Raw genomic sequence first — 139,956 nt, 5'->3', positions numbered from 1 at the left:
GTTAATCAGACACCACCACCCCAGGAACTTCTCCCCAATACAAATCCTAGATTTGGAATGTCTCGAAGATATGTAGCAGGAGCATATCAGACCTCAGGCATGACCTTTAATCGAACCAGACTGTCATCTCCTCCTCCCACCCGAAGGGTTGATGTGTTAAGAAATATAAAAAACATCTTCAGAAACTCCAGATCTAACAGGAAATAATGTTGAGGTAGCAACTTTTTAGAAAAGCAGGTAACAGGTGGTTTGGTATTATGCTAGCTTTATGCAGGAACCGCAATGAACTTTGAATGACAGCAAACTGCTTGATCGCAATCTAAGAAATAGAACTTTTTAAATCTTAGTGGTTTGATGGCTTATTAGGTAAAGAAACCAATGTCTTATTAACCACTTTTTATAGGAATATTATTAGCACTATGTAGTAACAAGTTATTATGTTGAGGTGATTTTTAGACAGGTATATAAGGAGCTTTTTAGATTGTAAGGGTGCTCGCTCTCTAACTTGGCTGTGAGATCGAGACCCAGGCTTGGTAAAGAAAACTTTTATATTGTCAGCCTGATCAATACTCTTTTAATCATTCTTAGGGAAAGTATTTTCTGTATTAGGGATAGATAAATAAAACAGAGTTGTATTATTCATGGTTGTTCTTGCTGGCTCTTCTTCAAAATGAGTTGTTTCTCCTATAATACTAAGAAAGGTATTGGAGGCTCTTTTATAAGGCCTTGCTTACTCACAAAGGGAACCATTGTTCTTAGGAACAGTAACGCAATTTGGGGTACAAGTGCCTGAAGAAGAGGTTACCATGACAAGAGCACTAATTTTAGACCTGGCCACCACTGCCATCCTCAGCATGCCCAGGATCCCAGTGGTGGCATCAGCTTAAAGCTGTTTCTGATACCTGCTGAACGCACACAGGATGTCTGCCAGAAATGCCACAACTTTCTGATTTTCATCTGTGACAAGTAAAGAATCCCTTGCTGCCATCCTCTTTTGATTGTTCAAAGTGCAAAACAAGTGCATGCCAGGAGTGAAGAACTGCATTCACAAGGCAGAAGGAGTATTCTGTCCATTGTACCTCAAAGATGGTTGGGAGTGAGAGCAAGCAAAGTTCGTTTACTTCAGCCAACTCCTTAAGTTCTTGTGCGTGCACACCCGATACATGGAAGAAGGTGCAGATTGAACTCAACGTTGGAGAAACACGGCTCACTTCAGTGACAGTGTTGCACACCTTTTTCCATGCCAAGTTGGACTTGTGGGCAGAGTGCCGGAACATTTTTGCCGGCATCTTGCATAGACTCCTCAAACAGGTGCCATAGTCCTGTTGTCTCCTCAGTGTTAACTGATGCTCCAATAGTCACAACGGATGAGGCATTTTTGAAAATGTTCTGGGTGGCAGTGTCTCCAATCATACCCTTGCAACCCTTTTCAGCTGCAGACATGAGGCCATATTGCTCTTCTCCAGATTTGGAAACCATTTTGGCCAATGTAGCTGGGAGCTTGGATTTGATCTATCTGGGCTCCTCTTTCTTACATTCTTAAAAAACCAAAAATATTTTTTTCCATCTCTTATTTCGTGCATAGGAAACAAAATAATTTCCCCTGCTTACTTCTACAAAATGAACAATGAACAGAAAAACCTGTCTCCAATGGGAAAGGCTGAACAGGAAAATAAGTAATTGAGAAAGCAAAGCAAAAAAGAAAAAAAGGATCTCTTAAAGACAATTGTGATTCATTTAATCACAATAACAGCCTCGTCTTGATGCACAGCCTTAATTGTTGGTCATTTTCGCTGTATCCAATTACCTGGATATTCCCTGTGTGTGGGCTTTTTGAAAAAGAAACAAAAACAGCAACAAAAAATCAGAAAATAATCCCACAACCAATTCACTAAATGCAATTATTTCCTCATCACAATTCTTCCATTGTACAACAGGGGCATCTAGCATATTAACAGAATGATGTTTTCGCTGCTGGTTCTGAGGAGGGCGGGAGTCTCCGGGATAGAATGTAGAGAGAGATGAGCCCTATTCAGATCTTCTGTATGCATATAATAAATTTGTGGAGAAGAAAGAAATGGGGTCATGCCTCTTGCCCTCTCTTCAGCATTGTTCGTGCCACAGCTACACCTCCTCAACATACGTATGTTCAGCACAATGTCTGCAAAGGGATGCCTACTCAGATACAAATGCATGCCCATCAGTGCTCCATGCAATCAGGGTTCCCAGTCATGTGGAGTGCTGATGCACAAACAGCTGTAGGAAAGCCAAAGCCCCTTTGACAGTGTCACATTTAGAAAACACATGGAGAATATCTGAACAGAGCTGGGGTGAAATCAGAATGTGACACAAGATTGCTACTCACCCCAATCCAAGTCTTTGCCACTTAAGTCTACTTCAAGTATTGTTTTTAGTCAGCACTGAGCTTTAGGGCTGACCTGACACACTTAGCATTTTTTTGGTGAATGTTTTCAGCAACGTAAAAATGCCTGCTTTTTCTAACAGTGTTTGTCACTCCCTACAAAAAGGTCTCCTCTTGCCCTCTCTTGGCTTCATTTGTCTTCAGTGATGTCATCATGTGGCTAAATTTGGGCTGTGATACATTATGATATCCTTCTGTCCACTGTGTGAACCCCAGTTGGTTGGGATTCCTCATCTGACTAATCCAGGAATGAGAAAGAAACAATACCCACCAGGGGTTAAAATAGTGCTAAAGCCACATGATCAGCTTGCAGAGCAATGGCAAGCAGTGGCAGTAGGTGACTCCATGTCAGTGGGGCAGCAGAATCCGCTCTGGATTTTACTCTGAACTTTCAAGGAGCTGAAAGCACCTTGTTGGACAGCTCCTTGAAAGTTCAGACTAAAAGCCGGAGCGGATTCTACTGCCCCACTGCAATGGAACCATCAGCTGTCACCGATGACACCAAAAAGGATTGAGAAAGGATAAATATTTATACAGAGAAATGTGCAAAAAATATTTCTACCCTACAAAAATCACTATTTTTTATTTCCCCCCCCCCAAAAAAAATGGAATGTGGAAAATATTCCTCACAGTGCTGCTGAGTATTTTGTGACTAAGAATCTAAGAATCCCTTTAAATTTTTTAATTTGTTTTTTATTTTTAATTATTTATTTATTTTGCAGCTGAACATTCTTTTTGTACAACGTACAAGCACAATCAGTCATACAATAAAGCAAAGAAGAAAACAAAACTGCAACAGCAAAAAAAAAACCCCAACAAATCCTTCCCTTTAAATTGGTTTCATGATTTATAATTGTGTTTTACGTGATTTTGTGTATTTGGTATTTTGTATCCCAGGATCCACTGAGATGAGGGGTGACTGGTAAATGTTCTAATTTAAAAAAATAAAAAGAAGCTGGCTACCCACGCCACAGCTCCACACCATCATGACACTCATGTGGCTCAGCCTGAAATAGGTGACCTTTGCTGTCATTGCAAGCCCGCAAGCCCACATGGAAATGAAAAGTTAGGCTGTTAAGAAGCAGAGAATGGGAAGAGCAACGGTTGTTGTTTAGTGGAGGCCATATCAGCTTCAAAAGGGAGTGCTGTTTATTATTATTATTTGTTACATTTATACTCCGCCTTTCTTTCACCACGGAACCCAAGGCGGCATACATGTGGTTCCCAGGCGGTCTCCCATCCTGGCACTGACCAGACCCAGACCTGCTTAGCTTCAGCAAGGTGGTGGCCTCATGTGCCTTCAGACCATAGCCTGCTACCACTTCAAGGGTAAGGCAGAAGATAGGGCTGCAGCTGAGTGGCTCTGCACTCCTTCTCCCAAATGGGAAAACAATGTCTTCAGTGAGAGGCAACCACCAACAGCTATCGCCCAGCAAAGTAACCTGAAACTATCACAGGCAACGTCCAATCCAGGATTTGTGTTGAGAGGCTGGAAGAGCGTTGTGGTGGTTTGTGGAAAAGACAGATACATTCACCTTGGTGTCCTGATAAGGAAGGTTGTTTACTGCACAGATTCTCTTCCTTCTGGGAGAGCTTTTTCCATTGCTGAATGACGGACTCTGTGCAGACAATATGATCCCCTTGAGATGTTGCTGGCATCATCTCCCATCAACCCCAGCCATCATGGACCAATGATGAGAGGAGCTGTTATCCAACAACATCTGGAGGGCGCCATGTTGTCTGCTCTGCCATAGACCTCTATCAAAGGATCTGTGCCAGTGCCATTTGGGAATAGGTGAAGGCAGGTCTGATTCCCTCTGGACAAAAAGGGGCTTACAGCTGCTTCTGAAGAACACTTGGTGGGAGTGAATCGGACATACAGTGGACACACCCAGCCCTGTACCTCTTCCCCTACAACTACACATAAGGAAGGAGCTGTTGCTCAGTTGTAGAGGGCCTGCTGTGGGTCAGTCCCCAGCATCTCCTGTTAAAAGGATTCCAAATAGGAGGCAATGGGATAGATCTCTGCCAAAAACCCTGGAGCACCACAGCCAAGACCGTAAAAAGTTGCTTTGTACTGAGTCAGCCCATCTAACTCAATATTGTCTGAGTGGCAGTGGCTCGGCAGGATGTCAGATGGGGGACATTCTCTGCCCTACTTGGAGCTGTAGGGGTTGAACCTGGGACCTTCTGTGTGCAAAGGTGAGCTGCGGCCCTTCCTCGAAGAAAAAATGGGCTAGATAGACAAACAGCCTTACATGAGAGAAGGCAGCTCCTGCTGAGGGCCCACCAGCAATGAGGCTGGCCAGTTAGCCTGCTTTACAGAGGAGAATCCTCTAGTCTAGTTTAAAGACACAGAGCCCAGTTATGTTCTATTTCAAGCGGACCCATGAAAAGGAATGAACAGAAGTTAGTCATGTCCATTAACGCCTGTGGGTCTACTCTGATTAGGACTAACATTGGCTGTAGCCCTAAGGACAAAAAGCTAGGTCCTTGACTTTGCCCATCAACAGTTAGCGGCACCTGCAGAGGTACTGCACACAGGTCTTCTGCTCACAGCCTTCCCCGCTATGGTCAGATTGATTGCATTTTTATTTAAATTATAGTAATTAGTTCTAAACTTGCACCTGGACATATCAGTTAGCATATGCAGATCAATGTCTTCTTTTCTCCTCTCTTTTGGCAATGCCTAAGTAGCCTTCCTGCCAAGGACTCAATCAATCTCCTTTCCAGGGACTGCTGAAGCAGGTGGAACTCAGAGCCCTCACTGAGAGCAGGCTGCGTGGGCTGCCTCAGTTTCGGCTCAGTGGGTCAGCAACCCTGCAAGCCTGCCTTATTCTGAGAGCAGGTAAAAGCCATTTTTTAAAACTGCCAGTGTAAACCACGATCCCAAATAAAACGTCGTCACTGGGACACTGGATGGTGTGCTCCTGCACTCTCAGCTCCCAAAGAGTTTGCCTGTATTCATTTATTGATGAGATTCCAGATGGCAAGTGAGATAACAGGAGAGTGGGGGGATTGCTGAGAAATTGTTTTGAAAGGCAAAGGAAGTATGGTAAGTTCAGTGTGAACTCTGATCAACTGAGTAACAGGAGACTTAAACATTGAATAAGAAAGATGCTTAAGTGTGCATTGACCAAGGCAGGGATAATTCCCACACTGCTTCTGTGTTCTGGCCCGGATGCAGTCACCTCATCTCTCCAAACTGAACTTCTGATGCAGCAGAGAACTTAGCTATTATCTGAAGACGTCTCGAGTCCTCAATGGATATTGATAGATGAAAGAAACTTGCTTAAATTAGTATCAGTGGCTTTTGATGGCTAGTGGCTATTAGCTACTGTGCGCATCCTATCTGCATGGTTGGGACCATGTTTGAATGTTCCCTCATGAAATAAGTCTCTGCACAAAGGAAAAACAGTATTGTCAGGGAGAAGGCAAGAAAGTTCCTTGTATTAGAACAAAGGCCAGATTTTTTAAATATATATATATATTTAAAAATTATGTTCCGTTTTTCACCATCTCAGCCTCAAGTCATACAACAATCAAAATATACACTATACAAAATTCAGACATCAGAGAAACATTCATGATGCAAAGGCCTTCTAAAATAAAACAGTTTTTACCAAGCTGCGGAAACTCAACAGGGACAGCGCCTGCCTGATTTCTAATAGGAGGGAGTTCCATAGAGTTGGGCCCATTACACTGAAAGCATGACTCCTCGTTGACATGAGTTGTGCTTCTGGCTTGCGGGAGATCACTCATAGTGCTTCCCCAGACAGTGTCAGCCATCAACTTGGGACGTACCTGGTAAAGTATCCTGGGCCTAGGTTGTTCAGGGAGTTCTACAAGAACTTTAAATCTGGCCCAGCAGCAGACAGAAACCCTTTATTTCTTTATTATAGTCTTTATTTCTGTTTTTTTTTCTCACTGTCCTAAATTCCTACCTAGGACCCCCAGTTTGTAGGCCTGAGAAACTGCAAATTGAAACCCATTCAGCTAGCCAAAATATGGCTGCAGCAGGAGTCTTGATCTGGACCAGATACTGTGTGGGAAACGCATCACGTTTTTGTTCTTAAAAACCTTTGCTGGTTGCCAGGGCATCCCCACCTTCGTTCAAAGTGTTGGCGCTTATCTTTAAAGCACAGCTTGGGTCCAGGGTGCTTGAAGGAAGAGTTACCTCCACACCAGTCTGCCTGTTATCAGGCACTGGGACTCAAACCAAGGGCTGAGGAGTCGTCCTTGAACCAGGGGTAGCAGATTGCAGGCTGAAAAAGATGCTGGCCTGTTCTCTCTTATGCTTACAGGTAGCCGAGGACATTTTGCCACCTGGAGTAAAGGACAGGATCATGCCCCTCCCCTTCCACATGCAGAAACCAACTGGACTGGTCGTTGATGCATACTTCAACAATGGCAAAAGGGCAGTCTCTGCACCCCACTGACTGGGGCTGATGGGAATTGTAGTTCAAAATATCCTGAAGACCACTGATCCAGAGAGCTACTGTTTAGGGGCTTACACTTTCTTGAAGGTTTATACTAGGCTGAACCCTTCACCATCTTTCTTTCAAAGAGGGAGATCCCTTAATGGGAGGGCACTGAAGCAATCTATGGCATGGTCTAAGAAAATATTTAGCCGTTGATGCTGCTGATTGTACAAACCAACCTGAAAAGAATAACAATTAAATATATTTGGGTGCCCCCAAAGCAAACTCAGTCTAGGGTGTTAAAAGATAAAGCGCATAATTTAAGAAGACAGACATTTCCTCTAGAATTTGGTCTATCACACCCAGGCTTGTTAAGACAAATTGCATTTCATTTTAATTGTATTGCAATGAGCAGGTCACATCTCTGTGTTTACCCCAATTGCAATGAGCCTTAAAAGTTAATTGAGTTTTCATCACCCTCCTTCCCTGGATCAATATTGGTGTCCCGGTTGGCTGCCATCTCCGACAGGAGGGAGAATATTAACCTCCCTAGTAACCAATGTGATTGGCAGGTGGAAAAAGGAGTCCTGTCACCTTTCAGCCCCCTCATCATTCCCAGATACATTGCCAGGAGGTTCACGTCTCCTGTGGGGCAGGACCCAGCAGCCTCCATAAAACTGCACTTGAATAACTCCCTAGCGCTCTTCTCCAGAACGGCCTTAGTCTGTGGGAGATCAAGAATTATGTATCAAGCTGCACAAAGTGAATGTTGAGAGCTGAACCAAGGTTAGGAACAAGAGCCATCTGTCAGCCCCGCTTACGTTTGCCATGGCCTGACCAGATGACAAACAGCAGCTGTTTCTTGAAGAGCTCCAAGACAAGAAAATTGCCTTTTTGTATTTTATATTTTATCTTATTTTATTGTACTCTTGTTTTGATCACTTCTTGTTGTGAAGTGGTTTATAAAATCTGCAAATAAATAAAACAAAGCAAATAAATCATCTGGAAGGAGCACTTTTTCCCTGCTCTGGTCTTGCAGATGGGCTCCCCTTCCCTCTCTTGCATCTAAGGCCATTCTGGATAACAAAACACTGTGTACGCACTGCACATCGGTGTCTGCATTAACTCTTAGCACATTTGAGGGTTTCAGGGCTGGGCTTCAGGCAGCTGGAGAGTGAGAAGCCAAGAGGAACTTGGTGCACTGCCCAGGCCAAGTTGTAATGCCCAAGGGCAAGGTTCTTTGTGGATTTGGATACAATAACGACACAGCTGGGTAAAAAGTCACAGGTTTATTAACTACTAAGCAACATATAGAGATACAGAAAGCAAAGCAGTCACTCTTATGTCCCTTCTGCTGTTGGGGAGTCCTTCAGAACAACAACGAAAGGACCCTTGTAGGAGCTTTGGTGTGCAGTACACTGCCCTAGGATCTTGGGTCTACACTGAGTTCCACTATGGGACAGTTATGCAGGGCTTTTTATATTATTAGATGCTAAAAAGCCATACCTGCTGTCTGGATTATTGTGACCATGTTTATGTTAACCCATGGAAAGTAGTGAAGATCTGTAGCTGACTAGTGATTCTCTCTGATTCTAAACAGCAGGTGCAGAGGATGAGATAATGAGTTTATATCTGAAAGAGCCAAGTGGTCTTTATCAAAGGGAGACAGCAAAGGGAGATACTCCCTAGTTGTTTACTTTATTCTCCCAGCTCTCACACTGCTGTACACCTAACATACTGATGAGACACCTGCTACCCAGCACACTCTCTCATGCTGAGTGCTGACCAGTGCAGTGAAAACTGCTGCTACTACTGGTTGCCGTGGTGGATGGAGCCACCTTGGAGCGTAAAGATGTATCACAGACCAGGGAATATGCTGCTCTGCAGACCCAAAGCTGCACAGTGTCACAATCTGAGGGTTCCTGGAGCTAGCCCCTGTGGGTCCTCCTCATAAAGTGACATATTAGCCCCTAGACATATTCTGCTCCATGCTGGAGTGCACAGGTGCCATGAAAAAAGAGACACATAGAACCACTGGGCATCATGGGAATTGCCCATGTTCTTTTTCAGTCCAAGGGCTGCTATCCTTCATGGGAAACATACTGGGGGCCAAAGGGAAAAGTAGGTGAGGCAAAGGATACTATGTTTGCCGTTCTTCGGCAGGCTATGTTTTAGCCGCACAAAAGACTAGAGATTCCTACACTAACATGCACCTCTCCATCCTCCATCCAGGCAAACAATAGCTCAAGGACACATCCCAGCCAAGGAAAAGGTCTTGAGGAGGATGTGGAGCAGTCTGGGAAGGAGAGTGGCTTAAAAGGGGACGTGGCTGGAAAAGGTTCCTCACTCCACTGTTAGAATGGAAAATTTTGAATTGATTTGTTCCATGTGAAATAGATCTTTAGTAAAAGCCAATGTTAAGTTGTCTGACATGCAAGGGTTAAGGGATGAAGGCCGACACTGGAACAACAAGCAAGACTCGCATATTTTGTATCATCTTGTGGTGCTGTGCATAACTATACCAGGCCAAGACAAGACTCCCAAGACTCCCACCTGTGTGCTTTGTGCAATCTGCCTAGTGATAGAAGAATATATCTATGCTTGTGAGAACTGTAACTTCAGACCTCACTGGACTGGCAAGAGCTGTCTGTGAGTCTCCGTTTGCAAATGTAATAAAGCTTTGGTTTGAAACCTTGAGTCTCACGTTGTTTGAGTATTGGGATCTCATCCAGCGGTACGAACCTCGGAATTGCGTGTAACACCACCATAGGGCAAACCTATAGGAACTTGCTGTCTTTTTTTTTTTGCTATGCTGACCAGTTGTGAGAATGATGCAATACATCTCTGATCTATGCCCATTGCAGCTTATCTTCTGCTGCTTAAAACAAACAAACATGAATATGGGTTAAGCCAAGAGTTAGCCACAAGTCAGAGCATCCAGAAAGCAAGTCCAGGAGAGGAGGAGATTTTCACTGTATCACAACTTTGTCAAAATGTTCATGTGAAGTTTTAGCAAGGCCTATAGAGCACAAAGCTAGGGAAGGCTTACCTTGAGCAGATGTCACCCAGCAGCAATAGGTAGGTGGCAGACATTTTTCAGCACCCGGAGAGCTCCAGGGGAAAGCAGATGTTGATCCATCAAAGTCCAATACTCCCCTTGCAGGAAGTTTTAAGGGGAAGCACTCCGGTATGGAGCCGCACACTGCGGTGCTATTGAATGGCTTCAGGTTGTGCCCTCTACCTGCTGGAATATGGACCTCTAGAAGAGTGAACAGCCTTGGGTGGTGAGTGGAACAATTCAGGTCTGAACAGCTGCTTGCAGTTTTGGAATCTAGTATCTTGTAGTCCTCCTTAGAAAGGCCATTGAGCAATTCCTTCTTGGACTCTATGTTTGGCCACTTTATTTAATTATTATATTTCTATACCGCCCCATAGCCGAAGCTCTCTGGGCGATTCACAACATATAACATCCAATATACAATTTAAAAACATATATTAAACTAAAAATTATACCAAAAATACCTAAACATAATTAAACATATAAACAACTACAAAACTCAGTACTAAAATATTAAATGTAAAACGCATTAAATCGATTGAATATTAAGATGTTAAGATGTAGGCATCTGGGTCACAACGCTCAAAGGCAGGGCACTTTTTAAATTGAGCTCCAATGTCCTTTGGAAGCCCCCTCACCATCTTTGTTATCTTTTCGGTGCCTACTGAAGACCTTCCTCTTTCAATAAACCTTTTAAGTAGAGACCTTGATCCCAGCCTGCATCTGTATTAGAATTGTTTTTAAATATGTTTTTAAGATGTTTTGTTTGTAAAACTATTTAAAGATGTTTTTTAAACATTTTATCATTTGTCTGTCACCCTCGGATCCCTGTGGGAGGAAGGGTGGAATATACATTTAATTAATAAATGGAAAATCCTCCCATCAAAGATGTTTCTTCCTAGTTACCACCCTTCCACAACTTGCTCATGTCCAAAAAGAATTATAAGTCTTATGAGCTTGTTTTGTTTTGTTTCTGTTTTGCTTTTCCTCCCATCGAATGTCCTGCATGCTGGGACTTGCTTAATAGAGAGAAATCTATGAGCAGGATGCCACCCTGAGGTCCTCAGGACTAAGACAAGAGGACCATAAGAAACAAATAATTCAATTTCCAGACAGTAGCAGAGAGCAAGGGAGGGAGGCAGGGAGAGCAGCACTGCCTGAGGGGAAAAACCTTGGGAAATTACCTCCTGAGATAATGATATTTTGTTTTCTCCAGACATCAATGACATTACTCCAGTTAGACCCCAGGAGCTATTACTGTACTGGCTAATCAGAGCCTGCAGGAAAAGAGACCTCATAGGGGAGGGGGGCTTTAAAAACTTGCCCAGGTGGAAGACTCCGGGATGCAGAGGAATAAATGTGGAGATGCTCTGGCTCAGCCTGGGACAACTCAGTTGCTGGGTCCCAGTTCTGACCAGCCGAGTGAGTCCCTGAACTGTTGGCCTAGACCTTTTGCACTCCTTTTTCCGATGCAGATGGAGTTACAGCACCGCTCAAAGGTGCAGCTGCTGGTTTCCTTGTGCCTGATGCTCTTAATGAATAGTGATTGTGGTTAAAGAGGAGGCAAAGGCGGAAAGAGCCACGTGTGCCTCCCTGTTGCCGCTGGAAAGTTCAGAGCTGTCTCATCTTTGTACTTTGAACTCTTATTAGCTTTTCCTCGTCTCCAGGCAACTCAGCCCGGGGGCTGGCTTTCTGAAGAACAGCGTGAAGACGGGCCTGGCGGCTGGATCTGGTCAAAGGGGACCCTTTTAGTGCAGCATCCTGCTCTCCCAGGGGCCAACCAGATGCCTCTTTTGGGAATCCTGCAGGCAGAGCCTAAGGGGAACAGCAGCACTCTATTATTTATTATTATTTATTTATTACATGTATACCCCGCCTTTCTTTTCATGATTGAAACCCAAGGTGGCTTACATATGGTTCCCAGGCGGTCTCCCATCCAGGCACTGACCAGACCTGACCCTGCTTAGCTTCAGCAGGGCGCTGGCCTCGTGTGCCTTCGGACCACAGCCTGGGACTAACTCTGCCTACTTGTGATTCCCAGCAACTGGTATTCCGGGGCATGCTGCTTCCAACAGTAGAGGTGGTACATAACCTTTATGATCAGTAGCTATTGATGGCCTTATCCTCCATGAATTCCCCCGCAACCCTCTTTTAAAGCCTTTGGAGCTGATGGCCATCACTACTTATGGGAGAGAATTCTAAAGTGAACTATTTCAAAAGTGCCCTTAGTGGGTTTGCTGCCACAGGCTCCTTTGAAGACAAGAAGGTGCTTCTGGAGTCTCCCAGGGGAGCCAAGAACAGGAGGCAGGTATATCATGTTGAATCACTAAGGCACCCTTTGCCAACCTGGTGTACTCCAGATATTTTGGATTATACCTCCCATCAGCTCCAGCCAGCAGAGTCGCAGCAGAGTTGCTCCCATCAGACACAGCATCCTACAGCCATGCCGGCCAGGGTTGGTGGGAGTCCAAAACATCTGGAGGGCACCAGGTTGGGGAAGTCTGGGCTAAGGTCTGCTGCTAAATCATAGGGGCATATGTTGGTTCATCTAGCTCAGTATTGTCTACACTGACTGGCAGTGGCTCTCCAGGGTTTCAGACAAAGGACATTTCCAGCCCTACCTGGTGATGCCAGGAATTGAAACTAGGAACTTCTGCATGCAAAGAAGATGCTCTACCACTGAGCTAGAGTCTTTCCCTGTAAGACTGCAGCCTGTCTTTGGGACTGCACCCGATAATTTTTGAGGATGTCACCTCACAACATGGTACCCTTGCTCTCTGTTAATCCTCTGTTTAGGGATGCTTGAGGAATTGAATGGACCTGAGCTATGCACATAATTTCACTCTTCTCTCAGTGCTGTGATGCAGTTCATGGCAGTTTAAACATATCCAAAAGCATATTTAAGTACACATTTTAAGGAGAAAATACACATAGAAATCCATTCTTAAATATGTACGTTGAGAGATATTGATTATTTTTGAAATTGCAAATTAATTTGGAAACAGAACGGAAGAGAATTAAGGGTAAAAACATGGGAAAGGGACACAGAGTGGAAAAGCACTCATCCCAGCTCTCATTCACATTAAATCCTGGATGGAGTCACTCGTTTCTTCTCCTCTTTTTGAGTCTGGCTCAGGGAAAGTGAGTTCTTGATGACTGAGGGATTTCCTGCATTGTTGCTCTAGATCAGGTGTGGGCAGGAAGCAGCCTGGTAAGTTGCTGGGAGGTTTTTAGTAAGCCCCTGTTTGCTCTCCAGCACCACTTTTTTACATCTGGCTCCAGTCAGTGGACTTCAAAACAAAGAAGACCCTGCAAATCTGCGGAGTTTTCCCTGGCCTGTGCTAGATACCCAGAGAGACATCTCAAAAACCATTGTCCCTCCTCCCCTCCAATTTCTCTTTTGCTTTGGAGGGCAGGGCTACATGGGAAGGCAGCCCACCACCCTTTCTCAGCACCCCACTGAGGGCAGCAGGGGTGGGAGGGAGAGAAGTAGCCTCTCTGTCTTAATTCTCTTTTGCAAAGTGACATCATAACTCAAATGGGGATGAAAGCTCTCTGGGATTTATTGGAGGTGTTTTGCCTTGGCAACAAATCAATCTTTGTGCAGAAGCAGCTCTAGGGAACAAGGGGTTGTATCCAATGACAGCCCTACTCAGAGTAATCCTACTGAAAATAATGGGCATGATGAGTGACTCGGGGTCCATGAATTTCAATGGGTTGTATCCAACATGCTAGTTAAAGTAGACCATTGAAGTTAATAGACTTCAGTTAGTCCATTGAATTCATCCCCTTGTTTCCTGGAGTTGGACAAAGGGTCAAAGAGACTGGACCGTTGATTTGAAGCTTCGACAACATTAATGTATAGCTCACGCGTGTGAAGGTGGGTGCCCCCTGCAACCAGGCCACACCACACAGCAGAAAAATCGAGAAAGAGGCAAAGCCCATCAGTGCAAGAAAACAATTTATTGGTTTTTAAACTCCCCCCCCCGCCCAGTTCCCAGCGCATTTCAAACATCTGTGTTCTTCCTCCGGGAAAATAGTACAGCAGTTACACAATATGTAGTCATGGAAAAAAGACGCTTTCTTTGTGTTTGGCTGGCGTTCAAAAGGCAACACACCTCCTCCTTAGCTCTACCCTCCTCTGGGTGGAGATGGGCCTTGGACATGAAAACTATGCCTCAGAAGCCCCTTTATTCCCAAAGACATGTGATGTCAGCAACAAAGAGTTTTTGCCAAATAATATTTTAAAATTTAGCCCTTGTTATAGGAGAGAGAGAAGTAAACTCTCCTGCTTAGACTAATAAACAAAAAACATATGAAAATAGGTCAGTTGAAAATGCACAACTTGGAAAATAAGGCATCCTTTTGGGGACCGACACAACAACTTCCTGGCTTCCTTGTCTGCATGTGTCTCTTTCAAATGCTCTGTGACTTGGGAAAGTTCTCTTGAGGTGCACTCAAGACATGAGCAGAATGGGGGCCAAACTAGCTAGGGGTGGCCATGTTTGCTTATTGACAGGTCAGCCTCTTTCATATAGAAAGTGTCTGGGTGCATCACCAATATTCATCCTCCCTTAGTGATCATCACTCTCTCCCCCCCTGTGCAGTTTGTTACCTCAGCCTCTCTGTTCTAGCCAACCATTTCTTGCCAGCAGTCCCCACCCAGCCACCCTGTCTGCGCTTGAAAACTCCTTGAGGATGGGGACTCAAGTCTTGCTTGTGTTCTGCTGGCCTCTAGATCAGAGGGTGGGGAAACATTTTCAGTCTGAGGGCCGCATTCCCTTCTGGGTAACTTTCAGAGGGGGCACCACACACCAGTGGTGGGCAGGGCCAGAGGCAAAAGTGGGCAGAGGAATGAATATGTTATCTTCCCGCAGTAGGCTAGTTCCTACTCACATTCACGCAGCCCTCTCTGTCCCCCAGCCAGCCGTTGGCCATGGGAGCTGAGTCCAACAGCATTTGGAGGGCCACATCTATGCGGCGCAGTCATTCGTGGGTTTGATTGGGGAGCAGTCTGGGCAAGTGGTATCCTCAGACAGATGAGAGGGCCCAACGAAACCTGACCGCGAACTAGGTGGTGTGGACTCTTAGCATTCCTTTCCTTGCCACCTGGCAGCGAGGAAGAGGAAGAGGAGTGTACAAAGTGGGAGCCGCCATTTTAATGCCTCCTCAACACTCCTGACAGAGCATCATTCCGGAGCAGGCATCAGGGAGGCGTTAAAGTGCAGCTCAACATGCCTTGGGTAGCGAGAGAAAACCGTTCTTAATCCTGCTTGCATGCTTCCCAGCCCAGTTTTGACCTATGAAGCTCTTTATGGCTCAGGACCCCAATATCTGACAGAGTACCTCTCCCAAAGGGAAGATTTGAACTATTCAGGCTGACTTGAAAAGGGGGCGTTCAGTGTTCACAACAATTTTCAGCACTACTGAAGCTCTTGTGGTGGTGGTGGGTTTTGGGGGGGTTACAGTAAAATGGGGAGGAGGTGTTTGCCCATTGAGAGTGAGGGCAATGACTCCTAAAGGCTACTTCATTTGCATAGTCAAATCTGCCTGGCTACATACCATCATAAGCTCAGTATTCAGTTTCATTATTTCCTTGTGATCATTGGTAATTGCAAACCTGGGGCACACATTGTAGATCTGCAATGCCACAAACAATACATAATATACAGATTAAACATAAAACCACTTATAAAATTTACAATGCAAAATGAACAATTGAATAATAAAAACAGCAAATGGCAGACTGGCCGATATAAACCATTAAGTCAGATGGCTCCTTTAAGCCATATAATCACATTTTGTGGAGCAAATTTATTTCTAACCTTTTGCACTGCCAAATGCAAAGATTAGATACTATATGAGTCATATATTTGTTCGTATCAGGAAGATGATAAACATTTTCTCAACCTCTCCTATTTCAGGCATTCCATCTCGAAAATCTGCCCAAATCTTTGTTAAAGGGAGGTGCATAACAGATAATCGAGAAGTTCCTATATCTTCTGAAGGCCACAATTGCAGATTTATTTATTTAATTTCACAACATTTATATACTCCTTGATTACAGGGGTCTTCGTATACCCTCCTTCCAAATAAGCATATCGGGGTGCTTCCAGTCAACCTGTTTATTGAACATTCATCCTGAATTGGTTGCAGAGATGTTAGATGATGTTGCTTCAAAGCAAGTGTTATCCCACACTTTCCAGATATTGGCTATTTAGTCAGCATTCATCCTGATTTGTTTGTGGGGAGGATATACAACTTTGTATGGTGCAAATGTTATCCCACGCTTTCAAGGACATTTCCTCATCACTTTCCTTATGGCAAGAAGACTGATCTTTTCTGCTGTGGGTGCTTTAAAAAATGGTAATTTTCTTTGTGAGATTCACCTCAAAAGCAGTATATAGTTAAATACTTCAAAAAAATTTGCTGCTGTTGACATTTGCCAGTCCCCATATGTTTGCACCATAAATCATTTGTGCAAGTAGTTTGGCTTCACAAAAACTTTACAGCTGAAAGCACTAGCATAATTACCTCTGTTAGATATTGCAAAGTTCTTAATAACATTCAGGGCTTTGAGAGCCTGAAGCTTTCTTGGCTCACAATGGCCTTCCCAAGAATATTTCTTATGAAACAGGACACCAAGATATTTAAACAGCCAGACCTGTTCTGTATCAACCATACCAATTTACCTTTGGGGTTGGTTTGTTGCAAATACAATAATTTTGATTTTAGGATAATTTAACAATAACTGTTTTTTCCAACAAAAAATCTCCCACAGCCTTGAACAGTCAATGCATTCCCATCAACGATGTGGTAACCAGGCCCTTGATGTCTGCTTTTAAGGGAACAGTTTGTAAGAGGTAATAGATGGAGGGCATTACTGCAAGCGTAAGATTTTTTTTCACTGGAAAATTGTAGTCTACTTAATTTGAAGAGTGTTATTTCCCCTCCCCCCCCAGTCATAAGAACATAAGAAGAGCCTGCTGGATCAGGCCAGTGGCCCATCTAGTCCAGCATCCTGTTCTCACAGTGGCCAACCAGGTGCCTGGGGGAAGTCTTCTCTTCTCAAGGCTAAACATGCCCAGTTCTTTCAGACTCTTCTCGCAAATTTGAAGTACTTCAAAAGATTTTTTCATTGGAAAATTGTAGCCTACTAAATTTGAAGCCCCAGAATGGATTTCTTCTGGTGACCTGATCTTCTTAGCTTGTATATTGTGAAAAATGAGGGAAGCTGCTAATGTTCAGTAGTAGTCTGTTCCTTCCATGGGTAGTGTCTTCTTGTAATTCTGCTTACCCAAGAGTATCTTGCTGCTAAACATTCTGGAACTGGGGTTGTCTTCATGACATTATTATCCATTCAGTCTGGTGCTGCCAACTGGTTGAGACTGACCCTATTATTTTACCCAGGAGGAGAACCACCTAGTAGGCATAGAGGGAAATGACACTGAGGCAGCAGCAAACTGAGGAAACTTGTAGCAAAGAGTAAGTAGATAAGGTTTGATGGGGAAAATAGAAGTGAGCAAATATTTAGCACAGTCCTATTCAATGGGGGACGAAAGCCCTGTGAGGAGAGACTGAAAGAACAGGGCATGTTTAGCCTTGAGAAAAGAAGACTGAGGGGAGATATCATAGCTCTCTTCAAGTACTTGAAAGGTTGCCACACAGAAGAGAGCCAGGATCTCTTCTTGATCATCTCAGAGTGCAGAACACTCTGGGCTCAAGTTACCAGAAGCCAGATTTCGACTGTATACCAGGAAAAAGTTCCTAACTGTTCCAGAAGTATGACAATGGAACCAATGACCTAGGGAGGTGGTGGGCCCTACAACCCTGAGGCATTCAAGAGGCAGTTGGACAGCCAGCTGTTGGGTATGCTTTTAGAAGAATTCCTGCATTGAGCAGGGGGTTGGACTTGACGGCCTTATAGGCCTCTTCCAACTCTACTATTCTATGATTCTATGCTTTGCAAACTTTTAGTACATAACTTTTTCCTCACCCTGCATGGCTTCCTTTCCTGCCCCTTGTGATATTCTCTTCCTTTCCGAGTTCACTGAGCACCTGAACTTTGGAGTAAAAGTAAATTATTGACAGTGTTTCACTTCTACTAGTAAAATATATGGGGGTTTCTTATCAGAGAAATTGGACTGGATGTGGTGCAAAGTTGAATGCAGCACAGTCCTACTCAGAGTATACCCATAGAAATTAATGACCCTAAGTTAGTTATGTCTTTTAACTTCAATGGGTCTACCCTGAGAAAGGTTAGCATTGAATACCACCCACAGACAGCCCTTTATTGCCTAATCCAGAATAGGATATTGTCTGGTTTCTCAGCTGTGCCCAATGCATTGGCAAGAACAAACATTGTCCTTTGATCCGTTCCACAAATTAGATTTTGCTTTTTAAAGTCTGACATGAAAATTCAGTATTCCAATTTTGTAACTGAAATTTAACATCACCGTTCAAAATACAACAACTTCAGGTTTATCACATTTTGAAGGGCATTATTTCCTATTTGGTTAAAATCCAGCCATTCAATGAATGAAGGATGCTGGTACAAACATGTTTTAGCAAGCTGTCAGAAATTGTCCTCTACCCACCACTGCTGCATGACGACTGTTAAACACTGATTGCTACTGCATGTCACCTGCTAGATATTGTCAAATGTAGATACTGCTAATAAGAAATGATGTAACATCTACTGATGCTGAATGTCAAATGCTCACTATTTGCAGAAAATATTTGTTCTCAAAATTTGACAAAAGAGAATTGGGTTGGGGGAGGGGGAGGAGACATTCATTTCAAGTTCCAGTTCAACTATGCCTGACTACATTCACTATGTGCCTGGCAGTTCTCACACTGACTCTGCAACCTCTGTCCATCACTTTTTTTGCAGCTGAGTGTCCACAGATGCTGTAATTGACGTGTCCCTTAATATGGACCTGAGCCTGATTTTGGACTCATGCCACAACTTCCTCTGTGCTCCAGCTGATCTCAAGGGATGCTCAGTGATCGGAAACTATTCCAACAAGCATTGCCTTGCCTTGAAAAAAGAAGTCGTCACCATTTCCACACCCCAAGATGATACTTTCCTTGTAAGACACATGTCTGTGTAATTAGATCTGTTGCATCTCCGTCTATCTTTCTTACTGCAAGGCAGCGAGAAATCACCAAGACATCATCAGAAATATAAGATGAATAGCACAGCTTTCAATTCCACCTCCTTTACTCAGCCTTTGTGACATCCACATCCATAGAGACAGTGTTTTAAAGCTTTAAAAAAATGTTTTTAAAGATGTTTTGCTTTAATATATTTTAAAGTCTATTTTTATTATGTTTTAGAGTGTTTTTAGTGCTTTTGTTTGCCACCCAGGTCTCCTATTGGGAGGAAGGGCGGAATATATAATAATAATAATAAAAAAATAAACTATCAGGCAGGCAGTAAAAATGTCCTTAACATCACAGAATGGCTGGTATCAGCCAGATGAAGCTATGCTAAATAAAAAAATCTTTCAGCACGAGCTGGAATTGCATCACTGTTGGTGCCTGCCTTATTTCTAAGGGGAGACCATTCCAGAGAGTGGGTGCTACCACAAAAAAGACTGTCTTTCCGGTTGATGTTGGAGGGATGTCTGCAGGCTGTGGTACATCCAGAAGAGCTGAGCGTTTTTGAACATAAGAGCCTGCTGAATCAGGCCAGTGGCCCATCTAGTCCAGCCTCCTGTTCTCAGTGTTGCCAACCAGATGCCTACGGGAAGCTGAGTGCAAGAGCACTCTCCCCTCCTGCAGTTTCCACAACAACAACAATAATAAATCTTGGCCATGGATGATGATGATGATGATTACTATTTACTATCTGAGAATAAAAGGCCAACTCTGCTGAGCTGGTTTTCCCATACCTGCTTGTCTAATGTAGTCAATGTTTCTGTAAACAGATTATTCTGAACTGATTTCCCTGTGTGCCTGAGCCAGGCAGCCCCCGTCAGGCAACTCACTTGTGGTGTCATGAAAGGGCAACAGAAAAGTGTTGGTAATTTAATGTATTATAATATTTTTGCATCCAGGAAGCGGGAGAAGTGCTTGTGGGATTTTCTGCCTCAGGAGCCAAAATACCATGGCCAGCCGCGGGTACTTTAGTTTGTCGGGGTGTGGGAGCGCCACTTGCAGCATTGCTTCAGGTAGCAAAATGTCTTAGTTTGGTCCTGCCCTGAGCAGAGGGAAATGTCAGGGGCAATATTTTTAAATTCTATTGTGGGAAGAGAGCACTCCAGTCATCCTTTTCATTTAACATGCATCATGATTAGTGCTCCTGATGTTATCAGGGTGGCTATACGCAATCACAGTTTCAGTAGCAATTGTGCCTGCAAAGGTTCAGGGGCAGTCATGCTGCTTTCATTTGCAATAGGTGCATGTCCTGTAGTTTCCTACTAAAATCCTGTAACTTACCACAAATGTTCTGGGGTGGTGGTGTTCTGCTCTTGTTGCACTATAGCGCATGAGTGCCCCTCCAGATGGCAATAATGTGGTAACATTGGGGAAGCATTACAGAACAACTAATAAAGTGGAGTGATGTGTAGATGGTCTGTTATAAATTCATCACTAATGCACTATTTATTGTGTCAATGACGTTGCAGAATACACACACACACACACACACACACACCTGTCTGGAGGGTCCCCTAGACATTGTTAGTGTATTTATTTATTTACAATGACGCAAGCTGAGCTGCAGGGAGAAGGCAGGTAGACATCTGCACAGTCTTTGAAGCAGCATCGAGTTCCCCTAAAGCAAACAGCATGCTCTTAGGTACCGTCCACCCTCACCCCCAAGGCTCCTGCAAGCTGTCCCATTTGCCAGCTAAGCTTCACCTCCTGCACTATGTCTCACTAGCCTCCACCAAAGCAGTATGGTACTTCTAAATACTCACCAGCCATCACTATTCATTGAAGCAAGCATCTTCAAGGCATTAGTGACCCAATGAGGCAGCATCTTTGGCTCATAACTATTCAAAAGCAAAGAGGAAAAGTCAGTTCCTCATTTTAGATTAATATTGCAGGACTAATAACAGTTGCTGTTGCGTGAACACACTGAAAACTTAGGGGGTCTGAGCAAAATGAAACTGCAGATTTGACAAAAGCACCACAGATTTTTCATAACGTTGCCAGAATTTTCAGGACAATGTCAAGATTTTAATAGAACAATAATATTTTACCCGAGTCTTGCTAGTGTTGAACTTTAATAGCAATGCCAATTTTGTCTCCCTCAGTATGCATGTTCAGCCTCTCCCTTTCCCAATCCCAGGGCTGGGGAGATCTATTATCATTAATCCATCCCGTAACTCCATCAATTACTCCTTTCTCCCACAGTTGCAAACAACATCACCTGCTCTGTTCTTTTGGGAATATACAAATAATTTTCCTCTCTCACATTGTCAGTCCTTTCTCTTCCAGTAAAAATTAAACTGATTATAGCTACAGCACAGACAACACAGAAAGGAACCAGGGCTCTACAAATGAAACCAATATATTTATTGGCTGGCTGGGACAGAGTTTAATATCCGTGCGTGTGTTTACACTCGACAGTGGGCATGGGAAGCAGGTAACTGATGTCTATCTTCCTCGACGCCAGCTGGCTTTGCCAAAACCACATGCACAATATATTAATTGTAGGATAAATCCCCCATAGAGATCAGGAGACGCATATAAGTCTGGCGTGACTCTGATGATTCTGAGAGGGGGTGGATGGGAAGCACTCCAAATTCTGTTAAGAACCTAGCTAAAGGTCTTGCTCAGCCTGTGTGGGTAGGCTATGTCCCCCACAGGTGGTCTACAAATAATTACATAAATAAATATATGAATAAGTGTGATGGAGTGGCCAGAGGGCTCATCTACACGGTGGTTTACTGTGCATTTGGTGCTACTCACATCTCTTTTAAATTTGCATGGTTCACATGACATCACCAGCAAACAGAAGCTATCACAGTTTCCCCCCTGTTAATCCATACTAACCCAATCTGCTAATAATATGAAAACTGGAGGAAAAACCATATCCACTGCACTGCGCTCCTCCTTGAAGATACTTTGCTCTGATGCTTTTAGGTGGGTGTGTCATTCATTTCCCTCTCCACGGTCACTGTCTCCTCCTCCCTTCTTTCATTTCATTTCCTGTGGGCTGACAAGCAACTTCTGGCTGCTCTCCTCCGTTCTGCTGGCCTTTTTTATGTTGCTGAAAATGGTGCTGTTATTTTTCTTTCCCCCCTAACTTGTGCACAAAAGCATAACACTGCTCAAAGATGAATTTGTATTTCAGCTATATCCTACCAGTGAAAATACAAATAATCACACTTCTGGGTTTGTTTGTTTTTAAATGGAACCTACTGCAGCTGGTAGAACAAACTGAGCATGCTCGGTTGCCAAGCAACCAGAAGGAGTGGAAATGTTAAATTAGAGGACATGGTCATTAGGAAACTGCATGATTGATCCTTCACCTCAGTGTAAATAGAAAACACCATGTTTGCAGCTGGCACTGAACATTTACTGTGGATGGTGCAAATAGAAAATGGAGGTAAAAACAGCATCTTTAATACAAAGTAATGCCCCCGTGTGAATAAGCTCAGAGTGTTCTAGGACTGGAGATACATAGGTTCAAATCCTCACTCAGCCATGAAGCTCGCTGGATAACCTTGGACCAGTCACTGTCTCTCAACCTAATCTTCCTCACAGGGTTGTTGTAAGGATAAAATGAGGTGGGGAAGGAAACCCCTCTTGAGCTCCTTGGAGGAAAGGCAGGATATAAATTTAATAACAAATAAAAGAAACATTTTTTTAAAAAAATAAGCACTTCCTCTGCACTGCAGCATCCACCCACTCCATATATGTCAAGTTGCTTTTCCGAGGGCAGAATTAGACATAAGTTTCCCACCCGCCCGCCAATGACTATGTCAATTTACCCCATATTCTGACCTCACAACATTCTGCAGTTCCCTGGCAGGTAATGATGCAGAGTGCAGAACATCAGGTCAGTTAATGGCAGAGGGAGGAACAGCTCAACAACGGTCCCTGCTATCTTTGTAATGTCTTGTTCCACCCTGACATGACATCCCTCTCCCCTCAATTTTATAGATTCTGGGCATCTGGCATGTCAGAGAGAGGGAATAATGTAGTGGCTAACACCATAAATTGGGAAGTCCCCCCCCCGTTCTCTTTGGCTTTCACTAGGGGACTATAGCTGCTGTAGCTGAGCCTCTGTGGCTCAGCCTCTCATCCGCAACAATAGGAATCTGCCTACCTTGCAGGGCTGCTGTAAGAGTTTTTAAAAGTCGTCCATTCCTCTGAAATCTCTACTATGTACATGAAGAACTTCACACACTCTGAAGAACTCTATAAATGCTAAATATCATTATTAAACAGAAGAAAAGTGTCAGAATAAAAAAAGCTTGAGTTCTGGTTTAATTCTGTTCTGTGTAAAAGTTAATGGTTTCCTGACTTTCCATCTGCGACTCTTTCTTAAAACTTTTCCTTTAAGTGGAATTGGGGGAAGGGGCATTGAAAGTATGCAATTAGCACTTTTATGAAAGAATTTCAACAGAGACGGATGGTAGCACATTCAAACCATGACCCTAATCAGATCTCTCTCAGATATCCACACTCAAGACATTTCAAATTTGCAATTGCGACCCTATGTCGTTACTTGCAATTATAACCATTCAGTGGAGAGAATCTACCAACGTTTTATAAAGGAATGAGGTAATTGTCTGTGACATTTCACATGTAGAATAGAGGGTGTGCTTTTTCTGAGTGGGAGGGTCAATTTGTGTTGCTCCTAACCTAGCGTTCTCTCTCATCTTCCTGGCTCTTGGTCAGGCCCCTTGCTTAACGCCTCCTCCTCTCCCCACATGGCTTCGCTTCTTCATAGCTCTCCTTCAATACTCCCAAGATTGAGTTGCGCACAACTCAGCTGTGGTGGGCGCTGCTGGGGATGGTTTACATAAGAAGGTGCTTCATACCAAGTCAGAACCTTCGTCCATCTAGGTCAGTACTGTTGACCCTGCCTGGCTGTCTCTCCCAGCCCTATGTGGAGATGCTGGGGATTGAGCCTCAGAATTTCTGAAGGCAAAGTACAGTAGGGCCCCTCTCATACGGTAGGTTCTGTTCCGGACTGCCCTGTAAAGCGAAATCTGCCGTAAAGCAGAACGCATTGACTAACATTGTCTAAAATGGTGCCCGACGCCCGAAAAATGCCGTAATAGTGGAACAAGCGCTGTAGGAGTGGGGCCTTTCTGCAATTGACAACCGCTGTATCGGTGGAACGCTGCAAAGCGGAGCACTGCAAAGCAGGGCCATACTGGAGATGCTCCACTGCTGTCCCAAACCCATGTCTTGAGTTTGGGGCCAGGGGTCACCCCAACCCAAGGGCTGGCATTGAAGCAGGGAACGGAGAGAAGTATTGCACCCAAACACCCAGGCCTCAACTTCTCTTAATTTACTCTTTATTTTATTTATTACATTTCTACCCCGCCTTTCTTTTCATGAAACCCAAGGTGACTTACAAATGGTTCCCAGGCGGTCTCCCATCCAGGCACTGACCAGACCTGACCCTGCTTAGCTTCAGCAGGGAGCTGGCCCTAATCTACTATGGTTTAGAACAGGGATGAGGAACCTATGGCCCTCTACATGTTGCTGGACCCCGGCTCCAATCAGCCTTAACAACCTGACCATCATGGCTAATGGTCAGAGACAATGGGAGTTGTTCAACAACACCTGGGGGGGGCAGAGGTTCCCCATCTCTGGTTTAGAATGATATTGCTAAAGTTTTATAAAGAAACAGAATGTCTGGTACTGGATAGTATATAGGCTGTGACAAATTTTTAAAACACTGAGGGTATTCTATTGTATGGAGACAGATACCAAGGGAATGAAATTCTTTCTGTGGGTGGGGGAGTTCAATGTATGAAAACATTGCTTTCCCTCTGCTGCTTCTCCACCCAGCTTCCTCTGTCAGTGGCCTCGCTACAGATCGACCCTGAAATTAAACAGGACTCTTGGGGATATTTATATCTTCCCAGGCACTTCGGTAGCATGCTTGGAGATAACCATATTACCTCCAAGGGCCTCAGGCAATTCAAAGCAGTGAGAAAGCTTCATACTCATTTTCATCTGTTTCAAACCCAGAGCAACCTCAGTGCAGCACAACATAGAGGATAAAGAAAGAGAACCCTGTATAAATGGTACGCATACACCCACACCCACACCCATGCATGGGTCGCCCCATCATAGTTGGCCAGGTTGTGAGTTGCATGGACAGCTTGAGTCCAACATAACTAAGAGGTCGGCTTGTGGAAGGTTATGGAATAAGGCGTCTCCTAACAACCATCAGTGCCCTTAACAGACTACAGTTCCCAGGATGTTTTGGGGGAAGCCATGATAATTTAAGTGGTATAATACTGCTTTAAATGTATAGTGCAGATAGGGTCTTAGACAAGGTGGGCATTGTTTTGATTTTCTCCCTAGTTCTCAGGCGCCAAAGTATCTTGGAGTTGCCGCAGCAAGGAAAGGTAGAGGAGGATTGTTGGTTTTTACTTAAGTCTTACCTCCCAACTTCAAAAGAGGGCTCTTCATTCTCCTCAGCTACATTGTGCTCTGATGAAAATCATAAATATTCTGGTTTGGATCCAGACTTAGCCACATTTAGAGTAGGTCTACTTTAAGCATGACTAAGTCTGGATCCAACCCACCATTTTATCATTTTACCAATATCTTCAACCCCCTTTTTATCCTGCAATGACAGCTGTGGCCTAAGCAGGTGACAAATCTCTCCACAGCAGCTGAGCAAAGAGGGGCCTCAATGGTCAGCAACAACACATACTCATGCGGCTGCATTCTCAGATATGGACAGGGTGGAAAGCAGAGCTTGAAAAAGTTACTTTTTTGAACTACAATTCCCATCAGCCCAATCCAGTGGCCATGCTGGCTGGGGCTGATGGGAGTTGTAGTTCAAAAAAGTAACTTTTCCAAGCTCTGGCGGAAAGCCACATAATGTGGGCTGCGGCCCGCAACAAACCACAGGGGTTAAAGTAGCACATCCTCTAGAGAAGGCTTTCAACCTTCAGATAATTTCCCCTCATTATGTCTAACATTTCCTATCCCTTCTTGAGTGCTGTGGTTGGTGATCAAGTATGTACAACCCGCAGCAGGCTCTCATTCCTCCTCATGTGACTTCTACACTGGTTTTTATTTCAGTCGTTTCCCTATTGATTATGCCTGAGCCCTGCACCTCCAAATTGGTGGGTGAATGAGAGAGCTTTGGAATTACTGGCTGCAATAATGAGGGGGTACTCTATCATAGACAGGCCCCAAATTCAGCAATAGACATACACAATGAGGAGCTGAACATGGAACAGTACATGAGACATTCATATACTACTGCAGGAGTAGCCAATGTGATACTGTTTAGATGTTGTTGGACCAAATTCCCATCAGCCAAAACTAGCATGACTCCCCCAAGGGATGACAGGAGTTGTAGTCCAATGACCGGGGGGAAGGGGCACCACGTTAACCGTTCCTACATTACCACATGCATCACAAGGTAGATGTTTCCCACAAGATGCAGTAATGGCCACCAGCTTGGATGGCTTTAAAAGAAGATTAGACAAATTCATGGAGGACAGGGCTATCAATGGCTACTAGCCATGATGGCTGTGCTCTGCCACCCTAGTCAGAGGCAGCATGCTTCTGAAAACCAGTTGCCGGAAGCCTCAGGAGGGGAGAGTGTTCTTGCACTCGGGTCCTGCTTGCGGGCTTCCCCCAGGCACCTGGTAGGCCACTGTGAGAACAGGATGCTGGACTAGATGGGCCACTGGCCTGATCCAGCAGGCTCTTCTTATGTTCTTAGATCCCTATAAGGAGACCCCAGTTTTGACCTTGCGATCTGCTGCAAAATGAAGCACTGAGCAAAAGACAGCATACAGCATGACAACCTTTGTGTCAGTTTTATACTGGTTTAACTGCCACAGCCTCTCCCAAAGAATCCTGGGAATGGTAATTTGCAGAGAATTCCGCATTAGAGATCCTGAGCTTCTGTCCTCACAGAATTATAGTTTAAGAATGATTGGTGGTTAATTATATTATCATTACTACGTGAACATGGGAATTTCAGATCACATTCTTGCTTCCTTGCCCAAGCTCACTGATTAAATCGTTTGTTTCATTTTCCTGAAAGTTTTTTTTTAAAGAAAATGCCTACACTTGCATGTCTTTTGCCTCTCCTTAAACAGAGGAGAATGTTATTAACACACCCTGTGACTGAAATCGCTAGTGCGTGAGAGGCATGAAAAACTGGGAAGGAAGGGATATATTACAGCTGTGGTTTTGTTTCCAAAGAAAATCTAAACAATTCATCTCCCACCAAGATTTGTTAATGCTGACCACAATCTGCTGGGAAGTTCTCCTATGCACACTTGCCTGAAATGAACAGCCATGCTCTTGCACAGTCTTTCCTCCTTTCGGTAGAGCTTGCACAAGAGAATGTCCTGATTGATGGTGCCCCAGGGTCATATATGCTGGGCTCACTGTCAGGTACTTTAAATGGCACTTATAACCCATGACTTGAGCTGGCTGTCTCACCTTTACCCAACGATAGGGTGGCTTCTGTTTCTTGCAATGGGAGTGGGCGCATGGCTCAGTGAGAAAACCTGTGGTACACTGATGCGAATACATTAGTGAGGGAAATATAGACAGATGGACAGACAGACAGACAAGCAAACAGAAGAAGGAAATGGGCTTCTAGTTCCAGAAGTTTTACAATGGTTTGTTAATATGTTGTCATGACAACAGATGTACCATTTAGAGTAATTATTGGTGAATAACAAAACAACTGTGAGAGATGAGAGATAAAAGGCCAGGGAGACATTTGTGATCCACAGCTATAGCACTTTCTGAATTAAACATGTTGGTTTCAGTCAGCATTACTAAGATGGGGCAATGAACTAAAAACAATCAAGGGCAACATGAGCAAAGTGCCACCTACTCTTGAGCTGGGGTGGTGAACAAATGGCTTTATTCCACTCATAACTCACATAGAAGGATCCGCCCCAGTGTCAGGCTCAAAGTTGTGGCGTTACTCTTTTACCTCCTACAGAGCGAGGACTTCATCTGTGCCAGGCCTCATCAGGGCTCAGCCTCAGAACTGGTTTTAGAGATCAGAAGTAAACCCTGGAAGACATTATGTTCCCGTGCTAGGACACTGACCCAGGGCTCCTCCAGACTGGTGAGTATATTTTCAGGTCTCTTCTGCAACATGTCATTGATGCGGTAATAGTGCATTAGTGGTGGACTTATCCTGGAACAATACAGGAGCAGACAGGACTGAAAGCAGGTTCACATATAACATGGGTCGTCAACATTTTTGGACCTGGGGACAAGATTTTGAATTCTGAGAAAGTGCTGAGGGCATCAGTCACAAAATGGCTGCCAAGGGAGGCATCCAACATGGCTGCCATGGTGAGGGGTTGTGGTATAACACAACATGAGAGAGAGTATAGTCGTTATAGCTTCTCCCTGATGCCCCCATCACCTCATATTTACAATGGTAAGCCAGCTATGTGTAAGAATGGCATTAGCATGCCGCCCTGGGCTCCTTCTGAGAGGAAAGGCGGGATATAAATGTAATAAACAAAATAAATAATAAAACAAAAAAGGGAACCTCACAGTTACCAGAACTACACAGATATGGGGGACCCTAAGACGGAGCTGTGGGAAACGGAAGCCAGGAATGAAGACGGAATGGAAAGGGCATGGTTTGCTAGAAGGCTGAACAAGGTGCACTCCACAGTCCCCACAGCAACATTTTGTTGCAGGTCCCACTAGTTATTAATAATAATACTAGAAATTGAAGTGTTGAAAGTGCTTCAAGCACATTCTCACTGATCCTTACCAACAGCCCTGTAAGGTAGGCTAGGGTTATTATCCCAAACCTGCAAAAGACCTACCCATTGACTGTAGGGCTTGCAGTTTGTTACCCAGGGTTGTATTCAGCGGAGTTTTACTCAGAGTATAACTAATTTAGGTCTATTAATTTGAATAGGTCTACTCTGAGTAAATCTGAGTAGAATACAACTGTACTTGCATGTCCTGTACTTGCATCTTAAAATTGGAGTCCACAAATTGCATTGTCAGCACCGGCCCTAAGACAACCCGCTTTATCATCATTTTGTGCAGTGATCTGAAGAAACAGAGAGGTACAGCGTAGTAGCAAAGCGCTGCGGCCTGCCATCCAAATAGCCTTCCCCCCACCCCACCCCACCCCGCCCCTTCATCTCCAGAAGTGGGTGAACCCTGCCAATTCCAGACAGAAATAATTCGGACCTGCCAGATTATTTTTCCAGACCTCCACTCAGTGTCTGGTTAGTGAATCCAGGGGCCTGAATTATTTCTGGACGCTGTTACGGTTTCCTCTCACTAGACACAGGTCAAGGCCCATCCCGGCATACCAATATGAGCCAATGACGACTGATACGCTCTCAGTTCTGCTTCTTAAGGTGGGTGTTTCCCCCTTTCACCCACAACCTATATCTGTGTCTGTCTATCTGTGGCATCAATGTGGGAACATATAACCAAAGGAGGAGATATGGGGTGGGTGGAGACAGGATGGAGAGTGAAGGAAGGAACTGGGGGGGGGGAGGCATGGGGCAGAGAGCAGGCTGATGAAGCTAGAGAGAGTTCAGATTCTCTGGCAAGCAACAACAGCTGTGACCCTGGAGGGTGGGATTGGGGGCGGGGGCTTGATCTTGCACACACAGCCTCTTGCTCCAGCGTCAGTGGGACTGCAAAAGAGCAGGCGTGTTAATAAATATGTGTGTTGTTAGTAACATTGCTGTTCCCTTTCACATGCCCTCGGCTACACACACAGTAACCCTGAAACATTTCCCAGTGGAAAGGATGCTCTGCGAACAGGACGCCATGTACTCCCAAGCTAATGAAAATGGGCGTTTTCCCTCTCTCGCTTAGGAATCTTTAAGCTGGAAGAGGACGAGGAAAAGATAATTAAAACTAAGATGCCTATATAACTTTAATGATCAGTGCCGTTTGTATGTGTGTGTGTTGAGAGAGAGATTATTGCTTGTTATTTTATCATGGAAATGCAAAACCGCCTTAACCATTGCATAGCAATGCATTTACACACATAGCGTATACACTATGATTAAGGTATTAAGGGAATTATAATTAATTTACAAGCAAACCATGAGGAGCTCTAAAGCTGTAGAAAACCTGGACTATTTTGTTTGCACCTGGAACAGCTGGAGCTCAGTTCTTTGAAAGCAAGTTGCCAAGAACAGGTCAATGAATTAAAAATGGACAACACCACACGAAATGAAGAAATATGAAAAGAGGAGGAGGAAGAGCAGCCTTCAAACTGGGGTGTCCCCAATCATCAAGGGGGGGGGGGTTGGCCAATGTGCCAGTGTGGTTTTTGTTCTAATACCGTTGGAAAATCTACTACCCTCAAAGATGTAGATTATGGTTATGATATTTTTATTCCACCCTTCCTCCCAAAGAGGCCCCAGGGTGCCCATACATCACTTCAATGTAAAACACTACAGAACTGAAAACCATTTAAATACATTTGAAGACAATGTCAGAAACAACAACCCTCAGACAGATATCTAAACTAGCTGTTAACGCCAACTATCAAAATGCCTGGGTGAGCAGTAACCATAGATAATATCTGTAGTGCCAGAACAGAAAAGGCCTTTTTCTGGACAGGTGATGATTGAACCTCACACAGGCCATTGTTGGGGAGGTTGGTATGGGGCCAGGGGTCCCTTTACGCAAGCTTATATGTCTCACAAACCTGTAGAGTTTCACAAAACAGCATCAATGACAATGCAAATTGAACATGACATGTCCTGGTCACCAATCACCACCTTGTGTGTCGGGCACAGCAGCCAAAAGCAGCCAAAAGGAGACAACTGTGGTAGTGAGGGTATTGTTGGTAGAACCTGCTTGCCTGCTACTGGTCCCTCATCCTGCTACTTAAGCTTGATGCCATCTCTTCCTGTTTGTTGCAGGCATTTAGGGTGGAACACCCAGAGGCAGCACCTCTGTGTACTCCTATGCACTGTGCAAAGTGAAATGCTAAGTCGTTGCATGTGGGGATGCAAGAGGGGTGTGCCAGGTGACTTAGGAGAGCCTAACAGCTAACATGCTGTGTAAGAAGAAACACCAGCAAGGTGTTTTTGATGACTTGCTTGCTCCTGCAAAGAAGCCAAGCAGTCTGGAAGATTTCTGCCACCTCCAATGCACCACACCTAGTGATAATCAGATCCTATTAGATCGGCGGTTCTCAAACTTTTTCCCCTACGGACCCCTTGAAAATTGCTGAGGGTCTTGGCAGACCACTTAATGGTTTTTCTGCCTGATGTAGCAATTGTAATGCGCTCTGCTCCGTGCTGCATGACTTTCAATTGTATTTTTATGGCTTCTTTAATTTCTTATATTGTATCTTAGTGAATTACAACGTGGATTGCATAGAATTCAAATTGTAATACAATAAAGTACAATCAAATAAATAAAAGAAGCAATGAAATACAATTAAAAATCAAGATGAACATTTAATGTGGACACAACTGTGGACCACCTGAATGAAACTCCTGGACAATTGATGGTCCATGGGCCACAGTTTGGGAACCCCTCTACTAGATAATTGGCATTCTTGACTGAATTTTTTTTGTGTATAATAGGGACAAAAAAAACACCAACAAACATCAAGTATAAACCTTGATGAAAACATATATGTAAACATTATTGCCTTAGAGAAGCTGGAGAAAATAGTGAAAGGAAGGCATAGAAAGGGCAAGGAGCAGAAATACAAATCACTTTCAAAGGATTGAATGATGCATAGATCTCAAAATGAAATCATATTTCATTGGAATGTGCCAACCATGTGTTTGCCTCTTCATAAAAGTCACAAAAAGCCACCAAATGGCAGCAAAGTCTTGTGGGTCAGCATCGCCCCAGACAACTTGCAAATGGAGGGTCAGGTTCTTGGAGATGGCTATAAAAAGAACTTTCTTAACCCAGCTATGCGCTGAGTAAATCAAGGCATCTTTCCATCCCTGAGCAAACAGCAAATGGGCAGGAGCCAGTAGATGAAGATCCAAAGTCTTACAAATAATGTCAGAGCTTTGATCAACAAACATTGAGAGTCAGCATTTCCTAGGCTCTAAGGCAGTGGTTCCCAAACCTTTTTCCCCACGGACCACATCGACACTGCTGATGATTTTGGTGGGCCACTGAATGATTTGCCTGCTTGCTGAGTAATTGTAATTCACTGTGCTAGAGGCTGTATGATTTTTAATTGTATCTTGATTGCTTTTTTATTTCTTATATTGTATTTATTGAATAACAATCTGAATTCTATGGAATGCAAATTGTAATAGAATAGAACACAATATGAAAAATAAAAGAAGCAATAAAAATACAATTAAAAATAACATGAATATTTAATGTGGATATGCCACACACCACCTGAATGAAGCCCACAGACCACTGGTGGTCCACAGCCCACAGTTTGGGAACCTCTGATCTAAGGTTATCCCCTGACCAATAATCAAACCAATCTCTCACACCACTGAGACCCAAAGCTATGAACTCATCCACAATCCCACCATGTGTGGTGAGAGGTTCCCCTTTGGTTGTACCCATGCCAACAAAGTGGAGTACCCATCTACATGACATGAGCCAGCCTGGCCAGAGTGAAAAATCAGCAGTGGACCAGTTTCAAGGAGTTTTCTTTCACATGTGGAGATACAGAAAGGAAGGATCAAGAGGACCAAATATTGCTCCAACAGGAAGGGCCAATTTATTTCCCAAGGTCAGATTCCCAAGACAACTGGAGAGAATTGTGAGTCTAAAACATGCTATAGATTGTGGAGATCAGAGCTTCCTAATTGCAAGGGGATTTGAACATTAATTTTTCAAAAGCTTTAAGAGGCCGAGTACCATACTCCCTCACCTGAGGGACTTTAATGAAGCATCAAATTTACCTGATATGCAATCAATCAAGGTTAAGGCCTCTTAGACATCCTGGTATTTGAGGTTCTAACAAAGGGGCATTTTGAGAGTAAAAATCATACAGACAAAAAAGGCCAGCTTGATCTCATAGGGTGGTTTTATCCAGAGCTTGAAAGAGGGAAGAAAAAGGCAGTGGAGAAGAGACTGAGTCAAAATGTGTATCTGCATGCTTCAAAATGTTCTATCTGGAATGTGGGTCCATTAGACTTGCGGCCATCTCTTGATTATTTTGGCATTTACCATATTATGATGTTTCATAAACTGCCAAATTCGAGATAATATTGCATGTCATCTAAGGATTTTATTTTTAAAAAATGTAACTCAGATTTTAATTATTTAATTGTTTTTTAGATCCTTTATTTTGTAAGCAGCCTTCGAAGGCAATAGCACAAAGGTTTTAAATAAATAGAAAACTAAATCTGTCAAATGCTGAAATGCCACAACATTGGCGAGCCAACGCGGTATAGTGATTAGAGGGATTAGACCAGGGCAGGGAGACCAAGCTTCAGATCCTCACTCAGCGTTGGAGCTTATTGGGTGAACATGAACAGTTTTCTTTCTCGCTCTTTCTCAGCCTAAACTACCTCACAGGGCTTTTGTAAAGATAGAAGGGGGGGAGAATCTTGTACACTTGTCTTGCGCTTCAGGGAGAAAAGATGGATTATCAATGTAGAAAAGGGAACAAACCAAATACCATTACAAATTAATGATCAAATACAGAACTCAAATGGAGAAGCCCAGGGCTCCTTTGAGAGGAACAGTAGGATATATGAAATTGAAGCTGAATCCTAAAAAGACAGGGGTGTTACGTGTCTTGAGTTCTCAAATGTGGGAGGTGGGGAGATGGCCTGTTCTGGATGGGGTTGTACTCCCCTGAAATGAGCAGGTCCCTAGCTTGGGAAGTGCTCCTGGAACCAATACTGTCACTGGAGGTTCAGGTAGCCTTGATGGCCACAAATAGAAATGTGAAAGCCGGGGGGGGGGGCGAACTGATCCCCCCCAAGCCTTCCCCTACAAAAACAATTGAAAAAATTTTTATTAGAAAATATTTTATTTTAGAATGATGAATAAAATGTTTAAGACAAGGTGTTCATATATTTACACACACCCATTGATTGGTAAAAGCTATGTAACTTTTAAGTAAGACTATGGCTGCTTTCACATTGCACTTAATTCCTTTATTCTGACTATTTCTTACCTGGTAATTTGTGCATTATATTTGATCTTTCATATGACATACAAACTAGTTACAGAAATCTTGTGAATATAGTGCAAGTTTACTGCTAATTTTTGTGATAAATTATACCAGAAATAATCAGTTTGCAAGTTTGCGAACCCAGAAAATCACAGGAGTTTTTCACTAGCTGCAGCCGCTCATGTGACAGGCATCCCAGCATGCAGTGTGTTTCTGCCCTTTAAGTGTGCAGGAGTTTTTTGCCTGGCGAAAATTGTACCAGTATTCCGGCATTGGTGCAGGTAGCAGGAGCATTTCCCACACACATCCCTGTGTCTATATAACAACAAGAATAGTCAGATGCTAAAGGAAGAGTGGTTGCATGTGATATCTTAGACCTCCTACACAGTGGGGAACTACAGTGCGCATGCATATAACGGGTGAGGGACGAAGACAAGACGTTCATTGCAGCCGTGTTCAAAGCATTTGCGTGAAATGCCGGTATGTTGGCTGAAAAAGCTACTGTTCCTTAACGCAACAAGTACTGCAGTGTGAAAAGAATTTTAGAGAAGCGCTACCATTTTAATGCGTTAAAATAACGCAATAAGCCCCATGTCTGAAAGCAGCTGATATACAATATCAGATCATTACAATCACTATACACCAAGGACAAGCAAGTCCCGAGTTGTACGCTGAGAGTACAAATCCCAATGCAAGAGCAAGATGCATTTCTGCCTCTAGGAGGCCCTGCCATTGACACAAGAGAAGGAAGGAAGCTTGTGGGCTTTCTCTTCTTGGCATAGCTGGTGGATCTGTTTCTGCCCTCTCGACTAGGCCTCAAAGGAGTACGAGAGGGAGAAAGCACCAAGCAGGCCTTTACATGGCACAGCCTGTGATTTCTCTTCCTTCTTCAGATTCTTCCATCTTCTGCAGCATGTGAAAGAAACTGGTCAATGTTTGGAAATACACCAAATCAAGAAATAAACTTGACACGTGAAAGGGTAGAGAAGCTTGTTTCAATCCAGACTAACCATCAGTTTTTAGAAGTATACAGTAAATGTGCTGACAACGAGGGAGAAGCAGAAACTGACAGTGATAGCTCAGAAAATTAGACTGATTACATTTCACACAGGATTCACCAAGTCTTGGTCTCCACCATCTCTTTTTCTCAGCCCTTTCTATGATGCTTTAATGAGTGCTTTTTGCCTGCTTGACACTAGAAGAGACATCATATTTTTCAAAATACGTAAAATAATTTTCTTTGTTTTACTATAATGTTGATGGTTTCTTCTGTTTTTATTTTTATTTTTTTGCCGGCTCCTCATAAACTGGCAAAACCAAACAGATGCTAGATTCCTTACAGTTCAGCAGCTTGCAGTTCCATTTGTAACAAAAAATTAAAAATTCAATTCAATTTGTAATTATTGTCTGAAGAAAGTGTTGTTTTAGGGTGCCATCCAACTGCTATTTATGCTGGGCTGAGGGGCATTGGATATGGCGGATCCCTGGCTGAGCCGGCAGGGTCCCAGCAAAGCTGGGCTCCACCAGGCTTTGACTGCAGAAGCCCCTCATCCCAGCTCAGCTGCGCTGGATCCAGGCACCTGCCGGGTCAGCTGGGGGTCTGCCAGGAAAGCCCAGCCTGGCAGAAGGGGAGCTGAAAAAACCTGGCATAAGGCCCAAACAAGGGGTATTCCGAGGGGGGTGTCAGGGGAGGGGCTTGGGGGGGACTTAGGCCATATCTGACTCATGTTTGGAGTGCTTCTGCAGGTCCCAATCCAGTTATGCCAAGAAAAAGGCCGGGCTAAGAAAATAACTACAATGGAAATCAATGAAGAGTGCTTACTCCCTGGTAGGAGTATTCATGAGCACAAGCTTTTACTTTCCAGCTCCTATGTGCAGCTTCCGGCTGAGCCAGCGTTCAGCTGGCCTGGAGGCTGCCAATCAGCAATTGGATGCCGTGGACCTTCCCTCCGGCTCCTCTTGTGGCAGCTTTCCCTGAGTTGGATTGCTCTGTTGAACACAATAATTTTATGGCATACCAAGTTATGTATCATACATTTTATGTTCCTAAAGTGTGACCCACCCTGGGACCTTAGGGTGAAGGGCAGATAATAAACCACCACCACGACTATCATATGCAGGTTCCAAATGCTGTCTTTTGAGGGAAGCAAATTTTGCCTCAATATTAGAATAAATGTCCTGACAGTATGAACACTTTGACAGCATCTTGGGTGGCGGTGGGCTCTGCTTCCCTGGGAGTGGTGGCCAAATGGTCATCTGTCAGTGGTGCTACAGTTGCAGTCTTCACTGCAGATCCTGAATTACAGGTTGCACTGAGGGTTCAGACGAGATGTCCAACGTTCTTTCCAACGATGATTTTCCAACAGTTATTTGAATATCCAGAGTGTCATGAGCTGTGTCAGGCGAGGGTGACCAGGCGGGGGTGAGACAGAGGATGAGGATGTGGACTGGGATGAATCACTTCAGGAGGGGTCAAGCAGCAGAACAGATCTAGAGGGCTCCCCAACCCGTCTTTGACACCACAGCCCCCGCAACTCCAGGCCTCCCCTGTGGGAGCTCAACCTGACCCATCAGATGCTCCCCAGCCGGGCGCACCTCCACTTCACCTCCCATGCCTGAACTGACAGTTGGCAGCCCTCCTCCGTTGGAGGGGGGAGATGAGAGTCTGGCTGAGGCTTGAGATAGGAAATTCAACAGACCCAGCTAAGGAGGTGTCTCCATTTGCATGAGTGCTCCCAACCTACTTAAGCAGACTCGGGGGGGGGGGGAACAGTTGCTGAATCAATGTCTTGGAGCCGTGACATCATGCTTAGCTAGTGCTAGAGAGATGCTGAGTTCCTAGAAAGAGTAGATAGTTTCATGGGGCACTCTGCACTATTACTTTAATAAAAAGAAAAAACACCACTGTCAAGTCTCTCAACTTCAGGCAGGACACAGAGAAACAATCAAGCATGTTATAAGCTGGGTTATAACCAAGCAGATCCATCTAGTCCATCTAGCTCAGTGTTGTCAACATGGAATGGCAGTGGCTGTTCAGGATTTCAGGCAGGAGTTTTACTCAGCCTTATCTGGAAATGCCAGGGACTGAACCTGGAACCATCTGCAATGCAGAGCAAGTGTGCGACAACTGAGCTACAACCCTTCGCCCCCCATGTTTCTGTTGAGGGGTGGGGGGATCAAACAAAATGATTTCCAAAGTGCCTTCCAAGGCTATGACTGCATGGTTTTCTAAATATATGACAAAAGTTGGAATATCCAGAGTATACGTAGAGGACAAGTACCAATATTTGATGATTTTTAGTTTACAGAAAAGGCGAATAAGAGGAGACATGACAGAAATATATATGGCCTGGAGAAAGTGGATAGAAAAAAGCTTTTCTCCCTCTCTCATAACTCTAGCATTCATGGACATCCAATGAAGCTGAATGTTGGAAGGACAAGACAAAAAGAAGTATATCGTACACACACAGCGCACCATTAAACTATGGAAATCGCTCCCATAAGATGTAGGGATGGATATTGGAGACCAATATGTCTGGCTTTAACAGAGGATTAGACAAATTCATGGAGGATAAGGCAATAAATGGCTACTAGCCATGATGGCCATTTTCTGTCTCCACTGTTGGAAGCAGTATCTCTCAGAATACCAGTTGCTGGGAATCTCAAGTGGGAAAAGTCCCGTTGTGCGCAGGCCCTGCATATGGGCTTCCACACACTTCCTCCCATGGTTTCCAAATCTTTTTCTTCACGGACCACTTGAAAATTACTGAGTGACTTAGTGGGCCACTTAATGATTTTTCTGCCTGTAGTAGTAATTGTAATGTGCTGTGCTAGATTTTTATTTGTACTTTACAGTCACACTGCATAAAGCTTGTGGAACACTGGTGGTCCGTGGACCACATTTTGGGAACCGCTGCCATAGGCTTCTGGTTGACCACCGTCAGAACAGGCTGCTGAACTAGACGGGCCTTTGGCCTGATCCAGCAGAGCTCTTCTTACGTTCTTACGATATTTCATAGCAAAATTTGCAGAGCAGAATTCCTGCGAGGACATTTGTTTCAGCTTGAGCAACAGAGGTGACAAGGGCAAAGTCCAGCAATCATGCACAGCATCCATGGAAGAAGCAGAAGCTTAACTAGGGATGTTTCTCTCTACACATTTTCACAGCTCATTATGTCTTTCTAATCAACAGAACCTGCTGTCCTTCGGGACTGCAGGCCTCAAACCTTCAAGACGAGGAGCCAGTTCCAAGGTCTCCAGCTTGCTCGTTTCTCCAGAAAGAGCACAGAGACAAAGCCAGCAACAGAATGAGAGGACCGGCGCATAACTGGGCAGCGGGAAATGGAAGGGCTTCCCAAAGGTTCAGTGACCATTTTCTTCACAGGGCAGGCACATTCCTGGAGAAGGGCTGGAGAAGAAATGCAGGGAGGGAGGTACGCACAGCAATGACACAGCATGAACTCTGCGAGGAGTCACAAATGTTTTTAATAACTAAGCAAAAAATATTTAAGACTTAAGGACCTCTCCATCAGCTCCGTTGAAAGGCCAAGGGCTCTGTTTCTTGAACATTCATCCCAGTTTGCTTGCCCAAAGCTTACACGGAGGTTAGATTATATCTGGTAGGTTATACAACAAAGAGCATTTATCCTGATTTGCTTGTGCGGTGTTTACAAGGCTTCCCATTAAGTCTTCTGTGTGTCCTGCATTTTTCAATGCATTTCCCCATCAATTTCCAAACTGCAAAAAGTCAGATTCTTTTTTAAAGTGGATTTGTTGCAACAGGGTGACAGAGCCCTTAATCCACTTTAAAAGCTAAAGTTCTGGTATGTTCTTGGATCCCTCCTGCGAAATACTGACAGTATAGAGGCACCCCAACACCTTTTGGCTTCTCCTCGCCTTGAAATCTTTCCATTCCAGGTGGTCATTACAAGAACTCTGCAATTAAGAAATAGTACTTGATTTTTCTTTACCCCCCTCCTCCCTCCCAATCCCTTTCCTTTTGTGTCATACCTTTTGGATTGTAAGCCTCAGAAGACAGACAGTCTTACTACTGGCATTTGTAAGCCACTCTGGGAGTTTTTTTTTTTTTAATTTAAGAGCAAGATAAAGTCCCAGGCTATGGTGTGAAGGCACATGAGGCCAGCTCCCTGCTGAAGCTAAGCAGTGTCAGGTCTGGCCAATGCCTGGATGGGAGACCGCCTGGGAACCATATGTAAGCCACCTTGGGTTTCTATCATGAAAAAAAAGGCAGGGTATACATGTAATAAATAAATAATAAATAAAAATGTTTAAATGAATAAGTAAGATAGTTAGGAGCATGACACTTGGAAAAACAAGTAGAGGCAGCAGAAGGAGGTGTTGAAGGGCCTTGGTAGAGCACATATGCAAAAGGTCCCGGGTTCAGTCCCTGGCATTTCTAGTAAAGACACTAACATGAAACCCGGGAGGGTTGCTGCAAGTCAGCACTGAGTTAGATTGAGCATTGGTCTGACTCCGAATAAAGCAGCTTCCTCTACAAAGAAGAAAATAGGATCTAAAGTTAGGCCATGCTGCCAGCTTTTCCAACCCTGCAATTGCACTGACTTTATATTATAATCATGCTGACAGTACAGACTGAATTTGTGCTTGATGCTGCTATTTAACCTGCAAACAGTGCTTATTTGACTCCCTCTGACTTTGGAACGTGATCTTCTCAAAACTCTGAGGATGCACTTTGAATGTTGGGCATGAGCTGGAAAACAATCTTCAAACTGCAGAAAGGCAGACACTGAAGCACTTGGGAAAAAATGTCTTTGGAAGCCCCTGACCCCAAACCCACAGATGTACCTGGCTCAGTTGGATTGGTCACGAGGCCCCAATGAACTTCTTTCTTTGCTAAAAAAATCAGAAAGTCAGGTCATTGATTATCTGCCTTTCCCCCACTTACTAGCACCTACTTGATTATACTACAGATTTGCTGTCCCTGAAAATGTCACAATCGAATTCATATCACAGAAAGACAAGGGTGGCTGGGGGTGTGTGGAGAGGGGGGCAGGGCGCCAGAGACTGGCTTACTGACACTGGTGTCACTGCTGCATAATGGGCCAGCATGCAGGTGGGGCAGGGTGGCAGCGATGCCAGGGCAGCACAGGCACTGTAGCAGTGGCAATCCAATGCTTCTCCCCCAACCTCCCTGCCTGGCCCCTGCACAGTCCTGGTGCATGGCAGTGACAGAAGGCCACGGCGCTGCTCCCACCAGCTGGTTGCTCCTGTGGAAACACTGAATCGGAACAGACTTCAAATGCCATCTAGTCCAACCCTTTGTAAGTGCAGGAAATCCACATGGAAATCTGGTGCAACAGATTTGTGTTAAAACACAAGAAAGTCATATAATTCTTGCTCAAGCTACATAAACTAATCAGTTTAAAACCAGCTACATTCCTCTTTCTCGTCATTCTCTGAATCCAACTGCAAACAGCAGAGGTGTACATTACAAAGTTTACCCGTCCTGATTCCTGCAGCTGAGAGCCTAAGTGGAAGTAGGTTAGCAGCATGCAGGAAGACGTGTGTGTGTGTGTGTGTGTGTGTGAGGGCTTATCCAAACGTAGCGGGATAATCCACTGTTTCCTATTCGGGTTGTCAGCTGATAGTCCTCACTTTGCCTCCCCCCCCCCGTTTCCCATTGGAAAAAACGCTTTTTTTTTGGCACAGCGAGATTCCCGATTTCAAACAGCAAATCGCATTTTTGCCGGTATTGGAAGGAGCGGATTTAACCCGCGAAAATGCGTAACACTGCGCGACATCATTTGAACGACCGAAAAATAATAAACACACATAGCGCGCGTGTCACACATTTTGCAGTCGTCTGGATGAGCTCTGAGTTAAGCCTCCCCGCCATCTGTCATGATCTCAGTGAACATCCCCCACTACTTGCATGAGAAGGGGCATTGCCATTTGCACCTATAGGAACCTCCACCCCACAAGCTAACAGCAGACAAGGGGGGGACTGCCTGATTTCCCTTAGGAGGGAATTCCATAGCTGGGGTACCATCACCACTGAGAATGCCTCAGGCCCTCGTTCTTCATGCTCTTGCTGCTGCTGGACCACACAAGTAAGGCAAAGCCTCTTCCCCAGATGGCAAATTTTGGATCAGAAGATACTAGAGAAGGGAACCTTTCAAGTAGCTGGTTCCTGAGTCATTTAGGGCTTTGTTCACTAGTACTAACACCTTGAATTGGACTCTTTTAAAAGGGTAAAAAAGAAGATTAGGGGAATTACAGGACGGTCAGTCTGACTTCAATACCGAGAAAGATATTAGAATGGATAATAAAAGAGTCCATTGGCAACTATCTAGATGACAATGCTGTGATTAGTAGGAGCCAGCATGGGTTTGTCAAGAAAAAATCCTGTCAAACTAATCTCATCTCTTTTTTTGATCAGGTCACTAGCCTAGTAGATGGTGGAAATGCTGTAGATGTCATCTATCTAGATTTCAGCAAAGCGTTTGACAAAGTCCCCCATGACCTTTTGATTAGCAAACTGGTCAAATGCAGACTACATGGAAATACTGTCAGGTGAATTCACAACTGGTTGGAAAACCGTACTCAAAGAGTGGTCGTCGGTGGCTCTGCTTCGGACTGGAAGGAGGTTTCGAGTGGAGTGCCACAGGGTTCAGTCCTGGGGCCGATACTCTTCAACATTTTTATCAATTACTTAGATGACAGGGTGGAGGGAAGCCTTATGAAGTTTGCAGATGATACGAAACTGGGAGGGATAGCTAACACAATGGAAGACAGGAATAAAATCCAAAGGGACCTGGATAGACTAGAAAATTGGGCTGAAATTAATAAAATGACATTCAATAAAGACAAATGCAGGATTCTGCATTTAGGCCACAAAAACAAAATGCATGGGTACAGGATGGGAAATACCTGGCTTAGCAGTAGTGCGTGTGAGAAGGACCTTGGAATTGTAGTGGATCGCAAGTTGAACATGACCCAGCAGTGTGATGCTGTGGCAAAAAAGGCAAATGTGGTTTTGGGATGCATAAACAGAACTAGAGTTTCCAGGTCGAGGGAAGTAATAGTCCCACTATATTCTGCATTAGTCAGGCCTCATCTGGAATACTGCGTTCAGTTCTGGGCGCCTCATTTTAAGAAAGATATAGACAAGTTGGAGCGGGTTCAGAAGAGGGTGACGAGGATGATAGCCGGTATGGAGAACAAGTCTTATGAGGAAAGGTTGAAGGAACTTGGCATGTTCAGTCTGGTGAAGAGAAGGCTGAGGGGTGACGTGATTACACTCTTTAAGTACCTGAAGGGCTGTCACATAGAGGAGGGTACAGATTTGTTCTCTGCTGCCCCAGAGGGTAGGACTAGGTCTAATGGTTTTAAGTTGCAGGAGCGTAGATTCAGATTGGACATTAGAAGGAACTTCTTGACAGTAAGGGCGGTTTGGCAATGGAACCGACTGCCTAGGGAGGTGGTGGGATCCCCTTCGCTGGATGTCTTCAAGCAGAGGCTGGACAGCTATCTGCGGGAGATGCTCTAGTTGTGGGTTTCCTGCTGTGAGCAGGGGGTTGGACTCGATGGCCTACAAGGCCCCTTCCAACTCTATGATTCCATGATTCAACAGCTCATAGGCAGCCAGTGCAATGCCCAGAGGACAGGGGAGATACGATCATATGGCCTTAGGTGGAATATAGGTGCTGGCACCCATAGCACTTTAATCAAGGTATGAGAACCAGCCCCTCATTTTACCAAAAAAGCACTGAATATAACTACCATGGACACTTATTAGAGAATGCCTGCAACATCACTAGTGACAAACTGTACATCTCTCTCACACACAGACACATGCCATTTTATGAAGCTTTACATATTTCTTAAAAAATGTCTTTGGTGACTGCAAACACTTGTGTGTGCAGCTACTTACATTTCTTTGCTACTCATGCACTCCCCACCCCCGTGCACTGTTAAAACCTGGCACCGGGGGCATTCATAACTTTTGAAAAAAGGATTGTGAACAGCACAATTGTAGTATTCTGTGTTTACACACACATGAACTCACATTATGAGACTGTCATTGTGTTTTCTTGGTAATCTGAGGATAAATTCAAACTGCCAGTCCCATGCTGGTAAACATCTCATAAGCTTATCAACTGCACCAGCTTTCCTTCCATCAATGAGAAATCTGTTTGTGTGATAAGATGTTCTATCGGCTGATCTGTGACAACATTTTCAAAACAGCCAGGCCATCTGGTCCAGCACCCAAAGGAAATGGCCATTGGCCTCTGCCTGTTCTACCTAGGGAAAGGGTTTAATCATGTAGACCTAAAACTGCACAACTGCCAACCGTCTGTATGGCTTAAAAGGAAATTAGTAGTAGTGGTAGTGGTAGTGGTAGTGGTAGTAAGCCTTCTCAAACCTGGGGCTCACCATTAACCATAACGAGGGATGGAAGGATCTGTCAATTGTGGTTCTTTCAGTTTCCCATTTTGAATAAGCAACTTGGGGTAGTCACACTATAATAAGGTTCTGGCCACACACCTCCAGGAGGGTGTCCTTGATGAGATGACATAGAGTCAGATCCTCCCCAACACTTGGTTTGGATGCAAGAGACTGTCAAACATGGCGCCGCCATGTCAATAATAGTGGTGTATATAGAGTAAAGAAGTAAGGGCTCATCTGCACTATGCATTTAAATCAGTATCATACTAGTTTAAACAGTCATGGTTTCCCCCAAAGAATCCTAGGAACTGTAGTTTGTTAAGGGTGCTCTGTTAGGAGACCCCCTCATGGAGCTACAATTCTCAGAGTAGTTTAACAGTCAATCCCTCTTCCAAGGCCTGGTGCTTGAGGGCATTTTCCAAAATCTGGGACCCCACAGAAAAGGCCCTCTCCTTTGTGGAGGCACACAGCACCTCTGCCAAAGAGAGGAGTCTTTCCCTCCCTTGCCAGGAAATGCCAGGGTTTGAACCCGCTGAACACAGGATCTTGCAAAGGTCAGCTCTGTGTTCTCAACCACTACACTAGCACCTCCTTTTCCATCTGCTCACAAAAAGTTGACACGCCTTCCAATCTTTCAAAGAAGCAAACAGGAACACTTATGCATGCCAATTGCCATCCAAACCATCACTGCCCTGAGACCTTTCCTCACTGCAGACTGCAGAAGGCAGTATGCCATTTCCTATGTGCTGCAATTTGTTCTGCAACTGCCTGTTTCCCACTGATTTAAATGCCATGAGAGGAAGGGGTATTTGTTCTGTGGCTGTTAACTGTCCTACAGCAGGTTGAAAATACACCTCAGCAGCTGAAGCGTGCAAAATGGCAGGCTGTGCGCCGCATTGCGTCTTAGCTCTCATGCATTGTCCCTAGAGACAATGCATCCTTTCTGGTACTCTGACAGTCAATTTCTAGAGCACCCTTCCACAAGCTGGTGCCTTCCAACTTACTGGGGCCAATGGGAATTATAGTCCAAGACATTTGGAGGACACCAGCACGGGGATGGTTGTTCTAGAGGCACTGTAGGGAGAGGACAGAGGCTGTCTGGGGAAAGAATAAGAACTCCAGCAACTCCATCCCTCAAAGGCAAAGAATGGGACAACCAGAGGTATTGATTAAATAAGTAAATTCACTAATAGGCAAAAAAATACCATGGTCTGAATGATCCTGACTTTAGTGTTCAGTGATACATCTTTGCATTTGAGGACCTTTTCTAGTTCTCTCATAGCGGCCCTCCCCAGTCCTAGCCTTCTTCTGATTTCTTGACCGTTGTCTCTCTTTTGGTTAATGACTGTGCCAAGGTATTGATAATCCTTGACAAGTTCAATGTGTTCGTCAATTTTAAAGTCACTTTCACTAACAGGCAAAAAACCTTGCGGTTTAAGAATATACCTATTTTGTTGTTGTTACGTGCCTTCAAGTCAACCCTATGAATCAGCCACCTCTAATAGCATCTGTCGTGAACCATCCTGTTCAGATCTTGTACGTTCAGGTCTGTGGCTTCCTTTATGGAATCAATCTATCTCTTGTTTGGTCTTCTTCTTTTTCTACCCCTTCTGTTTTTCCCAGCATTATGGTCTTTTCTAGTGAATCATGTCTTCTCATTATGTGTCCAAAGTATGATAACCTCAGTTTCATCATTTTACCTTCTAGTGATAGTTCTGGTTGAATTTGTTCTAACACTCAATTATTTGTCTTTTTTGCAGTCCATAGTATGTGCAAATCTCTCCTCCAACACCACATTTCAAATGAGTTGATTTTTCTCTTTTCTGCTTTTTTCACTGTCCAACTTTCACATCCATAGATAGAGATTGGGAATACCATGCCAACAGATATTTCTATCAAACTTTAAAAATCAAGGAAATCGGGCAGCTATAGTGAATGCACCAAGGGAGCAGGAGACCTGACCTCCTCTCTGAGATACTGTACTGCCCCACAAATTTGTAAAAATGCAAACACAATTTGGATTGTTCTTTCGCAGTCCAATCCACTTCCTGGGCAGCTTGGAAGAGTTTGGTAACGTGTCTCTGAGCATATAGTGAGAGGTGCTAGGAGATGCCCTCTCCCCTTACAGAGCTACAATCCCCAGAAGAGGGGCTGACTGTTAAACCACTCTGGCCACTGGATCTCTGGTTCGTGATTAGCGAAGCCAAACAGCTGTGAGTCTGGCTTTTAGAACACCAACAGTTGGTTCTTACTGAGCACGCCCAACATAATAATTTAACTTCAATGTTAAATTTCTTAAATTAATTAAAAATCAGCCAGGCATTTTTTAAACTTTTAAACTGCAGAAGATGAGGGTCGGAGTATGGGGCAAGGTCAGTAACAAGATTACAGGTACTCTGTGAACATGGCTGATTTTTAATTAATTTCAACAAATTATGAGAACTCTGACAGAAAAAAGTCCAACAGGAGTCTGGAGTTCTTTCTCTTGTTTTACACTTTGAAGTCTTGATTCTCCTGGACTATTTTGTGGGTCGCCATGAGAACTTAGAGGGTTGTTAAGCAAGTTTTTCTGAGTTCAGGACTATACGTTATGTAAGGTTTTGTTTTGAAATGAGCTTATGGGAAGCAGCAGAATGGCATGGGCGGTATTTTCAATTTAACATTGTGGAATGTAAAAAATCCATTCTGGCTATAGTACACAGCCACTCTTGTGGCTAACACTTGGAGCACCAGAGATGGTGTAATTGATAGGGGGTCTGCTTGCCGCTTCAGTCGCTAACCCAAAGTCCCATGTGTGATGGGGATTGTTTTCCTAGTTGCCAAGTGTTTGTTTTTTTAAAGATTCCAGGAGGCTAAAATGAGTCAAGTCACAGGAAACGACAATTCAAAGAAAAACACCCCTGATATATTTGTTATACCACTCAATGCATTTCAGTCCCTTGGTGACACTTGATCATTTTTGTTTCCTGAAGTTATTAAAAGTTAAGATTCAAAGTTGCTATTATTATAAACAGACACGTCCATACATTTATAAGGGCTGGAAAAAGAGATGAGGCAGAGGATGTTAGGAGTTCCTCAGGATGCTGTTGCATTGTCTCTTCCAAGGGCTGTGAACAGAAAGCCAAACCAGAAAACTTGTAAACACGGCAGAGCTGAACTGTAGGAGAAAGAAAGGGTGGGTTCATCACCCCACCCTCCAGGCATTGCTGCCCAGATCCAGGCGGGGGGGCCTCAGTGGTACTGGCTTCTTTAAATCTGGATTGAATGGGTTCTGCTACTCACTGTGGGGTTTCACTACAGTGCCATAAATAGCCAAGGAAGCATTTCCTTAGAAGCTCCAAGCAGTAGGCAGCTAAATATGAACAGGTTTTCACAATGTTTGATTTTAAAAGCAGAATAACACTTTTGCATTAATAACAACAATGGGTTGTAGCAAACCACCCACTCCTCAGAGTAGTAGACCCATTGATATGAATGGACTTAAATTAGCCATATCTTTTAATTTCAATGGGTCTACTACTCTTGAGTAGGACTAACACTGGATACAAGCCAATATTCATTATATATTGCATAATGCCAAAATAAGCTTCACGTCCCATTGTTTGAAGTAATTGTTAACAATGATCCTTCAAGGCAGGCCAGTATTATAATCCTCACACTGTGCATCAGGGTGGCAGGGTGGAGGGAATGGAGGTAGTTGAGAAAGAGAGGAAGTTGGCTTGCTGAGCTACGAAGCTGTGGTAATTTTCATGTGAAATATAACAAATTTGTATTCCAAAACATTTAGTCCATAATAAATTCAGTCTTTTATCTTCCCAAACCCATGCAGCCCTTTCTTATTAAACTGCAAGCCGCCTGTGTATGTCTTTCCCAGATCCCCAGCCTCAGAATACTCAAATCACATATGAAACACATAACTAAAACAACAGTTTTAAAAAGCCAATGAGAAAGTGATTTCCTATATGAAAAGAGAAAAGCAAAAAGGTCACAAGACTAGTAATCTACATCTGATCCTGCTTAGGCCTTACATTCCTGCATGACAGATCTGCCTTTTGGCCACCAACACTGGCCTTTGAAACCAGGCTGCTTGATTATTTGTTTTTAACAAGGGGTTTCCTTGATCACAGATGACACTCTTGGCCATGACACTAGGTCCTGTATCTGTATCTATGCAGCTGTTTATTCACCACAAATCACACACACACACATACTCTGATGTTTTGTGGCATTCTCATCTTGTTGTGTTATTTGCATTCCATATCTCCTGTGTCCCTGAGACAGTTACACATAAAAAATAAATAACATCAGTGCAGGTGTTTTGACAGTGGGTGGACTGGGCTGGCTCAGTCAGATTGTGTGCAGCACCCTGCATAGCTCATCATGCTCATAGGAGCCATTCGGGCTCATTCGAGTCCCATGCACATTTTAAAAAAATATGTTTTTAAGATGTTTTGTTTTTAAGATGTTTTAGAGTGCCTTTAGTGTTTTGTTTGTTGCCCTGGGCTCCTTCCGGGAGGAAGAGTGAGATAGAGAGAGAGAGAGAGAGAGAGAGAGAGAGAGAGAGAGATCTACATGAACACCACTTTGCCTGACACACATTTAATCTATGCAGGGAAAAGGGAAATGGCTGCATAAAATGGAGACTGCATCAGTTTTGTGTTCTGCATATGCACATACCTCACATGTTGGTTGTAGTTGTAGAGTGCTTAACAGACGAACTTCCATCTTTGGTTTTGAATAAACCACTGTTTATGTCCAAACATAGGAGACTATCATTTATTCTGTGGTGAGTTAAAATGAACCAAGCTTGGACATAACAGGAAACCACGGTCTCTTCACAACTGAAATTTTCCATCTCCTTTTGGCTTGCAACAAATGAGGAGGACGGGGGAACAACATGACTCCAAGGTTTGCTGCAGCTTGTTCTTATACTGTAACTTTAAACTATGGTTTAGCATTATGTCTGAAACAGACCTGATCTCTGTCTCTCTGTGTTCTTTCTAGAGATAGATGAGCCCTCCCACATCCACCTGGGATTAATTCCAAAAAAGATTGGGGGGGAGGAGACCTGAGGGCTCAGAAAAAATTACCTACCCATGCCAACTCTATCTCCCATGGTCCCAGTGTCAGTGTGATGAAAAGGAAATAAAGGGAGGGAACTTTTCCTCCCCTGCTCTTGGCATGCGCCTCCACTGCCACGGTAAAAGGTAAGGAATAGGAATGGGGAGAGTGGCTCCAGGGGAGAGGGGAGGGAAGACAGGAACAGAAAAGGGTTGAAGGATGGGAGGAAGAATCTGGCAATTGTTGTTGTCGGATAACAACCACCACCACAACAACAATAATACTCTGGATGAGATCTGAAAGCTCACCTCTCATTTGAGGTGGGCTTTTATGAGCCCCTGGCGTTTGTTTCCAAGTCTGGCTCAGGAGATCTTTGCCAGCCTCTCTGCTTTTCTTTCATGAGGAAGGAAACCCGTGAAGGCAAAGCTGGGCAGCCTGAGAACCGTCCCCCTGACTGCTGCCCCCTTGTTTGGCTCCATGGGCACATTTGGAACATTGAGAGAATGTGGTGGGCACCATCACAAAATGGCTGCCACAGGGGCAGGCATGGCCATCCGCGCAATGGTTGCTGTGGTGATGAGCATGACCAGCCACAAACACGTATGTTGCCCATACAGGAGGAAAACTGGTGAGGCTGAAAATGCAAGTGACTTGCCAAAAAGCAAAGAAAAATGGGATACAAGGTGGAGGCGGAGTCTGAGCTGCCAAATGCAAAAGCCACTCCTTTTCTGCTCCAGCACCCATTTTACAGAAGACAGTTTTTCTCTCCAGTCTCCCCCCTCCCCCCCGGAAACTCTCTCCCAAACACGCCCTGGCTGCTACGTTCTTTTCTCATCCTTCCTTTGTTGCACTGTGGCTGCACACGCACCATGCATTTAAATCACATTCCCACTCCAAAGAACCCAGGGACCTGTAGTTTATCCCCTCAGACAACTACAATTTCCAGCACCCTGAACAAACTACAGTTCCCAGGATTCCTTGTGTGGGGGTGTTTTAAATGCATGGCTTCTACTCAGCCCAAGGCACAGACATGCCCTCTGGCTGGTAGGGAGCGTCCAACTCCTCACTGCTGATAGTATTCAATTAGAACTGCTCTCTCTGCCTTTCTCTGTGCAGATAAGAGTCCATTTAGAATTGTTCTCTCTATTCTAATTGGACAACACTAGAAGAGAAAAGATAGCAAACAGTTCCTAATTGGCTGCCACCAGCAGAGAGACCAGTGCTCTTTCCCCTTTTCAAGTCTGCTGGCCAATCAAAATAGTAGGAGGGCCTAAGCAGGCAACATGGTAGGGAGAGTGAAGAGAAGGATGGACCACATGGACATTATCATTTATAACCCAGTCCAGAGGGGCTTTCAGGACCTTGGAGCGTGCCCTTTGAACGGCCTCTGTGGGTGCACTGATGCACACGGTCCTAGACTTTAACAGCAGCAGGCACTGAATTCAAACTCCGAGGGATGGGGGAGAAATTCAATTCAGTTCACATTTAAAGCTGAATCTATCATATTTGCAATATGGAAACAAACTCAGCCATCCTTCGAAAGTTGCACTTTTCTGATTTTTGTGATGCCGTGCTCCAATCAACCAGTGTTTACAAAAATGCATATATTAGGGAAAAGTCTGCATAAAAATGAATATATTAGTGAAAATTAGAAAAATGCATCATATTAGGATAAATTGCTTATAAAAACATGTACATGCAAATATATTATTAGGAGAAATTTGTATTAAAATGATGAAGAATTTTTGTGAGGATAAAAAAACCCTGCAAATTGCTGTAGAAACAAGGAGAATTGAATTTAAGACTGGAAAATGAGAAATTGACTGAAGCTGACAGTCCCTCCTCTGGAGACATCTCTATTCATTCATTTAAAATATTTCTAAGCTCTTGCAAAGTGGGTTCTGTAATAACCATAATATATAAGACAACCACAGATCAAAAATTAATCAACCAGCGTTGATTTGACTGACATCCAGCCCAGAACTAAAACGTAAACAACAAACAAAAACCAAAAAAGCCCACAGGCACAAAAAGCATTGTAAATAAAGACTGCTTCAAGGTAGGGTATCAGTGTCCTGTTTTAGAGAGGGCACCATTGGAGGTAACAGTCCTCTATTTGAAGATAACCCTAATGTGGCTGAAGGGGGGATTGAACTTGCTCATCTACAATTAGCAGACAGGACTGAGCATGCACACAGGTCAGCAACTTCCCAACTAGGTTGAGATGTATTTCTATTTAAATTATAGTAATTACTTCTAGATTTGCATAAATCAGCATATGCAAATCTAGCTTCTTCTTCTTCTTGATTTTGTTTTTTGCAATGCATCTATGGGCACCCAACTTCAAGGAAAAGCCAGCGAGAACAAGTGGGTCTTCTAAGTCATTCCTAGACAATAGTCTTTGCGGCTGACCCCGTTTCACATGGTGCATCCATCTTTGCTGCAGTCAGGTGGCCTGGAGATGCTGATGAGTGTTGCTAGCTGCTCTTTTGCTGTGGAGTGTGGAAGGAATTCCTGAGGAGTCTGTGAGAACCCTTGGAGAGGCAAAGCGGTCTGCTCAGGAAGACATCGGAAACCTTGCAAAATGTGTGGGAAGCTGTTGCAGGCTCAGAGTATAAATTCCCATAGCGCCTGCTGCTGCATGCCGGAAAGCACCATCCTCCAAGCTTTAGGACTTAACCCCTTAATGGTATGCATGCTCTGCTCTGAGGAACGTAGAAAGCACAGCTGCAACCTGGCCTTCTCTCTCCCCGTACCGCCCCTTCTGTAGGGTCAGGCTCTTTGGGAGGGAAGGGGAGAGCACATGACGGAAACTGCACTGCAAATTTAAACCAATTTCAAACCAGTTTAATTATCATGAGGGTCACCAGGGAATTGCAGTGCTGCATGGGCTGGATTCTTTCCTGCATCACTTCCACAGGACTACAAATCCCAGAGTTCCTTAGTTGGTTGGTAGTCACAGCAATTAAACAGGTTAGCTCATATGGTGCAGCTTTGTACAAGGATAGGCACAGCTAACTTGGTGTCTGGACAGGAATTATGGGAATTGTAGTCCAGCAACATCTGGGGGGCACACGTTGGCTACCCCTGTGCTAGAGTATTTTTAAGGGTGCTTCCAAATGTTTATTGTGGGATGGGTACTTGTCATGCATGCATACAATTTTTTTCCCAGTGTCCTCACATCACTGGCATCAAAACACCAGCCTGTATTTTTCCCAATTGAATTCAGATTTCCCCTTTTGGGGGAAATTTGATCAGTAAAAGAAGCCTTATGTCAGTGGCCTTTTTGCAGATTAAACCCTTTCGTGGAAACACTCTGGGGGGGAAATAATAAACACCCCAAAACTACAAGTAACATAAACTCTGAGTGCTGACCAGCTATGTGACAGGCAGAAACTCAACAGGTACAGCACCCCCATCATTCTATCTCTGTGCTGCCAAAAGCTGCACCAGTCAAATTTCTTCCTAACTTAGGTAGAGATTTTTTACTCCATTAGAGCCTAACAAGTTAAAAGTACAGACAAATGGCAAGTTAATGTATTTTAAAATCTTATAAGATGCAGACAGAGTTGGTTTCACCACCTTGTCAAATTATATATATAATAGGGCCTGTGAAATAGGGGCCAGCGGCTCTGCAGTTCCTCTGGTCCCGGAACAACAACTCATATATTCAGCAACTTAAGTAGCTTGGTGCATCTGTAACTGAGAGAGAGGCTTACTATTTATCGAGTGATGTACACACATTGGCTGAATAACAGCTCTCCAAGGGCCAAAGTACACTCAATGTTGGAGTTCCGTGATTTGAACTACAAATTATTTTTTCCTGCTTGTTATAGCAACCATGGGGGGGGGGATATGGAATTTTGTAGCCCTGGGTTTTTTGATCCAACCTTGACTAAGCTTGCAGGGAAGGGTTGGTCCCAATTCAAATTGCTGGCCCACACAACTGCTTTTGCAAAAAGGTTATGTTGAGAGTTACAGTCATGGAACTCTTTTAATGTAATGTGTTAGCATAATGTGGCAGCATAATGTGGCCTTTAGGTAGGCCATCAGTTGTTGCTGTTGTTGTTGCTGCACACAAGTTGGAGACACTGAGGCAAAGGAAATAGTAGATTGCCAAAAACCACCCAGTAAATGGCAGAGGCAATATTTGAACACAGGACCTTTAAGCCCACATTTGGTTCACGTTTCAAGCCCGCCTTCCCCAACCTGATGCCCTCCAACTGGTTGGGGTTGATGGGAGTTGTAGCCCGACAATATCTGGAGGGCACTTGGTTGGCAAAGGCTGTTTTAAGCCATTACATTACTTCCTCTCTCTCCTAGCTGATGTGATCCTTCAGACTGAAAGGAAAACAAATCGTTCTTTAATGCTTCCAGATCGGTACTATCACCAAGAAATCTCCAACTGTTGTTCCATGTTTATGGAACTCGCCTCCCTGGAGGTTCACCAAACACAGTTCTGTTTGGGGTAGACTTTGGATAGCTAGGATTGGAAGGTATTTAAAGTACTGTGTTTTCCTAAAATATGTGTTGCTATTTTTACTGACCATCTTGTTTTCCATCCCTGTGGTTCCATGAAAATGTACCATTGAAGCCCAAATAAATAAGAGAACCTTGAGGTCTAGAAACATGGTGTATTGGCTTTTAAAAGGAAAGAAAGGAAGCCAAGATCCTGAAGCAATGAAAATCTGTGTCAGAGACTCCACAGAATCATCTCCACCCCAGATGATGGACAGTGCTGTTTACAGAGATAATTAGCACTTAGGTCTCATGCTGTGACATGCAGGGTTCCTTGAGAACAATTTGGATTCTGAGACTGTCCAAGGCTGGGAAGCTCCTTGAATGTGATGCTCATAATGGTTAATTCTATAAATAACCTATCTTGACCATGGAAACATTTTGTTCCTTAAAATATACATTTCCGCATACTGCTGTCTTTCCATGTTACATTGCAGAGCTGTTTATCAGCAAACTGAAATGTGTGTGCTTATCTTTAAATAAACAGCTAGGTCCCCAGAAAGCATCAGAGGGGTGTCAATGAAGGAGTCAAGTTATGGCCAATGGCTGACTTCAAGCAGGGTCATTGAATGGTCATCTTATTCCTGTTTCCTTGCTCCTACTCCATAGGAGCTCCTTCGGCGAATTCATGACAGACAGAAATAAAAAAGTAACATTCCACATCACTGCTAGGGAGTGCTGCATCTGTTGGATTTCATTGCACTCTTAAAGCAGCACAGACCAGTGTTTGCTGGCCTTAGAGATACAGAAGCCCAGCTGGGAAATACATCAAATGACACAAGTAACCTTGCTGAATGGGCATACCTCTTCTATGAACGTTATGTTGGTTTTAAATGCACTAGTTTAGCCTTTCCCAACTTTTGGGCAGCCAGACGTTGCTGGACTACAACTCCCATCAGCCCCAGACAGCATGGCCAAAGATCAGGAATTATGGAAATTGTAGTCCAGCAACATTTGGGACCCAAATGGAAAGGCTGCACTGGTTGCCATCTTGACTTCCCTCAAGTAACCATGGGCACTATAATTTGGTGGTGTAATGGTAGGGCGGTCCCCTGCTCCAGCATCAGCCCTGTAGAGTAGGCAACCAGTTGCCCATGGGAAGCCCACAAGCAGGACCTGAGTGCAAAGAATACTCTCTCCTTTTGCAGTTTCCAGCAACTGGTATTTGGAAGCAAATCATAGCCATCATGGCTAGTAACCATTGATAGTGTTATCCTCCATGAATTTGTCTAATCCTCTCTTAAATCCATCCAAGATGGTGGCCATCACTGCCTCTTGCGGGAGCAAATTTCATAGTTTAACTATGCACTGCATGAAGAAGCACTTTCGTCTCTCCTGAATCTTCTAACATTCAGCTTCACTGGATGTCCACCAGTTCTAGCATTAATGAGGGAGAAAAAAATTTCTCCATCCACTTTCTCCAGGGCATGCATAATTTTATATATTTCTAACTTGTCTTGTCATAGTTGCCTTTTTTCTTAAACTAAAAAGCCCTAAATGCTGCAACTTTTCCTCATAGGGGAGTTGCTCCATTCCCTCGATCATTCTGATTGCCCTTTTCTGAATCTTTTCCAACTCTCCAATATCCTTTTTGAGGTGAGGCAACCAGAACTGTACCCAGTATTCCAAATGCGGCCACACCATAGATTTATACAACAGGAATATATCAGCAGTTTTATTTTCAATACTTTTCCTAATGATCCTAATGATCCCTCACATGGAATTTGCCTTTTTCACAGCTGCGCAACACCGGATCAACAGCTTATATACTGTATTTAATTGCATTTGCCATTTTACTGCCCTTTCACTCAGTTTGGAGAGATCCTTTTGCAGCTGTCTGCAATCCCTTTTTGTTTTAATAATCCTTAATAATTTACGATGAGCAACAGACTTGGCCACCTCACTGCTTACGCCTGACTCTAGATCATTTATGAACTAATTAAAAAGCACAGGTCCCAAAACCGATCCTTGCGTTACTCCACTTTCTACAGCCCTCCACTGAGATAACTGCCATTTATTCCTGCTCTCTGCTTCCTGCTACTTAACCAATTTCTGATCCACAAGAGGACCTCTCCTGTTGAATTCCATGTCTGCTAAGCTTACTCAGGAGTCTGTGGTGAGCTACCTTGTTGAAAGCTTTTTGAAAGTTCAAGTACACCATGACAACCAGATCACCTCTGCCTATATGCTTGTTGACACTCTCGAAGAACTCCAATAGGTTGGTGAGACAAGACTTACCCTTGCAGAAGCCATGCTACTTCTGCTTCAGCCAGGCTTGTTCTATATGCTTGGTTGGCCTATCTTTAACAATACTTTCTATCAGTTTGGGTGACCTTGGGCCAGTCACTGCCTCTCAGCCTCAGAGGAAGGCAATGGTAAACCACCTCTGAATACCGCTTACCATGAAAACCCTATTCATAGGGTTGCCATAAGTCGGAACCGACTTGAAGGCAGTCCATTTCCATTTTTTCCTGCGACAGACATTAAGCTAACTGGCCTGTAATTTCTGGGATGCTCCCTGGATCCCTTTTTAAAGATTGGTGTTGGCCACTCTCCAGTCCTTAGGTATGGAGGTGGATCTGAGGGACAAATTATATATTTTTATTAGCAGATCACATTTAAGTTTCACATTTAAGTTCTTTAAGAACTCTCGGGTAGATGCCATCTGGACCCAGCAATTTGTCCGTTTTTATTTCATCTATCAAGCCGAGAACTTCATCTCTTGTCAACATTATTTGCCTCAGTTCTTCAGATTCCCTTCCTGCAAAAGTTAGTTCAGGCACAGGGGTTTGACGTATGTCCTCCACTGTGAAGACAGATGCAGAGAATTCATTCAGTTTCTCTGCAATCTCCTTATCCTGCTTTAGCACACCATTGACTCCCCTGTCATCCAAGGGTCCAAATGCCTCCCTAGATGGTCTCCTGTTTGAATGCATTTAAAGATTTGTTTGTTGTTGGTTTCTATTGTTTTAGCAATGTGCTCCTCAAATTCTTTTTCAGCCCCTCTTTTTGTCTTCTTGCCTTTATTTTGCCAGAGTTTGTGTTTCTTTTTATTCTCTTCATTCGGACAAGACTTCCATTTTTTGCCCCTAATAGCTCCTTTGACTCTGCTCATTAACCTCTTGGCATCCTCTTTGCCCTGGTGATACCTTTCCTGATCTGCAATATATACTTCAGTTGAACTTCTCATATTGTGTTTTTTAAAAACTCCCAAGCATTTTGATTTGACTTTCTGTACTTTGTCTTTCAACTTTCTTTTTACCAATCCCCTCATTTTGGGGAAGTTTCCTCTTTTAAAGTCAAATGTGACTGTTGGGTTTTCTTGGCAATTGGCAATTTACATGTATGTTTCATTTAATAGCACTATGGTCACTGTTCCCAATTGGTCTGATAACACTTACATCTCACACGTAAGATTAAGTCCAGGGTCACCATCCCTCTGGTTGGTTCCATGACCAACTGTTCTAGGGCACAGTCATTCAAGGTATCTGGAAATGTTACCTCTTTGTCGTGGCTGGAACGCATATGCAGCCAATCTACATCAGTCTAAATCAGAAGAAGGCTAGGACTGGGGAGGGCTGCTATGACAGAACTAGAAAAGGTCCTCAAATGCAAAGATGTATCACTGAACACTAAAGTCAGGATCATTCAGACCATGGTATTCCTGATCTCTATGTATGGATGTGAAAGTTGGACAGTGAAAAAAGCAGATAAGAGAAAAATCAACTCCTTTGAAATATGGTATTGGAGGAGAGCTTTGCAGATACCATTGACCGTGAAAAAGACAAATAATTGGGTGTTAGAACAGATCAGAACTATCACTAGAAGCTAAAATGATGAAACTGAGGTTATCATACTTTGGACACATCATGAGAAGACATGATTCACTAGAGAAGACAATAATGCTGGGAAAAACAGAAGGGAGTAGAAAAAGAGGAAGGCCAGATAGATTGATTCCATAAAGGAAGCCACAGACCTGGACGTACAAGATCTGAACAGGATGGTTCACGACAGATGCTCTTAGAGGTCACTGATTCATAGGGTTGCCATAAGTCGTAATAAACTTGTAGGCACATAACAACAACAAATTACATCAAGGTAGCTGAAGTCACCCATTATTATAACATTTCCTAGTTTGGATGGTTCATCAATTTCATTTTTCAACTCAAGATCTCCCTCAGCATTTTGGTCAGGAGGGGTAATAGAACATTCCTAGTAATAAATTACTCTTGTGGCCTGGTATCACCACCCACAACGATTCTGTGGAGGAGTCTGCCTCTTTGTACTTCTTCTAGCTTGCTGGATTCAATGCCCTCTTTCATGTATAGAGCGACACCACCTCCAATATGTCCTTCTGATATAATTTATATCCAGAAATAATTGTTTCCCACTGGTTTTCTCTGTTAAGCCAGGTTTCAGTTATGCTCACTATATCCATGCTGCTGTCCTGTAAGACCAAGCACTCCAGTTCCCCCATCTTGGCTCAGAGGCTTCTAGCATTAGTGTATAAACATATCACTTCGAGTGTCTTTGGCACTTTTGGTTTGTCCTGTAGTACTTTGGCCTTTCTGAACGGCTATCATATGCCCTTGCCCTCACAATGCCTAGTTCTGGGCCTACCCCATATAAACTTTCATCATTTTTATGTCTGTATCCCAGGGGGAAATTTGTTCTAAACCAGACCCACCTCAGCTCCTGTCAGCCTTCCCCCCTCAATCAGTTTAAAAGCTTCTCTGCCACCTTTTTGATCTTAAGCACCAGCAGTCTGGTTCCCTCCCTGTTCAAGTGAGCCCATCCCTTTTGTACAGGCCCAGCTTGTCCCAAAATGTTCCCCAGTGCCTAGCAAATCCAAACCCCTCCTCCTGACACTATTGTCTCATCCAAGCATTGAGACTACAAAGCTGCACCTGCCTAGCTGGCCCTGTGCATGGAACCAGTAGCATTTCAGAGACAGCTACCTTGAAGATCATGGCTTTCAGCATCCTGCCTAACAACCTATTTTTGCTTCCAGGAACTCACAACTGCATTTCCCTAGGATATTGGTGCCAACATGCACCACGACTGCTGACTCTTCCCCAGCACTATCTACCATGTTATCTAGCCAATGGGCAACATCTACAACTTTTGTGCCAAGCAGGCAAATCACCCTGCGGTCTGCACACCCATCACACACCCCACTATCTCAGTTCCTAATAATCAAATCACCCACTGCTAGGATCCCCCCACTCCCCAGAGAAGTATCCTCAGCAAAAGAGAATATCTGCTTGTCCCCCAAGAAAGGGGCCCCTTCTAAGAGATTGTTTCCCTCTTCCTCAGATAGATACTCTCCTTCCCTAGGGCCTGCATTTTCCATGACAGCAGGAAGGTTATCATCCTGGGAGTGGGACACAACTATAATGTCTCCAAAAAGCCTTATCCACAAACCTCTCTGTCTCAACTTCTCTAGGGTAGCCACCTTGGCCTTAAGGAAGCAAACTTGCTCCTGGAGAGCCAGGAACTCATTGCCCTGAGAGCACATCCACAACAGCTGTCCAACAAGCTTTTGTTTAGGTCAGAAACAGATGAGCAAAGACAGGGTGCCCTGACCTCCTCACCTTGATGCTTTGCTGACTTGCTTTACTGCTTAGCTAGCTTTGACCCTTTGTTCACCGGGGCTGAGAAGCTTCATCAGCTGAGAACATGCAAAGCAGTCTCTCTTGCTAGGCTGTTATAAATTTATATGTGTGGCTAGTTCCAGCTGCTACTGTCAGCAAATAAATTCAGGGGGTGTGACTTAAATTCCTGCTCTCAGTCAGTGTAGCTCCTTGGGGATGGGGAATGAACAATGGGAAGTGCATAAAGGTAATTGATTGAGTGAGGCTGGTGACTCAGCTGTCAACTATGGATTAACTCAGCCTTCCTTCCTAAGAAAGAGGCCTATTTAAAAACATTTACTAATGGTTCTGGTAACTAACTTTTATTTTATTTGCTGTCAGCAACACACTTTTAACAGTGCAAGTTCCCCTGTAGTTTTAAGTGGTGCCTTGCAATTTAGCCTGAACAAACTAGACTAGTTTTTAGCTGCTTTTAATCTAAACAGAAGGCTGGAACTTCCAGGTGAGTCTTTTTTTTCTCATCTACAACAGCCAAACCTTTTTCAGCTTAGGAAAACAGAGATTGGTGGGTGTGCATGTGTTTAAGGAAGACTAAGACTCCCCTTTTTAAAATTAAGCTGACTCTCCCTCTAGCACTGAACTTCTTTTTTACCACTTCTCCAAAATTGGAGTTTAATATGATTTACTGTATCCCCTCAAGCTTTCCTGCTAGGGTAGTGTTGAAAATGAGGTTTCTATAGTCTTCCTACCCCAAATATTCAGCTTGTAAGTTATACTTTTTTCCAGGATTTGGCTCCTAGCCAGTGACCTTACAGTGTCCTTATTAGCCTGAGCTGCCCTCATGCTGCACCCACAGTTAGGGAGATGGCTTGCCACTTTTTCTTTACTGGCCCTGCTCCTGTGCCGTTAACAGCAGAACACAGGCAGGTCTTAATAATGCAAACAGATCATTCAGAGACCACTAACAGGACACTGGCAACAGGTTTTTCTTTGCTTTTTAACTTTGCAGATTTCTTGCAGTATAAAGCACTCTTGTACCACTTTAACAGTCATGGCTTCCCCCAAAGAATCCTGGAGACTATAGTTTGTTGAGGGTGCTGACCTCACATAGCTACAATTCCCAGCACCTTTAACAAACTACTGTTCTTGTACCACTGTGAAAGTGATATATTAAATGCTTGGTGCGGATATGATGGAGAAATCCAGATTAAATTGGGGGGGGGCAGGGAAATGGCCTGGCATGTAGAAGTGTCAACACTGTGTGGACATTGTGAATACATCAGCAGGACTGATCCAAGTGTAAACACCTGCCTGAAAGGTGGGCACCCATATTTCTAGCAGGGCTCCTGTATTTTCTTCTTCTTCTTTGACAGCTGCAAAAATTGAACAGGGGAAGCTTTCCTAATCAATGCATCTCCATGCAAGCTAAAGCTTCTTCTGTTCAGTTTCTGCCTGTCACACAGCTACTCCAGTGAGAACTAGTCTCCCTTATACTTTCTGTGATCTGAATGCATGGAGTATAAGGTGTCGGGGAGGCTAGAGTCAAGCGAGGAATGCCACACAAACTGAAACAATGGTGACAATGGAATAATGGTGACAAGTGAGAATACAGACTTGACTTTTGCCCATTATGTGCTAGTTTTATTGCAAGGAGGGTTTTTTGTTTAAGTGGAGGATTCAAAACTGCATCCTCTTCCTGAAAGCTGAAATGGTGCAATCCATTCTGCCCCCGCCCTGGTTTGCTGCCTGTACAGTCCAAGGCTGAGCATGTGAGCTATGCAATGCGCAGCCCTGGGTTCAAATCTCACATTGACCATGAACTCATCAGGTGGTCAGCTGAAGCAAGCCCCTCTCTTTCAGCCTCTGCCCTGCTGTCTCTAAAATGGGGAGAATAATCTTGGCCCATTGTCAGGATTACTGTATGCAAAGCATGTTGGATGCTCTACAGTGGTACACCAGCCTTTGTCAACCTGGTGCCCTTCAGATGCTATAGGACTACAACTCCCATCAGCCCCAGCCACCTGACTGAGGCTAATGGGAGTTATTATTATTTATTAAATTTATATCCCGCCTTTCCTCCCAGTAGGAGCCCAGGGTGGCAAACAAAACCACTAAAACATCATAAAAACAGACACGAAAGTATATTGAAACAAAGCATGTTTTTAAAAAAAGCTTTAAAAACATCTTAAAAAACAATTCCAACACAGATGCAGATTGGGATGAAGTCTCTACTTAAAAGTCTTCTTGTAATCCAACATCATGTGGAGGGTGCCAGGTTGGCAAAGGCTGTGCCACATAAATGCCGGAGCCTGGCAAATTCAGGACCTCCCTTCCCTCACCCCACACAGAATCCCTAAACCCAGTGCCATCTATATAACCTGCAACTCATATTCAGAGAATATACACTCTAATTTGTGCCAGCCAATGTGAAAGACAACAATTTCTTTCCCTCAAATTAACTCCTCTTGTAGAGGGCACAGAGCCTTAAACCTCACATTTTATGAAAGAGCTGAGCTGCTCATAGCTATTCAGTGGCAAATGCCACCACCTTCCAAAATAAGGCCCAACACGTATTACAAAATATCTTTTATTGTTAAAATAGCTTTTTGGACTTTCATTTTTTATTTGCTAAACATCATTTTGCACATACAAGGGGAATGGGGGGGAAATCATGTTCACTGAGTACATAAGAGGGCAAAGAGCACCCCAGATGTTATTCCCAGCATGACACATGGTCCAGCACACAATTTAAAAGACCAGTCTGACTTTTCATTTTCAACGGAAACATAATTTTTGCAGGCATATTTGGTTCAGAGAGACCAAACGTCCCCTCTGATTAATAAAGGGTTATGATTGTGTGTCTGTATCACATGAGAAGTAGATGCTGACCATTACCCATTAAGGCAGACTTCGCCAACCTGATGCCTTCTAGATGCATTGGACTACCACTCCCATCAAGCCCAGCAACCTTATGACCATGGTGGCTGGGGTGGATGAGAGTTGTAGTCCAAAACATCTGGAAGGGCACCAGGTTGTCACAGGCTGCATTCAGATCACACCTTTATCTTTAACAAAGCACATGCAGCAGAGTGGCGACTGCCAATGCATCTCCCGCTTGTTCTATCCTGGGTCACATCATCACTCTCACACACACACCCCTCTGAAACTCTGGGGATCTGCTAGCACTCAGCATAGATCAGCCTTTGCCAATATGTTTGTAGTCCAACACAGTCTGGAGAGCAACTCCCGTCAGCCCCAGCCAGCATGCTAATTCATTGGCTTCTTCTGCTGACTTCCACCTTTTTTTCCTTGTTGGAATTGTTTGCAGTTGTGTCTGCTATAGCAAGGGAGAGATTCCTTTTGCCCCACTGTCATCGGCAAGGTTGCTAAGTGACAACCTGGAGAGCATGCATTTACTTTTTAACACACTAATAAAGCAGAAGTCAAAGTAGCCCACAACACTCTCAGCCCTTTTCTCTGCCCTCCTTCCCCAGCTGCTTGTCTTGTTGCATATGCATTGCTGAAAGGTAAAGATGCAATCTCTGGGTTGGAAGTGGCGAGCCTAGTTCCCATGTGACTTATGACCTGCACGACACAGGCCATAAATAAATGAAAAATCCCAGCTTCTGAAACCTCGTGAACAATACGTAGAGGGCAAAGAATGGACATTCATAGAATCATGGCACCCACAAACTCCCCCCCCAAACAGCCTGGCCCTTCGTTAGCAAGTAGTTTTTGTGAAGGACCACTTTGAGAAAGATGTTAGGGGCTGCTCCCTGATTGGTGGCAAGTCCTATCACCACAGGCACCCCCCTCTTTCCTTTCTTATTGGGAATGGGGTGGAGGGCAGGTGCTCTTCCCATTTGATAGGTATAACAAAGGGTCCGATCTAGTCAGCCAGATGCTTGCAGAAAGCCCACAAGCAGGCATGCAGCCAATAGCCCTTTCCCATCGTTGATCCCCAACATTTGGTACTGAGATATTTATTAGCACTGAACATTGTGATCCCATTCAGCTAATAAAGCTGAGACTTTTTAATAGACCTCTCTAGCTACTCCCCTTGTAAAGGCATCTAATCCAGCGGTGATCAGATCTTTTTGTTTTCGTCACTGGCTCTTGTCCTAGGCCATCCAGGCCATACCAGTGGAATCTCAGAGGGTTGCTTACTTGTCAACCAGTCCCCTACAGCAGTGCTTTTAACAGCTGCTTGAAAGGTAGCAATTAGCAGGTAACAAAAACATTAGGCTCTAGGCCAGGTGTGGGAAACCTTTGGCTCGCCAGAAGTTACTGAACTACAGTTCCCATCATCCCTGGCCATTGGCCATGCTTGCTGGGGCTGATAGGAGTTGTGGTTCAGCAACTTCTAGAGGCCACAGGTTTCCCCCACCTGCTCTAGGCCTTAAAAAGCTGCACCTACAAATTCTTGTGTCTCGAGCCACTGTTAAAGGCACAGCTACAGAGGCCAGCTGGGAACTTGGCAAACTCATCCCATAACTGAGAAGCAACAGAGAGGCACTTTCAGCGTAAATCCTTCCAGATAATTCAAGCAAAGTTTGCATAAAATAAATAAACTTTTGCTGTTTAATTTTGAGGCTTCTTTGGTTCAGAATTTCAAATGTCTTGGCACACGCTATGAACTGCCTTGCTTATACTGCCTGGCATTTATGCAAGGAAAAATACTTTTGCACAAACACTCATTATTATACAAGGAATTTTGCTTTGTACAGTGCATCGAGCCCTGCGGATTTGGAACAGCACGGCACCACAACTCACTATAGTCAGCTGTGAATGCCATTATTTGTAGAACTATAGAGGACTTCCGGTTTTGCCGCAAGTATGACAGAGATCTCAGGACGGAAATTACTTCCCAGCTGTTTATAATGATGTGATCTTATATCACCATAAGATCTAATTTAGGAGGTGAAGGAAGGAAAAAAGAGAAAGAAGCACACACATGCATAGCTGCTGTCTATACACCAGCAAACCCTTTCTCCTAACGAGACGCCTCATTCTGAGCACAATTGACTTGCTATGTCAAGTTTTAAGATCAAGCTCCCAGCCCCAGTTTTAACAAACCACCTTTGGTAGGGTTTGGTCACTGTCGTCCACTGGACCAAACTGGACCTGCTAAGGCAGAAATGAGCATTCTGTGACCCTGCATATGCTCTTGGACTCCAACATCCGTCAGCCCAAGCCGGAACAACCAATGGCCAGGGACGATGTGAGCTGTATCCCAATGCCTGGAGAGCTGCAGTTTCACCAGTCACTGTACTAAAATGTACTTGCTGGTTGACAAATTGCCAGTCTAGATGCAAGAGAGAGTTGTATGTGAACCACACCCATCTTGAGCACTGCTTGATCCTGTGCATAACTGCAAGGTATCCTGGGACACGCCCCTCAAGTCTCTCTCGCTTCCTCCTTTGTACTCGTCAAATGCTGTCGCCCAAAGTAATTGCTTGGCTTGCTTGCACAGTTGGGCAAATGCCATCTAATCCTGGCCAGAGAAACAGAGGGGCATACAATTTATGTACATTAGTGTCTTTCATACTTCCCACCCTTTTCACATTAACTGGTCAGGGAACCAATTCCTGTGCCCCTATCATGGAATGGCTGAGTACTGCAAAGGATTCTAAGAGACATTCTAGAACAGGGATGACAAGCCTGTGACCCTCCAGATGTTGGACTCCATCAGCCCCGGGAAGCATGGCTAAGGGCCAGGGATGATGGGAACCATCTAGAGTGCTGTTCTTCAACCTTGGGTCCCCAGATGTTGTTGGACTACAACTCCCATCATCATTGGCTAAGCTGGCTGGGGTTGATGGGAGTTGTAGTCCAACAACATCTGGGGACCCAAAGTTGGAAACATTGGTCTAGAGATGCACAGGTTGGCCACACCTGTTCTAGAGCAGGGGCAGGCAGATGCCAGCTTGTGGGATCTATTTGGTCGGACCCAGAGATCTACCAACCATAATAGCTTGGGGGGGGGGGAGAACATACACTTAGGATTAGGGAAAAGGGGACTTCTTAGCATCTTAGCCCAGGAATTTGTTTTCTTTACCAAAACTGAGCTGACAGTTCTGTCACACAAAAATCCACTCCTGATTTCCCCCACCCAATCAAAAACTTTTCTTCGTCTCAGCAGGCTAATTTGGGGGTGCTTTCTGTATTTTCTGTTATTAAATGTCTGTCAAAATCCTTCCTGATCTACTGCTAATCAGTCCAAGAGTTCCAACAGATCCCAATCTACCTTGAGCCCACCACGTTTCTAGAGCGCAGTCCCCATTTAAGAGCCTAACAGTCGTAAGGGTCAGGCCAAAGGGAGCCTCCTAACCCAGCCTCCTCTTCTCGCATTGACCAAACAGATGCTGATCAGAAGCCTGCAAACAGGACCTGAGTGCAATGGCAGTGTTCTCCCTCCTTGTCATTCCAAATCCCAGCGACTAGCATGCACAGACATACTATCTACGACAGTGTGTGTGTGTGTGTGTGTGTGTGTGTGTGTGTGTGTGTGTGTGTGTGTGTGTGTGTGTGTGTGTGTGTGTGTGTGTGTGTGTGTGTGTGTGTGTGTGTGTGTGTGTGTGTGTGTGTGTGTGTGTGTGTGTGTGTGTGTGTGTGTGTGTGTGTGTGTGTGTGTGTGTGTGTGTGTGTGTGTGTGTGTGTGTGTGTGTGTGTGTGTGTGTGTGTGTGTGTGTGTGTGTGTGTGTGTGTGTGTGTGTGTGTGTGTGTGTGTGTGTGTGTGTGTGTGTGGCCAGCTATGCTGGGCCTTGCAATTGTGTTATGTCAATTAAAGAACCACATTGCAAAATATATCCCGTCCTCTGACATCCCCTATGCAGTTGGCCACTCGGGGAAAGAGGGTCAATTTTTCAGGCTTGCTGTTTGTCCCTTCAGCAGATCCACCCTTTTTCTGATTGAGGCAGCCCGGATCTGCCTAAACATCTCTGTTCCTAGGAGCCCCATCTGAAAAGTACCAATTGAAGATATAGATATCACCACATCTGCTTTATATTTGCCTCCCACACACAACTCAAAGGAGTATCTACCATAATGTCATAAACATGAGCAGTTTTCAAGAATCTTATTTACGTCAGAGATGTAAAATGCATGAAATGTTGAAAATAAATAAATGTATTATGTGTTTATTAGGGGTGGGGCTGGGGAAGAGAGGAGATTTGGGACAGATCTACAGTCCAAACCTTGATCTTGGGACTCGGAAAAAAGGGAATGAGACATTGGAAAGAGCCCATGGGGCACACAATCATGCAGATACAAGAGAGACACATGTTTTGGAGAAAAGCCATTAGCAAATTAATATATTGTGATTCTCATTGTGAGAGAAAACATCTCAGGAAATTAGATTCCTCATTTTTTTTCTTTAATGACCCATAGAAATGAAAAAACTAGGAGAGAGAGAAAACAAATCTCCTTCAGCAGTTTTCTTACATCATCACATTATCAGTTTGGACCAGCTTTCCCCAACCTAGTGCCAGGCAGATTTTTTGAACTACAACTCTCATCAGCCCCAGCCATAGCACAGCATGCTGGAGCTGATGGGAGTTGTAGTCCAAAACACATCTGGAGGGCACCAGGTTGGGGAAGACTAAATTAGACCAATGAAAATACAAGTACAAATCTCTAGAATCTGGATCGCCAAATATTGGCTGTATGACTCTACTCCGGAGGCAAGGCACCATTTTCTTTCCAAAACTCGACAGGAGAAACATTTTGCTGATTTCTGTTTGATAAATGTCTCTTAAAGACACAGCAGCCTTGTCAGAAAAAAATAGTTGATGATCCGATATTTATATAAGGACAGGGCTGCCGTTTCTTTTCTTTTTTTTTATTACTAACCTTGCTCCTGTGCCTTTGACCAGTAAGATATGAAACTGACTAAACTTTCCCTTCTGCTCTCTACAAAGGAAAAACTTCTGTCTGCTTCACTTTTTTTCACGTCAAGCTGCTGTTGTAGGTACAGGAACATGACCACTAAACAGTTGGCAACCCTGTAAAGGAAACATAGGGCACCCCACCCCCACCCCTTAGAAGGCAGTTGCGTGTCTGAACACTAGGAAAAGCTGAATCCATTGCCATTCTTCCACTAACTGTGAAAAGCAAGGCTGCCTGATCCCCAAAAAGGGCCAACCTCCAGTGAAAAAGTTTCTAAATCAAAATGGTTGGTAACTGGCATGACTGAGCCATGACACTCATTTTTTAAAAAACTGCTTGGTGTAAAATGAAAGCTAGAAATTAGGGTTGCCACTCAATGAAAGGAATCTTCTTCCACCACCTCCCCACCCCCAAGAATGTTGGCACTTAAGGCAGAACATCCCAAAGCACCTCTTCCTCTCCCTGGCAGTAAAAATCTAATTAAAACTATAATAAATTAATTAGCTAACAATTTGCTGTGTTTTCACGACACCCAAAAATCTGCTGCCTCACTAATGGTAGGGCTAGTCCTGAACAGAATTTGTTCCCTAGAAAATGTGCTTATGATTGCAACCTTGCTTGATTAATCAACTAAAACTCATATGATTCATTGGTTAGTTAATTGGTTAGAGTACGTTTGCACATGAATAAAAACAATAGTTCTCAATTAATGCACATGCCACCTGAGCTTTTAGAGTAGGCAGATGTGTGTTGGAGGAAGCACCTTAGGAGAGAGAAGGTCAGCCTTACCATTGGGCAGAGTGAGGCAATGGCCTCAGGTGGCAGATGCTAGAGGCAGCAATGGCAGCTTCCTGGCTGTTCCTCCTGAACCGCTGTCCATGCTCACCAGTGGAGGGTACAGCTGTGTGTGCCACACAACCTGTCCTGCACTGCCTAGGGTGTACTGGAAAAAGCTATACTCCTGCTGGTATTAAAGTAAGATTCAACTGCCACTCCAGTTGACGTCTGTACATGGAACATGTGCGCACGTGGGGGACACCACCTTCTGTTTCCCCTCTGGCAGCAAAATGTCTTGGGCCAACCCTGAGTAGAGGTATTCCCTCCTGGGTGGAAAAGGAAAAGGGAATGCCTTCTTTAAGGGCATTTGCACCATCTGCATTTATTATGAATTAATTAAATTTATGTCCCACTCGTCTTGTGATTAACAAAACACCTGTGTATATTTTTAAGTGATTAACCGCATCCCTATAGGGATCCAGAGCAAACTTGGGTGAAGTTCTGTTTGTTGCTTTTCCCTTAAATAACCATTTTGTTTTCCAATTGATCTTGGAACCCTTTTAGTATGACTGGAACATCTAATCAATTAAACAATTAGATTAGCTTAGATAGATTAATCAGTTAGACTAGATTAGATAGATCAATCAGACTGATCAATTATAACATTTTGATTTGTTATAAAGAGGCCCCCAATTCACTGATCAGTGGATTTAACATTCTTATTATTTTAATACAAGTAAAATACTGCAGATGTCAAGCCCTTTCTCAGAATGTAACACCATTTCTTAAAAAGGAAAGCAGGAGGTGTCCAGGAAATGACAGGTCAGTTACCTTAAGGCCTGTTCCAGGAAAATTGATGGAAAGCATGATTAAAGACAGAATTAGCAAGCTTACAGACGAGAAAGTCTTGCTGAAGCAAAATCAGCATGATTTCTGCAATAGTAAGTCCTGTCTCACTAACCTTTTGGAGTTCTTTGAGAATGTGAACAAGCATGTAGACAGAAGTGATCCAGTCAACACTGTGCACTTGTGAAAAAGATTTTCACCAAAGACTCCTTAGTAAGCTTAGCAGTCATGGAATAAGCATTTTTTTTATCGATCAGTAAGTGGTTACAAAACAGGAAGCAGAGAGTAGGAATAAATATACAGTTGTCCCAGTGGCAAGATGTAGAAAACTAGAGTCCCCCAAGGATTGTATTGGGACCTGTGCTTCTCACCTTATTCATAAATCATCACGTGTTAGAGGTAAGTAGCGAGGTAGCCAAGTTTGCTGATGACAACATTTTCAGCATGGTTAAAACAAAAAGGGATTGCAAGGAGTTCAAAAGGATCTCTCCCAAGAAGGTGCACGGGCAGCAAAATGGCAAATGCAATTCAATGCAAGCAAGTACACAGTGATGCACCTTGGGGCAAAAAGTTCCTAATTTCACACATACGCTCATGGGGTCTGAAATGCTAATGAATGACCAGGAATGAGACCTTGGGTCATAGTTCAATGAAGATGTCGACCCATCATGCAGCAGCTGCAAAAAAGGCAAATCCCATGCTAGAGATCATTAGGAAAGGGATTGAAAATAAATCTGCCAATATTGTAACGCTGTTATACAAATACATACTGAGACCACACTTGGAATACTGTGCATAGTTCTGGTCGACTCACATCAAAAAGGATACTGTAGAGCAGTGTTCTTCCAGATGTTGTTGAACTACAACTCCCATCATCCATGGCTATTGGCTAAGCTCGCTGGGGATGATGGGAGTTGCAATCCAACAACTAACTTCTGGCAACTGACGGTTGAAGAACACTGCTGTAGCGCACGAAAAGTGTCAGAGAAGAGAACCGCTATGATAAAGGGGTTGGAGCAACTCCCCTATGAGGAAAGGTTACAACACTTGGGATTTCTTACTTTAGAAAAAATGTGTGTAAGCGGGAATGTAATAGAGATATTATTATGTATAAGTTATGAGATATAACTTATGGTCAAGTTACAGGATTTCGGCTGAACATCAGGAAAAACTTCCTAACTCTTAGAGCAGTTACCTAGGGAGGTGGTGGGCTCTCCAACACTGGAGGCCTTCAAGAGGCAGCTGGTGCCACCTGTCAGGGATACTTTCAGTTGGATTCCTGCACTGAGCAGGGGGTTGGACTGGATGGCCTTGTAGGCCCCTTCTAGCTCTACTATTCTATTTTATGAGATGTACAAGAATATGCATGGTATGGAAAAAAAGGACAGAGATCAATTTTGCTCTCACAAAAGGTAGTTATGGCCACTAACTTGTATGGCTTTAGAAGACAAATTCATAGAGGATAAGACTATGCATAGCTACCAGCCGCAACCCTTATATTCTCCCTCCACTGTCAGAGGCTGCTTGCCCCTGAATACCAGTTGCTGGGAATCACAAGGTGGGGGAGCACTGTTGCACTCCAGTCCTGCTTACAGGCTTCCCAGAGGCATCTGACTGGCCACAACGCTGGGCCAGATGGCCCTTTGACCACATCCAGCAGCGCTTTTCATAGGGTCTTTCTTCAGATGAGGCATTCCCTGCTATCTGGGCAACAAGGAGGAATGCTCCCTTTATAACAGGACCTGCTAGGATGCATGTGTGTGTCCTCTCCAGAGCTTGGAAAAGTTACTTTTTTGAACTACAACTCCCATCAGCCTCAGCCAGCATGGCCACTGGATTGGGCTGATGGGAGTTGTAGTTCAAAAAAGGTAACTTTTCCAAGCTCTGCCTCTAACCTGTAGCCCTCCAGCATGGAGGGCACAGGTTCCCCAACCCTGCTCTAAACTCAAAGAAAATATGACCTTTTAGAAGAAGTATTGTGTTCTTGTCTCATATGTTATATAGCTTTCATTGATCAATCAGCTAAAACACATATAATTAATCAACTATGGTTTGTTTCAGTGTGTGACAGCAGCCCTAGTTTTGGTCAATCAGGCAGCCTTACTAAAAATCCTTGGGAACTTAGAAACATAAGAACATAAGAAGAGCCTGCTGGATCAGGCCATTGGCCCATCTAGTCTAGCATCCTGTTCTCACAGTGGCCAGCCAGGTGCCTGGGGGAAGCCTGCAAGCAGGACCCGAGTGCAAGAACACTCTCCCCTCCTGAGGCTTCCGGCAACTGGTTTTCAGAAACATACTGCCTCTGACATAGCTCCCTCCCTCCAAAAATTCTGGAAACTGTAGTTTATTCAGGGTGCTGGGAACTGTAGTTCTGTGATGAGTAAACTACAGTTCCCAGGATACTTTGGGGGAAGCCTGTGTGTTAGATGTCCTTTAAATGCATGGTGTGGGCATCTCTCTGCCCCCCACCTCCATGAGTGAATATTTTCCTCCTTCAGCTATAACACAACACAGCCCATTTTGCACACCCAACCCTTTCCTCCAAGCACAGTAGCCAGGCTGCCAAGTTTTCAAGTGGCTATTGTATCTCGGCCTTTAATTGCCACTTAAAACTGCAAACATTAGGAAGTGACCTTGCTAATAGCTCAAGGAAGCTTCATCTGTTGATTTCTACACATCTAGTTGCTCTTCAACGCACAACAGCAGACCAGACTGTTTTTTCGTAGTCAGTTGGCAACTCTAAATAGAATCATAAAGCAACCCAGTCAAAAAGTTCTTTTGTTTTTTAACCAGCCCTGCTTCTGTGCTTTTTACAGCAGCCTGACTTGCAGAAATTTAACAGCTGAAGCTTTTCCTGATATAGAACTTAAATAGCGACAAAAGCTTGCCTTGATAAATTTCTCCAAAGCATGCTACTGTTAAAGGCACAGGAGCAGGGCTAATTTTAGAAAGGTGGCAACCCTACCAAAAACACAGATGCTGCTGTTACTCCCGAGTCATCCTCGTCTGATGAGTCCTCTGACGGGGCCATGACATAAATGGATTTAACAATGGATTTGTTTTAGGCCTTTTAACACTCATCGTTTACTTTTTTTTTTTTTTTTTGCTTACCTGTATGGGATAGAGGGTTGCCAACTGGCCAGGAAAGGAGGTGGATAAATTTGCTTGGGTTTCTCCTGTGCATTTAACAGCATCTTGGTCTGCAAAAATCAGGCTCTGAAGCTTTTCACACCATGGAAATTTTACATGCAAATTTTTGTACATGCAAATCAAACTGCTGCTAAAGGCACAGCAGCAGTGGTCATTTGCAAAGCTGGCAACCTTTGGTCTCACTCTCATTCAACCACAGGATTTGGGGGGGGGGAGTTCCTTCGACCCAAGAAATCAGAAGATATTTGGCATTGGCACATAATCTTTTAGTGAAAAAAAGAATGTTGTCAGAAAATATGAGTGTGCATGTATGTCCATTATACACACACCGATAGCTGTATAGATATAGCTGAACCAAGATCGACTTTCTGAAAAGCCAGTTTCTGTCCAGCACTCCTCACTCCCCTTTTTGCAAACACAAAAGCCAACAAATAAATAGAATTGTGTTTTGTATATTTTCAATAGCATGATGAGTTCCATTTCCACCAAGAGCCCCCATGGATCCTCGCTGGCTGGCATGCTCAGCCTCTCTCACCAGGCAGTCTGAGTCCACTGCCTGCAGAGGATCTTCCTAAAAGCCTTACGAAAGTCCTGGTTGAAGATGGTATATATGACAGGGTTCAAGGAACTATTGCAGTAGCCAATCCAGAAGAAAAACTTGAAGGTGCTTTCTGGGACTTGACAGTGCTTTGAGGGGCAGATGGCCCGGAGGCTGTAGAGGAAGAAAAAAGGGAACCAGCAAATCACAAAGACCCCAATCACCACGGCCAGGACAAAAGTGAACCTCTTCTCCCGGTTGAGGTGTGTCTTCTTCTTCCAAGGGTTGGCGCTGAGGGTCTTCACCCTCCTCACCAGCAGAACCTCCCCCCTGGCAGTGGCTAAGGTGTCCATACCCTGAGGGGAGCTCTGGGGGGGTCCATTGCTCTGCTTGATGCTGAGTGGGGGGAAACATTCCAGCTGGCTGGACTCCGAAGACGGTTTCTTCTCTGGCAGGGGCTGGGAAGGACTAGAGGTGGTTGCTGGCTCTGGATCCTTGTCCTCCTGGCTCACAAGAGAAAACTTCTCGGTAGAGAGACAATGGGCATCTGGTTGGTCGTCTTCCTGGATGGGAACCCGATGCCCATTTGGCTCCCCTTCTGGCTGGAGCTTGGCTTGGTCCTGTTTGGGAGAGGCTTCGTTGGATGGGCCGGCAGTAATTTGGGGTGCCCCCTCTTCGGCCTTTGCCTTGGGCTTCTTAGCCCGAGTCCCTTGCCTGCTCCGGCGCTTGGCTATGAAGTAGATCCTGAGATACACCAAGATCATAATGACGCAGGGGGCAAAGAAGGAGCAGGTGCTGGAAGAAAGGATGTACCAGGGCTCCTCGTTCAGCTCACACTTCTTTGCGTCCTCTTTGGCATTGTTTGGGCTGAGGACCAGCGGGGGCAAGGAGATGACAGCCGCAATCAGCCACACCACGAGGATGGTGCATTTGATCCTCCTTGGTGTCCTCTTGGAATTGTACTCAATGGCCCTGCTGACCGACCAATACCGGTCCAAACTGATGGCGCAGAGATGCACGATGGAGGCTGTGCAGAAGAGAACGTCCAAGGCCAAGTAGGCTTTACACCAGGTTCTGCTGAAGTACCAGTAGCCCATCAGCTCATTGGCAAGAGAGAAAGGGATGATGAGGGTGGCCACCAGTATATCTGCGGCCGCAAGAGACACCAGGAAGAGGTTCTGTGGGGCTTTCAGAGACCTGCTGGTGAGGACGGCAATGATCACCAGAACGTTGCCAAAGATGGTGAAGAGGATGAGGAACGTGGTGACAGCGGCAATGGCAGCGGTGGCTTGGATATTGTAGCCTTCATCACTGGCCATGGTCATTCAGAAAGGGTGGCCCAATGGGTCCAGGTGGGATGGCACCCCACTTTCTCAGCTTCACAGGAGCCTGAGGGTCCACAGATCAGAAGCCAGCCATTGGTACCCAACCCAGAAGCAGCAGGTCAGAGAAAGAGTTGCCGAGGCACAATTGCCAGCGCTTCTTCCATACTGGGATTCTTCCAGCAGGAGCCTCTGCTTTTCCGCCTGTAATGTAAATCTGCTTCCAATGCTAATTCTTTGCTAATTCACAGCTCTGCTCCCTCCTGTCCATAGCAGCAATAGTGCATTCTCTCTCTCTCTCTCTCTCTGGTCTTTTGCCCCTCTCCTATGTCCAGGTGCTCCCGATCACAGGTGCATCTTTGGCTCAGAACAGCCCAAGAAGTTTCCTTCCATCACCTCCTGTTCCTTGCTGGGAAAGTTGAGAGATTCGAGCAGCCCTGCTGCCGAGCTGCACTCTGCGCTCTTTTCCCCTTCCTCTCTCTTTGCTTGCTGTGGGCAGACCAAGCCTCCCTATGCCTTCTGAAAGGAGCTGCAGGAGGAGTTGGGATTTTTCTCTCCACGAGGAATCTCTGTGACGTGTGATGTCAGGCAGTTTCTCAGCTCTTGTCAGGCTCCAGGAGGGAACAAAAGAGACAAAAAAGGGGTGTGCTGAGTACACACACACACACAAACACACACACACACATCACACACACAGAAAGAGAAAGAGAGAGAGAGAGAGAGAGAGAGAGAGAGAGAGACTCACACACACTCTAGCAGCAGGACCCACCGCTGAACTAGACTTTCCAAGAAGCCACTCACCTCCTTTCAACTTCGTCTCTCCAGCAGCCCAGCTGACTCTGCCTTCTGTCCAACCTCCTGCCAGGAGAGCATCGCCAAGGCCTGGGTGTGCGTTTCTTACAATGCAGGTTGCTCTATAACTAAATTACGCTGATAGCTGCTGTGCATCTGATGACTCAGAGAAGCTGCCTTTCCATCCTAGCACTGCTGTGTTTCAACTACCCCTCTGGAAACTTTGATTTGGGGAGATCTGGTCAGACTTTGAAGAACTGCAGTGTTTGGTTGTTTAGTAATTATAATAAACAAATAAGATCAACAGGAGAGAAGTGGGTTTTTTGGGGGGGGTTGCAAAATAGGATGTACACTACTTCCCAAGTTAAACCCCACCTCCAATTAAGAGGCATCTGCTTTTGAAACTGTAATACAGGTTAAAGGGCACTTGGCTCCGTTTAGTTTGGGGCCACCACAGAGCTCAATCCAGCCAACGTTAAGCACTTTTAAGCAGCAGAGCTTGGAAAAGTTACTTTTTTGAACTATAACTCCCATCAGCCCAATCCAGTGGCCATGCTGGCTGGGGCTGATGGGAGTTGTAGTTCAAAAAAGTAACTTTTCCAAGCTCTTAAGCCTCATTCAAGGGAGGGATTTCAGACTCTCTCTGCTCTGCAGACCCGGCTGCTGGCTCACCCTACATCTCTCTGCACATTCTCTATGCCTGAAATGAGCTCCTTTGATCCTGGAAAGGAGGCAGGCAGGCAGAAATATCTTGGAGGGGGAGCAGGAGGTGGCGAAGAAGACGACAAGGGCCCTAGGAATGGAGGTGTTAGAGGTATGTGGAGACAGGAGGGCCAAGGGAAACAGCACAGGAAGAGGTAGCAGACCAGGCAAAAGAGTGGGAGAGAGAGAAAGAGGTCAAAGGGAAGACTCTCACTGCCAGAAAAAGAGGGCAAATGAGGATACAGATTTGCAAAAAAAAAATGTATATGCTAATTTATATGCACATCTGCAAATTTAGAAATACAAATAAACAGAAGCACAATACCTCTCACCACAGTGGGGAAGACGAGCACCAAGTGGGCTGTGTGCCTGCTCTGCCTGCTGCCCAGATGCTAACGGTTGCTGGGTGGTTTCAAGGCCTCTCTTACTTTCCCTTCTTAGGGATCTTTACCTTCATACCAGACAGATGTTCGTTCAATCAGAGCACAGGGGGCCAGAATTTAGACTTATGAGATCTACTTTGCTTTCTTGCCAGAACCCTGAGGAGCACTAACTAGTGCCAACCTTTTCAAACAAGAGCCACCAAAATGGTGGCTAGGGGTGCAAATGCAAAATGGTGGCTCTGTGGGTGCAGTCAGTCACCCACAGCATCCTCCCAAGAGCCTGGAGTCTGGACATAGAAGTGCACTGCAAACCAACATCTGACTTATTACTAACAGAAAACCCTAAAACTAGCTTGCAAAGTTACAGAAAGACCTGGACAAAGGCATCCAATAAATACTCATATTTTACAGGTAAGGAACACTAAGGATGAGAGAGAAGTAATTGGCACGATGCTAAATATGGTAGAAATTTGTTTTCATTGCAATTGTTAAACCATTGGGTGTGAAATGCCCCTCCCAATCCACTGCAAATCAGCCAGAGATCTACTAGTGCAGTGTTCTTCAACTTTGGGTCCCCAGATACTGCTGGCCTACAACTCCCATGATCCCTGGACCAGTGGCTCAGCTGGCTGGGGATGATGGGAGTTGTATTCCAACAATATCTGGGGACCCATGGTTGAAGAACAGTGTATGAGCAGATCCCAATCTACCTTCTGTAGAGGCAGGCCCAGCACTAGAGGGCAGCTAGGTTGGGCACTGGCCAAGGGCCCCTGGGGCTGAGACCAGCCCCTGATGCTGGGGATGGGTGGATGTAGATGCCGCTCCACAATCTATGCTAGCATCAGGTCATGGAGCATGCACCCCACAACCCAATGCTGGCATGGATCACAGAGTGGGAGCCACCTTCTGAAGCAACACCCCCCCACACCAGCATGGGCTTAATATAGGCCCGGCCACATCACTTCCTGTGTTGCTGCATTAGCGTGCCAGCATACTGTGCCATCGCTGCCAAAGGCCCACTGCAGTCTGGTGCCAGCCCTGTCTAGAGGGGACAAATCCTTTTCCACACAGAGGATTGTCCATTGTAATGTAGGACACTTGACCATCCTGGACGATTAAGAGAGAGAGAGAGAGAGGAGATCACCAGAACCTGTAGAATGAGGAATACTGAAATTTGCACATGGACTTGAAAGAGGCTGCAGGAGGCCTCCAGGCTTTGTTTTAATTTCCCCTTTAATTCTTTCATTACAAATATGCTCTTACATGCCACAATAAACGTACAAATCCTGTGAAGCGTAATTGTTAAAAAGAATGTTGAATTTTCCATGGTTGCTTCTTCATTGCACAACATTTGTGTGTGTGAGGAGGAGGGTGGGCTGCTAAGAGCAATTAAACTGCTGAAAAATTACAAGGAAAGAGAAGCCTGTGAGATCACACTGAGTTGGTGGATATCAAACGCACAAAAGGAGGGGATGTTTGTTTACATGGCAGACGTCACAATTTTTCAGTTGTGAGGAAAAGAGCAAGAGACTCCTCTTCCTCCCTATCTGCACGGTGAATTATTAAGAGAATTAGAAATTACCTGAGCCCAGAACTTCTCGATACAGCTCATCCACATTCTGCCAGAGCCAGTCTTTCTGTCAGAACCACTTTTCCCCCCATCAAGCAGAAAAAGACTGTTTGGGGAACAGCAGAAATATGGTAATAATAATCATTAGAGGCCCCCCGGGATACCAAAGCCTGTTTGTGCTAAGTGCTGTAAAGTGCCGACTCTGAAAGGCAGACAGTCTCTGCCCCAGACAGCTTACAATTATAAATGGAGCCGACAGAAAATGGAAGGCCAAGGAGAGGCCTGTGAGGGGCTGGCCGGCAAACAGTCACAGCACTGATAGAGTAACAACTTGTCTCTCAGACCCATATCCTGTTCATCTAACCACATTGCCTCATATTTTGGCGACAGAGATTTTGGAGAAGGCTCCTATCCATTACTGGCTTTCAAACAGATTGGAACGCAGCGCCTGTCTTTTGCAGAAACAACAAAGTCTAAATACCTCCATTAAGGAGCTGTTAGGGTGCTTGCACGTTGCCAACTCTTTTGCCTTCCTCAGGCACATGCTGTTTGCCTCACAGGCACAATGACTGGTTAGAGTTGCAGAGAGGCTGCTCCCCAAAATTCTCTTGCATGAAATGTCAACAATTCTGCAGATCATTCTCTGGATAAATAACTGGATATTTGATTGTGTGCATTTGATGTCCTTGCCGCCCTACACTCCTACTGGGAGGAAGGGCGGGATATAAATCAAACAATAAATAAAGAAAATAAATATTTGGTGCTATTTAGTTTTAGTGGATATTGCACAGTTTAGGTTGCTTTCAACTAACTTACTTAGAGCAGACCCATTGAAATTAACGGCCATGGCCAACTTAGGTCTATTATTTCAGTGGGTCCACTCTGAGTAAAAGTTAGTTGATAGTTGAATACAACCCTTTATATTTGACCTGCATTTGATAGGTGACATATATTTATTCATTTTCAATCCTGCCCGTCCTCCCAAAGGAGCCGAGGATGGCAAACAACAAAGCAGTAAACGACCCAATTAAACAAAACAAGTAAAAACATTAAGAACATTCAGAAATGACGGGGGCGGGGGGCATGAAGACTGTTCCTTGCTTCTTTCTGTTTGTATGTTGTTTATCCAACAAAAACAAGAACAAGAGCTTCTAAAAATATTTAAAAACAACCCCATATCTTCACAGCTAATAATGTCAATATTGCCAGGAACATTATTGTGTAGTCAACAAATGTCTGGGTAAACAGGAGTGGTGAAAATATGATTAAAATTTATATCCTGCCCTTCCTCCCAGTAGGAGCCCAGACATACCTCACCAGGGAGAGTGTTCCACCAATGGGATGCCACTACTGAGAAGGTCCTGTCATGGGTTAGTACCAGCTGGGCAGCATCCACCAGTGACACCATCAACATGCAAGGTCTGAGGTTCAGTCCTTTGCATCTCCAGTTTAGAAAGGTCTTGGGTGCTGGGAAAGGGCTTTGTCCCAGGAGAGCTGCCGCCAATCAGTGCAGACTATAGTGGGCTAGATGATTCAGTAAACAGCAGGTTCATATGAGTAAAGGATGTTTTGCCATTTGATCTGATTTACACAAAGAGTTTCTTGTGGGCACCCTTTGCATTGACAGCTTTTCACGCATAGGGCCAGCTGACTTGTGCAAGTTAAAAACACTCCATTTATTTCTAGGATAGGCACACACATACTCAAAGCCATTAGATCAGCCTTCCCCAATTTGGTGCCCTCCAGGCGTTTTGGACTATAGCTGCCATCAACCCTGACCATAGGCTCGGCTGACTAGGTTTGATGGGAGCTGTACTCCCAAACATCTGGAGGGCATACGGTTGGGGAAAGCTGGAGTAGACAATTTAGTTCGGGAGGGGGTAACTATTTTCCTAGTGCCCAAAACAGCAATGTCATGCTGTACAACCCATACAGAGAGTTCTCTTGGGATGGGACAGGGAGGATTAAAGGGGAGCACCCCAAGTGGCAGATTCTAGGGGTGGCACCAGACACCGCCCCCCAGTCCTTCCTCCTCAGCCTCCCAACGATTCCCATGCCGCTGAGGCAGCACCCCAGCAGAGGGGAAGCTTGCTTGTTGCTGCCCCCCAAGTTAGCCTGCTGCCCTCTGGGATGGTGAAAGAGTCCAGTCCTCTTGTTGAAGCACTATCCAGCTGCCACTCTAGATGGGCTTCCCTCCATGAAATTGGAGAAGGCTGGTTTCTCTTTTGCCCAGACAGCTGACAGCACAATCCTAGGCATGTTTACTCAGAGGTAAGCTCCACTGAGTTCAATGGGACTTGCCCCGAGGTAAGGTGTATAGTAGAATTGCCACCTGCATGCCTTGGGCAGGTTTTGGGGGGGTTCCTTCTGCCCACCTGCTGTTGCTGAACTATAACTCCCATCATCTGTGGCCATTGGCCAGGCTTGATAGAGCTGATGAGAGTTGCAGTTCAGCCATGCCTGGAGGGCCAAAGGTCTCCACCCTGGTCCTGGGTCAGTCCTGAAGGAGGGGGAAGGGTTTTTCTTCTCCTGTTCCAGATACGAGCAGCCAAGCAACATTCCCTGCAGGCAGGACAGCAAGACAGGAATCTCTTGTTCTTTGGGTTTTATTCCTTGAGTTAAAAGCCTCCCCACCCCCGAACTACTTTAGAAAAATGGTGCAGAAAGAAGATGGTGAACTGCCCCTGACGTGCTCCCCTCCCCCCCATCATCTGATGCCACACTTGTTTTAAAAGAACAACCCAGGAGATCCTCATCACAAATCTCCTACATCTCTCCTGGTTGCAGCCTATGACTGGGGTAAACATCATACATATATAACTTTTTAAAAAAAGTTTCTGTGGAGATGGGATGGGAAGAATGGCACAGGAGCGCCCTCTGTTGACCGAGAAGTTCACTAGCCCAGATCAGCCCAACACATTTCACTGGCAAAGTACATCATGCATGGAGCAAAATCATCCTTTCACCACCACCCCAATTAATGGCTGGAATCTTGAGGGTTGGGGGAGAAGGGGCTGATTAGCCCATTTCCAGCCAAGTATTTTTAATGCTCAATATTACCCCATCTAGCTCCTTTTCTATCGTTGGCGGGGATAAGGGTGGGACCTGTACATCTCCTCGCTGTCCCCTTTATAAGAGCAGACGTAGCAGAAGCAGAGAAGAAAGATATACACAACTTCTCCTCTTCCCCTTCCCTTCAAGATTCCAACTTTTGAGGAATGGCTTTCCTTGAAAAATAATAAAGAGATTCACACCTGTCATAGAGAGTTTAGGCCTGAGGTAAAACCCCAACTGGCACCCTATCCCAGCCCACTAATGACCATGGACATTTTGTTGCCTGAGGTGAAGGACAAAATGGCATCCCCCTCCTGTTCCACATGCAGATGCCAGCTAGACTGGCAGCTGGAAGCTTATGCTGAAGCTGGCAAGAGGAGGGTATCCACTGCGCCTCTGAGCAGCAGGTTCTCATAGGAGGTGCAGGACAGGCTACCATGATGCACCCAGCTCTGATCACCATCCCTTCTCTTTTTCCACCCCCAGCCCCTGGCACCTGCCACCTGAGGTGACTGCCTCTCTCTGCCTAATAGTAGGGCAGACCCTGAATTCAATCCAGAGGGCTGGCTCTAGGTTTGAGGAGACCCTGATAAAGTGTGCTCTGGAGGACCTCCAGCTACATTGATGCCCACCCCCATGACAGTACTGGATGGCTGATGCCAGCTGCACACCATTTTAATTGCCTCAAATGCCCCTGCCGTAGCATTGGACCAGGACACTGAGAGAAATTAAAGTGGTAGATGCTGCCCAGATCCCAGCCACCTGGTGCGGGGAACCCAGAACTGGCACCATTGGGTGATCCCAAGTATGGAGCCTTGCCCGCTGCCCAAGTGTGCTGCTGATGGCCCCAAATCTATGAGGAAATGGATTCCCCTTTGCAAGCCTTGCCAAAATAAATGGGGGCTTCAATTATTGTAATTTCCAGAGTCAACCTCCTCCATCCTTACTTTGTTAACCAGGGCAAAAACAGCATTTGACCTGAACGGAGGAGAGCTGGGTTCAAGTCCCCATTCACCTATGAAGCTCCATTAGCAGCTTGTGGTACCAATCACTCTCGCAGCCCAACATTATTGTAAAGGTAGCATCCAGCTATGGCCCTACTATTGGGCAAAGTGAGGCTACTGCCTCAGGCGAGGTTGCCAGGAGTGGCAGCAGCCACCTAACCATTCCCCCAGAGCCCCTAGAGCTGCTATGCTCTGCGCCACCAAGGCTAGGCTGCCCTCAGCTATGATGGAGGACGTTGTCCCATCACCAACGCTGCAATAAGATCCAACTGCCTGTCCAGCTGAACTGTGTGCGTGGAATGGGGTTGAGGGGGCATCTTGTCTTTTTTACTTCAGGCAGCAAAATGTCTTGAGCCAGCCATGATAACATTAAATAATATCCATGTAACCCAACCACTGCCTATAGAGTGTCCACTAATGCATCACCCAAAGGGTTGCATAGAAGTTGCATTTGCTATGTGTAGATGCAAATTTAGAAATATTGTAATTTAAATATCACCATAGCGGGGAAGACGATGACTTGGCTGCATGTGAACTGCTCCTGGGCCCCTCCTCCAAGGCCCCGCCAGCTCTCTATCCACCATGTGGTTCTTTATCCTTCTAACTGAGGAGGACCCTTTGTAAACTAGGACACTTGGCCATCCTACACCTCTCTCCCCCCCCCTCCCCTTTTGGCCACGGAACAATACTGTTAGGAAGACTCACCACAGCTAGTTGCAAAACTCTTATTTATTTATTTAATTTGTACCCTGCCCTTCCTCCCAGCAGCAGCCCAGGGCGGCAGACAAAGCCCTAAAACACTTTAAAAATCATAAAAACAGATCTTAAAACACATTAAAACAAAACAGCATTAAAAACATTTTAAACAACCTTTAAAAAGGGTTAAAAACATTATTAAAAACATATTAAACAATTCTGACACAGATGCAGACTGGGATAGGTCTCAACTTAAAAGGCTTGTTGAAAGAGGAAACTCTTCTCCAAGACAGCTCAGGAATGATCCTTCAAGCAAACTGGAGGGAGGGCCCAAGTGGGGCTCTGTCCCGGGCCCAGCAGGGACAGCCACCTCTTATGGATGCTCTGGCTCTCCAGCATGGAGCAGGGGCAAGAGGGCCTGTAAGCAGTGGTGGCAGGTGCCTGTTGGGACTGGTGGGGCAGAAGGCAGGGAGCCCAACAGCAGGTGGATCCAGGGCCAATGAGAGGGGGACCAACTCGTGCTAGTTTTGCCCCAGCCTCCTTCCTGTGGAGTTTCACAGGACAGTACCGAGACGAAGTTATTTATGTACTTATTACATTTATATACCGCCCCATAGCCAAAGATCTCTGGGCGGTTTACAGCAATTAAAAACATTAAAAGCAAATATACAAATTTTAAAACACAAAAAACAATTTAAAAACACAATTAAAAACAATTTAAAAACACATGCTAGAATGCCTGGGAGAAGTCTTGACCTGGCACCAAAAGGTAAATGTTGGTGCCAGGCACACCTCGTCAGCAAGATCATTCCATAATTTGGGGGCCACCACTGAGAAGGCCCTCTCCCTCATTGTCAGCCTCCCAGCTTCCCTCGGAGCAGGTACCCAAAGGAGGGCCTTAGATGTTGAGGGTAGTGTACGGGTGGGTTCATATCGGGAGAGGTGTTCCATCAGGTATTGTGGTCCTAAGCCGTGTAAGGCTTTATAGGTTAAAACCAGCACCTTGAATCGAACTCGGAAACATTTAGGAAGAAGACAGGCAGGCAGGGACAGTCTGAGGTTGGTGGGCAGTGCCCCATTCACCCACATGGAAGAGCCTCTGCCGCCTACTAGGTTCCGTCCAACTCTATGAGCTTCTATGAGACCATTCCGGGGGGGGGGATTAAGAGAAGCTTGGAAGGTGCTGCACACGCCTTTGCTGAGGCAGCACAAGAGGAGCAACCTCAGAAGGATGGCCTTTGTGAAACACAGAGGAGGCAGACAGGAGCCTCCAAGCGAGGACACCTGTGAGGGGAGCCATCACCCCCCCACACACAGAGAAACCTCCACACTCCCTGCTGGGGGATGGCAAGGTGGCCCCCATGGCTCCTTCTGCCCCCTTCCTCCTGGGTGGAAGGTGTGGGGAAAGCACAAGGACCTTCGGGCCCACCCTATCCTCTCCTGCCGCTGCCTTTCCTCAGCAGCCCCAAGGAAGCAACTCACCTCCCACCTCCACCAAACAGTTGTGAAGTGTGTGAGAGGCCGACTTAACGGGGAAAAAATAATCTGATCTCTAAAACCCCAGATTTTGAGTAAAAAAGGCCAGAGCTTAACAGACATTGTCTGTCTCCCGCATTCCCAAACAGATGCACTCACAGCAGCATAATGGCAAGTCTCTTCCTACCTTAGTCTTTGTCCCTAATGGGACGAGGGGTGGTCTGGATAGAGGGGTGATACTGGTCATAACCCTGTTTGGACTTTTTGCATCAACCCCATCCCACAGGTGTGGGGGGCTGATTTGGATGATCTGCCCCTGGAGACTAATGGAACCTGGCAGATTCCTCTAGTGGATCAAGCCAGTGGCCCTACTGAGGCCCTGTTCTCGTTGTGGGATGCCAAGATGAGAAGGGCTCACTGTGTATCAACGCTCTTCCACCTCGGTATTTGCTGGACCACCTCCTCCCCTACACACCACTCCATCTTTGCGACCAAGTGGAGATGCCCTCTTTTAGCAGTGCCACATTTGCTGATGGTGCAACATGCCACAATAGGCCAAGAGGCATTTTATATTGTGGCACTCTGCCTTTGCCCACCTCTCACAGATCTGGCTGATGGCACCCTTGATGGGCTTTAGGTGTCCTGCAAAGACATTTATTCACTCAGGGGGTTGGTTACATTGGCTGTCACTGCCACGGTGCTGTAATGCAACACTGATGTATTGCTGCGGTGGCATTATTTTAATATTTTACTTTTTTTATGATGCATTCTATATTTGTGTTGTATCCTGCTCCAGGATTGATTTTAATGAAGAACTTTCAACAAAAAGTTGGAGAATGCTTGAATTTATTTTGTTCCCTTGTTGCACAAGAACCTTGAAATGTCATTGTAACATTGTCCACATGGCTTCCTACAGAGAAACAGATCATCAGTTCCAGTGCCACACCTCACTTTGGGGCCAACTACCCCTTCCAGCGCCACCTGCAGAGAGAAAGAGAGTGCTCAGAGACTATAGTTTCATTCCAGCCACCAGAAAAATCTCAACTGCCTGCACCTCTTTCAAAGTCCTAGAATTAAAGGCCAAGCTTCATGGAATGTATGTGGCATGTAGCAACTAATGTGCATTTTAAGCATAGATGATGTCAGCTGCAACAGCCTCTGCCCCCCTCCAGGACTTGAGACTACACAGTATATGAAGGCAGGTCAAGACCAGAGCTCAGAAGTAATTCGTTACAAGTAATTACTTGTAATTCATTACTTTTTGAGGAACAAGTGGGTAATTCCTTTACATTTTGATTGCAATAGAACGAGGAGTAATTTTATTACATTTGTGGAGTAATTGTAATGTTCCAGCATTACTTTTGGGGGCAGGGGGAAGCAGGGGAAGTCTTCTGCTCCTCTCATTTGTGGGTGAAAATCATGTGCCTCAAACTGGGCTTCTGTGCAGCGTTGCTCTTCCCTCGTGCTCTGTGGGTGCATAGGAGGTGACGAAGGAGAAGGCGGAGAGCGAGACGGGGTGGACTGGAGAAAACAATTGTTTAAAACAATGGATGGTGGTGGTGAAGAATGGAGTGGAGGGAAAAAGGAGCCGGAGGGCAAGAACATAGATAAAGGAGGAGAAGGCGGCAGCAGCAGAATGGAGATAAAGAACTGTGGAGGTGAAAGATGACAACGTGTGTGTGTATGTGTGTGGGAGTGGGAGTGAGACAGAGTGAGTGAATACTGCTTTTGCACATGGCACACAAAGTGGCCTCCACCACCCTCTCTGGCTACTGTGCTGCATCTAGATCCGTTTCAATCCGGTTTTAGGCCCGGTTTTGGCACCGAAACAGCCTTGGTCGCCCTGTATGATGACCTTTGTCGGGAGAGGGACAGGGGGAGTGTGACTCTGTTGATTCTCCTTGATCTCTCAGCGGCGTTTGATACCATCGACCATGGTATCCTTCTGGGGAGACTCGCGGAGTTGGGTGTCGGGGGCACTGCTTGGCAGTGGTTCCGCTCCTACTTCGCGGACCGTCACCAGAAGGTAGTGCTTGGGGAACATCACTCGACACCATGGACTCTCCATTGTGGAGTCCCTCAGGGGTCGGTCTTGTCCCCCATGCTTTTCAACATCTACATGCAGCCGCTGGGTGCGGTCATCAGGAGTTTTGGAGTGCGTTGCCATCAATATGCTGATGACACGCAGCTCTATTTCTCCTTTTCATCTTCTTCAGGTGAGTCTGTTGATGGGCTGAACCGTTGCCTGACCGCGATAATGGACTGGATGAGAGCTAATAAACTGAGACTCAATCCAGACAAGACCGAGACACTGCTGGTGAACGCCTTCCCTGCTCAGATGGTGGATGTTCACCCTGTTCTGGATGGGGTTACACTCCCCCTGAAAGAACAGGTACATAGTTTGGGGGTTCTTTTCGATTCTTCCTTGTCTCTCGAGGCCCAAGTGGCCTCGGTGCCACAGAATGCATTTTACCATCTTCGTCTGGTAGCCCAACTACGCCCCTATCTGGACAGGGATGACCTCGCCTCCGTTGTTCATGCTCTGGTAACTTCAAGATTGGATTACTGTAATGCGCTCTACGTAGGGCTGCCCTTGAAGACAGTTCGAAAGCTTCAGCTGGTGCAGAACGCAGCTGCCAGACTATTGACGAGGACCAGTCGGTCTTCGCATATAACACCTATTCTGGCGCATCTGCACTGGCTCCCTATTTGCTTCCGGGTGAGATTCAAGGTGCTGGTTTTGACCTATAAAGCCTTACACGGCGTGGGACCTCAATACCTTGTGGAACGCCTCTCTCGCTATGAACCTACCCGTTCACTTCGTTCAGAATCTAAGGCCCTCCTCCGGGTACCAGCTCATCGGGAAGCCCGGAGGGTGGTTACTAGATCTAGGGCCTTTTCTGTGGTGGCCCCTGAGTTGTGGAACAGCCTCCCCGAAGAGGCACGCCTGGCGCCTACACTTCTATCTTTCCGGCGCCAGGTAAAGACCTTTTTATGCTCCCAGGCATTTTAATCTTTTAATTTTCTTAATCTTTCTACTTTTAACATGTATCCTTTTTAATTTGTGTTGTATTTTGTTTTTGTTGTGCTTTCTGTTGTTTGTACATGTTTTTGTGATTTTTTACTATGATATATTGTATTTTATCTTGTTTGTTCACCGCCCTGAGAGCTATTCTGCTAAGGGTGGTATATAAATTGAAATAATAAATAAATAAATAAATTTGCAGTATTTTAACTTTTTTGCATCTCAGGGGAAAAGGTTTGCTTGGGTGAGTGTCCCTTAGCTGATGGCAGGGCAGGGTGCAGGAGGTGGGTGAGAGAGATTATGCTCGCTGGCTGAGTGTGTGCTTGTGTGGTTGCACTTGGTTTGACATGCAAAGATCTGAGCTGTGGCCTCTGCCTCCCTGCCCACCTCCCTTACCAGCGGAGAGACCACCATTGCTATCTTATGGATAAAAAGAATTATTTTACTACCTCTGTATGTGTGTGTTTATTTTTAACGTTGTTTTAGGCTACTTAGATGTGCAGCAGCCAAGGCCAGCACCTTGTAGGTTTTTTTAAAAGAAGTAAACAAAATGTAATTGTAGTGATTACTTTTGAGAAAAGTAATCAGTTACTTTCACAGCAATTGTAATTGTAACAGGAATTATTATTTTTTTGGGCCATGTAATTGTAACTAATTTATTACTTTTTAAAAATCATCTTTCAAGCTTTGCTCAAGACAATCCCTCACTACAGCCCTCCCAAAACCTTTTGTTTGCCTGGGAGGGAAGCTTTCATCGGTATCAGTAGCAGCTTATCATCCAGGGTTGACAGCCGTCTAGGAATGCGATCCCACTGGGAAGTTCTCCTGCTGCAGAAGCTCTCACACAGCTCCCAAGCACCTCAGTGCAGCTTCTGCAGGAGATGCCTTTTGAGTCTACTCATTTCCCCATTGGTTTTATTTGCCAGGCATGCAAGAGCTTTGAGAATTTGGGAAAGTATATCCTGTAATAGCAACTGCCTTAAGCCATTTTAGCCAGTCATGCATTCAAGACAAAGCCATAAATGCTTACCTGTAGCAGCTCACACAGCTCCGAAATAGCTATTGTCACTGGATGCCAGCCAGTGCCTTGATTCCCCTTCACAGACCACACTTTGTGCCACTCAGAGGAATTCAGGAGCTTTGTGTAGATGGTGATTTCACCTGCAAGGAGGAAGCAGGTCAGCAAACAGGCATCATGCTGCATGAATGAATATACACCCAGTCGATCACTGCGCTCTGCAGGTGAGGGCCTCCTGCAGATACCATCTCATCAGGAAGTCCGTTCTGCACAACACAGGAGGGGGATCTTTAGTGCAGTGGCACCTACCCTTTCGAACTCCCTCCCCTGTGTCCATGGAGGGACCCAACTCAGTTTTCCGAACAGGATCCCCTCAAACACACACATTAGTTGTCTTGCCTTGGTACTGCAGGAATTAGAAACGTGGGCGAGGATGAAGGCGTCCTCACAAGGTAGACCACCTAGAGCATACCTACATGCCAAGGTACTTGAGTTTTTTTGCTGCAAGCTTAGGGTTTTATTCAAGTAAGTCTTATTTAGAGTAGACCCACTGAAATTAACAAGCCTAAGCTAATCACATTCAGTGGCGTAGTGGCAAATTCAGAAGTGCAGAGTCCCTTTATGTTAGTTACAGCCACGCCCCTTCTCCTTTGCTGCTGGGTTGAGAATGAGATCCTTGTTAATGCCTCCTTCCACAACAACAGATGTCCCTAGGAGCCAATAAGCATGAGATGGAGGAGTATTAGCTACTGAAAAGAGTCTTCTCAGTGGCTGACTCACCTCCTTTTGCTCTGATTGGCTCCAACCAGCAGGAAAGGACAAGGAAGCACATTAGAAGACTCTTCTCAGGGGCTAACACACTCCCCTTGCATGCTGATTGCCTTTGTAGGATGCTGGGGGCACAGGAACCCAGGTCCAAGACCTGAGACCGCAGACAATTACATTCCTGACCATTAACTTTGATGGGTCTGCTCTGAATAGGACTAGCACTGAATACCACCCTTAGTATTCCGCATGAGCAGCAAGGGCTGAGTGAACCCTGGTCACGTAAGTTGAGTTTTAACAAGTTAGGGTTCCAGGTTGTGCTTTGTTTTGAATCAAGCTTCTTTTTGCCACCTAAAAGACTTGTTAGGTCCTCAGCTGGCAGTAGGGATGGAGTAATGCTACACACAGATTCTGTCCAACCCTCCCAAGCTAACTGTCTATTGCCAGCCTGCCTGTCTTCCTTTTTCCACACATGCCCTTTGATAGGGAGGCCACTTACCCAGGACTGGGTCCATTGGGCTGTACCACAACTTGAGACATCTGATGCCATCCGCGACTGGGCTGATCCGAACAGCCTTTTGACTAGGAATATGGGCCAAGGGCATCATGGAGAGATGACCACCTGGTGAAGAGATGGCACAGATACACCTTGGCCCATCATGATCCTTAAGGCGACTTGAAATCTAGACCTAAAGTTAGGAAGCCCCCCTCCCCCCCTTAAGGCAAGCTGTAAATGGAACTGGGGGGGGGAAGGAGAATGAGACATCAATAATGAAGATATTCCTACAAGCAGAGGTCACTACCGTAAAGCACCTGCCTCCTATGGCACAGTTTGGCCTTCACCAAGAGAGGTCAAGTGGAAGATGAGAAAACCCAATCACTATCCACTGGCAAGTTCTCCTACACAAGAGTTCTGCTGGATTGGACCATATAGTTGTCGCCGCAGTGGCAATTAAATGCCTCTGGGAAGTTCTCAGGTCCCACTTGTGGGCCAAGCATGGTCTCCCTCTTGTGTTCCCCTAGCAGGTGGTTCCCAGAGGCTTACTGATGGTGGAGGTATGGCTAGCAGCCATCAACAGTCTTATCCTCCATGAATTTGTCTATTTCCCTTTTAAAGCCATCCAAGTTGGTGGCCATGGCTACATTGTGTAATAGCAAAATCCTTACATTTTTAACTGTGCTGTGTCAAGTAGTGCTTTTTCTTGTCTGTCCTGAATCTCCTACCCTTCAGCTTCATTGGATAACCACCCCTACCCTCAGTACATTCCAAAGTGGAACAGGAGCCACATAAGAACATAGCATGCATTCACTTACCACCTGAGGTCTTGCAAGACTTTCCAAGGATGTTTCTACCTTCCACAGTAGGAGCAAACTGCTCGCGTCCCTCATCAAGCATCCAGTCCAGGTCATCATCCTTGCTTTGCTCCCAGCCACAGAAGTTCTTCTCAAAGGAGCAAAAGGTCAGAGGCTGAACTACTGTCCTGTGGTGGACCACTGTGTCGTTTCCTGCCTTTTCCAGAGCAGAATGCAGCCTTTGAAGAAGAGCCAATGATCTGGACATTCCTGTAACTTTTGTTAACTCCATTACCCTTGCCACATTTTGTGTTGTGAGAGCCTCATCTTTGTGGCCAACAGATCCATGACCAGGACCAATTTCTGCTGGTGGAGACACCATCAGTGATGCTGGAGTTGCCATTATCTCTGCCAAAGACCGCTTGTCAACATGGCGGAGATAGTTATGGTTGTTTATAGAGGATATCCTGTTTTGCTTGGACTTGGTTTCCTTTGTCTGCTTCCCAGACATTTCCTCCAACTTCACTGCAATACGGGTCTCAGAGCCTTGTCTGGATGATTCTGCAGAGGAAGCAGTTTGCTTTCCCTTTCCTATTCCTAGAGGAGTCCCCTTGCTTAGAGGAAGCTTATTGTGAATATATACCTCTTCTGGGCCTCTGGTTACATGTGGAATTTTGTACTTCCAAATTCCAGTTTCAGCCAACCCAAGAGGTTGGGGATGCACCTGGGAGACTTTAGCAGTCACAGAAGCATCTTCCATGCCCATCAGATACTTTGCAACTGAACTCATCTCTGTCTCCATCTGCTCAGTGCCAGGAGAGTTCTGGACACCAGGAACAGAGGGTACTATTTCTGTAGTTCCGTAGCCCAGGTGAGGATACGTGGAGGCACCAGAAATAGGTTTGCTAGTTGGACCAGCAGAGCTATGCACAGTCCCTTTCTTCCTGTGGAGAGTTGTGTGCCCTTCCCTTTCCTCACTGAAATTAGTGTAACTTAATTGAGAGGAGGAGGGTCTAGTACCCAAGCTGGTGACACCTGCTGTACCAGCACCATTCAGTCCAGATCTCTTTGATCCAATACCTGAATTTATGGCTCCCTCCATCTCTTTGGATACATGCCTACTGCTTTCCTTTCTCAGGCTCCTCCCTTTGTCTTCCAAAAGCAGCCCTGAAGTTGTCACTTCAGAAGCTGGCCATGTCACTCCTTTGAGGTACTCCATTTCAGTTTGAAGTACAGGCTGGAATTGTGGAATTTTAGCTGTTGATGCTGCATGTTTGTCAGGGGATCCCAGAGTGGATGCTCCAGTAGAAGGTACTCTGTGAGTTTCAGCTGAAGCCAGTGTGCTGGCATAGGTCTCTACAACAGTTTCTCCACGTTCCTTGGAAATTCTAGGTGTAGCCTCCTTTGCACCGGATGATATAGCTGCCTGGTTTCCCCATGTGTCTAGAGGAGTGGCCCTGGATAGGTATGTTGATGGTACAGACGCTGTATCCGCTGTAAGAGCCTTTCCTATAGTTGGCATGGCTTCCTTTCTGGGTTGGCTGCTGGTTGACTGAACTGGTTGGCTACTGAAGTTTGTGAGCCGGGGAGATTTTAGGGAGCCAGTTGGCAGCAGCAGATCTGTCCCTTCCATAGCAACTTGAGGCAATCTTGCTGGTTCCATATCCAATGAGGGAGACTGTGCCCCATTTCTGCCAGCTGGGCCTTTCCAAGTAGGGCTTCCGTGGAGGAACACCTGTTCTGTGGCATTTCCTGGCTCAGTCCTTTCCCCTTCTGCAAAGGTGAGGATTTCTTTAGGCTTAGTGGAAGCTTTTGCTTCCAGGGATTGTGTAGATGGGCTCTCAGAGATAGTCACAGGTTCCGTTCTCCCCAATGCAGCAGAGCTTTGGGACCCCTTCAAAGCTGGTTTGCCAAGAAGCAAAATGGTGGGTAAACTGAACGAAGCAACACTAACAAATCCTTTATCACTTGCCACAGTTCTCTCTGGGGCCCTTTCAGGTGGCATTGTGCGCATCGGCTCACTCACCACTGCTGGCAAAGTGTCTTCTTTGAGAAGAGTACTCCTTTCTCTCGCTGGCAGAGATTTACCTTCTGAGGTAGGGCTTTGTTCTTTGCTTGCCATTCCTGGACGCTTTTGGCTTGTAGCTGCCGTTTTGCCATTTTTGTTTACGGACGCTAGTCTCTTAGTTGTGCGCTCCATATATGAAGATTTTGGTCCAGAGGAAGAGCCAGCCAATCCCCCACCACATTGTCTTAGGGATGCTGCCTTTCCTGGGCCATTAGGATTCCTGGTCTGTATCACACTGTTTCCTGCTCCAGTTACACGAGTTCCGACCAAGAGGGTAGGAGAAGATGGCCTTCGAGTTCCTACCAGCCCATTTCCAGGGCGGATGGGCATTTGGCTCCCAAATGGCTCAGTGGGAAACAGGGTCTGCAAAGAAGCTCTCCCACAAATCTTGGCTTCTTCAGGATGTCTGGTTCCAACTTCTTTTCCATAGCTCACATTCATCTTTCGCTCCCTCGTTGGCCATGTAGTTGTAATGGTTGTTGTTTCTTTGCTGTGTTCAAATTCTTCCCCATACAGATCAGCAAAGGGAGTCCGTCCTGTGCTGAGGGCGCTATGGCTGTAGCCTTTCGTGTTGCTTGGTTGCATCCATGGAGCTTCATGCCTTGGTCCAGTGGTTTTAGGAGTACGGGATGGAGGAAGAGGAGATGTTCCTATTGGAGGATGCATAGCCATTGATAACAAAGCCTGCTCTGCCAGAGTGGATGTCTGGCTGGACAATTGTGCCCGGCCAGGGGCCTCCAGCTCAGGTTCAGTAACTTGCACCATGACAGACCTTGGAGGTATGTGTGTAACAGATGACTCTGTTCTGTAGCCTTTCCTTGCCAGCTGAGCAGGTGGCCGATAGAACTGTCCCACTTGCACCTGGCTGCTCTCTGAGGAAGTTGCCACCCATGGCCTTGAAACAGCAAGAGGGCCCATGATGGCAGTCCATGGGGATGAGGCTCCAGCAGCAGCCTGACCAAGGTGCCGTTCCGGAGCCTCTGAACTTGCAAGGGCTGGAGACCCCTCAGTAGCAGCGGACAAAGCAGGTGCCAGCTTGTGTGTGGCATGCTGTTTACTGCTGGCTGAGGACGGCGTGTAAGTTGGCACATTGCTTTTCTTGGTGTAGAAGCGTCCCACTTCCTTTTTTGCCATCCCGCCCTGGCTGCCAACGGTGCCAAAGCTAGCCAGGCTTCCCACTTCACTCTGCAGGGTTTCTTCCAGCCCCCAAACAGGGGAGGCTGTGACTGGGTTACTGGTGCCTCCTGGAGAGGGTGTCATATATGAAAAGCTTGTTGCTTTTGTCTGGACGCCTTCCATTGGGCTTGTATAAGCAAGGTTCCCAGTTTCATTTCTAAAGACGCCGATGGCCTGATGGAGTAGTTCCGTCAGTTGTTCCTTGGTTTGGTTTTCCATCACAGAGAAAGGACGGCCCTCAGTTGGGCTTGGGGAGCCATTGCCACCCTCAGACCCACTGCTTCCCACCTCCGTAGTGGCAGATAGTTCTACTCTAGGCTCTACATGCATGGCTGTTCCGGAAAGAGGCTGGTGCGGAGCTTCTTTACCAGGCCTTGTGGCAGCTCCCTGGACAGTTTCTGTTAGAAAAGGAATTGGTGTTTTTGTCAGGTAGGAAAGGGAAAGCTCCACCTCTGGCGCTACTCTTGTCCTTGCTTCGGTCAGGCTTTGCTCTCTTTGTATGTAGGCCTCCGTAGAGCTTGGAGGCCGCTCTTTCAGCGCCCTTGCACTACTGGTGAGATACTGCAGAGCTTGCGACACAGAGGTCTTCTGGGCCGCACCGCTCACCATTTGAGACTCCGTTTCTCCAGGTTGGGTTTGCTGTGGCATCTCTTCTGTAACCATCCAGGATTTTTGACTCCCTTCAGCTTCACCAGGGGGGTGTAGAGGTGTTGTGCTTTGGTTTTGCTTCTCTGGTCCAGGTGACCAAATCCCCTTCGCCTGGGTTTCTGTAGTGCTCAAGGTTTTACCAACAACTTGGCTGGCTGGCACAGTGGTGCCCAGAGGCTCTCTGGCAGGAGGGAGCAGTTCTCTGGCAGAGACAGTAGAAAATTTGGCTTTGTTTTCAGTTGTACAGGGCTTGAGCTCACTTGGAATGAAGTCCATTATATTCTCCACGACAACTCTCTCAGTTGCTGTTTCTGAAAACAGAGTGATTAGTCCTTCTATACCTAGTTAACATACACGTTCCCAGCCACATTTGTCAGTGTGATAGCCAACAGGGCTACTTCACACCTGTGATGCTGTGCCAAAATCTTCCCCTAATTTCTCTTCCCCTGTGATAGAAGCTTCCATTTTTCTCCCTCATTCTCAGGAGACTTTTGAATTTTGGTGGTTGTAGGGTCTTGATCTTATCTTGTGCTGGTGAAGGTGCAGGTTTTTCTTTCTGTAAAGATTTCTTCAGCACTCTGCATCTACCCAGCTGCCCACACTACATCCTGATCTGAAAAAGCCCATAGGAGGAGTTGCACATTTCCTCCTGGATTTTAAAAACTGAAACGTGAGCACCCTGGAAGGCTACAGAGTATGGACCACTGGCAAGAAGGTTTGGAGACTAAGAGAGCATTCCCAAACACCTCTTAGCCACTTCCAAATAAGGAAAGCATAAAAATAAACTGCCCTCCACCCATAAGAATTTCACCAAACTTCTTTCCCTTTTGATAGTTTTCAAATGCGGTTCCTTCACTTATTAATTGATATTAAAAAAAAATTAGAAAGGGAGGAGAAATTTGGCACAGCACTGCTTCACACATTAATGTAGTTATAGGATCAGGGTAGGTTGGTTTGGATGATGTCTTTGGATCTCCTCCAAGTGGTTTTGTAAGTCTGTAGTAGAAGGAACTGCTGAAGGTCAAACCAGTCTTTGTTAATGGCCCAATCCAAGCCTGTTAAACACCCTTTTTACATGTCTAAAGAGTTCGTCAAATGCAGATGTGCTGCCATAGAAACAACTAGCTAGTGATGCCTCCAGAAGGAAGGGGTAGGCCTCCCCCTCACCGGCTGGAGGCCATGCCATCCTATAGGTAGAACAATAGGCCAGGGGCTAGTCTTTGTCTAGCCTTTTCTGGAGCTGGGAAGACACAGAGGTGTGACTTGATGGCCTTATAGGCCCCTTCCAACTCTACTATTCTATGATTCTATGACTTGCTTTCCGTGCTGAACCCAAAGCTATGACTTTTGGGGGGGGCTCCCTGGAAACCTAAAGGGGGAGCAAGATTTGTTAGAATGTTAATGCTATGAAGGAGTACTTGCACCTCTTTTTTCACTGCCCATGGCAACCATGTTGTGCAGGCGCCTGGCACTTTTGTCATGGTACAAGTACTGGCACCTCATCTGCTATAAAAAAAATATACTGTGTGTGTATAAAGAAAAAAAAATTATCAAAAAGACACTACAGTCTCCAGTGCCCTTCATGCCAGGGAAACCAAACCTAAGGTAAGCTTACAGATTGGGATGTGCGCAAGAATGTGCATCGAAAGTAGGGATGGAAAGACCTGTCTCTTTCGGTTCTCTCAGTTTCTCATTTTTCCAGTGTTAAATTCGGTTCTCTACATTTCTACAGCAATCTGTGATTTTTTTTAAAAAACATCCTCATGAAAATTCCCCTCCATTTTAGTGCGAATTTCTCCAAACACATTTTTGTAGGCAGTTTTGACAAAGGTACACATTTTTGCAAGCCATTTCTCATCACATCATGCCTTTTTGCATGTTATTTTCATGCATGTATTCATTTTTATGCACACTTTCCCCTACTATGTGCATTTTTGTAAATGTTGTTTAGTTGCTGAATTAGATCCCAAAATTCTAATAAATGCAAACTTTGAAGGATGGCTGTGTTTCAGTTCTCATATTGTTTTGGAAATTGCAAATTTGATAAATTCTGCTAGAAATGCCAACTGAATCGAAATTCTCACCCAACCCTGACAAAGTGTGAATTTATTCATGTGTATCATACCAGGCACACTTGGGACATCTTAGCTGGTTGCAGCTGGGGAACACAGACTGTGGTATTTCATGTAAAGAAGCACCCTTAGCTATATGGGGAAGACAGACTGAGGAACTAAAGCATCGCCATGCAAGCAATCTAACCTGGTTTGGAAGCCAGATTAATCATGCCTTCCCAAAGAGTTGCAGAAGTTTGCTACTTTGGGGTCTGTACAGGTTTATAGCTTATTAAGTTCAATGCAGTCAAAACTCAGCTTCGCCGAGTCTTCATTTTCTTACCTGGCTGTGTTGCAACCTGAGAACACTTATAAAGTTTGTTGACTCTGGCAATATCTGAATTGCTCAAGTTCCACCTTTGGCCAAGGAATGTGTAGGAACCAGAGAGTGGTATAATGGTGGGCAAGCCAGTCACGCTGAAGGCATTCCTACTAGAGAAAGGAATAAGATGAAGCAGCGAGAGACACTCTTGTACATACCCATATAGACTCTCCTGGCTCTGCCTAACACAGGAAGCTGCCTTATATCTGGGTCAAACTATTTTTCCATTTAGACCAGTATCACCTACTCTGATTGGCAGTAGCTCATGAGGGTCTCAGGCAAAAGAGGGCCTTGCCCATCCCTTGCTACCCAATCATTTTAACTGGAAGTGTCAGTGGCTGAGGAAGGAACTAGGATCAGCTATCCTTGACTTGATTCTAACCAACAGAGATGACTTAGTGCACTGTTCTTCAACCTTGGGTCCCCAGATTTTGTTGGACTTCAACTCCCATCATCCTTGACTGCTGGCTAAGCTGGCTGCGGTTGATGGGAGTTGTAGTCTGACAACTTCTGGGGATCCAAGGTTGATGAGCAGTGACTTAGTGGATGAAGTGGCAGTTACAGGAACTCTTGAGGGAAAGTGACCATGTTATACTTGAGTTCTTGATTTTAAAGGAAGCAAAAGCTGAGAGTAGTAGCCATAGGTGCACCCTGGATTTCAGGAAAGCCAATTTTAATAAACTCAGAAAAATGATAAGTAAGGTCCCATGGCAAGCAACCCTAATGAGAAAAGGAGTCCAAGGTGGGTGGAAGTTTCTAAAAGAGGAAATTCTAAAGGCACAATTGCAAACAATTCCAGCAAGGAAAAAAGTGGAAAGACAGCAGAAGAAGCTAATGTGGCATCACAAAAGGCTTAGAGAAAGGCTTAGAAAACAAAAAAGGACACATACAGGAAGTGGAAAGAAGGCCAGGCCACAAAGGAAGAGTACAGGCAGGTATCACGGAATTGCAGGGATGGTGTCAGGAAGGCTAAAGCTGAGAATGAGCTGAGGTTAGAGAGGGATGCTAAAAGCAACAAAAAAAGCTTTCTTCAGGTACGTCCATAGTCAAAGACAGAGAAAAGAAATGGTGGCACAGCTACTCAATGAGGACAGCAAAATGATAACAGATGACAAAGAAAAGGCAGAAGTGCTCAATTCCTACTTTAGCTCCATCTTTTCCCAAAAGAGGGACTTTGATCCTCCTGGCAAATGTGAAGTTGAAGGGGCAGGATTGGAGCTTGAGACTGGTAGACAAATGGTCAAGGAATACTTGATCACTTTGAACAAGGACAAATCTCTAGGGCCTGATGAACTGCATCCTAGAGTATTGAAGGAACTGCCTGAAGACCTCTGTCTATTATCTTTGTGAAATTGTGGAGGATGGGTGAAGTGCTGGATGACTGGAGGAGGGCTAATGTTGTCCCTATCTTCAAAAGGGGCAAAAAGGAGGAACCGGGGAACTACCGAACAGTCAGCCTGACATCAATCTCTGAGAATTTTGGGAGCAGATTATAAAGCAGTTAATCTGTAAGCACCTAGAACACAATGCAGTGATTACTAGAAGCCAACATGGATTTATCAAGAAAAACTCCTGCCAGACTAATCTTATCTCATATTTTGATTGGGTAACCTCCCTCATAGACTGTGGGAATGCTGTGGACATTATATATCTTGACTTCAGTAAAGCTTTGAACAAAAGCACCCCATAATATTCTGATTAGCAAGCTAGGTTTATGTGGGCTGGATGGAACAACTATCAGGTGGATCCACAGTTGGCTACAGAATCGTACTCAAAGAGTGCTTATCAATGGTTTCTTGTCAAGGGGAAGGGCTTCAAGGTAACAAGTGGGGGACTTGAATGAGGAGATGCAGAGAATGCTTATCAAATGTACAGTTGATACAAAATTGAGAGGGATAGCTAATACCCGGGAAGACAGAAACAAAATTCAGAGTCATCTTTAGGCTGGAACATTGGGCTGAAAACAACAGAATGAAATTTAATAGTGAGAAGTGCAAAGTTCTACACCTAGGAAAAAGAAACCAAATGCAGAGTTATAAGATGGGGAATACTTGATTCAGCAATACTACATGCGAGACAGATCTTGGAATTGTTGGTCACAAACTGAATATGGGCTGACAGTGCAATATGGCTCCAAAAAATGGCAAATGCTATTTTAGACTTCATTAACAGAAGTATAGTTTCCAAATCTTATGAAGTACTAGTTCCCCTCCATTTGGCACTGGTTAGGCCTCATCTTGAGTACTGTGTCCAGTTCTAAACACTGAACTTTAAGAAGGATGCAGACAAACTAGAAAGGTTCAGAGGGGGACAACACGGATGTCCCCTGGAAACAAAGCCCTGTGAGGAGAGACTGAAAGAACTGGGCATGTTAAGCCTGGAGAAGAGAAGATTGAGGAGAAATATGATAGCACTCTTCAAGTACATGAAAGGTTGTCACACAGAGGAGGGCCAGGATCTCTTCTCAGTCATCCCAGAGTGCAGGACACTAAATAATGGGCTCAAATTACAGGAAGCCAGATTTTGACTGAACATCGGGAAAAACTTCCTAACTAGAGCGGCACAACAATGGAACCAATTACCTAGAGAGGTGGTGGGCCCTCCAACACGGGAGACATTCAAGAGGCAGCTGGATAGGCACCTGTCGGGTATGCTTTAATGGTGATTTCTGCACTGAGCAGAGGATTGCACTGAGTGGCCTTATACGTCCCTTTCAACTCTGCTAGTCTATGATTCTGTGAACCTGGGACCTTCTTCATGCAAAGTGTGTACTCTGCTCCATACTGTGGCAGCATCACGTGCCACAAGGGTCCATGTGGCCAGCAGTGCCTTCCTCGCCATCACAGGTCACATTCTTCCACAGGCAGGAAGTGACTCAAACATGTCCCCATGGCTTCTTGAAGAATGTGCACGCAATGAAAACATCCAGCAAACCGGAAGGGTGTCCCAACACTTGGCTCCAAACAAGTCAGAGCACCCCGCCCTCCCTACAGCTGTGCCTGCTTGTGCAGACAAAACCACCCTGAACATGCAATGTCCCCTAACAATGTGGAAATACCTCCCCGCATCCCAAAAAAGGAGGGACAGAATTGCTAGCGCTTATGGGAAAATTTTCTTCATAATGCCTAGGAGCCCTTTTTAAAAGCTTGCTTACCTGCCATAGTGCATGACAGATGAGTAGTCATAGTCCACCAGCATGTTGGTATTCCAAGACTTCATAAAGTTTGTTTCAAAGCCTAAGAATGCAGTAATAGAATCATGTCTACAAACAGTCTCAGCAACAGCGGAAAACAACTGTTTGTAGCCTCTGGCCCCATCACAGGGAAAATATCTGGAGCAACTATCTCTGTTGCACTGCTGTGGGGTCTCTAGGCCTAGGGCAGCCTTTCCCAACTAGTGGGCCACCAGATGTTGTTGGACCACAATTCCCATCTTTCCTGACCGTTGGCAATGCTGGCGGAGGCTGATGGGAGTTGTGGTCCAACAACATCTGGTGGCCCACTAGTTGGGAAAGACTGGCCTAGGGTAAGGGGTGCTGTTTTGTGAACCTAGAGCAACCTTCCTCAACCTGCCACCCTTCACTTTGGACTCCAACTCCCATCCAGTGGAAATCTTGGTCCAAAACATCTGGAGGGTTGAGGGTGCCAAGGTCAAGATGGCTGGCCTACAACTCCCCTGCAAGGGGAGAGAGGGCAGCTGGAGATATTTTAAAGCCACCTTCTTCTCTGTGTGGACATGAACAGGGACAGGACAAGAGCCCTTGATCTACCACCACCCCTCCAGCTGTACAGCAGCAAGTTACAACATTTAAAAGTAGCACCCCCCAAGATCCCTTGCAGAGGCATGTTTTACATCACAACTTGAAACTGACTTAACTGACGTTCCTCCTCCCCAGGAAAATGCAGGATGCCAGGGATCGCTAACAATTCTCAGCAACCAGCCTTCCACACCCACCTATAATTCCCAGGATACCATGGTGGCAGCCGCCACAATGATCCATATGAACCCATGTGTGCTCATAGTGCATGGATGCCCCGAGGTTTCAAACATCTTTCTTTGCCAGGAGCAACACCAAAGAGATGAGTATCTGAACCACGGGAAATGTTCCTGTACTACCACTTTCCACTGAGCAGTTATACATCTTCAGCCAGAAGCCGCTATCCTTAGCTCAGAAGAGAGAGGGTAGGAAGCAGCTTTATACCAGGTTGCCTCTCCCAGGAATGGCAGATCTCTCAGCCCAGGGCCACATTCCCTCCAGGGGCTGCATGCCAGGGCTAGAGGCCAGAGTGGGTACAGCAATGGATGCATTTGTACTGTTACACTGTGGGCGGCCTTACTTCCAGCTGTGCAAGAGTCAGAAGCTGCTACACACAGAGACACAAGCCAGCGGCATCAGCACAGTTCAAGGACAAGTTCCGCCAAGCAGATCTAACAGAAGGAGAGCGCAGTGCAGGGACGAGGTGGGGTGGGTGGTCTAGGGAGAGTCCTGAGAGCCTGACAGAGAGGCCTCAGGGGCTGCATTTGGCCCTGGGCCCAACGTTCCCCACCTCTGGTCTAAACCGACCGACAGCGGCTCTCCAGGGTCTCAGGCAGGGGACACTCCCAGCCCTACGTGGCAATGCTGGGGATTGAGCCTGGGGCCTTCTGAATGCAAAGCCAGCACCCCATCCCTGAGCTACGGCCTTTGTAGAATCAGCCACACCTACAGCACCCGACATGGTGCTCTCTGGAAGAGCAGCAGCAGTTACCAGTTAAGATTTCATTCCAAGAGATGCTGATGTACTTGTCCCGGTCTGCTCTAGAATGCTCATGCCAGAAGCCGACAACATGCATGAGCTCATGAAGCGCCACCCCCTTCCCCCTGTTGAGACAAGCTGGAGCCAACGATACCACCTGCATCCCACCAATGCGTCCAACGCTGGAGAAGCAGCTGGAGGGAGGGAGAGAGAGAAATCCATTAAGAAGCCGTATTGCAACCAGAAGACCAATCCCGCACTGAAAGAGCCAATGCTCATTTGAAGCCTGCCTGCCTATTAAATATAGATAGCTCTTTTGTGGCAGAAAGACAAGGCAAAACAGCAACACATAAAATTTGTATTAGACAACTAAAGGCAACTCTAGCAAGAAAAAGAAAAAGCAATATATTAAAAGGCCTACTAAGAAAACTTTCTAGTAACTGTTCAAACCCATCAGTGGGGTGGGCCTTTTGGATGTTCCTGGACAGGAAATTCCATAGTGGAGGGTGCCACCACTAAAAAGGCTGTTTCTGGCAGATAACGTCTCACACTCAGTAGTGCTGTATGCAGGTTAATAGTGTGGAAACTGCTAGAATAGGTCACACTACAAGACAGATCAGCTGTGGAGATTGGTGGCTCCAATGTCAGTGGGGTAGTGAATCCGCTCTGGGTTTTAGCTGAAAGCACCTTGGACACTTCCTTGGAAGTTCAGACTAAAACCCAGAGCAAATTCACTGTCCCACTGAGATCAGAGCCACCAATGTCCAATGGAGATATGGATTGTGGTATTATAGCAATCCCACCTCCCTCCCTACATGCCTCTTGCACACAGTTGCTGGGTGGGAGTAGCTGACCCAAACAGGCATACTTCACCCAGCCATGCCCATTCTGTTCCATTTCTGAAATTATCTGTGATTTTTGTTTTTAGTCTGCACAATAAGTTGTATTTAAATGTGCATTGCTAAAAGCTCAAAACATGGATTTAACATTGTGTTTTGAACCATGAATTTCATCAGAATCTTGGATAAATACAAAACCCAGTGAATAACCAAGTTCTGATGCACACTTGTAGCCTATACATACGAAGGCCAAAGTATGACGTACATCATTATTTATGATGTATAAATAAGCCAATGCTCAAATTTGCTAACGTTTAACATGCACCCCCAGATTACATTTTGGACTTGAAATTGGGACTTCAGAATTTGATTGGTTCTCACCTGAGGAGATATTTTTCCAAATGGTAGAAAAATCAACAAATTTAAGCTTGTATAAAAGTGTATTAAAAGCTGTTTGAAGTCAGCTGTAGCACACCATCCAGAATTGACTACTATTGAAGAAAGTCATTGCATGTCAAGTGTACTTGGTAATATTTGAAAGTCAACATTTGCAGACTGGGGAAGATTCAGCACAAGGCCCTTCCAGGAGTGCGATTTTGCCTCTAGGGCAGACTTTTCCATCCTGGTGCCTTCCAGATGGTTTGGAGTACAACTGCCATCAGCCCCAGCCAGCATGACCATCTGCACTAGTGTATCAGTCCAGGAAGCTGAGCTGCAGAACAGCCCTGGAGGAAGAGGGAAGAGAACCCAGTTTTTGCAGGAGGAGAGTCGTCTACTAATATCCCAGCACCTTACGCTCCCCAATCAGATACATTCTTTAAGTCACTACTAACCCAGAGAGTGGAGCAATGGCGATGAAGTCTCTCTGGTAGGAGTAAGGGACAAACTTGATGCAAGTGAACCTTGCAAAATCTTTAAATGCTTCCTTGAGGATCTTCACACTGGATTTGTCTGGCAGAAACAATGACACGGGCAGTAACAACGTCAGATAGCTCAGAGCAGTATTCTTTTCCCCAGAAGAAAAGCACTTAGCAGAAAATTCAGCTTATTTTCTCTGTCATTAATCAAATGCAAGATATTTAAGTAGGCCTGTCACCTCATTTTGCACACATCATTACATCCACAGTTCTTTCCCTTGCCCTCCACCCCAAATCATAATCATCCAGGGGATTCAACACTGCACTGGCAGCACAATCTAACTGCATTCTAATGAGAACTAGTTCTTTTCACAACAGAAAGTGGATTTCCTGTGGCCAAAATTGGCAGCAAAGAGACTCATCATTCACACAAGTGATGGCCACCAACTTGAATGGCTTTAAAAAAGGACTAGACAAATTCATGGGGGAAAAGGCTGTCAGTGACTACTAGCCATGATGCCTATGTTCTACCTCCACTGTCAGAGGCAGTATGCTTCTGAATACCAGTTGCTAGGAATCGCAGACGGGGAGAGTGCTGTTGCAGTCAGGTTCTGTTTGCAGGCTTCCCAAGTGGGCATCTGGTTGGTCACTGTGAGAACAGAATGGTGGACTAGATGGGCCTTTGGCCTGATGCAGCAGGACACTTCTTATGTTCTCATGCGAAGCAAAGACGTTTGGCTCCCCTGAACAGTGAACAGTGAAGTCCAGCTGGCATTTGAGCTGCCAAACTTGTGTGGCTCGGTGACCGGAGAGTGCCAGCCAAGGAGTCAACGTTTTGCTCCATCCTGGATGGTTTGGAGTGGAACTGCTTGAGCTGACAGAGCCTCGAATACCAGGGGTGGGCAACTCGCATCCAACGAGGATCCAGTCTTCTTCATTCAAGTTTTCCATCATGCACATTAACAGCCCAAGATGGACAAGGTGTATGCCACAGTGGACCAAAGGCAATGGCAGGAATGGGCTCCAGTGAACCAGAGGAACTATGGAAGCATGTCAAATCTTTTTGTAAATCCCCCTGGCTTTCTCCAAACTTTGCAAAACTGGCAGTGAGTGCGGGACAAGCATATGCATTAAAAAAGTTTTTGCTGTAAACCGCCCAGAAAGCTTCGGCTATGGGGCGGTATATAAATGTAATAAATAAAGTTGTTTTGCCGAATTCTCCTCTAGCCCTCCATAGCCAAGACCCTCGACACTCTGACTACAGATCCATGCAGCTCCCAGTTCCACACTTGCTACTCAGTGGCATTGAAACTCTGGGCAGGTGCGAGACAAGTGAAGTAGTTCTACTCTATTCTGTGCCACCCCTGAAGTACTTAGTCCTGTTCTGAGCTGGATTTTAGGAAGGACATTGTCCAAAAGAGAGCAACCAGGATGGTGAGGGGATCTGAAAACCAAGTTGAAACAGTTGAAAGAGCTATGTTTAGCCTAGGGAAGATTATGTAGAGACATGTTGATCATCAGATATCTAAATGGCCTCTTGTAAAAGGTGCAGTTGACTTGCTCTGTTGTTTCAGAGGGCAGGGCAAAAACCTATGGGCAGAACTGGCAGAAGGACCATTTTCAACTAAACGTCCGGAAAAATGTCCTAATTGTAAGAGCTATTTAACAGCGGAACAGACTGCTGCTGTCTCAGTAGGTAGTTGGCTCCCCTTTGCTAGAGGAAGTTACGCAGAGGCTGGCTAGTCATCTATTAAGGATGCTATAGCTGAATCCTGCCTTGCAGACTGTGCTGAGGAGGGACTAGATGATCTTCAAGGTATCTTCCAACTTCATCATTCTAAGATAGCTCTCTGAATCTAGAATGAGTAAGATGGATTCTGTATGGCAGGGAAGGGGAACTGGCATCACCCCAGATGCTGTTGGAACTCCAGCTTCTATCAGCCCTGCCAGCATAGCCACTGCTCAGGGATGATTGGAGCCGGCTCCAATTGCATCTGGAGAGCTACAGATCCCTGCTGTATTGAACTAGGTTAATCTAACACCTTGGAGCCCTGGTTAAAGTCTGCTCACTGGAAAACACACACACACATAGAAGAGTCCAACAGATAATGTCCAGGTCATCCAGCCCCTTGAACTTTGGATTCTTGTTCTCCCAAGTCTTACCCAGATGTTTTGGACTACAGTTGACTGGGGCCAATGGAAAAGTAGCCCAACACATCCGGACAGCACATCTGGAGGTTGGGGAAAAGCTGTTGTACAAGAAAGGCAGAAGTTGGATCTGCTTGCTATCCATAACAACTTGCCTCCATCCTATCTCTATTGCCTTTCTACCAATTAGGGATGAGCAAATCTGTCAGTTTTCACTTTCTCATGTTTCCAATCTTAAATTCAGTTCTCCACATTTCAACAACAGCTTATGATTTTTTTAAAAAAAGCTCTTCATAAAAATTCATCCACATTTTACTGCTAATTTCTCCTAATGTGCACATTTTTGTAAGGCACTTTCCCCTAACATCAGGCATTTTTGTATGTTATTTTCACTAACATATATGTTTTGATGCACATACTACCGACTATATATGCATTTTTGCACATGTTATTTGGCTGGACAACTGCTTTGCAAAATACAGAGAAGTGTGAATTTCGAAGAATGACTGTTATCGGTTCACATGTTGTTTTGGAGAGGGCTAATTAGGTAAATTTGCCTTTGAATGTGAACTAAATTGAATTCCCCCCACAGCCCTAGCCCCAGTTCCACCTAGAAGGGGTTTCAAAGTTTGCTGCTTACCATATTTGTAGGAGATTACATAGGGAATTTGGACAGTCCCTCTCTTCTTCGGCCATCTTGGGTTGGCAGACGGAAACAGCCTGAAAGGATTCTGGATGGGAGAAAATTGGCACAGCTTTCATATAGGAACATAGGAAGCTGCCTTATACAGAGTCAGGGCATTGGTCCATCTAGCTCAATATTGCATACACTGACTGGTAGCAGCTCTCCCAGGTTTCAGGGAGTGTTGCTTCAGGGATTGAACCCGAGATCTTCTGCAGGCAAGGGGCAGATGCTCTACCACTGAGCCACAAATAGCTTCCCCATCCACAGAACTCAAAGTTCTCCTGCTAGGGACACTCCCAAGGTCACACCAGCATGGGTTTCCTTGTAGGAAGTGGGGGAAACTCTGGCCCTCAGCCCTATGACAATGCTAGCTGAGACAGTTTTGTTTGGTGATGTTGTTAGGAATGGATTAAAACAGGTGTGGGGAAACTTTGGCCCTCCAGATGTTGCTGAACTACAACTCCCACCAACCCTGACCATTGGCCATGCCTGCTGGGAGTTGTAGTTTATACTGGGGGAAGGTAATGAGCAGAGCACCGCAGGGCTCAGTGCAACATTTTTATTAATGACTTTGATGAGGAAGTGCAAGGAAAGCTTATCAGATTTGCAGATGATACAAAATTGGAAGGAGCAGCTATTACTGGAAGACAGAAAAAGAATTCAAAGTGATCTTGATAGGCTGGAGCATTTGGCTGAAAACAACAGAATGAAATTTAACAGGGATAAGTGCAAAGTTCTATACCTAGGAGAAAGAAACCAAAGGCACAGTTATAAGATGGAGGATACTTGGGACAGCAGTACTACATGCGAGAAGGATCTTGGGATTGTTGTTGATCACAAGCTGAATATGAGCCAACATCTTGGAATTATTCTATGGTTCTATGAATAGTAGAGGTGAAAGGGTCCTATAAGGCCATTGAGTCCAACCCCTGCTCAGTGTAGGAATTCGACTTCAAGTATCCCCAACAGGTGGCTGTCCAGCTGCCTCTTGAATGCCTCCTGTGTTGGAGAGCCCACCACCTCCCTAGGTCATTGGTTCCATTGTTGTATGGCTCTAACAGCTGGGAAGTTTTTCCTGATGTTTAGCCAAAATCTGGCTTCCTATATCTTGAGCCCATTATTGTGTCGTGCACTCTGGGATGATCGAGAAGAGATCCTGGCCTTCCTCTGTGAGACAACCTTTCAAGTACTTGAAGAATGCTATCATATTTTTCCTCATTCTGGGCTAAACATGCCCAGGTTTTTCAGTCTCTCCTCATAGGGCTTTGTTTCCAGTCCCCTGATCATCCCTGTTGCCCTCCTCTGAACCTGTTCCAGTTTGTCTGCATCCTTCTTAAAGTGCAGTGCCCAGAACTGGATGGACTATTTAAGTTTTTCAATACTTCATGCAATTTGTAAACTATACTTGTGTTAATGCAGTCTAAAATAGCATTTGCCTTTGTTGTAGCCATATTGCACTGTTGGCTAATTCAGCTTGTGATCAACAGCAGCAACATCTGGAAGGCCAAGAGTCCCCACACTTGAATTAAAAAGTGGCTAAGGTTCAATGCTTTAATACGGGGAGGGGGGCTAACCAGCAGTCTTCCAGATGCTGTTGTTGGACTCCAACAGCATCTGGAGGACCACCAGTTAGGCCCACCCCCCACTTTATCAGGCTGCTTCCCTCACCTAGAGGGAACCAATTTAGATATTTAAGATTAACATGCTTCTTTGAAAACACACCCCATCTGTATCTCCCTGTCTGTCCCCAAGGGTGCAGACACACTACCTGCTTCTAAAACAACAGACCCTGTTCTCTGGCTTCAGTTTAAAACATGTTTGCCCACGGCTGGACACACCTCTCTTCCCCACTGCTCATCTCATACCTTCTAGGACTTCCCACAGCAAAGCGTTGGGCGAATCACTGTCTCTGCCCAACCTTCAGCACAGTGTTTTCACGGAACACACCTTGGAGTGGCAACAAGTTGACCTACCAGTTTTGATTTCCGTGTGAAGCTGATTTCACGGAGAAATGCCCTCAAGCTGCATTTTGCCAGGTTTTGGAGTAAAAGGAGGCAGAGTTGACTAGCATCATATGTCTTGAGCTTCAGAAATAGAATTTGAGATGCTCTGAAGCCAGCAAAACTGTGTGTCTTTACCCCAATTTTCTCCTACATCCTCTAGCCAGGCATTCTGTCCTCCAGCTGTTTAATCTGATCCATAAAACTCCTGGGCATTGACTGTGACCTCATCAGTTTTGCAGGCAGTGTTTTAGCTCCCTGCTGCTTCCAATGCATTTTGAGTTAAGAGGAGCAACCCGGTAGGCAATCCCAAGGGGTAGTCCAAAGGCACCTAATGCAGCCAAACTCTGAAGCAAAGCAGGCTGATCAGACCACCTGGGGACCTCACGCATGCCACTTTGAGCTCCACAGAAAATAGGCAGGATAGAAATGCAATAAGATACAGGGTTATAGGAAATCACAGCTAAAAGAGAATTCCCTGGAGTGGGGAGAAAGCAATTCCCACTCTCACTCATCCCAGTGGGAGCTCTCCTCTCAATGCAAATAAATAGCAGCTTCAGAGAAGCAAGTTTTTGTCAGGACCGCAGCAGGCAAGAAAAGGGTTAAACTTCCCCACACACAGCCTGCTGAGAACATAATCATTATCAGCCATTCTCCACTTCCCCCATCCCACAGTAGCTGGTTTTTGCATTTTTAGACATACACATTAAATGCATAGATTCATGTAACATTTGCACCTAGTTTGGCACTCAGGGCTCATCTACATGGTGATTTACTATATGTTTGGCGCTACTCACTTCTCCTTTAAGTTTGCATGGTTCACGTGACATTACTGGCAAACAGAAGCTATCATGCAGTTTTCCCCCTGTAAATCCATACTAATCCAATCCACTGATAATACAAAAAAGGGAGAAAGAATGTCTCCACTCTTTCTCTAGTGCTTGCAGATGCTTCGCTCCAATGCTTTCAGGTGGGTGTGTCAATCTTTCCCCTCTCCACACCCACTATCTCCTCCTCCCTTCTTTCATTTTGCTTCCTGTACGCTGACAAGCAACTTCCGGTTGCTCTCCTCCATTCTGCTGGCCTTTTGTTATATTGCTGCAAATGGTACCTTTATTTTCTTCCCCCTAACTTGTGCACAAAAGCATAACACTGCTCAAACAAAGATTTGCATTTGAGCTGTATCCTACCCTACCAACCACAGGCATGGAAAACACAGATATTCACACTTCTGATTTTTTTTTTTTAAGGAACCTACTGAAGCTGGTAGAACAGACTGAGCATGCTTGGTCACCTAGCAGCCAGAGGGAGTGGAAATGTATAATTAGAGGGTGGGGCCACAAGGAAACCATGAGACTAATCCTTCCCAGAGGAATGCCTACTTGTGTGAATGGGAAAAAGCAATTGGCAGGTAACATTGAGCAGGAACTGCGGATGGTACCAATCTATTACAAAGGTAAAAAATGAATTTGTTATGAAAAATGCTCCCATGTAGAAGAGCCCTCAGCTGTAAAGAGCAAGGAAGAAAAGCTGCAATCAAGAAAACGACCCATGTGCCCAGATTCAACAGATTCATTCATTACTTACCACTTTGATGATGTCCCCCTCGATCAGGAAGCTGCTTTCTGGTGCCCCTGGAAAAACCAGCTCTGGGAAGAGAAAAACCAGAGCATCTGGTGGAAGCCACTTCCAGACATCGCTTGATCAAATAGCCTAATATGACAGACTAGAGCTGAAAGCAAATCACTGCAAACAGATTTTAGCTTCAGATCTGCCACTTTGGTCACTCAATGTTTCCCTGCAAAATTAAAGTTCCTCATATTCATTTTGGCATCTCTGGATTGATTTGGGAGGCACCATATCAGAGGTCTTTGATCATGTCTGCTATCAAACACTATTCCATGCCTGGCCAGCTAATAGCCACTCTAGCTTCACTAACCTGGTGCCCTCCAGATGTTTTGTACTACAATTCCCAGTCAGCTGGGAATGCCCTGTAGCTAGGGTGGGGCAAATGGGTCCACTGTTCCCTAAAGCTGTGCTTCCCCCACCCCAGATTTTTTGGGGGGGAATTATCTTTTTAATTTGTAAGACAATGACAACGTCATTGAAGGAATGACAGCTTGTTTTAAGAACAGGACCCTCTGAAAAATTTGGTGAATAAGGCAGAGTGAGTACACAACAAAAAAAACTCATCCAGAAGAGCCTTCAACAGCCTGTATAGTAGCATGACTCTTGAAGAGTTAAAATATTAGAACTTTGCGTCATGGGTTAGAGTTAGGCTTCACCCCTTGGACTTTCATACTTTTCAGTTTTAGTTGTGTTCTCTACCAAGCCAGCAATAAATAAGCATGTTTATTTGCCTGTAGAAAGTAAGATTGTTTATTCTGCAGTTATTATGATGAATAGTGCAGGAATGGGTGCTTATTGCTAAAGGGTGAAGTAAAGAGATAAGTTAAAGTGATCTGAAAATGTATCTACCCCTAAGTTACCCTTTACTCTTAAAGTGCTCACTATAGTCACAATCATAATGGTTATTTTTTAATTGAGTATTTAATAGCAAAGGATGAAAACAGCCCTAGAGGAATAGAAACACTGTGTGCACACTACGGTTAGCTGGCTGGCCACCTAAGAAAAATCAACCCAGCAACCAGTAAAAAAGAAATCCAATTGTGTTCCACAATATTATTTATTTATTCGACTTATTAGTTGCTTATCTGGCTGAATTTTCAGCCACTCTAAGCGACGTACAAAGCAGAACATGTAAACATCAAAACATTAAGAGACTAACAATAAAAACTAAACAATAACGTAGAAGCAACAAGTTCCAATGATAATAGGGCTTCTGCAGTTATTATGATGAATAGAGCAGGAATGGGTGTTTCCAACTGCTTAGTTTCCAACTGCTTAGTTAGCCCTTTATATAGCAACCACTTAAAATATTTCCCCTTGGTTGTCCAACAGGAAGGAAAATCAGGAAATAAGACTAGAAGGAGGGACGCTCAAGGAGTTATCACCTTTTTGTATCCCCTTAATGTATTCTTAACATCTTTTTTTATGAAACAAAAAATATGCCAGTCATCTAATTAATTTTCGGTTATCTTGACCTTTACATAGTCCATTACGTAAGTTAACATATTCTCCACTTGGAGAAGGAGTGAGGGGGAAGGTCATTGCATTTCCTTTCCCCTGGCCTAGCTCAGCCCTTACCATCCACTCTACCAGTAGGGTGGGGGTTAGCTGGTGTTATATGCCTCCTCACAAAACATGCCCCACAGAAAAAAGCAGCTGCCCCATCTAACAAGGCTGGCTGGCTCCAGGGTTACGATGGGTGTTGTAGTCCAAAACATCTGAAGGGTACCAGGATGACAAAGGCTAATCTGCAACATCAGATGGTGAATACTTTACAGCATACATTTAAAGCACATCACGCCCCCCCAAAAAAATCCAGGGAACTGTAGTTTATCCCTCACAGAGCTACATTTCCCAGCAGCCTTAACAAACTACAGTCCCCAGGATTCTTTGGGGGAAGCATGTGCCTTCAACATATGGTGTGGATATAAATATGAACAATAGTTAATATTGGTTGCCAGATAGTCCCCGGGCCCAATTCAAGTTGCTCATGTTAGTGTTTAAAGCCCTACATTATTTTTGTCCTAAATATCTGGAACAATGCCTCCTTCATTGAATATCAGGAAAAACTTCCTAACTCTTAGAGCAGTACCACAATGGAGCCAATGACCTAGAGAGGTGGTGGGCTCTCCAACACTGGAGGCCTTCAAGAGGCAGCTGGACAGCCATCTGTTGGGGATGCTTTAAGTTGGATTCCTGCATTGAGCAGGAGGTTGGACCTGATGGCCTTAGAGACCCCTTTCAACTCTACGATGTTATGATTCCCTACAGACCCTCTTGGGTGTTGAGATCAGCAGAGAGGACCCTCTTGGTAGTTCCACTTTTCTCAGGCATTCTGGGACGTAAGTCCAGGAGATGGCATTTTCTGTGGCAACCCCTAAGTTGTGCAACTGTCTCCCCACAGAGGTATTTCTGCCACGTTCATTATATGCAGCTTCCCTCTATGCTGAAGACACACCTTTTCACCCTCACTTTTGATGCTTGATATATATTGTCAGGACCCTCTGTAGTTTTCAATGTCATTTGTTTAAAAGTTTTTCTAAAACATTGTATTTTGTTGTGACCCACGCTGGGACCTTTGCTGGAGGTTGGATCATCGTCAGACAGCAAAAGTGCACAGTGTCCTATTAAGGAAATATAGGATTTGTACTGGTGCAGAGTAACAAACACATAATAAAATCCCCTTTACAAGATCACCTTCAGATTCATAAGCAGGGGGAAAGCATTAGTATAAGACATTGCTTTGTAATTAATGTTGACAGTTTGGGATAAGTACAGAGAAATTTCCCCACTTGATAGCCAATGGCTTGTTAATAGGCCTTCCTCCTGAGACACTTTAGATGGGCAGTTTGAAAGTTTAAGGATATGGATTAAATATTTTCTTCTTCTTTCACAACCCATTGTAAACCACCTGCAGGAAAATGAAAATGGTCTGCCTTCAAGTCAATTCCGACTTATGGAGACCCTACAAATATGGTTTTCATGGTAAGTGTTATTCAGAGGGGGTTTATCGTTGCCTTCCTCTGAGGCTGAGAGGTAGTGATTGGCCCAAGGTCACCCAGTGAGCTTCATGGCTATGTGGGGATTCAAACCCTGGACTCCCAGGTCATAGTCCAACACACTAACCACTACGCCATGCTGGCAGGAAGAATGTTCTATATAAGATTTAGGCAGTAGAATCCAAAGCCAAGCCTTTTACTGGACTGCTGTGTGTGCATGGGGAGTTGTGAATTGCACGTTTGCCATTCAAATCCTCCCCCCCCCCCCAATGCATATTAAAAAGAGCACATCAGGGCAAGACAAGAGAATGCAGACTCTCCTCTGCAATGCACTAGCATTTGTGGGTTTATTTTGTTCAGAATATATTTTCTTAAAACGTCCTACTGTAACACATGGCACAGGCTCCCAAACTGTGATCCATGGATGGGGTAGTGGTCTACAAGCTTCATTCAGGTGGTCTGCAGCATATCTGTGCCTTTGTGGCTAAAGGTGGGAGATGGGCACATCAATCGCATTCAGTATTCTTACTGGTTTTTAACTGTGTTTTAATTGCTTCTCTTATTTCTTATGCTGTTTTTTGTATTGTTATTTGTATGGAACAAAAACACAATTAAAAATCATACAGCATCTAGCACAGCATGTTACAATTGCTACAGGAAGCAGAAAGATCATTAAGTGGGCCACCAAGACCCTGAGCAGTTTTCAAGTGGTCCATGGACAGGAAATTTGGGAGCCACTGACACATAGCGCTCTAGACATGCTGCAGTTCCACCCAGGCTTCGGATGTGGCTCAGTGACCCAAACACAGCCTGCCTTACATGTCAGTGGGCTCTTGTCCCCTTTTTAGGTCATAGTCCTTATGAATGGCAGCTGTTCTTGAATGTGTGACTAGCAATATAAAGGGTTGCCACATAAGATTCCCAGTGGCCAGGAGTGGGTGAGTGGCTTCAGTGCAGCCTGCATATAGGGTAGCCGCGTAGGTACTTTAGGAAGGACAGCCCTTTATTTGAAGGGCACTCCAGTTAAAAAGTAAAGAACCACAAGCATGATGTTGCATATCGATTAGCAAACTGAGCAGGCACACAGCAGCCCCCACTTGAGCGACATTTTTATTATATCTCTATTTAAAGGATTTTACATAAATTAGCATATTAACAGTGCATGCCACTGTACTGTCCTTTATAGGAGGGGGCCATCTGCCTTCCAGAGTCAGCATGAGAAGACAAACCACTTACCTTGGTTAATGTCAAGGATGTCATCAGGCGGATCTCTGGCCTCATCCGAGTCACTCTCTTGGGCATGCGCCACTTGGAAGCTGTCTCCGCGGCCACGTACAGGGAGGGCTAGAAAGAGATGCACCCACATTCTGTCAACATCTACACCTTGTTGCAAGGAACCAGGATGAGGCCAGCCACAGAAGAAGCTGCCATCCACCAGGCCAGGGCACTCCCCATCTAGCCCTACATTTTCTACTCTGGCTGGAAGCAGCTCACCAGGGTCTAAGACAAAGCCCCTGGGGCGTACCTGCTACCTTATCTTTGTGACCGAACTTGGGCCCTTCTGAATACAAGCCAGGTGCTCTACCACTGAGCTTGAGCCTCCTCTTGCTACCTCAAGGAGCCCAGCTCTTTCACCTTGTTCAGCCTCTGTCAAGCCAACACCAGGTGTTACAGGTTTAAGGCCTTTTTCAAGGCATCTTAAGAATGGCACAACTCCCAACCTTACAAGTCTTGGAAATTGTGGGCTGAAGGGGGGGGGGGTCACTTCTTAAGGAGATGCTATGACAGCTTAAAGCCAGTTCTACATTTGCAGCATCAGATAGGACTACAGGCTCCTGTACGACAGAGGAAACTTAATGGAAATGCAACTCAGTATCCCTCATAAGGAACCTTCTCCATTCAGTTTACGCCTCACCTCAGGAGGGCAGCTTTGCACATTCACTGCATTAGATGTGGATTATGGAGCATTTCATATTATGCGTTTTAGCATTCAAAGCACTTCACCTGCTCTAATTTCTGCAGCTGTCCTGCTTAAGTAGACAATCTCATTATCTCAACCTTGCAAATGAAGGAAGGCAGGGAATGGAAACACACCTTAGCTAAACACACTGTCTAACCAGAACAGCTATTCATACGCATCAGAACAGTAGCTGCTCTTGACCCAAGGATACCTCCACACCCCCTTTAACAGCAGCTTGCAGGAGACATTCAGAACTGCCACTGTAAGATTTAAGAGAGAGAGAAATAACTAAGGAAGCCAGACCAAAATAGGGTCATTTCCAAGGCAGAATAGCTCTCCAGAATAAGCTGATCAACAGACAAGTTTGGCTCCCCAAATCTGCCAAATGGTAGAGTCAGCTTGTAGTGCTGCAAGCTCTTCTTCAAGGCCTGTGAGCAGCACACACTGATGCCTCCTTGTTAGAGACAGAAATAATTATCCCTTACCTGAAAATAGCCAAAAAAGACCTACAAATATTAGCCAAATGCCAACCATGGCTGGAGGACCAACCCTATGATCACCTCAGCTGCTGTCTGTATTAGAAGCACTACAAACCCCACTAAGCAGTACCACAAAAATGCTTAGGCAACAGGCCCACACCCAGGCACCGTCAGATCTTTATATAGAGCACAGATGAAAGAGAAACACCTGTAAGAAGCCTCTTAATTAGAAGCTCTTGTGTAATGAAGCCCTTCTTAAGCTTCCTCCTATATATGCAGCTGCAGGCAGACAGTTCTTCTTGAATAGCTCACCCGACCCATGCAGACTCATTAAAGCAGATCAAAAGAGGGGGGGAGGGGGACATGTTTCTTCTGGATCTGCTCTTGGGCCTTTAAGAGCAACCTGACCGGTGACGCTTTTTCCTGCCACGGAGATGTACTGGCAGGAAAAGCTTTGCCCATTCAAGAACTGCTGTGTTGGTTCAGACCACCTACTCCACTCCTTATGTCCCCAGCACTGGCTTTTCTAGCCAGATGTCTCTGAAAGTGCACAATCCATAAAAATCTTCCCCTGTTGCTTCTTTTCAGGTCCTGGTATCTAGAAAGGTATAGTGCTTCTGAACACAAATTGTGTATGAATTTCTGTAATCTCGTTTTAAAAACCATCTAAGGCTGGTATAGCACAGACAGCTGGTATAGCGCAGTGGGGAGGAGAGCCTGGCTGGGAGTCCAGAGTCTGTGAGTTCAAATCCCCGCTCGTGGCTCCTGGGTGTCAAGGGCCAGCTAAAGATCACCCCCACAGGGAGTGGCTCAGGGGTTACGTGCCCTGCCACCTGTGCAGCCGTGGGCAAGCTGCAGAGTCCCAAGGAGTCCAGCTGCCCCCCAGCTGGCAGTTGTGGACAAGGAAGGGGCTGGCTTGTGCAGCTGTGGCAAGCTGAGCAGGCCCTAGCCAGCTGGGGAGGACTAGCCTCAGAGGGAGGCAATGGTAAATCCCTTCTGAATACCACTTACCATGAAAACCCTATTCGAAGGGTAGCCATAAGTTGGGATCAACTTGAAGGCAGTCCATTTCCATTTTTCAAGCCGATGGCCACCTTGTGGTGATGAACTTCTGCAGGTCAGACTGCTATTAAAGGCAGGGGAGCCACTGGGGGAGAAAGTTACTGGAACGGAAGAAGGCCATCACTTCTAGGTGAGCCTACTATGAGGGGGCTCAAGACAGCCACCTTAGGTGGCAAATGGTGAGGGGCAGGGAATGGACAGAGCTGTGGCCTGACCTGTGTTCCCTAAAAGCTAGGCAGAGGCCCTCAGGCAGAGTGGAGGACTTTGTCCCATTGCCAGTGTCAAATACTGTAAGATTCAGCTGCCAGTCTGGTTGGCTTTTGAACATGGGAATGTGAGGAACTATCTTCTCCTTCACCTCAGGCAGGAAAGTGTCTCGGGTCAGCCTAGCCTAAAGCACCACTTAAACACATGTGAAATATCTATTAGCAGAGAAAGGAAAACCTGCATTAATACCCATTAATGTTGCAGGTATAAAATATGATTAACAAAAATGGGGACTGGATTTGCAAAGAAAAATTTCTCCAGAGATTTGGTTTTTCCTTTTTAGACCCAGTTTAATGTGAGCTCAAATTAAACCAGAACTATCACTAGAAGCTAAAATGATGAAACTGAGGTTATCATACTTTGGACACATAATGAAAAGACATGATTCACTAGAAAAGACCATAATGCTGGGAAAAACAGAAGGGAGTAGAAAAAGAGGAAGGCCAAACAAGAGATGGATTGATTCCATAAAGGAAGCCACAGACCTGAACTCACAAGATCTGAACAGGGTGGTTCATGACAGATGCTATTGGAGGTCACTGATTCATAGGGTTGCCATAAGTCGTAGTCGACTTGAAGGCACATAGCAACAACAATATCAGTGAGAACTGTATAAAATGGCAATCCAGTGGCATTTGAAAAAATGGACTGCCTTCAAGTCGATCCCGAGGTATGGCGACTGTATGAATAGGGTTTTCATGGTAAGCAGTATTCAGAGGTGGTTTACCATTGCCTTCCTCTGAGGCCGAGAGGCAGTGACTGGCCCAAGGTCACCCAGTGAGCTTCATGGCTGTGTGGGGATTTGAACCCTGGTCTCCCAGGTCGTAGTCCAGCACCTTAACCACTACACCACACTGGCTCTCCCAGTGGCATTTAACACTCCTGAAATTAGATAAGATCTATGACATTGGAGACAGTAATTCCCGGTCCACTGCCAAAAACAAAGCAGAATTCTTCCACATGTGATGGATATGATAACAGTATTTTTGGAAATAACGGTCTCAGCAATACCGTCCTTTACTAATGTTAATACACTTTTGGCTCCTCTTGTTTGTCTTCTCAGTTTTATGCCAGACTGAGTCACAGGAATGTAGGAAACTGTTTATTGGTCATGATCAGTTGAGTGGTTAATCCCCATATAAAAGATAACATTCTCCTTGCAGAATATTAGGGTTGTGCTTTGGCTCTGTGTGCATCCTGAAGACCGAGGCAAATTGGGGTGATTCAGGTCATGAGCTCACATTCCCAAATCAGATCGTGCCATTAACAAGGCATCCCGAGGTGGATCAGGAACTTCGTTAGCTTCCACGTCTCTCTGTGGCCTCATTTTCTCCAAAGTTAAACACACTTTTCTTTTCTGAAAAACAAAATCAAGTTTATTGGGGAAACGTCCAGAACACACGAGGGGAGGAGGAAGAGACGAAGGGAGAGTGAAGACGTGCGCGGGGGGGGAACCTTTCATTTTGACAGATAGATCTAGATTTTAATCACACTAAATTAGGGTTGCCAGGTCTCTGGTTTTGCCCGGAGACTCTGGATTTTTGGGGTCCTCTCCAGGTGAGTCACCCCAATCTCTGGTCTCTCAGCTTTCATTTACAACAAAAGTTAAGTTTCTAGGTGGTCTGGTTCATGAGATATACACCAAAATGTCAGCCCCCCCCGCAACTTCTGTTAAATGAGCTCATAACTGGCTACTCTGACCCCACCCTTTCAGGTTTGTAGCCAATAAGTGAAGTCAGGGTTGTGATTGGCAAAGGATTTGGTGACCTCCAGGCATTAGCTAGACCCCATTGCAAGCCATAAAACTTTTTTTCCTGTTTGTCTGAAAATCTCATAAATTGAGTAAGTATATAGCTTTCAATAGTAGCAAAAGTCTTTTTTTCTCGTGTGCAAACAAGTTTAAATTTTCCGGGGCTGTTGAAGAGGGCAGTGTTTTGAAAACATTCCCAATATGAAGTTTTAATCCAATATTTGCTTTTCTGGGAGTAAATCTGCAATGCTAATCTCATATACCCAGAAATAATTCCACTGAATTCAATAGGACTTACTTCTGGGTAGACATGGTTAGGATTGTGCTGTAAATCAATGGGATTTTGAGTCAACATAGTAAAGGATTGTGTTTGTGTTGTAAATCTCTCCCCCTCCAATCCTATTTTTAAAACAATTTAGGCAGGGCTTACTTAGGTATCACTGCTTTTATTAGGTAGGAAACTAATACTGATTTTATATTGTTTTTAAAGAAAATATTCTGCAATGACCAACTGATTGTGACAATAAACAATTATATGGGGTGTATGTATTTTAATATCTCAAGTGTGAGTGTGTGTCTTTCCAACAACCCTGTGAAGTAGGGTTGCCAACTAGAAACCAAGGCAGCTCATAACAAGAAATAAATCCATTTAAAATCCAATAACCATAAAAACAAGTATAAACAGTTGCAAAACAGCTTAAAGTGGCATGATTCTGAATTTTAGGTTGGGTAAGTGAAGTTTCTTATCACCTGATGCTGCAGTTCTGTGCATGCTTCCCTGTTTAAGTAAGCCTCGTTGAATACAATGGGACTTGCTTCTGAGTAAACAAACAGGATTGCACTATAAATATATTTACAGGTTGTGTAAACAATAAACATCTTAGACAGTCATGCTTATATAAATATTTCTTTTTACCATGTTCCAATAAGTATCTGATTTCACTCTATGGTTGTACATGATTATTTCCTCTACATTTTAAATGTGCCCTTCCTGTGTTCCTAAAAGTAGAGACCCAAGGGCCACAGTGACTCCAAAATATTTACAACATTTATATACCACTTTATTATAAATAAATCTCAGAGTGGTTACAGAAAAAATTAAAACAATAAAATTATTGGCAAAAACAGTTAAAGACGAGTATATAAAAACATTCAAAATAATAAAACCAACAGTGAGTTAAAAACAGATAAAAAACACAATAGCTTCTCATGCCTGGGTGGGTTTGCCAAAACAACAATGTATTAAGCAGGTGCTGAAAACAGTCTGCCTATTGTCAATAGGCAGGGAGTTCCAAAGCATAGGTGCTGCCACACTAAAGGACTGATTTCTTACAAGAGCAGAACAAGTACTATGTGGTACCAATAACATGGATTACTTGGCCTGGTAGCAAGCAGCAACCAGTGCAGATTTCAGAGCAGAGGTGTTATGTGCTGATAGGGTCTCACACGTGTCAGCAATTGTGCCACAGCATTCTGCACTAACTTCAGCCCCTGGGTCAGGCTGTGGTGCATGGGGATTTCTGTAACCTTGGCTGACTGGCTGCCAAGATTGTTTTTAGTACTGGTTTTTGGTTACAAATCCTGATTGGTTGTGGGATGCTGAGTTTTCTGCCTTACTCATAGGAATCTTGTTGTGGTTGGAATGGTATTGCATGTAGGAAATCATCACTGTCTTTTCTTTTTCTATTTGCATTTCATTTACCTTTAACCTCACTCCCTTACATCCATAGAAGCAACAACAGTGGTTCCATGCACTCCACTGAACCCCCTTAAGCCCACTGATGATGCACCTTGTTGGTTGCATTACGGTTTGTTTTTTGCCCAATAGTGGTAAAAGAGAATTCACATACTGGGAAGTGTAGCTGCAATTGTTGTTGTTCCCAAGCTGCTGCCTGTGAAGGTAGGCTAAACCATGTGTGTTTTCTCTGTCAGTTATTACTCACTGGAATTTGATTGGCTGTCAAAGTGAGTATAGCAGCCCACAGGGTGGCAGAAAAGGGTAGAGAATCTGCTTACTCTTAATCATTTCTCCAACCTCTTTCTGAAGTGAAGGGTCCAATGTGTAAAGAAGTTTGGAGCAGCCATGTTAAAAGGCAGGGGCAGGGCATTCTAGGCAGAAGGTTGCCAGCCCTGCTAGGATATGGATATCTTTGCAGAGGATCCTTAGTCAAGCTTTTCCAACAGCACAATCCAAACCATATCTACTCAGAAGCAAGTCCAATTGAGCTCTATGAGACTTAGTCCTTTAATAAGTGTGCTTAGAATTGCAGCCTTCAGGGGTATCCATCTTTACTCCTGAGTGCTCCCATCTACCATCTCCACAACACTAGGCTCCTTTCTTCCTACAATGGCCTTTTGGTGATTGGCCTGGCCTGAGGGCACTTAAATCCTTTTTGCCAGATGCAGGTAGGCTAGATTAAATGTTCCCTACCCAGGCTCCATCTTTTAGCTAAGATTTCTATCTTAGTTTCCAATCAGATAAATGTTTTTCTTTGACTTGTATGCTCCAAGTAAACTGTGTTACTGCTTAATGTATTATGCTTAGTGACATCACTAGGGCCCACCCTGAAAACTCAGAGTTTGGGATATTTCTGACCTGGCAACCCTACAGTGAATTGTTTCCCAAGGCTACTCCAATCACAGTTATTTTAGGGAGGGAGGTTGATGAAAATAAACAGAGTTCTTCTTCATGTGGGTCATTTGTCCTCTGAGTTCTGGCTATGACAGGAGGGCATAAGCTGCAGAGTTAGACTGTTGTGGTGCCCGCTTCTTTCCCAATCATTTCCCCCTAAAAATCAATTTAAAACCATTGGGAGGGGAGCAAAAAAGACCAAACAGGTGACTTTCTCCATTTTATGTAACAAAGGTAAAATCACTGGCACAATATCCCCTAGACCTATTTGTCTGTACTTTGGCCGGTTTTACTCAGAGATGCCTCACTCATGTTTCCTGTTTTCAGACTGATTGCCCACAAAAAACTAGGGGAGGAAACAAGATTTTTATTTTCCCATCCCAAAATATTCTTGCAGGAGAACCCCTCTACCTACCTTTCTGAAATTTGGCAGGCTTCATCCCCTCAGAAGTGGAGACCGTGTCCTCAATTTGCATCCAATTCTGGCAGAAAATAAAAGATATTTTTTCTTTCAAAAACACACATGCACATGAAAAGTTCTTTGCATGAAAACCTGAATCTGAAATCTGGAAGTGCCTGAAACTTAGCAGGCTTAATCCACCCTGGAGGGGCTCCTTTGCCTGCAAATTTCATCACCTTATGTGAAAAGGTAAAAAAGTTATAGCTGTTTTTAGAATCCCCATTATAGTCAGGGTGTAAATGAGCTTCAGATTTTACAGATCAGATTTGGACCTGAATAACAAATCGAATCAGAACACACAGAGTGGATCTGAAACAGGCCAGGGTGGTTTCAAATGCTATGGATACGGATACAAGATGAAAGTTGTGGTCACAGCACACTTCTACTAAATATACATTGCTGTTGTTTGTTTGTTTAAATTAAAATATTTTTCTGGGAATTCAACAGTGCAAAGATGCATAGAGTGAAGAACTCCTGTACACTGGCAGTGGGAGTGCCAAAGAAAGGGGATCAAAGAAAGTTCTTGCACCTTCATTAATTCCACCTTCCATTAGTTTTTTTATTTGTGGTTTCTTGATTTTGTTTTAGTGTATGTTTATCGTGAATAGTATTTATATTTTATTGTTCATATAAACTGCCCAGATTCTGTGGGGTGCCGCAGGATACCATCTTGTCCCCAATGCCCTTAAGAGAGGTCATCAGGAGATTTGGGGCGAGGTGTCAGCAGTACACTGATGATACCCAGATCTATTTCTCTGTAACATCTGAATCGGGAGAGGCCGTGCAAGACCTGGACTGCTGCCTGGACTCAGTGGTGGGCTGGATAAGGGCCAATAAAGTGAGTCTGAATCCTAGCAAAATGGAGGCTCTGTGGGTTGGTGGCTTCCGAGTTTAGATAATTAGTCAATTGTCCACTTTGGATGAGTTGTATTCCCTTTGAAAGAGCAGGTTCGTAGTCTGGGGGTTCGTAGTCCTGGATCCATCTTTGTCACTAGAGGCCCAGGTGACCTCAGTGGCTAGGAGAGCCTTTTAAAAGCTACAGTTGATAAGATAGCTGCAGCTGTTTCTGGACCGGGATAGCCTGACCACTGTTGTCCATGTACTGGTAATCTCCAGGCTGTATTACTGTAATGCGCTCTATGTGGGGCTGCCCTTGAGATTAGTCCGGAAGCTGTAGTTAGTGCAAAATGAGGTGGCGCAACTGCTCACTGGGGCAAGGTATCGTCAACATGTTACCTTGCTGCTGAAAGAATTACACTGGCTGCCCATTAGCTACTGCACCAAGTTCAAGGTGCTGGTTTTGGTGTACAAAGCCCTGTGCAGCTTGGGACCAGGATACCTGAAAGATCATCTTACCCTTATATACCCAGTCGATTATTGCGCTCTGCTGGTAAGGGCCTCCTGCAGACCCCATCTTATCAGGAGGTCTGTTCTGTACAACATAGGAAGCTGATCTTTAGGACTGTGGCTCCGACCCTTTGGATTTCCCTCCCCTTAAATACTAGACAGACTCCATCTCTGTTATCTTTTTGGCATCTACTGAAGATTTTCCTCTTTCAATTAGCCTCTTAAGCAGAAACCTTATCCCATTCTGCATCTGTGTTGCAACTGCTTTTAAAGATGTTTTTAAAGCTTTTTAAAAATGGCTTTAAGATGTTTTGTTTTAATATGTTTTAAAGTCTTTTGTTTTTAAGATGTTTTAGAGTACTTTTAGTGTTTTTATTTGCCATCCTGGGTGCCTTCTGGGAGGAAGGCCAGGATATAATTAATTAATTAATTAATTAAATAGATGTGGTTGGATTGGTGATACAGAAATGTACTAAATAAATAAAAAGTTGTTTACAAAAGAGAGCATTTGGGCAAGCATATCTTGAGACCAGGTATGTATGTATGTATTATACAACCACGAGAGGCACATGTTACCAAATTCTTCCAAGCTACACAGGAAGTGGATTGGACTGTGAAAGACCAACCCAAATTGTGTTTGTATTTTGACAAATTTGTAGGGCAGTACATTATCTCCAAGAGGAGGTCAGGTCTCCTGCTCCCCTGGTGCATTCACTATAGCTGCCCAATTTCCCTGCTTTTTAAAGTTTGATAGAAATATCTGTTGGCTGTAGGTAAGTCCTTAAGCCACAAGGGTTTTTTGTCTATTAGTGAATTTATTTATTAGATTTATATCCCTCCCTTCCTCCCAGTAGGAGCTCATGGTGGCATTAGGACTGGCATTGTTGGTCACCTGCCGATACCCACTCCCCAACCAGGGAGGAGGCACCACTGTCCCCAGAGCTTTCCGGCCCTGTTTCTGTTCCTTCTTGCTGCCTGTTCACCTGCCTTATTGAAGCACAAGAGCAGTGTCCTTCTTGGATATGGTGGGGATTGGGTCAAGATGGAAAAGGCAAGCAATTGGCCAGTGGTTACAGTGGCAAAGAAGGACCCACTCACTGTCCACTATGAGCCACTTTCCCAAGGTCACCAGCCCCCGCTTTTAAATCTGAAGCAAGCACTGCCAGGGGTCTGTCATCCTTGATGCAAAGTTTTTGTACAACCCAAAGGAGGAAGCGGCTTGCCTCAATACCAGTAGCTGGGAATTGCGGTCAGGGAGAATGCTGGTGTTGCACTCAGGTCGTGCTTGTGGGCTTCTCGTAGAGATCTGGTTGACCACTGTGAGAACAGGATGCTGAACTAGGTGGGCTCCTTTTGGCCTGATCCAGCTGCAAGTTTTTATGGTCTTTGTAGCAGCATTTAACCACAAGGGGGCAGTCGGACTCAACTAAACTTGAGATGCCAGGAAACAGGCGATTCTGTAAATCGGCCTTTACAAACTTAGAGCCCTACAGATGTTTAGGACTCCATCTCACATCATCCCCAGCCAGCACGCCCATATGAGACAAAACATTTGGAAGGCACCAGGTTGGCAACAGCTGATATGAATGGACAGAAGCACAGAGACACACACACCATATTCATCCAAACCTCCCTACTCCCTCTCCAACGTACTAAGTAATATTATGAAAAGGTAGAGAAGAAAGACGGCTTTTAACAAGAGATCAGAGAAATTCATGGAGGGTGGACTTTTTCAGAATCAGACATTACCTACACTCACCTTGGTTAGAATTTTCTGCCAAATCCTGGAAAGATAAGCAGAGCCTTAGCAAAATAGAATTAGTCAGGAAGATGGGGAAACAGTTTGAAGTAGTTAACTACAATGTTTATTTTTATTTATTATTTGATTTGTTATTTGATTTATATCCCGCCCTTCCTCCCAGCAGGAGCCCAGGGAGGCAAACAGAAGCACTAAAAACACTTTAAAACATCATAAAACAGACCTTAAAATACATTAAAACAAAACAACATTAAAAACATTTTTTAAAAAGCTTTAAAACATCTTTTTAAAAAGGGTTAAAAACATTATTAAAAAAAACATATTAACAAGCAATTCCAACACAGATGCAGACTGGGATAGGTCTCAACTTAAAAGGCTTGTTGAAAGAGGTATACGGATGTATCGATTTAATGTATGTTTTTAATGATGTTTTGTTAACTTATTGACCATTTGAATGTATTTCTAACAGTGAGTTGTGTAACTTTTTTCTGTTCATGTTGTGAGCCGCCTTGTGCATAAATTGTTATGGAAAAGCGGCATACAAATAAACAGTGATGATGATGATGATGATGATGATGAAAGAAGAAAGTCTTCAAAAGGTGCTGAAAAGATAACAGAGATGGCGCCTGCCCAATATTCAAAGGGAGGGAATTCCACAGGGTAGGTGCTGCCACACTAAAGGTCCATCTCCTATATTGCGCAGAACAAACTTCCAGATAAGATGGTATCTGCAGGGGGCCCTCACCTGCAGTGCAATTCTTTCAGCAGTGGGGTGACATGTTAGCAATACTCTTCCCCAGTGACAAGTCTCACCACTGCATTTTGCACCAGCTGCAGCTTCCGGACCAACCTCAAAGGCAGCCCCACATAGAGCACGTTACAGTAATCCAGCCTGTTAAGTAATCCAGAGAAATATCACGAAATGTTAAACATCTAGATAGACAAATCTGTCCATTTCAGTTTCTAATCTTACATTCGGGGTGTGTGTGAGGGGAATCAACACCGAGGCAAGATGGCACATAAGACATAAGAGCTCCCTGTGAAGCCACCAAAATGATTGTCCTCTGGGGTGGTATGCGTGTTTTTTTAAATTGCCTAATATACCTGAGGGCAAAGGGAATGTTGTTGGGACTGCAACAGAGTAAAGAAAAAGTGCTCACTGCCTACTTGAAGGTGGTCTCATCAGCCACCAGAGGGAAGGGGCCATTAACATTCAGCCTGAGGAGGAATAATGGCAGAAGGTAAGAACTGACAAGCAACTTTTCAGTTTCAACTAATCCAGATATCATGCAGGCAATCATGGAGGAGCTAAAGCAATGAAAAACAGATTTGATGGGGTATGATCCCAGCAACTGACCTCCATAGAGAAGAAGCTAACAACTGTGCGTGTGAGGGTTTGAAAACGTAACAGGCATGGTGGAGAAAGCATTAGAGCATACTAGAGAAAATAAAACAAGAATAAAGAGGTTGGGCCGCTGGGGTTAGGAGAGGCCCCTGCTGCTGGGATATCCTCCAAGACAACCCCCTGCCACTGCCAGCACAGGCTGGCCGTGCAGCTTCCTGCAGTGCCATGACTGCGTGCGCATGCTTGCCATCACCCAAGATGGCAGCAAGGGTCTCAACACACTCCCCACCATCTTGGATTATAGCAGGCATGCATGCACAGTGTGCTAATCCCTGATGCGGCCAGTTCTATTTCAGCCCACAGCAGTGGCAGCATTACTGCCACCACTGCTGCTCCATCACCCCGCCACTGCCAAGGACCCCTGCAGTCTGGTGCCAGTCCTGGCTCCACCTTGTAACATTTAGGGGAGCCACAGTGCTATGTTTACAGGATTTATGCCTGGAAACTTTAAAAAGGAGAAGAGATTTGCATAGTTTTACACTTAAATTCCAAAGATGGGTGTGTGTGTGTGTGTGTGTGTATGTAGAGAGAGAGACAGAGAGAGAGAGAGAGAGAGAGAGAGAGGACTGATGGGTTTTCCCCTTCAAAGTCATGGTGCATAAAGAGAGAGAAACCTTTGCAGCATCTGACAAAAAGGCCTCTTAATAGCACTGCAGTTGCATGGCTCATTGGACACTGAAGACAAAAATGAGCTCCTCTCTAACAAGGAGGGACCCGATGATTTTAGAATGTGATCCTCCATGGCAGAAGGCAGAGAAAAGAAAGCAGAATAATAGGACAGCAGCAGGTGCAGCCTACCAATCCAACCTTTAACAAACAGAAATCAACAAGAACCACTAGACCAGAGGTTCCCAAACTGTGATCTATGGACCACCAGTGGTCCATGAGCTTCATTCATGTCCATGGCATGTCCACATTAAATATCATATTGATTTTTAATTGTAATTTTATTGTTTCTTTTATTTCTTAAATTGTATTTCATTGTATTACAAGTTGAATTCTATGGACTGCACATTGTAATCAGAGCTTGGAAAAGTTACTTTTTTTGAACTACAACTCCCATCAGCCCCAGCCAGCATGGCCACTGGATTGGGCTGATGGGAGTTGTAGTTCAAAAAAGTAACTTTTCCAAGCTCTGATTGTAATACAATAAAACACCATATAAGAATTTAAAAACAATAAAAATACAATTAAGAAACAAAACAGGGACCTGGCACAATGCATTACAATTGCTACAACCGGCAGAAAAAAAGACAGTTAGCAATTCCCCTCCCCCCAAAATTTTTATTTTTAAGACAACAACAAAACATTACAGCTTTCCCTAAATACTAAAGAAAACACATGCTACTTGACAGTTAACAAAAGAGAAACAAAATGTATAAAAATAAGAACACATAGCTCAGGAGGGGTTACAGTTTGTTATAAATTTGTCAATAGACCTTGCAGGTAAATCTTGGTAGAACAGAGACTGCTTGCCCACTTGAAGGAGAACTACAGTCCATCGTTCCACAAAAGAAAAGCAATGAAAAGACCAAGCTGTCATAATATGGTGGAGGATGCCTCATGGCTTCAGGACCAATAGTAAACACAATAAAAGGATACCTAACAGCATAATGATTTCTCAGTTTTGATTTGCCAGATATGGTTTGAACATTATTAGTGAATTTCTCAAGTAAGGCAATATTCCAAAGTTTTTTCATACCATTTATCAACAGTTAGTCTATCTGCCTCCTTCCAGTGATGTGTAATTGTGAGTCTGGCAGCAATCAACATAAAGTTTATCAACTCTTTTAATAGCAGAGTTCCATTCTCATCCAAATGCTGAACAAGCATCATTTTGGAGCTATACATATAGTAACATTTAAAATTAAGGAAACTTTGTGTAAAACCATGTCCCAAAAAGCTTCTACCACCAGACATTCCCACCACAAGTGCCACAGCAAGCTACAGAACCCACATCCCCTCTAGCATAATGACCTGTTATCCTAAAAAGGTGTAAAATGAAAATGGACTACCTTCAAGTCGACTGCCTTCAAGTCGATCCTGCCTTATGGCGACCCAATGAATAGGGTTTTCATGGTAATTGGTAATCATTGCCTTCCTCTGAGGCTGAGAGGCAGTGACTGGCCCAAGGTCACCCAGTGAGTTTCATGCCTGTGTGGGGATTCGAACCCTAGTCTCCCAGGTCATAGTCCAACACCTTAACCACTATGCCACACTGGCTCTAAAAAGGTGTACAGGACTATATTGCCAGTGATGTAATATTCTGAGGGCATTTTCCTGGATTCCTGCAGATATGGTGTGAAGGTAATTACCTTGCCATATGTTATTCTAACTAGACCATCAGCAGTTTTCAAGTGGTCTGCAGGGGAAAGGATTTGGGAACCACTGCACTAGACCCAAGTGATTCACAATGAATTTCCCAGTGTCTGAGTCTCTAAATGCAGGTATTTCTGGGTGCATGACTATAACCTGTTGACGTTAGCAGCGGTTTCCAGGATGATGGGCTTATTTTAACTGACTTGAAATGTGCAGAGCAGGAGGGATGGCAATTTTGCAATTATCAGAGCATTATGGCAAGCCAAAAAAGTGATGTCACAGTGGTGACTTTTAATGTATGTGGTATAGGCAGCCGTATAAAGCAAAGGAGAGTGACCTAATATGTTAAGGAAATGCAACTTGTCTTTCTATGGGAAGCTCATCACGCCAAAAAGCAGGATGTTTTATTGAAACACCTCTGTCACAGCTCCAGGTACATCTGAATCCAGAGGGGGGGTGGCCATATCTGCCATATGGTTCCCATTCAACATAACTAAGGTACAAAGGGACCCAGATGGGTGATTCCTCTTTGTTTCTGGCAAGTATGAAGATAGACTACTGATGATTGTGTCAATGTATGCACCAAATAAGCAAGAGGTTGCCTTTCTAAAAAGTACAATGACCCAACTAGTTAAGCTTAGAGAAGGAGACGTTTTGCTAGGAGGGGACCTAAATTGGATCACTGATAAAAAGCAAAGCACAAAGGGAAGTGAATAGGATGAGATGTGGTCTACCAATACTTTTATGCATCTCCTGAAAAAAAAAGTCAATTTGACAGACAATTGAAGAGTAGAGAAACCTGGTAAAAAAGATTATACTAACCACTTACCTCATCATTCAATAATAGATTGCTTACCTATTTGCAGATCTGCGAAGTAGCATTGTGATGGCAGATATTGGTCTTACCAGGGTGTCAGATCAGGATCCTGTGTGAGCATTTTTTTAATTTATTAGGAGCACTGAAGCATCCTGTGACTTGGAGGTTTAATAATATAGCTCCTAGCAAACCAGGAAGCTCAGGATCACTTGCAGTGACAAGAAACAACTATTTCAAAGAAAATGCCTCCTCAGCTCAGGATGTCAGAACGGTTTTGGTCGCCATGAAGTTTGTTGTATGGGGTGAATGTTTTAAGGAAACATAGAAAGCTGCCTCATACTGAACCAGACCATTAGTCCATCTAGCTCAATAATCCCTAGACTGACTGGCAGCAGCTCTTCAGGGTTACAGGCAGGGAATCTTTCCTAGCCTTGCCTGGAATGCCGGAGATTGAACCTGAGACTTTCCGTATGCAAAGCAGGCGCCACTGAGCCAGAGGCTCAAAAGAAGAAATAGTTTATTTTTAAAAAAGTTGATTCAGGAGTTAGAGAGCCAGAGGGAAAAACAAAGAAACAGATTTAAAAAACTTTTAAAAACTGGTTGGTAATGTACTGTTCTTGTAACACAGGGATAATAATGTTGGCCCAAACTTATTATTTAATTAATTAATTAATTAATTTGTATCCCGCCCTTCCTCCCAGCAGGAGCCCAGGGCAGCAAACAAAGCACTAAAACACTTTAAAACATCATAAAAACAGATCTTAAAATACATTAGAACAAAACAGCATTAAAAACATTTTTAAAAACAACCTTAAAAAAGGGTTAAAAATATTATTAAAAAAACATATTAAACAATTCTGACACAGATGCAGACTGGGATAGGTCTCAACTTAAAAGGCTTGTTGAAAGAGGAAAGTCCTCAAAAGGCGCCGAAAAGATAGCAGAGATGGCGCCTGCCTAATATTCAAAGGGAGGGAATTCCACAGGGTAGGTGCTGCCACACTAAAGGTCAGTTTCCTGTATTGTGCGGAACAGACCTCCTGATAAGATGGTATCTGCAGGAGGCCCTCACCTGCAGAGCACAGTGATCAACTGGGTATATAAGGAGTAAGACGGTCTTTCAGGTATCCTGGTCCCCAGCTGTATAGGGCTTTGTACACCAAAACTAGAACCTTTAACTTGGCCCGGTAGCATCAATTCTTGTTGCAAGAATGATGGAAATGGGATGTGCAACATTCTTTGAAACATATGTATTATGATGACTGGCTTCAAGGGAAACTGGGGCCATGTGCGTATATGAGGGCCGATGACTGTGTGCGCGCGTTCATGTGTAAGCAGGCCATCATGAAAGAATATCTGAAAGTTCTGTGGCTAAGTTTAGGGCCTACGTTGGTGCCCACAAGTGAATGCCCCTTCTATGATGAGCTTCCGCCGGGCCTTGAAGACCTGGCTCTTCAGGCAGGCTTTTGGGGTGGGTTAGGTTTTTACAGTTATGGTTTTAAATTTTAACGTTTTAATTTATTGTTTTTTTTATCTTGTACATCGCCCAGAGTGGCTGGACAACCAGCCAGATGGGCGACTTATAAATTAATTAATTAAATAAATAAATAAAATGAGCATCTGTGCCTGGGATTCTGCTAGCTGAACATGTGTTGTCTCGGGTGAGTGGGCTGAGATGAAATAACGCTGGGTAAATTTAGTGCAAACGGAACATTGCTGGTGTGGGTAGCTGATATACAGATATGGATTGCACTGGTATTTCTGAGAACCAGCAGCAAAGGAGGTGAAACAGCAAGCAGTGAAGTTTCCAAGTTGTTGTTTTTTCTTGGCTTTGTAGTGACTGTACTCTTGGTCTCTCACTTCCGAGAAGAGTTGCCAACTTTAAAAAAGACAACTGGCCTCGCTACTATTCTTGAATAACAACTTCAACAAGCCTTTTAAGTAGAGACCTTATCCCAGTCTGCATCTGTGTTGGAATTGCTTTTTAATATGTTTTTAAAGCTTTTTTTTAAAAAAAATGTTTTTCACATTGTTTTTTTAAAAGATGTTTTTAAAGATGTTTTGTTTTAATGTTTTTAAGGATGTTTTGTTGTAATATATGTTAAAGTCTGTTTTTATGATGTTTTAGAGTGTTTTTAGTGCTTTTGTTTGCCACCCTGGGCTCCTCCTGGGAGGAAGGGCAGGATATAAATCTAACAATAAATAAAATAAAATAAAACTTGACATGCAGAAATTAAGTGGAGGAATCTCTTCCCAGCATGGATATAAATGAAAGAAAACATTTGCTTGCTTAATCTTAATCTCCTAGGAGCAGGAAGAAGGGCTGGCGAGCAACCTACTTAACGGAAACAAAGTCATTCAGGTGGGTCCTTCCTTCCACCATCCTAGCTAGAGTGAAGAGCAGGGAAAGCTTTTCTTGATACGGAGATAAATCGGTGGGAAAGGTTTAAGCTGCTTAATTTCTTCATGTCATGGGTGATTTGCTGTTATAAACAGAGGAGCTGAGCCCTCCCCCATAAAGTGGGGAATCTTATCCACAAGACACCTTCTGTCACCAGCTGCAACTTCTGGGCTGAGATCATCTTAATTTATGTAGAATTTATTACATTTTGGTGGACCCTGTGTGCTTGTGTTGTCTTATTTATGAAGGCTGCAGGTGCTGGTTATATGGTTTCCTTCTGGGGAAAGTAGGATTCAGAGCCAGGTCAGAGCTGGGTCAGAGGAAGCGATGAGGGGGCTTAACCAAGCTACAAAGAATACGGAGGAGGTTGGAAGATCTTAATCATGGCTGAGAGACTAATGGAGTCTGCAGAGGCAGCATGGCAATGACGCAAAGCAGGATGCCCGTGGGTTTTCAAAGCACCAGAGCTTAACTGCTGGTCTCCGCTGATCAGCTGGCGGCAGGTGTCTGCAACATTCACGTGGCCCTGTTTTCCTGAGAGGGGAGATTAGCAAATGTACTCTTATCTCCCCCTCCTCCTCCACAGAATCCCACCTGCCACTCACAGTTAATTCCTCCTGCTATGCACACATCCTTTGGTCCAGAGAGGGCAAGTTCAGAGCCAACATTCAGAGATGGACTGATGGAGGGCAAGCACAGGTCAGCTGAGACTTCTGGCCTCTTCCAAGGAAGGGGGCATCCATCATTCTCTGCTAGCCGCCTTGCCAAAACGATAGAGGTGGGGTGAAGCCATTTTTTCCACATGGCCACAGCTAAGCTTGCACAAGGGCATTCTGCAATCAAATCAGAGTTCTCTACCAAGGGAACATAAATATTATTTTAAGCAGCTAGTGCTGAACAGCACTAAGCATCTGAACTATAGATTCCTCTGCTCAAATCTTGTATCACTAGAGCCGTAAACTCTCCAGGACTGCTGATGTGACTGCTGAGTATTTTTGGAGAACTGAAGGTTGTTTTTTTAAAGAGAGACAACTGCTTGTGGTGTGGACACTTATCCCACAGCCTCAGCTAAACAGATTTGCATTGCTTCCAATGTTCAAGCAGTGACGGGGGGGGGGTAAATGTGTGTACAACACCAAGCCCCTCTCAAATCATTTTTGTTCATCTCTTCTGTTAGTTTTTTCTTCTGTCTCTGTTAGCTTTACCATCTAGTGGCCTACCTTACAGGGCCATTGTAAGGATCACTTAGATTGCATTTAGAACACTTGCAATGTGCTACAGAATTAATTGTTAAGAGTTATCATTGTAACTAGACATTGTGAGGTCATTTAATATAAATTCTTTGGAGGAAAGGTACCAACAGTAGCCTTAATGGAAAAGTTAAGAAAAAGCTGGGAAGCACATAGAACTCAAACCACTAGTTCCACATGGGGTTGTTTTATTTCACATTGACAATAACAATAAAATGATTGTCACCCACTAATGACACATGAACTTTGGGGTGAAAAGGGGACGGAAAGGAAAACTGTTTGTAACTGTAGTTACAAACTGTAGTAACTTTGTGACAATACTTCTGAGTTTGTGTTTTGTTATTTTCTCCTGTTTTTCTGTAAAAGCAATGGAAAAATATTTTTAAATGCTAAGATAGTGGTTGCTGTTCACTGACTGACTCCTGAAATGCTGAACATTTTAGTATCATTTAATGCTCCCTACTTCTCCAAAACCAGAGATGGGGAATCTGTGGCTCTCCAGATGTAGCGTTGGCCACGCTGGCTAGGGCTGATTGGAGTTGGGAGTCCAAAAACATCTGGGGAGCGACAGGTTCCCCACCCCTGCTCCAAACAGTAGGAGAGTGCAGGGCAGAGGTTTAGGGCCAATTTTGCTTTCAAGGAGAGAGTGCTTGTTTTGGCAATATCCATTTGCCAATACAATGGCAGAGCAGGTGGGCCACAGCGGTAGGTGTACAGAAATGCTCATCCTACAGCAGCATAACTCCCCTCAAAGCCACAACATGCCCCTGACCCTTCTTGATGGCTAGCTCCAAAATGTTTCTCATGCGCTTTTCTCCCTAATAAACAGAATTCAACAATACAGGGGCTCTTCCAGGCATGGATGAGCAGAGATAGCAAAAGCTTCTGCTGTGCAATTTCTTCCTTTCACACAGTTGTTAAAAAGCACAAGGGAGGCTGCCTGCAGGGAAGCTGACTAGCAACCTTATGTTCACGGGTCTAGAAACTTGCTTGGAACAAATTCATGAAAACAGATTTTCTGTCGTTCTGTGCTACATACCACTTCCTTTGGTTTGTCAGGGAACCTTGGGAAGCAAATATAGCTTTTCCACATGCCAGTCTGTTAGCTAATGGACCCATTTCAGTGTTCCCATTAAAAAACCCATACAAGGACAGAAAATACAAATGTATATCGGCTGGTGAAGACACGGTCTGTTCAGGGAAGCGTGGCTGGGGCGTTTAGAACTGAGACCTTGAACTCCTTTATGTGTCCAGGGGCTATAAGCTCAGCGGCAGTGCACTTGCTTTGCCTACAGAGGATCCCAGGTTCAATACCTCACAACTCCCCTTTAAAAAGGTATCGGATAGCAGAGCCGGAAAAGGCCTCTTTGCCCGAGACTCTGGAGAACTGCTACTAGTCAAGAGTAGACAATAGTGGGCTAGATGTACAGATAGTCTGCCCTGGGATAAGGCAGTTCCTTGTGTTCTGTAAGACAGAGTGGGGTATACCTATGAAGATGCTTAGGCCTTGCCCACTGACTGACCAATGAGAAGATCAGAATTGTTAAGACACTTTGTCAAAACAGAGGATGCTGAAGTGTGGTGCACGGATAAAAGCCACCCATCTTGATTAACAGGAAAGCGGCCACTAAAAGAATTTACTTCACCAGTGGAGGCCAGCAGTCTCGAGAGCAAGACAAAGGCGTAGATTGGGCAGACAGAATGTCCGTCTGCTCTGGGAGCGATAGGCATTAGCAGAAACAACCAGAAGCCTAAGTCAGCAATGGGGCAAGCCCCAAAGGCGCAGGATTCTCCGTCCTCATTCTTGAACAAGGCTTAGATTGGGAAAAGTGGGAGGAGGTCCCTGAAGGAGCCAGGAGCGTAGGGGTGAAATGATCTGAGGTACACAAGGCTCACGTCTCTCTTCACAGGCAAGTGTCAACAGTCCTTGGAATGTAGATGCTTGCCAAATGCAAGGTACTCTTAAACAAATATCAAGACAAGGAGGGAAAATACTGACCCAAAGCCAGGTAATCATCTCGAGAGACTCAACCAGCCATATAAAAATTGTTTATTTATTGCAACAGGTAATAATAAATATAAAGTGCAAAAGACATTTATGATCAATGTCAGTCAAGAAAGAGGTGCTTCTAATAGCACAAATGTACAAACTGTATGTTGCTTGTTGCTTTGGGGGGGGCTGGAGTGGGGAGGGGACACAAAGATGACCTTGGGCACAATCCCCTAGGAAGGTCTCCTGTGCAAGCCTCATTGAAATGAGTGGGAGGTGCACAGGATGGATTGCCCAGTGAGTTGCACCACTGTGGTCTAAGACAACACCCAGGGGAAGAAAAGGACTGGGGGGGTTCTTTGGCTGCAGTGGGTGTTGTCCATTCTCAGTGCATTCAGAAGAGGAGATCCCCACCCCACTCCTGTACCAGAAGGCAGGATACTTGCCCGTGATTCCTCTACGGGGGAACGGCTGTACAGTTGGCAATGGATTCTCCTGCCTCAGTTAGGGAATAGGGAAGCCAACTCTCACCCTAGCAAACAAACTCTCAGTTTCACAGCATATATGAGCGATGCTTCATCAATTACAGATGAAACTTGATGGTCTTTAGCTGACCTGAGTAAGGCTGGAGGCCAGAGGCAATCAGATTATACCAGTTGGACAATGAAGATTTTAACTCTGGTCTGCAGTTGACTTGAGGCTGGTCAGAGAAAGATGGTTAACCAAGCTTCTTTTTTTTAAAGGACCTATTTCTTCTTGTATTGCTCAATCTTTAAAGCTTCAGTGGGACCACTTCCATTTTTATGCCAAAAAGCAGAGTGAAACAAATTCAAATGGGGAAGCGTGCTACCAATTACTGCAAATAGCTAGCTGGCCAAGAAGCCAAAAGTACTCGGGAAGCTGGAGTACCTTAGCCATGGAACTGTAAGGTCACTCAATGTCTATTCCACATGACTTCATATAAGCAGGAGTCTTCAACCTTTTCAGCCCTGGGACATGCTTGTTTTGCATGGTGGCACTCCCACTGCTGTGACCCACCTTACATCAAGCTGCAACCCAGCAGTGAGTCTCAATCCACCAGATGCAGTGGCAGAGTGTTGGACTCTTGAGCACTGAAGACTTGGGTTCACAAGGCCCAATTCAGTCATGGAGCTTCTAGGGTGACCTTGTGCCAGTCACTCTCAGCCTAACCTCTCTCTCAGCTCCATGGAGGAAGGATAGACAGGCAAAAGCTATGAAACAATGAGCCTTTTCTTGGCTCGTTCACATCTTGTACTTCACTGTGGTCAGAATAACGCAAAAGATACATGGAGTTAACCCACCCTTGGCCAATCTGGTGCCCTGTTTTGGAGTAGTCAAAAACATCTGTAGCATACCAGGTTGGCCAAGGTTGGGTTAAACCATTATAATCATATTACAAATATCAGTTATTACTTCCCACCAAGCAGCTTTAATCCCCCCCCCCAAAAAAAAGTCCTACAAAACTATCAGGAGTCTGAAGCAGAGGCTTTACCATTACTAGCATATAACTAGCATACCACAGCATTAAGCTGCAAGGATTTTGGGGTGGGGGTGGTGATGGCCACAGCAATTATCTAGACAGCTGATGCAATGCACCAGCAAGCACCAGCTTCGGGCTGTATTGGAGAAGATAAAAGAAATGCATCCTGTGGAGAGATCTGGCCTTACAGTTCTTCCCCAACAACAGGACTGGACACCTTCCCAACAGGCTGTTGAACCCACCCTCTTTTCTTCACTTCTAGCTTATTAGTTACTTTGCTTTTATAATCGTGATATTAAGCTACCAGGGCAGAGCAATTTCAAAACAGCAAAGGATGAGAAAAGTCTGAACGGGCTGCAGAAGGCTTCCCTTTCCTTGTAGGGACTTGCCGTCTTGATTTAGTGCAATAGAAAACAAACAAAACCACAATATTGTCTTTTGTTACAGCACCCCATCGGAGATGTAAACAGAAACACACATTTTCAGGGTCTTTGTCCATGGGAGACAGGCCGCCCGGTCCTCCCGACTGGCTCTGTGGCGCAGAGGGGCTAATGGCACAGCACCTCCGTCTCAAACTGCAGCAGCTGCCCCATGAAGCCGAAGTTGGGCGAGATGACCCCGCGGCGCTGCTTGACAAAGTCAAAAGCCTCTTCCAGACGCACCCGGCGGCTCTGGATCAAGTAGGCAAGGCAAATGGTGGCTGAACGAGAGATGCCTGCTTGACAGTGGACCAGCACCCGTCCACCGCCATTCTTCACTGAATCTGCAGGAGGAACAAGCAAGAAATGCTCCTTAAGAGAGAGCCGGCCCTTTAGCTAGAAGCGATCATATCTTGGGGTAGCATTTATGGCTCCAGGTGGCTGTTTCTGTTGTCTGCATGGTAATGGGCAGGAATCCCAGGTCTCACAGTCTTGTTCAGCATGCCTGATGGCACAGTGCTTGTGGAGAGGGCAAAGTGCAAAGCAGGACAGATGCGCACACCTCTTGCCCCACATTTACCCCCCCCACACACACACAAAAGAATGGCTTCCCACATAAAAATACCTTGATGGGTCAGGCCAAGAGTCTAGCTCAGCCTTTCCCAACTAGTGTGCCCCCAGATGTTGTTGGACCACAACTCCCATCAGCCTCCGCCAGCATTGCCAATGGTCAGGAAAGATGGGAGTTGTGGTCCAACAACATCTAGTGGCCCACTAGTTGGGAAAGGCTGGTCTAGCTAATGTAGTACTGTCTCCCAAAGAGCTACCATCTAGTTGCCTCTGGGAAGCCTTCCTGGCTGTCCTCCAGCAACTGGTATTCACAGGGATATCAGCACCTGCCATGTGTTTTGGCTATTGCCGCTGGGACACCCATCCTCCATAGATCTGGCTAAGTTCTTTCTGTCTAATGGGGAAGGGACACAGCTGGATGGCAGAGCATTTGCCCTACAAGAAGAAGGTCTCCAGTCCCCGGCATCTCCAGAGCAGGCTGGGAAAGACCCCTATGTGAAGCCCTGGACAGCCTCTGCCAGTCAGTGCAGCTAACACTGAGCTAGACAGAGCAATGGTCCAACTTGGTGTGAGGCGGCTTCCTCTGTTCCTAATCTACAAGGGTAATCCTCCAGTGGTCATACACTAAGTTACTTTTTGGAAAAAGTGTGGGTGCACGCTTGGTATTCTGCAGCTTGGTACAGCTTTGGGAGTCAGGGCGGAAACCCAAAGCGCCCACCAAACCAAGTCTTGGTCTTGTCACTCACAGCATTAAGAAAAATAGGGATTCAAAGCATATCGCTGTGTAAGAGGAATAAATAAATCTCTCAAAGCCTCTTCCACTAACATGAAGGATAACCTAATCCTTTGTAAGACATTGCGGGTACGGATGACCGCTGTACCACACATTTGCCTCTGGTATGTGCCCCAAGGTAGCCTGATTGTCTGCATTTGCTCACAGGGGGATAAAAGGTTTGCCTGTCGGGCCATTACTACTTACCGATGAAGTTGATGGCTTCCTGGAACCAGACGCTGATTTCCGCCATGTGGTTGTCTTCCACTGGGATGCTCTTGTACAGAAACTGTCCTTCAAAGTAGTTGGGGCAGCTGGAGGAGACGTTGAGCACAGCAGTGATTCCCAGGGACTCCAGAACCTCCCGGTTGGAGGAGTGATAGCAGCTGCCCAGGTAGAGGAACGGCAGAATCTCCACCGGCCCACCCTGCAGAAGAAAAACAGCAAAGAGAGCACCCGTCAGCCTTTGGGCCAAATTGATAGGCTCCCCATTCTGCAAAATGGGAATAATGACAAACATTCTAGAGATGAGTCGAGTACTGTTACTACTACGACAGCAAGGGTTCTTAGTGTATTAATCAACTAAAGATTTAGGTGATTAATGGGTAGGTACTATGAATTATGGACACTTTTGCTTTTAAAAAAACTATTTTGGTTCTTGTATGTTACTTGCAATAGGGGATGACAGAGAGAACATTACAGATTGCCTGTCCTAACAAAGTTTTCCCTTATTAAACTGTAAAATCATATCTCTACAACACATCTATGTTGAAGCTTTGGTAATATGTAATTTTTTAAAAAATCAATTGATTTAAGTCTTTTTAGTTTGTTTATATGTTAAAAGCCAGGCAGCACGTCAAGTAAAATCCTTGGCGGTTGCCTGCTCCAAGCCCTGGGGACAGGGTGGACCAATTCGGCTGAATAAATACAGCTTTATTCCGTCTCAACTCTATTTTGTCATGTGAGCACTAATTTTACTGAGGTTACTCATGTAGCACAGTCTAGACAGTTCAATTAAAGAGCCTGGAATATTAATTTTTTAAAATATCTGTTTGGAGAAATATGGGTGTGTGCAAATAGGTGTTCCAGCATCTTACTGATTTGGTCCCCAGATTCATGATGAAGGCAAACACGTGAGCTTACCTGGTCATACAATGGGGTAATTGCTTCTGTGCTGTTGTCTTCAGGGCTTCTGAGAGCTGGGGAAGGAGGCGATGTAGGAGGTGTTGGCGATGTCAAGCACAGTTCGGGAAAATTAGCTTGGAAATTCTCAAATCCACCTAGACATTAGAAGGATGAAGGGCTTTAGAGCATATCTCAGCTATGGATCAGAATTATACACAAGCAGCTTCTAGACATATCTGATTCGGTTAGTAATCGTGGGCACACATTTCATTCAGATCTATCCACAAAAGCAGTTAATCTACTGTGCCCTTAAAATACACTTTCTGAAAGGAGTACCTGCAATTATTCTACCATTACAATAACTAATTCTACTTTTGTTATATGTGGTATTACAGATTATTCTGTATGTGGAAGGGCCAAGATTTTAGGATGGCAATGTTGTCAGTAGTAAAACTACCTATTTGGTACCTAGTATGTGTCTTTTTGGTGGTCATGTGGCCCAGGGGATGTGCTATTGTGTGTGGCAGAGGAAGAATGATCTGCCAAGGCTCTGAAAGCAATATCAAAAGGACAGAGTTACAATATGCTGTTCATATTAGTAACTAGCCTCGTGCTTTCCTGTTGAGACACCACTGGAAGAACCCCAGCCAAAGCAAGGGATTTGTACATCCACCACTTCACTGTTATTCCAATTTGGTTACCACTACAGCATCCAGAAGTAGCTACAAGCATGGTTGGGAAATTAACAGTAAAAAGGATAGCTGAGAAGCGTCTGCCATTGTGTTCCAAATGCTACCATGGCTGTATATTAAAGCCTCCTAACTGGAGTTCGCTCAGAAAATCGTAGAGCTAAAAACCTAAAACTGAATTTTCTTCAGTTCTCCCAATTAAAACACGCTGCTGGTGTGTGTTTCCCAGGCAAGTTAATAGAGTATTACCTTAATACATCAAGGCTTATGATTTCCCCCCTAAAGTATCACTTGATGTCAATATTGTGGTGAAGTGCTCAGTATGCCATGCAGTGAAACTTGAAGCATCTCCTTTCCACCCCAAAATCATCATCAACAACAACATTAATAATAATAGAGTATTATTAGTAGTATATTTTATTTTTATTTATTATTCCACTCTTCCTCCCCAGACAGCCCAGGGAAGGGTAGAAGTCTAATACATAAAGATAAGGTGTCTGTCCATGTATGACCAGGCAACCACTGTAGTTTTTTTCCTAGCCTCTGCATGGGTAGGAGAGGGGCCCTGTGGCTGTGGCCAGCTCAGTATGGGTTGTGTGTGACAGAAGCCAAGGCCCTCCTCTCCACTTTCTCTTCACAACGACCCTGTGAGGTAGGCTAAGCTGAGAGAGGCTGGCTGGCCCAAGGTCACCCAGTGCGCTTCTTCACGGCTGAGTGGGAAGGGCCTGCCCTCTGCGCCCCTCTCCCCCTTCAAGCCCCACCCGGAAGATCCCCCCATGCCACCTCCCCGTAGAGGAAGCAGGGGGTCCGCAAGGTAAACGCCCCGCAGCGGCGGCCCCACGACCCCATTTGGGGAGCGGGGGGGCGCGCACTGTCCCCGCTTTTTACCTTGGAGTAGATAGATGTGGGAGGTCCCGGCTCGCCCCTCCAGGAGCAGGGCGTTGAGCAGCAGCCTGGCCAGGCTGTCCGGCCGCAGCGCCGCCACCGAGCCGCTGGCTTCGTCCAGCACCACCAGGTGGCTCAGCTCGCCCTTGCGCAGCCGGCCCAGCAGCGCCCGATCCGGCACCAGCCAATCCAAGCTGACGCCGCTCCTGCCGCGGGACCGGCGCCGGAGTAGTCCGTTCCAGTGCACGGGCCTAGAGTCCAGCAGGTGCGTCTGGCAGTAGGACAGGAAAGGCCGGCAGTCCAGCACCAGCGTCCGGCCGCTCTCCTGGGGGTCCCGCAGCAGCCGGGCCAGGCCGGAGCTGTCCAAGGCCACGACCTCCTCGATCACCATGTTTGCGGCGCAGGAACCCGATCCGAACTAGCTGTCGCGCAAAAATCCCACCAGTGGCCCCCCTGCACAAACCCCGGAGAACCGCTCACTCTTGGCACGGTGCAGTCTGGCTCGGCGCGGGCGCTTAAATACTCCGCCGGCCCCAGGCGCGGCTCCTCCCCGGGCTGCCATGTATGGCAGGGGGCGTCGGCCAGGAACTCCCCGGCTCGGGCCCTGCCCGCTCACGTGCGGGGAGAGCCGCGCTCGGGCCGTCGAGCGGCGCCTGGAAGAACTGGCGGGGACCTCTGCGGGGAATGAGCGCCCGCCCTTGCCTATTTCGGGGAGGGCATGTTTACATTCTCGCGTCGGTCTCCCTACACGCCTCTGAGTAGACGCCTGGCCAGACTCCTTGGTCGGTGCAAGTGCGTGTTGGATGTTGTTTGGTT

At 44.9% G+C, this 139,956-nt stretch overlaps 3 protein-coding genes and 1 long non-coding RNA gene across 5 annotated transcripts; all 4 read right to left on the bottom strand.

Moving 5' to 3' along the window:
- Nucleotides 1–13,911: 13,911 nt before the first annotated feature.
- LOC133368392 (uncharacterized) lies at nucleotides 13,912–58,971 on the bottom strand. The gene is made up of 3 exons (XR_009758630.1): nucleotides 58,766–58,971; nucleotides 20,827–20,901; nucleotides 13,912–16,255 (listed from the first exon to the last, which is right to left on the bottom strand). It is a non-coding gene; the product is annotated as an uncharacterized LOC133368392 (long non-coding RNA).
- A 12,890-nt stretch (nucleotides 58,972–71,861) lies between these two features.
- On the bottom strand, nucleotides 71,862–74,518 carry ADRA2B (adrenoceptor alpha 2B). The gene is made up of 2 exons (XM_061592584.1): nucleotides 74,087–74,518; nucleotides 71,862–73,896 (listed from the first exon to the last, which is right to left on the bottom strand). The coding sequence occupies exon 2, from the start codon at nucleotides 73,286–73,288 to the stop codon at nucleotides 71,957–71,959; it is 1,332 nt and encodes a 443-aa protein (XP_061448568.1). The 5' UTR covers nucleotides 73,289–73,896; nucleotides 74,087–74,518; the 3' UTR covers nucleotides 71,862–71,956.
- A 9,273-nt stretch (nucleotides 74,519–83,791) lies between these two features.
- On the bottom strand, nucleotides 83,792–113,894 carry ASTL (astacin like metalloendopeptidase). Of its 2 annotated transcripts, none has more exons than XM_061592953.1 (12): nucleotides 113,727–113,894; nucleotides 112,518–112,625; nucleotides 108,241–108,302; nucleotides 104,609–104,699; nucleotides 101,797–101,914; nucleotides 100,137–100,318; nucleotides 98,543–98,624; nucleotides 95,350–95,498; nucleotides 89,085–93,266; nucleotides 88,270–88,392; nucleotides 87,018–87,148; nucleotides 83,792–83,943 (listed from the first exon to the last, which is right to left on the bottom strand). In XM_061592953.1, exons 1-12 carry the CDS (start codon nucleotides 113,773–113,775, stop codon nucleotides 83,809–83,811), a joined length of 5,412 nt encoding a protein of 1,803 aa, XP_061448937.1. In that variant the 5' UTR covers nucleotides 113,776–113,894; the 3' UTR covers nucleotides 83,792–83,808. The 2 variants fall into 2 exon arrangements, with proteins under 2 accessions (XP_061448937.1, XP_061448938.1); XM_061592954.1 differs by having other exon boundaries at nucleotides 95,350–95,495.
- A 19,331-nt stretch (nucleotides 113,895–133,225) lies between these two features.
- Nucleotides 133,226–139,657, bottom strand: DUSP2 (dual specificity phosphatase 2). The gene is made up of 4 exons (XM_061593112.1): nucleotides 139,144–139,657; nucleotides 137,585–137,721; nucleotides 136,649–136,868; nucleotides 133,226–135,443 (listed from the first exon to the last, which is right to left on the bottom strand). Exons 1-4 carry the CDS (start codon nucleotides 139,529–139,531, stop codon nucleotides 135,229–135,231), a joined length of 960 nt encoding a protein of 319 aa, XP_061449096.1. The 5' UTR covers nucleotides 139,532–139,657; the 3' UTR covers nucleotides 133,226–135,228.
- Nucleotides 139,658–139,956: the final 299 nt, after the last annotated feature.

Source organism: Rhineura floridana, chromosome 12, assembly GCF_030035675.1.
Source record: "Rhineura floridana isolate rRhiFlo1 chromosome 12, rRhiFlo1.hap2, whole genome shotgun sequence".
In the NCBI taxonomy this organism is placed as follows: Eukaryota; Metazoa; Chordata; class Lepidosauria; order Squamata; family Rhineuridae; genus Rhineura; species Rhineura floridana.
The sequence above is the reverse complement of the archived record's forward strand: the minus strand, read 5'-3'. Positions and strand labels throughout refer to the sequence as shown.

What these genes read in the sequence shown, in the direction of transcription:
- ADRA2B (XM_061592584.1), bottom strand. Translation starts at nt 73,288, where the DNA reads ATGACCATGGCCAGTGATGAAGGCTACAATATCCAAGCCACCGCTGCC.
- ASTL (XM_061592953.1), bottom strand. Translation starts at nt 113,775, where the DNA reads ATGGTTGGCATTTGGCTAATATTTGTAGGTCTTTTTTGGCTATTTTCA. An exon ending in TGTAATCTCCTACAAATATG is followed by an intron (nt 101,915 to 104,608) that starts GTAAGCAGCAAA and finishes TGTTTCTGCCAG; the next exon opens with ACAAATCCAGTGTGAAGATC. An exon ending in GCCATTGCTCCACTCTCTGG is followed by an intron (nt 100,319 to 101,796) that starts GTTAGTAGTGAC and finishes CCCTCCCTCCAG; the next exon opens with CTGCTTCTCCAGCGTTGGAC.
- DUSP2 (XM_061593112.1), bottom strand. Translation starts at nt 139,531, where the DNA reads ATGGTGATCGAGGAGGTCGTGGCCTTGGACAGCTCCGGCCTGGCCCGG. An exon ending in TTACCCCATTGTATGACCAG is followed by an intron (nt 136,869 to 137,584) that starts GTAAGCTCACGT and finishes TTTCTTCTGCAG; the next exon opens with GGTGGGCCGGTGGAGATTCT. An exon ending in GGAAGCCATCAACTTCATCG is followed by an intron (nt 135,444 to 136,648) that starts GTAAGTAGTAAT and finishes TTCCTCCTGCAG; the next exon opens with ATTCAGTGAAGAATGGCGGT.